The sequence below is a fragment of the Lissotriton helveticus genome, chromosome 7 (assembly GCF_964261635.1).
Source record: "Lissotriton helveticus chromosome 7, aLisHel1.1, whole genome shotgun sequence".
Classification (NCBI taxonomy): Eukaryota; Metazoa; Chordata; class Amphibia; order Caudata; family Salamandridae; genus Lissotriton; species Lissotriton helveticus.
In genome coordinates, this window is record NC_136068.1 from 908545056 (window position 1) to 908689234 (window position 144179).

Genomic DNA, 144179 nt, shown 5'->3' on the forward strand with positions numbered 1-144179 from the left:
GAGTCGAGCTGTTTAGCTTTTATCTACCTGCAACCTAAACTGTCTATCCGTACAATCAATATTTTTCTCAATCTGTTCTTTGTCATATACTATAGCCTTCTGAGTGATGGTCTGACCTCCTTTTATTTTAAGCAACTTTTCCTCCCTAATACACCTGCGTTTTGCCTATTTCTGCCATAGGTTTAAAGAATTGAACATCGCTTGCCGGCTTCTTTTAGCGAACCGTCGATCCTGTAAATACTGTATCTTCTTTTCATCAACTGACCCTGTTAAAGGCCATTGCAGTTCCACATTATCTTTAGTATATTTATGCCACAATTTATTAAACAAAATAGGTGAAATGCCAAGTTTAACATACATTTTAAAACTCGGACTCTGGTGTGGCAGGCTGGCTTTCATCCAATCGTCCGCTTTTACGGCGACAACAACACCCAAAACACAATTTACTAAAACACAACATCTTTATTCACTCAATAACGCACTCACGTACAAGAAAACGATCTCTCAAACATGGCCATGTTCATACACTCTCAGTCTTTCTTCGATACAATTACACACAAATGAACAAACAAAAACATGTAATGTTCAAAAATTACATATCTTTTCCAAAACCAAAACCAAAGAAAGGAGCCCAATGACTCCCGTTCGTGGAGAACTCGTTTATACAAAACACCAGACCAACAGATACCAAAATCAGGCAGTCAGGAGACTACCAAGAGGCCACCAGACAGGAATTAACCACAGACCGGCCTACAGACCATCCCACGATCTCCCTGGTTCACCTTCAGGACTATTCTGACTGAGCCCGCTGCGTTAGTGTCACTTCAGATGTGTCCAAAAGGCTACCCAGTTGCAACCACGGGCCTTTCCGAGAACATTCCAGCCGGGTGCGCACCACATGTGCCACACCAAGGCGTCTGATCAAAACCTCTATTATTCACCCAACAAGTCCGTGGAACATCTGCCCGTGCAGCCACAACACCACCCCGTCAGACCTCCAAAGTTCTCTGTGGCACACCGACCACCAAATCCAAATACAATTAACTGTTTCCAAGACGCCGGACAGCAGCGTAATCCAAAGACACTAAAATCCATACACTTACCTGGTGCACACAGGTATAATTGCGTGTTCTCCACTGCCCACTCCTGACGACCAAAACGGTCAGCTCCTGGGTTACGCCCGTAGGACTCGGGCGAGGGGTCACTAGCAGCTGGGGCTCTCTGATCGCAAGAGCGGAGTTCAGCCAGAATCATTAATACCATAAAATATAACTTTATAGAGCTATACTTACCAATAGTCCCAATATTGTCTTACCAAAATAATCAGTCGGTTGGCAGTGAGGAAAAGTCAATCGTTTATTAACACAAATACTCTATAAAGGAGCCTCTCCGCCGCCACCCAGCCGGTGTCGCAGAGAAGACTGCCGGTTCACAGTCAATACATAGTATAAATACCTTTATCATACTGTGTGAGTTTACCGTATATGGAAAGATACTGGTTGGTACAGAAGCTTGAAAGAAAGACCATATATGGCACACAAAGCTTAATTTGGAAGTCTGCTTAGACTATTATTGGGGAGGGTCAGGAGGGGTGACTCCCTTTCGCCTCGGTGCCTGGGAGCACAGGCACGGCGCCTTCAGGAACGCGCTTATCACCTCTGAAGCCAGATGTGACCTTAGGTCTCAGGACGAGAAGGAATAGTATGTATTCAGCTGCTTCTTATAACTCAATCTGCAGGGGCCTTCTGACTACTGGGGGCACGTGACCGTTGCTGAATCTAAAGTGTGTACAAACAAAATGTCGTTTGTCTGTTTTTCAATTCGTGTTTTAAGAAATACAGAAAGACAACGGATAAAGGCTATTTAGCTGAAAATAGACAAAAGCCATAACAAATACAGGAGGTAACACATACAAATAGATACATCATGCTAACAATGATTACCATGATTACGAAAAATCGATTCTATCCCTCAAAAGTACCTAATTGAGAGACTGCAAAGGGTTCAGTCAATAGCAGCCAAGTTGACTGGCTCCCAGTGTCAGAAAGGATACAGTTTAAATCCCTCAGCCTTGTGTTCAAAGCTCTGCATGGTGCTGGACCTAAAACCATGCAGTACAAATTCGCCTGGTATGTCCCCACCTAGAGTCTACACTCATTCTCGGCCAATCTGGTTAATGTGCCTAAATTTAGAAAGATTAAATCAGGTGGGAGAGGTTTCAGCATTGCAGCTGCAAAGCTTTGGAATAAACTTCCCACCAATATCAGACACTCAGAAGAGCTGATGCAGTTTAGGAAAGGAGTCAAAACCTGGCTCTTTCCTAGGGAATGAACCATCTCATAATCAGCCTGCCTCAATCAATCTGCTCACGGCCGTTTATCCATCCACGGCTGATTTGAGCACACGTTTGACAGCGCCAGGATACCCTTTGGGCGACAATGCGCTTTACAAGTGCTTAATACATACATACATTCATACATACACCATGTTGGATAAATACAGAGAATTCCTGCCCTTTCCCTGTGATGCAGTGCAGTGCAGCAAGGTAACTTGCTGAGCTGTGCGACAATATCAATAAATATGGCCCTTTATTTTTTTCTGACACAAAATATATATGTCTTGTGTGTGTCCTCTGTGAGAATGTCTGTTGAATACTGTAAGACATAGGTTTATTAGTCAACAGGGCTAACTACCCACCTTGACTACTCACAATCCTTGTCAGGGTGAACCCTCAAAGAACCTGAGCTCAGCCACACGGTAGCTGTGGAACATGAAACACAATCTTAACTTAGGGTAATATGTAAACACATTTATGCAGAATCTAAACAGTAATAAAGTAAGGCACAATACAAGACAATCCAAATCCAAAAATTCAATACATTTGAATAAATACAATGGCACCAAAATTACAAAACTCTGATAAGAGAAACAGCAGATGTAAGTTTTCTAATTGTAAATAAAAATAGCATTAACAAAACATTAAGTGCCAACTGCTGTCCACTGGTTGCTGTAGACCGGGACCTAGACTTAGTTTGAGGCAGACCATGATGGAGCCCAGGTCAGATATAGAAGTTTTACCTTCGGACTTTGGGTCTGATTTAACTCTTGCTGGGCAGCTTGTTTCTTCTCCGGAGAGATGGAGTAAATTACTATATCATCTGACGGAGGTACTGCCCACCATATTAAGTAATGTTAGCTGGCAGAGCAATCTCAATGCTTTGCTAGATTGACAGACATTTCTGTAAACATAACAGATCCATGCGGGAGACTTACAATGCTTTTTTTTAATATAAAAAAACAATGTCCCTTTCACCATGGGAGTTTCCTCTCATGGTTTTGGGGACATTAAGAAATTTTCAATGCCCTTTACTGGTTTTCTTTTTCTGGCAATGACAGATATTGAAAATCCTTTGTTTGTCTTCCCATCTAAAGTTGCTGTTTGAAAATACAGTCATACCTTCGATACTCTTTAATCTATGGGGTCATCGGAAGAGTTTCACCAGTATGGAGATCATCAAACGTATGGTTTCTACATTTGCACTTAGGGTCCGATTATGATAGCAAGTGGTTCGACTGTTGCCCGCTATCACAGTAGTCAGGAGACCACCTGAGAAGCAGTTGGGGATCCAACCTCCGAAATAGGATACAACCGCCATGCTGTCAGGCAGAAATGTGCTCTTTAACACAGTGGTTTGTGCTGTGGTCCAGGAAAAGTGTTACAGCACAAGCCACAATGTAGAAGAGCACTCTGCACATCCATGCACCTTTTGGAATGCATCATGTGGTGCATGGCACAAAGTACATGGATGTGTTTGGGAGCAATATGTGAGCCCCCAATGGCCCCTTTGCAGTGGCACACAAGGAACTGGGACTCTATTTGGGGCCACCAAAGTCCCTTTCTTTTTTTTATATAAATTTTTATTGATATTGCATGAAGAACATCTTCATTAAATTTACATAATGTAACAAATACATATGAGATAAAAACAAACATAAGCTAACAATTGACATCTGGGACAGAGAAAAACATAATATAGTTTCAAAAATGTACTATACAAAATGTAAACACGGAATTTAAACTGGTCTTATCAAAGCTTTATAACCTCAGTTTCGCAATTCAAAAAAAAGTTCCCCAAATTTTTTCCTTCCTTATCAAAGCCTTAGGGCCTCTAAGTATTGCTAATGAAAGTTCCATTACATTTATTTCACTTATCAAAGTCCAACATTCAATTACTTTCGGAGGATCCTTAGAAATCCAGGTTCTAGCTATAACTAACCTAGCGCAGGCATATACTATAGTTAACAAATCTTTATGCTGACAACAAATATCTTGTATGTCTAGTAATATCAAATGCACTGAGAGCGATGGTGTATCTATTTGCTTCCTGATCAAAACGTCAGTTATCCCCTTCCAGAATGAAATTAGCTCTGGACAGGAGAAGAGCATATGCTCAATGCCTGCTGCTTCCATATTACATTTTGGACATTTTGTACGATCAGTTGATTGATTTCCTGGTGCCCAACTAGAGATCCTTTGAGGAGTATAATATAACTGTGTAATAGTTTTATATAACTGCAACCTCAAATTAGAAGATTGCACAACCCGGTTTATTTGACGTAGTGAAGATGAAATCTGTGAGGGATTGATATTTATTCCCAATCTTATCGACCATTTGGCCGCTATTTTCCCACTATCATCGTGTTTACCTAAACTCAAATATCCATAGCCCATGCTTATAAGTGATTTTGTTTTATCCGAGTATAGACATGCTAACGTGTCTGAATGGGCCACTTCTTCAATTTTGATTTTGCGAAGTAAGAAGTCTCGTATTTGGATGTATTTAAAATACATGCCATCATTTAGTTTGAATAGAAGTTTTAATGCATCGAAGTCTAAAAAGCCATTTGGGCCATATAAGTCACCCAAAGAATTAATACCATGTCTGGCCCAAAGATTCCCTATCCCGTCTGAAAAAATACCAGGTAATCCTGGGTTGCCCCATATTCTGAGTTCAGCATTGTAAAGAGAGATCTTATCTATTGTCATAATTTGATCCCAGATTTTCTTAATATGTCTCGCAGTCTTAAATTTTACTCTTTTAAAGTAGTTAGGATCGTGGACACGAAATAAAAATTGATTGCAATTAGGTCCCAGCATAAACTGATGATAAAATATCGAACTCTCATTTTTCAGCAAACTACGTAAGCGACAGAAAAAGGTGGCAAAAAAAATAACCTAAAATCGGGGAAAGTTAAACCCCCCTTTTCGATTGATAGCTCCAAAAGTTTCATAGATCTACATGCTTTTTTGTAGACCCACACAAAACTACTGCAAACACCTTCCAATTTCTTAAAAGAAAGTCTGTTAGGTTGTAAAGGGATTGATCTAAATAAATATAATATCTTAGGCAGGATCTCATTTTTATTAAATTCATATTCCCCACTAAGCTAAGCGGTATCTTGTGCCATTTTCTTAAAGTTAGAGTAATTTCCTTTAGCAATGAATCGTAGTTCAATGTTATTACTCTATCAATATTGGCTGCTAGCTTAATACCTAAATACGTCGCACTTTGACATAAACCTGAAATCGGCTCCATAGGTTTATAGTTAGCAATAACCTGCGTCTTGCCTACATTTAATTTGTATCCTGCCAAGTCTACAAAATGATCAGCTTCTTTTATTATTGCTGGTATGGCTCTCACTAAGTCAGTTGTATATACGGCTATGTCATCTGCGAAGGCAGTTATTTTTAATCTCTTCCCACCATGTTGTATTGGGGTGATGTTATCTTGAGCAAGCAATGCATTTAGAAATGGCTCCAGATAGAGGGCAAAAAGCAAAGGTGACAGAGGGCAGCCCTGCCTTGTGCCCCTCTCTATCCCAAAGTTTGCCGACTCAATTCCCCCATAACTGATCTTAACCATTGGATTATCATACAACGAGCGTAGCCAATCTAGATATTGTCCCTGGATACCGATCTTCTTCAACACCTCCCATAAATACTCCCACCCCACTCGGTCAAATGCCATTTCTGCATCTAACATGACCATTCCGAATGGGGTGAGAGTAATTGAGGCTACATCAAATGCAGTAATTGCCATGGTTACATGGGCCGCGGTGTCTCTCCCCATCACGAACCCATGCTGCTGAATATTTACTAAATCCGGCATAATAGGGGCTAAGTGATTTGCTAAAATTTTTGCAAAAATGTTTGCGTCAGAATTGATCAAAGAAATCGGCCGATAGGAGCCACATTCTTTCGGAGGTTTATTTTTCTTAAGGAAAAAACTATTTTGGCTATTTTCCAGGAAGTGGGGGCAGTTCTTGATTCCGCTATGAAATCTATTACTGATTCTAGAAGTGGAAGTAGTTCTTGTGAACAGATTTTATACAACTCCATAGGTAGGCAGTCCTCAACAGCAGCTTTTCCCGAAGGTAAGGCTAAAATAGCCTTGTTTATTTCAGTTAGTGTTATTTTGGAGCTGAGTTGTGTACCAGCTGCAATACCCCTTTGTGTGGGCATATGTTTATCCAGATATTGGTGTATTTTAGCCTTGGTAGGAATATTGTCTGGTGTGTACAAGTTTCTGTAATATTTAGCAAATTGGTCTAAAATTTGTTCTGGCTGTTCGTAATTACGCAAATCAGAACCTTTAATTGTTTTAATCCTTGTTCTAGCTTTCTTGTCAGCTACTTTGTATGCCAGCACTTTACCAATTCCAAAGTCCCTTTCCAACAGCCTTTTCATGGCGATTGGACCACCATGAAAAGGCTATCGGAAAGGGACATATATACAACCAAAACTTGCACGAGGGTCCAAGTGGCTATTTTCCAGTCTCCAGAGTAGCATCTTTACATATTGTTTGTGTTTGTATATTTATGTTTATTTCACAAGAAAAGAATCTAACCACAGATACTTCACTCCTACACCTTGGAACTCAAAATATGGTAGGACGTATCTTTGTGTTATACACATATTTATAGTTTTTCACATCATTTTGCAGTAGTGTTTTTGAATCCGGTCCTGAAGAAAGCCACTGGTCTACATATTGACCGCAGATGGCTGAAACATGTTGACCTCTCTAACCATTACAAGATAGTTACCATTTTTTCATACTATCCAACACTATTTTTAACCTTGACACTATGATGACCGCACAATAAAGCTTTCTTTGGCACCATAGTAGTTAATTTTAGCTTCACATTTAAATCTTGTTTTTTCACATTTTCAACACTGCAAATCATCCTCAGCACCACTGTATCTTTGAATCTTTATCTTTGGCTTGTCACATCACTGGTGGATCTACATTGGGTTATTTCACAATAATAACTAGTGAGATACCCAAAATAAGATATCAGTTGTTTCATACAATCCCAGATGATGATGCTCCACCATTGGGTGGGCTGATCGGTTTCTTCTTCTTCTTTTTCTTTTCCTCTGTGCAGTAATATATTCAAAACACAGGATGTGCCACTACGGATCCTTCTATTTAGCCCAAAGCTATTAGACCATTAGTACCCCTCTTTGTTATTAGTATAGTTGGAATGGGGGATAGGGTACTACTGGGTCTTTAATCTTATACCCCTTGGACCCTCGTGCAAGTTTTGGTTGTATATATATTAGAGCAGTTACGGCTGCGGGTCCTCCATATCACAACAATCCATGATTAGTTGTTTTTTTCGCTCACCTTTGTAAACCTAGAACTAAACAACTTTATTCCCTTTTGGATTCAGGATGGCTGACTTTGCAGGCCTCGCATTTGACGATGACACATTATTGTCCGTTCTCACTGAGTATCCTAGTCTTTTAGATACATTACCAACTACCGCACATAGGCCTCCAGATGATTGGAACACTGTTCTAAATCTCAAAAAAACTCACTTGCGCACATGCATACTGGTCTGATAGTAACTAATGCTCCTAGATTGTTTCTGACAGATAAGATCTTCATGAAAGACTGGTTTTTGATCGCGTGGCGATGCACCCGCGATTGTATGATTGTAATTATTACAACAGCCAAGAGGGTGGCAGATGCCATCCTCGTTGAAATCCAAGTCCTAGAAGGCCTGATGAAGACCACACTATCCAGTAAACTTTTCACTAAGAACTTAGATGAGACAAACAAATCCAACAAAGAGTACAAAGACTCTATTTTATTTACTAAGATAGAGAAATTTAAAAAGGATTTGGCACGTTTCTCTCTAGAAAAAATGTATCGTTACACCAGCGCAACATACACACCCCCTGAATTTAATAAAAAGGGTAGACGCTATGGGTCAAATTACTCTACATCTTCATCTGATCAAGAATCAAGTGACTCAGACTCTGGACAAAATAACACACCACAAGGGAGGGGTAGGGCTCAACATATCAGATCTAATCGTAGGAGAGGTACACAGGGTAATTTCTACCAACAGGGACCTTGGTGGCCACCTGCCCCCTGGGGTTATCCACAACCCCAGTACCCACACACAACGTCACATTTTCCACCCCAGCCACAGTTCTTTGACAACCAGACTTTTTTAGGACAGGGCCGTGGCCGGAGCAGAGGCAGACGGAGAGGTCCGCCCCAGGTGCACTGGGAGGACGAGCAGACTTTTCCGAACACATGCAGCAGACGGGGACAAATACAACAACAACAAACAGGGACAAGCTCAGAAGGGAGGATCTCGTAGTTAATCTAAGCGCTCACGCACTTACGGAGACAGAGCACTCAGTTCTAAATAAAGGGCTAGGATTTGTTTCCACGAACAATGGAGACCCCTTTCAGTTGCGCTGCGAACTCGAGAAATTCTACTGAAAAGTATGCCTTCATTTCTTTTTTTCAAACAGTGCTAAGGATAATGAAGAAGAAGTGGGAGATAGTAACACAGGACTCAAAAGAAAGTCCACCTTCACCCCTCTCCTTCAACAAGTGCCTCCGATGGTAGGTGCTTTTGAGAAGGCGGTAGCACATGACATCATGTCTCTTAATACCTTGGAACCCAAGTCATTTCAGAATCTATCTAGAGTAGAAAAAGCGGCAGTCAAAACTCTATCTAAGGATGTGACCATCATCATAAAGCCGACTGATAAAGGTGGGGCAACAGTTATTATGGATACCACTGCCTACCGCACTGAGTGCCTTAGACAACTGAATGACACCAAATCATATCGACTACTTACCACAGATCCCACTGGCAGATTGGCCATAGAGATAAAACACATGGTAGAAGAAGCCAGTGCAGAAGGGTGGATTACGCCTTAGGAAGCACAGTTCCTAGTGACCCTGCATCCAGTAACACCGTATTTTTACATCTTACCAAAGATTCATAATGCAGCAAGACCACCACCAGGGTGCCCAATTATATCAGGGATCGGATCCTTACTTGAACCCTTGTCCACCTTTGTGGACTTTTTCCTGGGACCGCTTTTCAAAGCTATGCCGACATACCTCCAGGACACAAAAGATGTCCTCAGGTTACTTCCTGAGGTGGAGTTCAACATTGAGACTGACTTCTTATTCAGCTTCGATGTTGAATCTCTCTACACCTGCATCCCTCAGGAAGAAACCCTTGAAGCAATCGAGTGCTTACTTGAGACCCGGGATCTTGACAGCATAACACCTGTTGGCTTCATTATGGAATGTGCTAGAATAGCCATGACAGAGAACTTCTTCAAGTTTGAAGACTCTATCTTCCTTCAAGTCTCGGGAACTTCAATGGGGAGTGTCTTTGCCCCAGGTTTGGCAAATCTGTACGTCCACCTTTTCGAGACAACATGTGTTCTTGACCACAGCAACCCAATTTACTATCATGTGTTGTTGTGGAAAAGATACATTGACAATATTCTGGTCGTCTGGCATGGAGATGCGGCATCCATTCTCGAGTTCCAAACCTGGCTGAACACAAAGAACCGGAACTTGAAATTTACGGTGGAGTACAGCCAATCAGAACTTCCATTTTTAGACTTGCTCATTTTCCCTACAGAAGGAAAATTAGGAAGCAAGCTTTATAGAAAACCTATGTCAAGAAACTCGCTGCTTTCCTTCAGAAGTCACCATCCCAGATCTCTCCGGGAGAATTTGCCTTTTGGCCAGTTTTTGCGGGTCCGACGAAATTGCTCTGATAAACAAGACTTCGAAACTCATTCAAGTGATCTGTCAATAAAACTAAAACAGCGAAACTACCCAAAACATATAGTACGAAAAGCTAGAAAAAGAGCTTCTAACAAGCATCGAGAAGCACTATTGGGCCCCCCTGTCACTAAGCCTCCTCTAGACAGACTCACTTTTGTCACAACATTTAGTACCCTATCCACTCAGGTACAAAAATCAGTTCGGAGCAACTGGCGCATCCTGAATACAGCAGGAAAGACTATTCCCCTTCCGCTTTTTTCCTTCAAAAGAGGACAGAGTTTGCGGGATGGTCTGGTACACACGAGACCCAGACAACAGCTCCATGAGCCGGGTAACACACTCTGGGGTTTACCATCTGTCCAGGGCCACTACCCATGTGGTTCCTGTACCGCCGGCCCGCAAACACAAAAGACTTTGTCAGTGGACATAGGGACTGAAAGACCCTGGCTATTAAAGAAACATACAAACTGTAACTGTGACAAAGTGATCTATATGGTCACGAGCCCCTATTCATTGAGATATGTGGGTATGACGACCAGGAAAGTCAAGTTAAGAATCAATGAACACAAAAGCACATTAAGATGCAACAAACAAGTGACGCGTCTCACCAGCCACTTCTTGACTAAGAAACATAAAGCTGAGGAGATGAAGTGGGTGGTCCTCGAACAACCATTCATTCCCGAACACATCAGCGATGTAACACGCTATCTGTTCATCAAGGAACAGAAATGGATCTTCAAGCTCAAAAGCGACACTGAGGGCCTAAACGATGATATCCCGTGGGTGATGATTAATTGAGATTCTCCTTATGTCCAGTATTTCTCGACCAGTTTCATATTGAATCTACCAACATGTTCTTTATTAAAAACATGATCAACTGTTTGACAATGGACCCATGAAGAGTTGATCCATCGAAGAAAATCTCCATTTTAGAATTGGTTCTTTCTAACCCTAAGTTGCCAAACGATCACAAACACCGCAAGATCTAAAAACATTGGCAATTTAGGGTTGTCTCTGAAAAGGACGACAACACATATACAAGAATATATGTATTTCATCTTGTATTCAAAATTATAAAACTGATTAGACGCAATCTAACATTGTTATTAGTCACTGATGATCAGAGATTTACTCTTAACAAAGGTGTCTCTGAGGTGGCGCTTACTTTGTCTGGACACAGGAGATAAGACTTTGTAGGCAATGATGAGATACGTTTTCATACAGGACCCCATGCTAAATATGCGAGTTTGTAAACATTCCTATTCAGGCTCCCTTGCATTATGCCATTATGATAGAAATATAGCCCCCACTTTTTACGTAACTATTTGTCCGATTGGCTAATCGTGCAAGATACGGAAGACTACTGAATTTTTATCAATCAACTCAGAACAGCGTTTCTTCTGGTTCGATACGCAGATATAGATATATCAGAATGTAATAAAGCAAGGATGAACAACAAGGTTTGTTGCTCGATTTTCAATCTAACATGCTTGGATACTGTGGTTTTGATTGGCCAGTCTAGTTAGACACATGGGATCAACGTGTTTGTGCGGCCCTGCTCTCTCTACGGTCCGTGATACAGACATACACACATTAGGCTTATGATTGACTGCCCGAGTGAGCCGGAAAATACAATTAACGAGTCTGATTGGCCTGCAAGTCAATACCGAGTAACCAATGAGCTTTATTCAATATGAATGCGGCCGAGCTTTGCCTAGGGTCTGACATATAGACAGATATAAATTGCTTTAGTTTGAGTAAACCGGAAACACTGCGAATTTCCGGTTTCCAAAAAACTGGTCTCCTCTCTGGTCTGCAAGTTCATTACAGGCGTGGCAGAAACAGGATATAAAAGACGGCCGTCCTGTTCCGTTCGGTACCTCCCCCTCAGCTCAGGACGAAGCTTGGGGTACCGACGGACAGGTACGGCGGCTAAGATACCTAGACGGCGCATCGAAGGATTTGCTAACAACTAAGACATGTCCTCGTGCTTTTGAGACACTGGAAGTCTTCCAGAAGAGAAGGCGTTCTGATCACCGAACAGCTTTCTTTTGAGCTTCAACTCGTACTACTTCTACACAATAGAGCTAGGTCATATTACTAACATATGCCCTTCTACATAGCGGCATGTACCTGGAACTTATACTATATAATCTAGAAATAAGTAGTCCTTGAGATCTTTTCTATAACCTTCTACGAGAGAGGGCTCTTTGAACCCCCCTTTTTTCTCGGAGGCATCTTTCATTAAGATAGAGCATTGTCTATACAATCTGGGTCTCGATTCCAACTTATGTCCCGCCATTATTAAAAGACAACTCATGAGTCCATTGACAGATAAGGGACATCATACAGTCATTTTCTAACGCATGATGGTCTGCTACAGACTGTCCTTCCTTATATTGCAAATAGAATAATTACCAAGGTTAATGGAGAAATGTGATAAAAATGTTGGGATAACACTTGGTCCGATGTTTTCTTTCTCACATTTTCTTAGAGCGGGGCCTCATTGCCTCAGCGAGCACCAGGAGAGGTGAGGCTTGATCCCAAGATTGTTCTGGGTGAGTTGCAGTTGGTATATTATATGGATACGAAAGCAAATGGCTAAAAAAAATTGTTTAATATAAAAAAACATTGTTTAATGTACAAAGCCTAGCAAGCACAGTGGCTATTATACAGTCTCCAGAGTGGCATCTTTACATATTGTTTGTGTTTGTATATTTATGCTTATTTCACAGGAAAAGAATCTAACCACAGATACTTCACTCCTACACCTTGGAACTCAAAATATGGTAGGACGTATCTTTGTGTTATACACATATTTATAGTTTTTCACATCATTTTGCAGTAGTGTTTTTGAATCCGGTCCTGAAGAAAGCCACTGGTCTACATATTGACCGCAGATGGCTGAAACATGTTGACCTCTCTAACCATTACAAGATAGTTACCATTTTTTCATACTATCCAACACTATTTTTAACCTTGACACAATGATGACCGCACAATAAAGATTTCTTTGGAATCATAGTAGTTCATTTTAGCTTCACATTTAAATCTTGTTTTTTCACATTTTCAACACTGCAAATCATCCTCAGCACCACTGTATCTTTGAATCTTTATCTTTGGCTTGTCACATCACTGGTGGATCTCCATTGGGTTATTTCACGATAATAACTAGTGAGATACCCAAAATAAGATACCAGTTGTTTCATAAAATCCCAGATGATGATGCTCCGCCATTGGGTGGGCTGATGGGTTTCTTCTTCTTCTTTTTCTTTTCCTCTGTGCAGTAATACATGCACAGGATATGCCACTACGGATCCTTCTTTTTCGCCCAACGCTATTAGACCATTAGTACCCCTCTTTCTTATTAGTATCGGAAAGGGACATCATAATCCCGACGGTGGTGCCTGTCTTTGCACCGCAGCCAGTCAAGGGATACGATTCAGACCGTCATCCTGATGGCATCATAGATCCCATTGGAGACAGCAGTCTTACCCCCGATAGTTTTGGTCTGAACGCCTGCATCATAATGCCACCGATGGCCTACTGGTGATGGACCACCCAACATCAAAAGCAGCCCCTTAGTCACTTTTTCGGACCTAGGACTCTTTCAATGGGACAAGGATGCAGGCTGTAGCTAAAGAGGGCTCCGCTCCACAAGAGTGGGTACTTTCTCCGTGAGGCCATCCTGAATCATATTTCCTGATGCAGAGATGCTACAAGCAGGAGAAAACTGAATCTTTAGCCCAGCAGCAACATACTTCAGCCAGATCGGCTTGGCAGCTTTAGCTCGGTCCACCATTGGTTGTGAAGTTGAAAAGGTTTCTAAGTCCAATGTCTTCTGGGGTTGTAGGAGAAATCCAGCTAGATACAGTAAAGGATCCCAGGACCTGAGGATCAGTATTTGGAGGTGAGGACTCACTCCAGCAGAGGTACTGTTGGAACTTGTCAGTTGGGTGTCAGGGACTGTCCGGGACTATGTGGGGAACACAGTCAGGAAATTGGGCAAGGACTGAGAACTGGGTAGAAAACCTACACAGGAAGAGGAGTACAGCGCTGTGCAAGATCATACAGGGAGTCAGAGGAGAAAAAGGGATCCAAAGGGGAAGCCTGTACAAGTGAACAACATTGGTATGACTCAGAAAGGAAGGGCACTCACAAGGCAATTTAGCATTCAGAATAACTACACCCAGGATGAACGTGCAAGACATATATATGAAACAACATTAACAATAAAAGAGGGGGGTAAGGCACTCAGGAGCTCCAAGCGGTAAGACCGATGCTCAGTAAGTTTCTTACCCACAATTGCTGATACTGACTGCAAATACCCACATGTGGGATATACATGCAAAGGCAGGGTCTGTGGAGCTTCTACCTATGGTGATGTTATAAATGTAACTCAAAGACAATGCTCACAGTGAACAAGAAACACCACCTAGGTAGTCAGCTGTGCCCACGGATCCTGGTGATCAAACAGGAACACGCAAGGCAGTAACAGCAAGAGTGTAGAACTAAACACAAGCACAAGAGACAAGGAGCTAGCAAGGAGGAGTGCTTAACAGGAAAGGAAGTAAATCACAGGGCACACTTGGCAGAAAGCAGGTAACAAACATACAAGGCAACAGAAGCAAGACAACAGAATAGAAAGAGCAAACTAGGAAATGGAACCAAGGAATTGGGAAGAAAGGCGGGGACTGGAAAGGGATATGCTGAAGGGGAGGCTACAAGGGTATACTAGAATAGTGCAGGTTAAGGAATCAAGAAAACAAAGTAGCATAGTAGGCAGTGCTGGGGCAGGAACAAGAATTGAGCTAAAGCTCAGGAGTCTATGTAGCACTGCAGGTAGTGCTGGTTCAGGAACAGGGAAACACTATAGCTAAGGAGTCAAGGTAGCACTGCAGGCAGTGCTAGTACAGGAATAGGGAATTTCTAAAGCTTTAGGAGTCAAAGTAGCACTGCAGGTAGTGCTAGTTCAGGAACAGGGAATCAGCTACAGCTCAGGAAACAAGGAGTCAATAGAGCACTTCAAGCAATGCAAATCAGGAACAAGAAATAGCTGAAGCCCAGGAACAAGAACAAAGAATAACTATAGCTCAGGAACTCAGGAAACAAGAGCACTGCAGGTAATGCTAATTCAGGTACAAGGAATAGCTATAGCTCAGGAACTCAGGAAACAAGGTAGTGGCTAATTCAGGAGAAGGGAAACTGCTGCAGTTCAGGAACAAGGAATACTAAGGCTCAGGGGTTAAGGTAGCACTGCAGGCAGTGCTAATTCAGAAACAAGGAAAACAGCAGCAGGTGGTCAGGAAGAAGACATAACTAAAGGTCAGGAAACACTGGAAACAAAAATAGCAAAAGCTCAGGGAGCCCTGGAAACAAGGATTGGTCTCACTGGTAAATAGCTACAAGGACCAAACTTGGCCTGAACGGAGCTTGGGCTTATAAATTCTCACAGTAATCCCATGCAGCACCGCCACCTTCCCGGAGAGCTGGAAGCATGCGGAGCTCAGCGCCATCCTGAAGAAACCAACGGCGGACCCCACCGGCCTCAAGAACTACCGTCCCATCTCGCTCCTTCCTTTTCCTGCCAAGGTCATCGAGAAGACCGTCAACAGACAGCTTGCCGCCTTCCTCGAGACGAACGGATCCCTCGACCCCTCGCAGTCTGGCTTCCGAGCCAACCACAGCACCGAGACCGCCCTCATCGCAGCCACAGATGACATCAGATCCCTGCTCGACAACGGGGAAACTGCGGCCCTCATCCTCCTGGACCTCTCCGCAGCATTCAACACTGTCTGCCACCGCACCCTAGTACAGCGCCTCAGCAACATCGGAATCCAAGAGAAGGCACTGGAATGGATCATCTCGTACCTCTCGGGAAGAACGCAGAGAGTCCGCCTCCCCCGTTCAGTTCCAAGGCCTCCGAAGTCATCTGCGGCGTACCACAAGGATCATCACTCAGCCCCACCCTCTTCAATGTCTACATGAGCCCCCTCGCAGCCATCGCACGCCAACACAACCTCAACATCATCTCCTATGCCGACGACACCCAGCTGATCCTCTCCCTCACAAACGACCCCGCCTCCGCCAGAGCCAGCCTACACGAAGGGATGAAAGACGTCGCTGAGTGGATGAAGAACAGCCACCTGAACTGAACTCAGACAAGACGGAAGTCCTCATCCTTGGATCACCGCCCTCCGCCTGGGACGACTCCTGGTGGCCCCCGGCACTGGGCACCGCTCCCAAGCCAACGGACCACGCACGCAACCTGGGCTTCATCCTGGACTCCTCCCTCTCGATGACCAGACAAGTCAACGCCGTCTCGTCATCGTGCTTCAACATCCTGCATATGCTCCGAAAGATCTTCTGGGGGATCCCCACTGAAACCAGGAAGACAGTCAGCCAGGCACTCATCACCAGCCGACTAGACTACGGTAACACCCTCTACGCCGGAACCACAGCCAAACTTCAGAAAAGACTCCAACGCATCCAGAACGCCTCCGCACGGCTCATCCTGGACATCCCCCGGCACAGCCACATCTCCGGATACCTGAGAGACCTGCACTGGCTCCCCGTCAGCAAGAGGATCACGTTCAGACTCCTCACCCACGCACACTAGGCCCTCCACGACCTGGGACCCAGGTACCTCAACAACCGCTTGACCTTCTACACTCTCACCCGCCAGCTATGTTCCACCAGCCTCGCCCTTGCCGCCGTTCCAATCATCCGCAGAGCCACCACCGTAGGAAGATCCTTCTCCTACCTGGCAGCCAAGACATGGAACTCCCTCCCCATCCACCTCCGGCTGACCCAGGACCACCTTTCATTCAGGAAGCAACTCAAGACCTGGCTCTTCGAGCAGTAGCAGACCCCCCCCCCCCCAGCGCCTTGAGACCCCTCCGGGTGGGTAGCGCGCTATACAAATGCTATGATTGATTGATTGATTGAGCAGGCCAGCAGCAGCCAGCCACAGGTGAGCTGAATTCCTCCACCCATCCTTGGCCTGCAGGGTTGGAGAAAAAGCAGTGAGCAGGGAATTCTTGGTAATGGAGTTTCAGGCATGCAAAGGTTGGCTTCAAGTATAAGCAGGCTGGCTTTCACAAAACCCAACAAGGATTGGGAATGAATGTCAGTTCCCAATAAGTGTCCAAATGGCTGGAAGTCATGGTATGCATGCAGGGGAGGGTCTGGAAGCTTATTAGAAGACTGGAAAGCCCTACTATGTGGCCCTCTGGTGGTGGGTACGAGAGAAGAGGGAGCGAAGCGTGACATTGGGCAGTTGCAAGAGAAGACCTCATGCAGTGTGTTGTATCCATGTAGGTTGAACAGGAGGACTACCTTATGACCCTTGTAGTCCACATCGTTGTCCTGTGTACACGAGGAAGCAGGTCTAGCCCTTAAGGGCTCAGTTCATGTCACAGACAGTATGTGCAGTCTCCTGCTATTCCTCAGGCCCAGAAACTCTCTGAAGCAGGTGCCCGGGGAAGCCACATTTCTGCCTGAGACCAGCTGGTGGGTGACGGTGGCCCCTGACACCTCCCTAACCAATGGGGAGAAAGTTCCAAGAAATTCCAGCCTATGTGCTGTCCCTATGTGCCTACCCAGAGGTGTGGTCCAAGAAACAGTTCACTGTTCTGTGGAAACTAAAAACAGGTTCTGGGGTGGCTCTCCTCCCACTCGGTTTGGTGCCATACTGGCTGGGCGGACAAGGAATTGCCTTCTCAACGTCTCACCTTATAATTATTTGTGAAAGAGCCGGTCAAGGTAATAAAGTTCCAGTGCCCACTGTAACTGGTCTTCCTGAGAGTGGAAGAAAAACACAGCCCCACACCCAGACCATTGTTCCTGCTCTGGGAGCAGTTTTCGCACCTTATTAAGGCCAAGTACTGGTTGGGCAGCTTCTGGAGTGCTAATGTAAATTAGTGTCCTAGAGCTTCAGTCTGGAAAAAGGTAACTTCCTAAAAGTTAATTTGCCAACCATTTAATGGTAATGGAACTTTACCAATGTATTGGATTTTTGATAAAAATGAAAAAGTCTTTAAATGACTTTTGTATGACTTTTGGAGCTGTTGCTTGACAAACACTTCATGGTAAAGGTCATAATCTGTATTTTGACATTTTCTAAACCCCCTCCAGGCGGTGAGTCGCCCCGCCCCGTTCCCCCTGCCCCTCTCCACCAACTGTGCGCTTTTCCCTTAAATCACCAATGACAACTTTCTTGGGTGCCTGAAAAGGTCGCAGTTTATTCATCAAACATAACATCGTACAGTTCAATAGTTAAACTTTTTCTTGCATTCTGGAGCCAGCCTCCTCAATAACCGGGAAGGGGAGTGGCCCCCTTTTCTGGGCTTCTGTTTCACTGGTCTAGGCTTCAGCTTGCTACTGATATGGAGGGTGTCCATCAGGTCCTGCCTGGGCCGCAAGTGCTGTCCCACTCGCCCTGTAACCCTTTTGTGGGCCCTCCCTTCTCCTGGGGGTCCCTGCAATCCAAGGCATCTCAAGGACCTTACATGAGCATCTACTCTACCTTTCTTGAGGCTGAGTCCTTGCCATCTTCTCCCTCTGTACCCCTGCTGTGAGGCATCTCAAGGGTCCTTTGGGAGCATCACATTTACTCCCTCCATGGTGGCACGCCGCCCCTTGCCTACCTCATCACCCCTCCTGTGAGGCATCCCAAAGACACAGTGAGAGCCTTCCATCTACCTTCTAGTAAGTTCTGTCTTTTTACTAATTTTGTTGAGATTGCTCCACCACGCTTCCTACGGTTCCTCGATTGGAGGGAAATCTCCCCTACCCTGGCCCTCCTTTGTTCATTGGAAGCCCCTCTGTTCCAGTACCCCAGGATGTTCAGTAGAAACATGTCAATACCTACCCCTGGGAGGTGTACCCCATCTTCCAGGTGGTACCCCGGGTACCTCAGGTTTATGAAACCTTGTCTCACGAAACCTCACCCGTTGGCCCTGCAAATTTTGGCCATGGTGATATTAAGTTTCCTTCTGGATTTCTCCACTGCCCCAGGTCAATTGCCCTCTCCAGGCCCTACGTACTATGATCTTTGAGAAGATTACTTTTGCTGGTCGTATGAGGCGGGCCAGCGCCGTGAGGCCACTATGCATCTCTTCCAGTAGAGCCTGCCGCCCCAATGCTGCCAAGTCATTGCCACCCACTTGGACCACTACCGCGTCTGGTCTGCCATCTTGTTGTAGTGCTTCTCACACTGTAGGTACCAATTGTTCCCACTTCATTCCCTAGCGTCCCCGCCAGTCTATTTCTGTTTCCCGCAGCCAGATTCCACCAAAATTGCGTGTGGCTGCTGCCCATCATTGGGCCCGCGTCACGTCGGAGTGTCCCATGATCCACGGCTACTTCCACACAGTGTTCGGAACTAATAGAGGGGGCGGGAGTAAAACCGGGCTCAGTACATCGTGGGACGAATGTTGCGCTTAAATGCAGAGGACGCCCAGCGCCCTATCCCCTTGATCAGCCCATTGTCCAAACCTAGCTCCGCTGCCATGGTGGCTGCCACTATTCGAAAGGAGTGAGATCCATACTCGTGTACATGGAGGCCCCGTGCTTCCAGTGTTTTTCTCATCACTGCTATGAACTGAAAAAGGCTGAGGAGGAACCCGTTTTGAGCACCTCCCAGGTGCCCTCGCAGTAAGTACACCGGGCAGCAGAATGCGTCCCTAATGCAATGTATCCTGGTCCATTTTCCCTTGCCTGTCTGGTCTGTCTTGGACCACCGCAGCTGTATGCCCATGCAGCCTTCGTGTATTTCTACATCTCCGCTGTGTATGCATGCTGATTCCTGGGCTACCACTGATGGGGCTACCAATACACTGACCCTGTATGCCCCCGAAGAATGTCATTGAGAAGGCTGCCCAGAATAGAGCTGTCTCCTTCTTTGAGGGGCACATCCCCGCCAAGGCCCCATCATTTCGCGCAGCATGCTGAACTGGACGGGGCACCTCGAGTCCTTTTTTGCCAGCTGTACCCTACCCCAGCATTTCATGGCCATCCTGCATCTGAACGCTTTGGTCGGGTCTTCCAGCTTTGACGTTTTGGCATAATATGGCACCGAATTTAAGTGTGCCTGGGCCCATGGTTTCTTTTTTTCAGTCAGAAAAGCCCACTCGATGAAGTCTAGGACCTCCTCCTGAGTGACTCATCTTCCTTTTCAAGTCCCGCTCTGGCCCTGAATGTTTCCCAGCACATACTACTGTGGGTGCTTGTCTTCGGGGCCAGAGATTTGTTCAGTAGTAACTTCAGCTCGCTTCCACCCATGACCATGCTTCCTCCGGCACAGGGGTCATACTTTTGTCTGCGTCTGGGGCAAGCCATTAGAATTTCTCTCTCTGAAATCGAGAAATAGCATCCGCGACTGAGTTATCTACTCCTGGAATGTGTCTAGCCCTAACCGCTATGTTGCCCTTTAGCTGGCAGCCCACCAGTTTCCTCAGCAATGTTGCTACTACTAGGTATTGTGCAGACCCGGTGTTGATTGCTTGCACCACTGCGTGGTTGTCAGACATTGCCGATGTGGAATGCTACCACTATGGGGTACAATTCTAGTACGGATATGTTCGCTGTTAGTCTGGCGTCGTGACATGCTGCCGGCCATTGCCCCGCTGCCCATGCTGTCCCTAGGATTGCTCCAAAGCCGTGTCCCCCTGCTGAGTCTGTGTACAGTTCCAGTTTGCTTGTTTGCATCCACGGCTCTCGCCATATCAGGGTGCCGTTGAAGTCTGTCAAGAAACTTTTCCATTGCCCCAGGTCTTCTTTTACCCCTTATGTGATGCGGACCCTGTGGTGTTTTTGTGTCATGCCCCTAGTTAGCCATGCTAATCGCCGTGCGAATGTGCGCCATGCTGAGATCACCCTTGTGGCAAAGTTCAGTTTACCTAGCAGCTGCTGCACTTCCCCAGTGTTGCCTTTTTTTGGTTCCCCAACTTCCTTACATTGTCAAATAGGTCGGCTACCTCTTCCAGCGGCAGCTTGCATGTCCCGGTTACTGATACCAGCTCTATTCCCAGGAAAAGCAGTTTAGTGGTGGGACCCTCCGTTTTGTCCTGCACTAGCGGGATGCCTAACTCCTGGGCCAACCCTATGAATTTGTTTAGTAGCTTGACACAATCTTCTGTGCCTGCTCTCCCAATGAACATGAAGTCATCTAGGAAGTGGACACGCCCACCCTTTGGTGCACACTTCCCAAACTCCCACTGCAGAAAACTATTGAACGCTTCGAAGTGTGCACACGCTCTTGAGCATCCTATAGGTAAGCACTTGTCATTGTAGTAATTTCCTTCTAACTTAAAGCCTAACAGATGGTAGCTGTCTGGGTGCACTGGCAACAGTCTGAAAGCTGACTCCATGTCTGAGTTTGCCATTAGAGCCCCCTTTCCTTCCTGCTGCCTAATTAGTTCCACCGCATCGTCTATGGATGCGTAGGCCACCGTGCCAGCCCCTTGTTCTAACCAGTTATTAATTTACTCCCCCTCGGGATGGGCTAGGTAGTGGATCAGCCAGAATTTTCCCAGCTCCCTTTTGGGCACTATGCCGAGTGGTGATGCTACTATGTCTTTCAACTGTGAGAGGGGGAAAGGGCTGGCCACTCGCCCCAGCAACAGCTCCTTCTCAACCTTTTGCTTTGCTACTTCGGGGTCGTCTTCAACTGATTTTAGGCTTGTGCTCTCCTGAGCACCTTTGGGCCCCTTGTATGGAATTGGAAACCTTCTGTGAAACCTTCTGCCAGCAGCTGTCTGTCTGTTGGTTTGTGATAGCTCTGTAAAACATGTACAGCCTGCCTGTTTTTATGGGTGTCGGTAGCATCTGTCCTCCGCCCCTCATTTCCTGGGGGCCTGTCTGCCCCTGGCCCTGTGGCCTGCTGGCAGCGTATGGTAGGGTGGTTACCCCCGGCGTGACCCACATGCGTGCTTAAACCTGCAAGATGTTCCCCATTTACATTCATCTTTGTCAAATCTCCAGCATGGCTTGTTTTATTTGTTACTCGCCTGGCTTTTTCTTGTGAACTGTCTTTACCCCGCCCATCGAATCTGCCCTTATTCCCGTAGGGACGAAAGTTGCTCTCTTTTGCGCCAACCCCTTCCCTTGCTGCCACCATGTGTTTTGAGTAACCTTGCATGTCCTGGCAGTCCCAGCTTATTGTCGGCCACATTTGCATTTCCTCTCTAAAACCCTCATTGCATTGCAGCCATGCATTGCCCTGATATTGCTGCTGCGCCTCGTGCACTTTTTGTTTATAAAGGACCAGTGCTGCCAAGCTATTTGGGAACTTTTCAATGATCACGCATGCCAGTGTCCTGAATGCCTTGAGACAATTTTCTACCGATCTGTCTACCCTGGTTCCCATGGGGTTCGTCTGTCCTCGTCTTTTTTATCTTGCGCTGTTAGGTCTAAGCCAGCTTGGCGCACTTCCAGCAGTGAAAATTTGTCTATGAATTCTTTCCTCCAAATCCTCTCCTTTACTGTAAGTGGGATGAGATTGACTAGTCCAAACATCTTTGTTGTCATGGGGGGGTTGGCTTGGGGAGTGATGCAGGTTCTCGCTGGCTGGCTTCCCATTACTGTTGTGTCCTTGTTTTTTTTTACTCTTGTGCCTGTTTTGGTTGGACCTGCTCTCCCCCTCGCATGGCCACCTGACTCCCTGTCTGTCTGCCCTGTTCCCTCTGACTTGTAACGTCTGGCTCCTTGCCTGATGCCCCTTCCGCATGGCCCCCTCTGTCTGCTCTCTTGTTTGTCATCGGGCTGCTCCCTTGTCCCCCTGCACCCCATGCTGTGTTCCCAGGGAATGGTGCCCCCATCCCTGACCATTGCCACCAGGACATCCATGTGGTTGGCTGCGCTGTCCCCGCTGACCAGGCCTCCCCCTGGAAATCTGGGTGCCCTTGGCCTACACCTACTTGCCATGGTAGGAGCATGGGCAATGTCCGCTGTATCGCCACATTGTTCCCCCCCAGTTGTGTGCCCATATTAACATTCTGCCCCAGGCTGCATTGGGCCCTCTGTCCCCCCTTTTGCCCATGTTCGCTGCTCAGCGTGCCATGCTTACCCTGTCCTGGAACTACTGCAATGCTTCCACTCATGTGCCTCTCCTAAGGGGCTGCCATGCTGGCCACAGATCCCTCCCCATCGCTGCTGTCTTCTGAATCCGAGCTAGCCACTTGCTCCAGTGTCGCTGCTCTCCTGCTTTTGGCGTGTGGGGTGGCCCTGCCTCTGCTGCTTGGCCCCGCTCTGCTCTTACTCAGGCGCTGTTTTGGCTGGAGACCCCTTCTTTGCCCTATTCTGCGGGGGCGGCGGTGTTGGGGCTGCTCGTTGTTGCCCTTTTTCCTTCCCTTGGGCCCCTTCCTTGATTTGCTCGTCCATCCAGCTCCTCCCTTTTAGGGCAAAGAGTGCCCTGGCTTGCCCCATCATGGCCTGTAGGTTGTCATCCAGGTCTGGCCCTGATCCCTCGCTGCATCTTTTCCGCCCTTTCTTTGGCGTTGTTGGCCTGTCCTTGTTTTCTCCGAACGTGCTGGGGGCTGTGTTTTCCTCCCAGCTACGCTCTTCCTGCTATCCATCTTTAAACCCCCTTGCACCGCTTCCCTTATTTGCCTTTTTTCTTTGCTCCAATACCTTTTGTACTTATGCTCTCACTGGCTCCCAGGCCCCATTTGCCACAACAATCACTCTAAGCTCTGGCCTCCGCCCAGCCGCAAAGCCGGGTGATCATGGTTTTTACTCGCTTTTGTTTTTTTGTGCCCTCTCTCTCCCTTTAAGAGAGGTGAGTTTCTCTCGGGCAGGCCCGCCTCATGGCTCATTTCCAGTGCGTGGAGCTTGCTGCCAAGTAGAGGTACCTGAAGGGGTGTGCGTGGAGCCGGTCGGCTCAGTTTTTTGAGACAAGGAAACCGGGGGTGGAGGTTCTTCTCCCATGCTGCCACCGCTGCTGGACGGGGAGCGTAAGGAGTCCTGAGAGGGTTATGGGCTCAGAGGGGATGCCGCATCGGTCCGGTTGGCACGCTCGACGCACCCCGAGCCGGTGGAGGTGGAGGCTCCATTCATGCTGCCCCGCTTCCCCCCGGCCAGCCGTAGGTTCCCACTCCGGTGCCTCCCTGCTTCTGTAACCTTACCAGCCAAGGCTGTGTGCTGTTTCTGCTTCTGTTCTCGTTGCTGCCGATACAGCGTAGGTGGAGGCACTGTGCACACTACTTCCGCTTGCTACAGGCTGGACGTGGTAATAAAAGCCCAGAGAGCTCGATGTCCTGGCGAAAAAGGGCACGAAAAACCGCCGGCTGTCTTTGTTCAGCGCTCCCCCTTCCCGGCGTCGTCCAGGGGTTAATCATCAGCCCGCCGTTTCTTTTCCTTCCTATTGCGAGGGGCAGGATGAATGTGCCTTACTTAGGCCGCTGGCCCCCTTTCATCCCCCCTTGCCCTACCAAGCTCGCCCTTGATTGGGGGGGCCCGCCTAGCCTGTGGGGTGCCAATCCTGGCCCAGCCGTTATGCAAATTTGGGGGAGGGGGCAAGGTAGGGCTTCCCACCCCCAGACGGCGTTTTACCCAGGCCTCCTGTGGGTCCAGCTTCGCCTACCCGGCCCGTGTTCAGACTTTTTTTCAGCCCTTCCAGTGAAAATAGCTTTTGGGACCTCACCAGTGGAGGAACATGCATATTTTAACTGCACCCATGGTCCATTTTTTTAATTTGTCTTGTGGGTGGCAAGTGTACTTAGGGGTGACTCATTAATATATAAAAGAGGGTTTTCCACCTATCAAAATTGTTATTTTGACACTTCTGTAAAGGGGGCTTTAGGCTGCTGCAATCAGACTACATAGTTTAGGCACTAAGCCATGTTTTCTTTGTCACAGTGGTGGTTTGCACAGTCAGCGATGCAGTCCATTTAATTTTCTATGTCATGGGTGTATTTCTGCACAATAAACTATGGCCCTATAGAACAATTAAACATTCTAATTAGTATATACAGCTAATTTAGACATGCCTAAAGGGAGAGTACAGGTACTTTATTCCTGTTTTAAATCCAGCACAATAGATAGGGCAACAATTAGTGCGAAACCACATACAAGATGATAATTTTTTACACATATTTACCGGAGATTAAACACTGGATAAAGAGTGTTGGAGTGTGTACTGAATATCTGTTTCATGTTGACCTTCCTCTTGGTGAATGCAAGACATGTACATGGATGTGTTCTGATGCAACAGAAAATGAAAAGCAACCATTCTTTAAACCAGTAGTTTGACACTGAAACACTGAAATTGACGTTGCCAGTACTTGTCTTTTCTGCAAATCTCAACAAATAGTTAAAATTTAAAAAAACATAGTGTAAAAGACCATGCACAGTTTGCACATGTATTTTTTCCCATAATCAGCTGTGCATGCCCAGAGCTCACCGTGAATGGGTGAATGCACACATATCCTTTATGCAGCACCAGGATTTAATGTATGGCAGATTGAGGTGCTGGCTAAGGGAAATGCCTGCTGTGCACAGACAAATACTGTGTGTAGCGAGGCTGGATGTGTAGGAGGCTGGCCACAGGACCCCTTCATTAGCCACAACCTCGACCAACTCTCGCAGTAGAGTGTCAGCCCCTAGACTTTGACCAACACCTGCTTTGTGCAGCCAGAGGGCATGTGCAACCTAAAAGCAGAATACGGGAGGTTCGGTGCAGAAACTGTACCCAGCCCTTACTGTGCACAACCAAGGGCCATGCAGTATATCATCTAACAAAAATTCACTGAAAACATTGGGTTAATTGTAAGTGAAAGTTCTTCTTCTCATTAGACATGCTTAAGCATATAGGGCCTCATTTATGAAAGCCTTGCGCCATTGGTGCGTCACTTTTTCCCATGTTAAAAGTGACGCACCGGCGGCGCAAGGCCTTCATAAATAAGGCCCATAATGCGTGTGCCTAGACATAAGGGGCCAGATGTACAAAGTGTTTTTGTGTTCACAAAAGGACTGCTTTTCAGAATTGGCCTGTTTGCGAATGTAAAACGACTTTTTAAAATGTAAAAATTCCATTTGTGCTTCGGCAACCTATTACTAAATTGCAAATTGAGTTTGTGATTCGGAATTAGGAATGTGCGTTAATGCGTCTCATCTTAATACTGAATTGCAGTGGTAAGTTTGATTTGTTTACAAATGAAATGGGGTCACAATACATTCGCATTTTCCCACCAACTTCAAGTAGGTGGTAACCCATTCACACATGGAAAGGGGTCTCTAAGGGACCCACTCCCCTTTGTGAAGGTTCTCCTACTCTTAAAAAATCAAAAAGCAAACTTTCCATTTTTCTTTTTGAAATGCATACCGTTCTCCTCTAAGGAAAATGGGATGCATAAAAAAATTTAAAAGATGTATTTATTTAAAATCAATCACAGACAGGGTGGTCCCAGGGTTGTCACAATGGGGCGCAAACCAAGACTTACCTCATTAATATTCATTAGGTCGACCTATTTGTGACCAACTGGGAATCACAAAATGTGTAAGCCACATATTTGTACACGGGTCTTTGTGATTACCAAATAGCGAATCGTAAACATTTCCTATATGTACATCTGGCCCGAGATGCCTTAGCTTTGTGTATGAATTGACATCATTACCATGGCCCTTGAGGCTCTGCCTGAATGCAGGAGGATGCTCCTGGGTATATTGTAGGTCCATATGGGTATATCAGAGAGTAGTTCTTCATATGAAAGCTTTACATGATTATTTTACAGTGTGCCTGCTATTCATGCACACATGAGTTTTCCCTTTGCACATGAAGACCGTACCTGGGCATACCAGTCCCTCTTTGTATATTGCGGCCAATCATGTTTGGTAGCAAATCGTATAGGGTGGTTGTATATGGACGAAAAAAGCTTTTTCTGGACAAATGGATCTATCTCGCCACATGAGCATGAATCTAAGCAAATAGCGGAATTTCTTGCCCTACAATAGTAATTCCACAGCAATGTCATGCCTGCACTGCTAAAATCCTGGGGCTATACACCAGTATACATTAAGCTGCTAACTAAAATAGTTGTACATACTCATCAACAAGCTGGTGATAACAGCCCATATCACCAGTTTACCTGCGATAGCAAGTGCAAAAAACATCGCCACAGATGACCCTGCCAACTATCACTAATGAGATGCAGAGTAGGCCTTCCCTTGCCAAAACCTCTGACAACACCACTCCGCAACATTTTCGGCGGCCAGCCAGATCGGCAATTAGATCACAAAACATGCGATAAAGCGCATTAGCAGTAGAAAAGTAACACCTGCTCTTACCTGGTGTAAAGTCGGATGACAGCCTGCACCAGAAAAGGGGGCCCAGCCACAGCCACACATGAAGAACAACCGATGCCATGGAGCCACTGATCATGCAGCTCGGAGCCCCAACAGGGCCACAACACCCACTGCCACCACCCCCAGGACCACCCCCCGGGAACACACCCCAGCACCCCCTTCCCCCCAGGCAAAGACATGCCACATCAACTTCACGAAATCATGTACCAAAAAATCCATCTGATGTCACAAAATCACAAGGGAACATGCTTGTGTCGTCACAAAAATGAGCATCACACATTTACCTTCGAATTACCAAACAAAAATGTATTCAAATAAACTCAGAAGAACATTAATGAAGACACATGGTGGCTCTCCTCGGGACAATCTGTAGGTCAGAGCCTACAAGACAAAAAACCAGATAAGAAGGTGTGTCATGCGCTCATCAAAGGACAGAGAGAGAGAGCAAAGGAGAGAGACAGACAGAGAGAGAGAGAAAGAGAAGGAGAGAGAGAAAGACGACAGAGAGGGAGGGAGAGGAAGACGGAAAGAGAGGGAGGGAGAGAGAAAGACGGAAAGAGAGGGGAGGAGAAGAAGTAGGAAAGAGAGGAAGACAGAAAGATGCAACGAGAGGGAGAGAGAGGAAGACAGAAAGAGAGGGGGAGAGAGAAACAGAGAAAAGAAGAGAGGGAGAGAGAGTGCCGACCCTGCGCACCCAGGCCTCACTGCTCACCTGCTTCCACTGGGGTGTCTCCAACCACGTGCTGGTATGTAGTGCAGTTCACCAGGTACCTTATCTGAAACAGATCCTTCATCTGAAATAGATCCCTCATCTGTAACAGAGTCCAGATACATGAATGGCAAAGTACATGCAATTGCACACGCCATCGTCACCTGTCTGCCCCTGCGCTCCCAGGCAGCTGCACCCCAGCCCCTCCCACCATACAGTGGTGCATGCCTGCCCCTGCACAGCGAGGTAGCTGCACCCCAGCCCCTCCCATCGCCCAGCGGTACAAGCCCGCCCCTGCTCACACAGGCCTCACTGCTCACTTTACGCCACCGGAGTGTCGCAAGGAGGGTCCACAATGGGCCAGTGCAAGCCCCAAGCCAGGGGCCTGCAAACATGGCACTCTCCACTTCATGCAGCCCTGCTCCGTGGGCCACCAGGTCTCGCATTTGATTCCTGGCCTTGATTTCGCTATGGCAAAGGACATACTAGTGCACACAGCATCATCGCAGGCTAGACACCTGCTCAGCCCTTGAGGTGCCACTAACTCCGTCATCTGGGAGGCAATGCCACGAGGCGGTAGGCATGCGCTGCCCGCTGGCTCAGGCTACATTGCGGTCTAGCAGGGCTCACAACGATCGTCACCAGTCCGGACCACCAGGACAGGGCATCATCGCAGACTGCACACCCACTCAGCGCTTAAGGTGCACCTACTTCAGTGCACCAAAAGTCACCATCCCATGGTGTACCTGTGCCAGCCGCAGTGTATCCGGTGCCACCAAGTCTGTGCCCCGAAAGTAATGGACCCTCTATGATTGAGTATTGTGGTGCGGATCACCTTCGGACCTGGGGAATGTGCTGTTGCAGGGCCCTAGGCCCTCATGCCTACATTATCACCACACGGATAGAGCCAGATGGAGAGTGAAAATGGAGTCGAGAATGTGCGCCCGGCCCTTTTTATTGGCTGGGTCACATGTCCTGTGACACGTGTGCTGGATGGATGTGGTGTGGGTGTAAACCAGCCGTGAGGGAGTGGCTGTGGCATGCCGACAACTAGACCTGTGATCTGCAGATCACTACAGGGAAGAGCTGACACATGTAGCGTTGTTGTCCCCCCCCCTGTGAGCGTAAGCGGATTGGGCTGGCCAGGCGTATGCCAGTCCAGCGTAAGGGTGTGAACAATGACCTTGGGGCTCTGGGCGTGGTTCCGTAAAGGCTGGACAAGGAAGTAACTAATGCGTGTACCCCTGTTGTTGTATCGGCGCCACCCGGACCACATTCGGCAATGTGTCACCCTGTGACCCAAGCCCAGCGACATGAGCAACATGGACATTAGGGGGAATCACTGAGCCTACATTCATCAATACTTCCACACTTGAAATATCATAGACATGACACATCTATGTGATTATGAATGTTAATGCACATTCAGTGGAGTATTGCAGCTGGAGCAGTACACGGCCATGCTAACCCAACTCTACAATGTTGGACCGTGGAGGGAAAGCCAGAGTCCTTCAGGGAATGACAAGTCCAAAGGAAGAGGAAGAGTTCAGTCCGCAGTCAGATTGCTGTGTCATTGGCAATCAAACAGAATCTGGTCCCTCGTGATAGACTCTGGGAAGTGTTGCTGGACATGGGGTTCCCGAGTTATCTCCTGGAGTTTATTGTAAAGCTCCATCAGGATAACTATGCCAGAATCAGGTGGGGGGCCCAAGGACAACTAACAGAGAGGGTGCCCGTACAGAGGGGGGCCGCCAGGGATGCGTTATGGCTCCGACACTGTTCTCCCTCTTTATCAATGGGGTGGTAGACCATTTGAGGGAGGAACCGGCGGATGCCCCGGTCCTGGCGGGTGAGAAAACACCTACCCTCCTCTTTGCAGACGATACCCTCCTAATGTCCAAAACTCCCTCGGGTCTCCAGAGGCTATTAGATAGATTCAGCCTGTTTTGTGATGAGCGGGGGCTCACTGTAAATACCACCAAAACTAAACTGATGGTATTGTCTGCATCAAAAAAAGCTAGGAGACTAAACATAACTCTCAATGGGTCCCCACTAGTGGTGGTAGAGGAGTTCGACTATCTGGGTGTCAAAATTAATAACAGATTGAAATGAGACTCACATGTGGCCAAAATGCTCTTAAATATCAAAAGAGTGTCTGGAGCCATTTTGAGAAACCAGCGCATGTCCATTAGTAGACCGGTAGCCCCTGCCCTGGAAGTCTATGACGGCAAAGCTTTGGCCTCTGCTGTCTATGGCTCAGAGCTCTGGGGCTGCAAAAACACAGTGGACTTGGTAAGAGCGGAGAAAAAGTTTGTGAGGGATTTAGTTTCACTCCCGCTCTCGACACCATTAAAACCCCTTTTCCTAGACATGGGAAAAAACTCAATTGCAGACATAGTGCGCCTCCGTTCGTTGCTGTTCTGGGTGCGTCTGAGAAGGACACCAGAACTGGCAAACTATGCCCTGGTTTTGGATTAGCTGATCACCCTGAATGGCTTGAACAAGACTTAGTGGTTGAATAAATTGAGGCAGCTAGTTGTGAAACTAGGTTTGGGAGAGTTTTGGACCTCCCAGTCCCCGCCCCATAAACAAGTTGTAAAATAAATCTATTGGGAGTGGGTGCAGGCGGAGGAACTAAAAAGTGTAAAGCGGGGAGTGCTAACCAACCGATTCATAGAAAATAAGCCCACTAAGAAGCTCGAACCTTTCCTAGATTTTATTCAAATCCCAAGAGATAGATCGCTTTTTCTTAAAATGAGATATGGGATACTCCCACTTAATAAATGTATCGAGGGATGGAAAGGAGCGAGGACTCACTTGAATACCTGTCCTGGGTGCCCATCCATGAGTGAATCTCTTCCCCACTTCCTGTTCGCTTGCAAAGCATACAAAGCCCCTAGAACTAGATGGCTAAAGCCTGTATGTAGGGAACTGGGAGTGAGAGATTTTAGAATAGCCCTTCGTATTCTCTCATCAGACACTACATCTTTGGTTATTGTATGTGGGGTTGCTAAGTACATAGCGAAGGCTTGGTTCATACGCACAATGCTGCTAAATACTGTAACAACTTAGACCACGTTACCTAATCTGGTCTCTAAGTCCATCTCTGTGTATGCATTTTTATGACTTTTTATATAATCCGTTGTTTTAACTGTAAATACTTTTTTAACTTTTTATCTTACGAAATGAAATGAACATAACATTTTACATTTTTTGCTTTTTATGTGTGGATTGTTTGTACTTTTATGATATGTATATATCGAATAAAGTATTACAACAACAAATATGTAGTAGAGCGGCTTCTGAGGCGTCGCAGAGTTGTCAGCGTTTTCTCTGTTCCTACCGCCTTTCTTTGAACTGCCACAAACAAACAAACAAACGAACGTCTCAGGGCTCAGGTTGGCTGGAAGGGGGAAAATGCGAAGCGGAGCCCGGGGCATAAGGTGCTCGCATCAGCTTGTTTGTGCTTCTGAGCACTGAATGGCGGTGGCAGCGAGAGGGATTTGGAAAATAGAACCGGTCACCGAAAGTCACTGAAGGGAAACATACCTGTGGATATCTCGTGTTTTTCGCTGCTCCCACCATTTATATATATATTTTTTTTTCGTGTCAGAGCCCAAACAAACAGTCTGGAGAGGCTCATTCATACCGACACGGCAAGGGCCGTGACCCCTCTTCTGCTACGCTCTGCTCCCTGCACCTTAAAGGTAGGAACGTATGATGCATCAGAACACCGTCTAATACGATGGTTTAAGGCTGCATATGAGCTCAAGAAGGGGAGAAGAGCTGGCTATAGCTATAGATATAACCTTTACCATCCAGGGGAAAAAACTCAAAATATAAAATGGAACTTAAAACTACCAAACCCACAATGCAATGGGCTAAGTGAGATTTCGAAAGAATTATACACATTAACCCCAGACTTGCATATGTCAGAAAGAGGGGCTCAAGGCTCCCAGGCTTCGGGATATACTCTTAGGAGCAAGGGGGGAAAGCAACCTAATTTAGATGCCTCTCTAGATACTCCTCCTACTGCTATTTCAAAATCGAAAATAAAATCTCTAAAAAAAGCTGGGAAAAAAGGTGCTAAAGCTCAGAAAAAACTCGAAAAAACGAAACCACCTCCTTCTTTGAAGGCATATTTTAAAGCTGTGCCTTCAGTACTAGAACTTAATTTCTCGGAAGAGGCTTTAGGTGGGGTGGCCATAAGTAGTTTAGAAACTACCAATAAGTATCAAGTTTTGGAGGGGCTAGAGATGGACTTGGGACTCGAGGAAAAATCTGAGCCTGTAGAAAACTTGAAACATAACGCTATATATAGTTCTGAAGATAAGGATTTTGAATCAAGAGAAGCAGCCTTAACGCATATAATGAATTCTAACAGTGAGGACAGCTTATCTACAGTTCCCACAAATGTTTCAGATATGGACCAGTCAGTAATACTAATGTTAAAAGCCCTGAGTCATGAGGTTAAAAGTGGTTTCGAGGCAACACTAGTTAATCAGCAGGAGATTAAGGAGAAATTCGATGCTTTGGCTGCTAGAACCACTGATCTAGAATCCTCAGTAGCAGAACTAAAAAAGACAGCTACTCAACACACAAAAAAACTGGAGGATCTCAGACTGAAGGAGCAAGGACTCCAAGAGAAAATGGAATCCTTAGAAAACGCACAAAGGCGAAATAATCTACGCCTTTTAAAAATTCCAGAAGGATCAGAAGGGGGAAATATCAAAGCTTTTGTCGCCAGATTGATTAAACAAACAATAGATCTAGAGATGTCTGAAGAAGAAATAATAAAAGACATCCAACGAGTGCACAGGGACCCATTCAGGCAGAACCCTAACAAGAGCAGGCCTAGGAAGATCCTAGTACACTTTCTGACGTACACTCTAAAAGAAGAGATCCTCAACAGGGCATTAAGAACTAGCGAGCTTATGACAGATGGCTTCTCCTATCAGATCAGATCAGATGTGTCTTCCATTACAGCATCTAGACAGTGGGAGCTTGGTAAGCTGCTAGAACCCTTTAAACAACTTGGCGCCACCGTTCAGCTAAAATTTCCGGCATCACTGAAAGTCATGTATAAGAACAAAATGAAAGTTCTAAAAAGGTTGGATGAGGCAGAAGAATACCTACAACTACTCACAGATGACAAGTTAAGAGAGCAAGATAAGGAATAGTCAAGGTACTGAGAATTTCAGTTCATGCATTAAACTACCATTAATTATCATTAAAACTTAGCTGCACATTAGCTACATATTATATATTATCAATGCTCTCTTGTATATAGAGTAGACACCCGGGAGAAAGAGTCTCAAGGCCGAAAGTAGGCCAGGAAAAGGAGGGGGGTTCTCCAGGGGAGCACGGGTGGGTCAGGATGGGAGGGGGAGGGAGGGGAAGGCACTGGGTGGGGAGCATTCGGGGAAAAAAAAAATGTCCAAATCGCCATACTCAAAGTCTGATTTTAAACATATTCATTATGAGAAATAATGCAGGATAGGGTAACTCAGTCATCATACCTTAGTATTCTTTCATGGAACGTTAATGGGTTACGGGTCAAGCATAGGAGAGAGAGAATTCTTCAGTACTTAAAGGACGCACCTGAAAAAGTGCTTATTTTACAAGAGACCCACTCTACCGAACAAGAATTAAGAGATATGTTCAAAGAAAAAAATGGATTCAGCAGGTGATAACCACCTCGCAACCAACTACTACCAAAGGGGTGGCTATAATGATTAAAGCTAATTCAGAGATAACTTTGCTACAATCCAAGTGTGATAAAAAGGGAAGGTGGGTCATAGCAAAAATAAAACAACATGCATTCAAGTTCACGATTGCGGGGTACTATGGTCCCAATCTGGATGACACTCTTCCTCTTAAAGACCTCTTTGTTGAACTTTTAGATTACGAGGATCCGGTGATTCTAGCAGGAGATTTTAATTTAGTACTTGATCCACAGCTAGATAAATCTACCACTGTTAGGTTCACACATAATCCCAAAACTAGAGTTGTTCTATCCAATGCAATTATCCAGTTTGGATGGAAAGATATCTGGCGACAAAAAAATGGCACAAAAAGAGAATTTACTTTCCACAACAAGAAATTACGAAACAAGTCCAAATTAGACTTCTTTTTGATAGCGGAACATCTAGTTCAGCAAGTAGAGGAGATAAAACATCTTGGTGCCCATATCTCTGATCACTCAGCGGTCTCTCTAACTCTAAAATTGTCAGGTCCCCAGCTGATTAAGAGATACACAATAGATAGAAGTATTCTCTTGGAAGAGGAAATAGTAGATAAACTACTTAAGGAATCTAGCGAGTTCTTCACTATTAATTTAGGCACAGCTTCACTTTCGGTTGTCTGGGATACATACAAAGCCTTCTTGAGAGGGCGTTTGTTATCATTCCAGATCGCAAAATACTCAGCATACAAGGCACAAATTTCCCAGATTGAAGCTAGGATTAAAGCTCTTGAACAGGATGTACTAGATCCCAGCCTGACTGATCAAGAGAATAATAAGAAAGACTTGCTAGTATGTAAACTACAGCTGGAACAATTACTAGATGATAGGCTGAGGAAACGATGGCAGGCTAGCTCATTAGCACATTTTGAATATGGCGAGGCCAGCGGAAAACTTTTAGCCTGGAAAACAAAAAAAGATATCAAGAAGAACTCTATTAAGGAAGTACAGATATTAAACACAAATCTCATCTCAGATAAAAGGACGGATATTGATCAGGCTTTTTACCACTATTTCGACGAAGTATATAGGGAAGACCTCTTACCACAACAGCAATTAATACAGTCGTGGCTAGATCAATATCAGGTTAAAGCTTTAAATGATCAGGCCTCTATCAATCTTAACAGAGATATCAGCTCTATTGAAATAGCTTCGGCAATTGACTCTGCTAAAAAAAGTAAGGCTCCAGGCCCCGATGGGCTACCTTCCGAGATATATAAAGTGCTCGCACCGGTAGTAATACCAGTATTGAAATTGCTTTTCACTTCTATATATGAGGAAGGAGGCAAAATTCCTATCTCTTGGAATGATGCCATAGTGGTCCTTATTTTAAAACCAATGAAGAGACCATTCCATTGTGACTCATATAGGCCGATCTCCCTCCTTAATACGGACTACAAGCTTATGGCTAAAATATTAGCAGAAAGATTAAATGGGGTGGCAGGCCAACTGCTGCATCCAGACCAAAAGGGCTTTGTTAGAGGTCGCTCTATACAAGATCTTACACAAGCTTTGGTGGGTGCAACAGATGTTGCCTCTTACTTTAAAATTCCACTAGCGGTTATCACACTGGACGCTGCCAAAGCTTTTGACCGCGTTAACTGGACATTTCTAGTCAAAGTATTAGAAAAAGTCAATTTAGGGAGAAATTTTTGTAGGGCAATTGCAGCATTTTACCAGGCTCTGACAGCTAGATTATTAATAAATGGAAGCTTATCATCTCCCATAAAAATTCAGAGAGGAACAAGACAGGGATGTCCGCTTTCCCCCTTGCTCTTTGATCTATATATGGAATCGTTCGCAGAAAAGATCAGACAAGATCAAGATATTACACCCTTCAAATACAACAACTGGGTGAAAAAAGTTGCCTTATATGCAGATGATCTCATGCTGTACACCGATGACCCGATCAAATCAATTCCCCTCTTATATAAAGCAGCAGAGAACTTTGGTCAAGTGTCTGGGTACCTGATTAATCAATCCAAATCAGAATGTATGTGCTGGAACATTACCTATGCAAACTCTATCCCAACTTTAAAACATCAAATTAGATATTTGGGAATTCAAATCACGCAGGACATAAATCAACTTGCAGAAAAAAATCTCTCTAAAATTCAGAAAGAAATTGAGGAATCCTTGAAAAGTTGGTCACTCCTGCCTCTGACCCTAATTGGAAGAATCAATGTAGTAAAAATGATGCTGCTACCGAAATTAATATACATATTTCATAACATTCCACTTGCTTTCAATGAAGCCAAACTAAGTAAGATTCAAACCAAATGGAACTCCTTTATTTGGGCCTCTAAAGGAATAAGGATCTCTTGGAAAAAGCTTCGCAGGAAGAAAAGCAAGGGTGGATTATGCGCACCAGATCTGAGAGTATATGCCTGGACCTTATTATTGAAAGCGGGATTAAGGTTATTTGACACCCTAGGGGAGACAGAAACAGACTTTATGTTTCAGAACATGTTATCAGAGATCCAGGGAGGATCTAATGCATTTTTGTTTAAGTTTGGAGATATGCGGTACTTTAAAAAAGTAAGACTAAAGGTCGTCAGAGACATGTCATATGTGTGGGCCAGAGTTAGAAGAGCGCTGAATATCTCATATTATTCCGCTCTTGCCCCAATATGGGACTCTCCTGGCTCTCCTGAATGGACTAAGGATGTACTATCTATCGCTTTGCAGAATGCGAATATCAGAACATGGGGCCAGTTATTGCCGGGAGGGAATCTTTTAAGCTGGGAAGATATTTCAGATCTAACAGACAACAACCTATCTAAATTCAAGTATCTTCAAATTAAAAGCTGGACTCAGGCGGTTACAGGGGATAAAGGTGTCAAGACTGTTCTTGATGAGCTCCTAATGAAGAAAACCAGAACACTAAAAACATCAGTCCTTTATTGGACAATACTCGAGGAAGAAGATGGAGAATTTGCCCTCCCAGATCAGCTATGGAGGGATCAAGTACCGGATTCCGACTTGCAGAATTTATGGCAAGTATCTTTATCTTTTGATCTATTACATCTCACAGTCTCACCTGCCAATTTAAAGCGGAACCACCTGTTTTCTCTTCATAGAGTATATTGGTCTCCAGCCAGGCTCGCTAAATTTTCGAAGGGGCCTACTCCTTGTTGTCCAAAATGCAAATTGGAAAAAGCAGATGACCTGCACATGTTTATGACCTGTCCCGCACTCAGAGAATTTTGGTTTGATATACAAGAAGGTATGAAAGCCCTATTTGGGTATGAAATACAGGTTAGTACGCAACACATTTTTTTGGGAATTCCTTCTAATTATGAGAATGTATCACGAGATAATAATAAGTTATTTTTGTATCTAATTGTCTTAGCCCGTAGGGAAATATGTAAACTATGGGTGAGTTCCACCATACCGACATATGTAAATTGGATCAGGGCAATCAGGCACACTCTCAGTTTGGACAGTATGGTATGGAAGAGAAGGAAGCACTTTTGGACTCCCTGCATTATTTGGCTCGATGGTTTATAACAACTTTGTCCAATGATTAGCCTTTTTTGCAGAATGATCCACCCGAAGATCAGTCTAGGGTCTGGAATAGTGAGAGACTGAGTTGACTATCCACATGCTCGCAGTGTGAGATTTATACTGGGTGTCCGCAAAAAGAGCTCCCATAAAGATTCTTGGTACAATCAAACACGAATCTTTATCGGCGTATGAGGACAAAAAAAAAAAACAACAAATATGGCAGTCCATATCAAGGTCCAAGGTGAGTGTCGCAGAGTGTATAGGGGGACAGGAGAATGTGATGATGCAGAATGCAGAGCCAGGCAGAACAGGCCCTATGGCAGAGATGCATGCTACTGCGTCCTTCTTACCACAATGACAGATTCATCCGCATCTTCGCTCTCTGCTGTTTCATGTGCCTCACTTGTGGGTGGTGGTGTTCTGTCTCCATCACGGTGTGGCAGTGATACCTCAGGGGCCAGAGGTGGAATGCCTGCCGCACTGTGTGGCATGACACTTCAGGGAGCGGAGATGTGGATGTAGTGGTAGCAGCAGCATGCATCAGCACCAGGCCTTGTGGCAGCAAAGCCATTAGGATGGTCCTGAGGTCGTGGCATGTGCTCTTTCCACCTGCGTCCGCTCCATGGTCTCCATTGACCTCTGCATGTGTTCCAACACCGGTGTGACATCCCTAGTGCCACTCTGACTGGACAGTTGTTCTAGTCTCTGAGTCAGGGCTTCAGTGATGTCAGCCATGGTCTGTTGGAGAGCATGGAGCAGACCGTGGGTGTCCGTTAGGGACAGTGAATGGTCCCTGATGGTACTGAGACACCCACGTAGGCATCTAGCCCACCGCACCTGTTCAGCCTGATTCTCCTGGCACCCCAACACACGGTGTTGGAAGGCCATGTCTTATTCGTGGGGGTCCTGGGAGGCAGCCGTGGTGGTGGGTGCTGCCTGCTGTGTGGTCTGTGCAGGGGTTAGGGTCTCCTCATAGCAGCTGGACTGCCCTGTTTCTGGAGGTAGGCTGCGGAGGCTGTCCAAGAGCTATGGGAAGGAGTCGGAGTCGAAGCTGTGGTGGTCCTCTTTGTCATCAGAGAAGAGAGGTTCGGGCTGCTCTGCAGGAGGTGTTGATTCTCCCTCTGCAATGTGAAGAGGAGATGAAGTTTAACAATGTGTTCACATGTATGTTGTCGTATTGTACATGTTTTCTTATAGACTGCATGACGGTGTACATTGTGGCTGTTTGGGAGGTGCTGCCTATTTGATGGGGTACAGTGGCCATCTCCACAACATAAAGGATGTGTTTGTACTTGTACATTATTAACTCACATTTCCCTGCAATGCCAAATGTGATTTGCCAGTTTCTACACACAAGTGGCACTAGTTGTGTCCTGTGTTCTGTTGTGGACTTGTTGCGGTTTGTATCACATTGTTGTCAATGTTGATGTGCTCTGCATGTTATGTGTGTGTGTGTGCTGCATTTCGGGGGAGTCGCCTCTGCAGCTCTTATTTTGCTGCCCCTTATCCCTTTCATGCTGTGTCCCTTTCACTTCTGTTTTCTACAGTTCTGAGATGCTATATACTTGGGTACATTGGTCTCCTGGTAGGATTTGGGGGTCTGGGGCATGGATTGTCCGTAGATGTGCTCTACTTGATTGTGCATGTGTGCCATTGTGCCCATCTCAATGGAAGCAAAGTGGGTGGCCGTTCCTAGGGCAAAAAATGCTAACTGGGGTGGAAAGAGCTTTGTTCTTAGAGCCACCAATGCCTGGAATGACCTTCCATTTTATCTAAGGTCTGCTACGGAATTCCTTTCATTTAGGGAAAGTCTGAAGACATGGTTGTTGTTAGCTTAGTCTCAGTCTAGGCTCAGGGGTTGAGGGTTCCAGGTAGACAGTGCTCAGCGCCAGGACACCCTTGGGTAACAGTGAACTTTATAAACCTATCTAACATAACATAACATAACATCTCCCCCTGTCCCCCCAGCCCCTGGTCGTTACTCACCCTGGTGCTGTTGTGTCCGGTCATGATGAGCAGTGTCCGGTCACCCAACTCCTGCCACTGTCTACCCACTAATGACTGTGGACACCATTTCCTCCATCTCATCCGGGTCCTCCTGTGGCGCAGGACTCCCACCTCCAGTCTGCGTTGCTGCCTTCCGGTTGTTGGCGAGTTTCAGCTTGGTTTTTCACCTGACATATTCCAGCGCCTCTTGATCTCTTCCATTGTCCTCTTCAGCACTCCGACTGCATTCACCTTGTCCACAATGGACTGCAATAGTCCATTTTTTGTTGCCAATCACACAGTGAAGGTGACAAACAGTTGTTGATGGAGTTCTTCCACCTTCGTTATCAGGATCTTGTTTTTCTGTGGACTGAACCGTTTCTTCCTACTTTTCTTCTTCTTGCCCTTCCCTAACCCGAGGTACCTGGCTGGTCCTCCGGGGGGCTTGTGGGGTTCTGGTTGTCCTCTATACTTGCTCCGGCAACATCCATTGTGCTTCACTGTTGTTTGACATTTGTTTGTCTGGTTTTTTTCTTCTTTTATGGTGATTTTTACTGCCTGATGTGTGTGAATTGCAGGCCTGTCGCTGGTTTTTGCTGATTTTTATATCGCATTTGGCCTCATCGCAACTTTTTTTGGATTTGTGTACGCATTTTTGCAGCGTCACATTGACTTTTTGCTGACATTTGGCAATTATAATGGGCCTATCGCATGGTACCTCCGTGTTGTGAATACGTAGTTAACACTGTGTTATTTTCCTGTGATAGACTGAGAGGTACTCAGACAAAATATCGAAAATAAAATATCGTAAAGACAAAATATCGAAGTGAAAATATCGAAGGTAAAAAATATTGGGAAGCAAAAATATCGGATACAAAAATATCGTAATAGGTAAGTAAGTATAAATATCGATAATAATAATATCGTATGACAAAATATCGACAATACAAAATATCGTGTAGTAATGGAAAAAATAAATAGTATAGGAAAAAATATAATAATTGTACATAAAAAATTGATAAAAAGGTCTATATTAAAAAATTAAAATATATTTAATAATTATTTTTTTTGTAAAAACCTATCTAGTTTTAGGAGCGGGTAATTGGGTTTATAGGGGATAAGGGTGGGGAGTGTATTAAAATGTATGTAAAAATACATAAAATAATAAAAAATATGAAAAAAAATATAAAATTAAAAATAATATTTAAATTATTAATATTAATAAATAATAATAGATATCAAGTTTTAGGAGCGGGTTATTGGGTTTATAGGGGATAAGGGTGGGAAGTAATTTAAAAATAATTAATAAATGAATATATGTTTGTAAAAAAAATTTTTTAATAATTAATTGTTAAATAATTAATATTAATTAGTTAATTAATTAATATAATTTTGTACATTATTTTATATAATAATTAATTGGTAATTAATGAATAATAATTATTTAATTACTAATTATCATTTTGGACATAATTTTAAATAATAAATAATTGGTAATTAAATATTAATAATTAATTGATAATTAATTAATATTAATTAGTTAATTAATTAATATAATTTTGTACATAATTTTAAATAATAATTAATTGGTAATTAATTATTAATAATTAGTTAATTAATTAATATACATTTTTACATAATTTTAAATAATAATTAATTGGTAATTAATTAATATTAATTAGTTAATTATATTAATTAGCTTCATTTAGTTAAATATATATTTTTTACTTATTGTAAATTAATTAGGAAAACATAATATTAATAATTAAATTTATTTATTTACAGCTAATGTGCTAATATATTTACTTTATTGTTATTGTTAATTAATAATTAATTTGTAATTACATAATAATAATTATTTTTGGGTAAAGGAGTATTGTTAGAGTTCAGGGTCAGTTTTCAGTTTTTGGGTAAAGGGGTATTTTTTGGGTTCAGGGTCAGTTTTCAGTTTTTGGGTAAAGGGGTATTTTTAGGGTTCTGGGTCAGTTTTGGGTTTTTGGGTAAAGGGGTATTTTTAGGGTTCAGGGTCAGTTTTCAGTTTTTGGGTAAAGGGGTATTTTTTGGGTTCAGGGTCAGTTTTCAGTTTTTGGGTAAAGGGGTATATATAGGGTTCAGGGTCAGTTTTGAGTTTTTGGGTAAAGGGGTATTTTTTGGGTTCAGGGTCAGTTTTCAGTTTTCGGGTAAAGGGGTATTTTTAGGGTTCAGGGTCAGTTTTGAGTTTTTGGGTAAAGGGGTATTTTTAGGGTTCAGGGTCAGTTTTCAGTTTTTGGGTAAAGGGGTATTTTTTGGGTTCAGGGTCAGTTTTCAGTTTTTGGGTAAAGGGGTATTTTTAGGGTTCAGGGTCAGTTTTGGGTTTTTGGGTAAAGGGGTATTTTTAGGGTTCAGGGTCAGTTTTCAGTTTTTGGGTAAAAGGGTATTTTTTGGGTTCAGGGTCAGTTTTCAGTTTTTGGGTAAAGGGGTATTTTTAGGGTTCAGGGTCAGTTTTGGGTTTTTGGGTAAAGGGGTATTTTTAGGGTTCAGGGTCAGTTTTCAGTTTTTGGGTAAAGGGGTATTTTTTGGGTTCAGGGTCAGTTTTCAGTTTTTGGGTAAAGGGGTATTTTTAGGGTTCATGGTCAGTTTGGGTTTTTGGGTAAAGGGGTATTTTTAGGGTTCAGGGTCAGTTTTCAATTTTTGGGTAAAGGGGTATTTTTTGGGTTCAGGGTCAGTTTTCAGTTTTTGGGTAAAGGGGTATTTTTAGGGTTCAGGGTCAGTTTTGGGTTTTTGGGTAAAGGGGTATTTTTAGGGTTCAGGGTCAGTTTTCAGTTTTTGGGTAAAGGGGTATTTTTTGGGTTCAGGGTCCGTTTTCAGTTTTTGGGTAAAGGGGTATTTTTAGGGTTCAGGGTCAGTTTTGGGTTTTTGGGTAAAGGGGTATTTTTTGGGTTCAGGGTCAGTTTTCTGTTTTTGGGTAAAGGGGTATTTTTAGGGTTCAGGGTCAGTTTTGGGTTTTTGGGTAAAGGGGTATTTTTAGGGTTCAGGGTCAGTTTTCAGTTTTTGGGTAAAGGGGTATTGTTTGGGTTCAGGGTCAGTTTTAATTTAATGTACGCTCGATTTGGTTTAGTAATAATTAAATTATTAGAGTCCAACATATACTCACATTTAATATACAGTGCAAAATTTCTAATAAGATTGTTACATTATAGTGAGATAATGATACAAATTGTTCAACATGATTGTAGAAACATTATTTTTATTTATGTTTCACAAATAAAATGTTATTTCATAACAAAAATATTTTTATTACATTTGGTTTTATAAACATATTTTATAAACACAATGATAAGCAACTATACAGAAGCATTATTATTTTCATCCTTTTTGTAAAAAAAAGAAAATTATTTATTATCTCTTTTACATATTGTAATTTCAGAAAGAAATGTAGAAATAACAAAAGTATTTTTTCCACTTCATTTCAATACATCAAATATTTATTATATAATTCACACATTTTTTACACATTTTTCAATTATTATAATTTGTGACAATGTACTTATATTTCTAGACATTGTTAACATAAATATTATTCTTTTTTTAATATGTATTTATTACATTCATTTATATATTTGTTAATCAAATCATTGTAGGATTAAAGTAAATATTTCTTTACAATAATAGAAACTTAATGTTTATTTTTGCCTATTTAGTTAAGTATAGATATTATATTTTATACTTGGGACTATTTTATTGCATTTGGGTGCTTTATTTTGTAACCGGGTTAGGTCGTTTTGGGTTATTTGGAAGAAGGGCAGATCGCGGTTGGGAGACACTTCACGTCGCTTCAGGTAAGGTTTATTTTATATGTTTTATGTGTATTTTAATGATGTTTTGAGATTAGTGACCTTATATTTTGTGTTGTTGAATGTGAGGGAGTTATGTTTTAGATTTCGAAAACAGATAATTACTTATGGTATATACACGTAGTGTTAGTTAGTTAAATCATTATATATAGAGTGAATTTTAGTCTTTTACGGTATATCTACAAGTGAAATCATCAATTTTAATATGTTTGTACCTAATTACTAGCTAATTAATGTGGGTGGGTAAGTCTGTTTTCTATGTTTTTGTCATAGGTGTACGCTACATCGGAAGTTCCGTTTTTTTTTAAAGGAAGTGTTTGTTTGTTTAATTCAACACTGCTTTACAAACACTTCTTTACATTTTTCGGTTTTGCTGGAGCGATTCTTTCTATTTTTCCAATTTTTCGGGTTTTTTATGGTTATTCGATGGCTCTGGACAACGTGGATGTCTTAATTTTGGAACAGTTGTATTTTTACATTTTTTTTGGGGTTAATTTTGCACTACCTGGATTACTTTGGTGGAGAAGGACGTTATTGGATTGACAACATGATTGATAAGTCCTTGCTTTCTTATTTTGTGTGGGTGGGTAATGTTATTTTTATTATGGAATTGTTTTTTACTTGTTATTTAGTTTTAATGTGTGCATATATTATAATAATATCTCTATATATTGCATACATTAAATACTTTAGAAGCTCACGTTATATATTTTTGCATACTTAGGTGATACTTTTAGTTTTTTATAACATTTTGGAAATTAATTAGAGTAGTGTTTTGGCAATGATGTTTAGGTATTCTATGCCTTTTGTACTAGGGTAAAGTTTAACTTGTTCTTCCAGGTACTTGTGCATTTGTTTATTTTGCTTTGATGTTTTAGGGACAAGTTCAGTTACAGATTGGTCCATTCTAAATTCCTGGTAGCTCTGTTCTTTCTGTAGGCATTTAATGAAATGTTCTAGAGTTTGTTTGGTTCTGCCAGTTGATTGTACAAATGCATTGTGCCAACCTTCCACTGCATTGTTAGTTTTTGATTCTCCATTAAGGGTACTTCTGTAAACGTTCCACCAGGGTATGAGGAATTTGGGATTTCGTCTGTGGCCAGATCTGTGGAGTCTGCCTACCCAGGTGTCTTCAAAGTAGTCGAGAAATGGACTTAATTTAGCTTCATTTTGTTTGTAGAAGGGGCTGTCTATAAGAATGTTGTAGTATTCAGCTACGTCTGTTTCAGGGACATAAGCAAGTGCAATGAGTTTTTTAATTTGGAAAGCAAAAGATGAGTTTGTAGCATATTCGACACTTAGGGTAGTTTTTTGAAGGTGTCTCCATAAACACTGGTTTAAATGATAATAGCAGCCTTGAGTGCAGGTATGGGGGTGGATTTTTAGGATAGTTGAGAGCATTGCTTGCTCAAAATCAAGAATGATTTTTTCAGGAGAAAAATCATTAGTTTTTTGTTTAATTATATTTATTAATTCCATATATGAAGAATTATTTTTGTTTGGTAATAGTGCAGATAGCAAAGGTATGTTGCAGTTGTGGTAGAGGCCATGTATTGTGTATAATTGGAAAAATGGATTGGGACAGATGTTAAATGTTCCATCCATCATCCATTGTTGGCTTTGCTGCAGTTTAACTAAATTCATATTGGTACCAAAAATTATAAGCCTTTTGTCATTGTTTTCGTTGTCGTAAACTATAAATGGTTCTTTATTTAAAGTTATTATTTGGTTAGCAGTTAAATTTATATCCTGATATGTTCTGGGAGATGGTGTTGTAGCAGTAGTAGCTTTTTTAGTTCGTGCTATAGTTCTTTTTAAGGAGAGGATATTTGGCATTTGAGTGGTGGCAGTTTTTGGGATTTTAGGAATGGCTTCTTTTAAAATGAAATTTGTTTGCTTTTGGGAACCTGTACTAGCTTCTTTTATATTTTCCAAAGCTGTTCTAACTTCTATTTCAGTAACATTAGGTGGATGATTGTGTTCCCTAGTATACAGTACTGTAGCTTCTCTAGTTGTTGCTCTGCCATAGCACTTGTTAGAATAATATTTACAACATTTCCAATTAACTTTCATGCCATATTGCTTTTCTTGTGTATAAGTGTAACCCATGTAGCATAGTAATAGTTTTCCTTTCTGGCTGGTCACAAATTCGGCTCCTTCGGTCATTTTGTACTTTGTATATCTATAAAATATATATATAATAGTTAATGTCAAATTAAATGTGATAAATAATCTATGTTAGTGATAAGTAGGAATGTTTATACTTACGTGTTTTAGAATTTACAGCAAAATTAGGAGTTGCTTGCTTCTTTTGTTGGGGATAATTGTTTGTGATGTTGTTGTAGCTGTTATGAAAAACATGAAAGTAGTATATTATTAATTAATGTTTCGGTACATTTGCAATGTTAGAGCTCATTTCTACTACAAAAGTGTATCTTCATGATTCACATTGTGAAGATACTTACATATTTTTTTAGGTTGGTCTTTGCCAGTATAGTTGTTTCTTCAGCTTCTGGAGAGTAGTTTGTAGTGTTATCTTAAATAAAAAAGGAACATATGTGTTAGAATAATCACCATGTTGGTATGTTTTTTAATAGATTATCTGGTAATTATGTTCTTTAATATACTTACTTTGTGATTAGTATCTTTATTATTCAGAATGTGGAGTTCTGTATTATGTCTGTATATCTATTCGTTGTGTTTGCTCTGTAAATAAACAATATATAATAGAAAATAATTAGAACAGTTCTAAATGTTTGTATTGTTTTTCCACATTTATTTCAGTTGCATAATACTTACTTAGTAAAATGTATTGGAGAAATAGTACTGATGTCCTTAGTTCATTAGTAGTGCAGTTTTCAGTAGTAGAATCTACAGAAAAAAAGAAATATGTGGGGCAAAAGTCATTATTTCTGTGTGTTTAGATTTATGTGCACATAATGAAACAATGTGAAATTACTTACATAGTTATTAGAATCTGTATTCCTATGCTTTGTTCACAGTTATTTTGAGTAGAATATTCAGTAGTCGTTGTATCTAAAAAAAATAGTTTCATATAATTATTTAGCATGTTAAGTAGTATGAATAGCAAAGGGGCACTGGGTATTTAGCAGGTAAGTAAGTAGTAGTAGCAAATAATGCAGTTTCTATTTTATTTACTTACTTAGAAGATGTGATAGTAGGTTGATAGTCTGGTTCTTCTAGTTGTTGTGCAGCAATTCGGATAGAGATAAATCTCCTTCAGTGACTTTTGGCAAGTAGTTTGTGCTTAGATTTTAATTGTTTATATAGGGGAGTGTCAGTAGTAATTACTTTGCTATTGGTTCATTTAAAAAATTAGGTTTGTGATTGGTTAGTTAGTATATTTGAATTTCAGTTGTGAATACTTTGTAATAGAAGTGAAAAAGCAAAAAAAATAATAAAATTATACAAAGTAGTATATAATATTTTTATATGTGTAGGTGATATACTTATACCAATAGGATATTTTTGACAAATTAATAGTGTGTCTATAGTATTAATTTAAGTATTGTGTGTTTATTTAGATGTGAAAACATATAAAACGTTAATTAATTATGCAAACAGATGCATATAAAAAGTCGATATAGCTGATAATCCGATATTGAAGTGCACGATATTTTTGATGTCAATATTATAGTTAATGTCATTATTTTTTGTAGATAGCGATATTTTTGTTTTCCGATGTTAATGTAGTCGATATAAAAGTAAACGATGTTTTTGTATATCGATATTAAAAAATCGATATTTGTGTATATATCTAGTTAAGTATAGGAAGCCGATATATTTGATTTCGATATTTTTGCTCCGATATTTTTGTACGTCGATATTGTGAATGTCGATATTTTGTCAGACATTCCGACTGAGATATGAAGAGTTGCGTTAAGCTAATTTTGCGGTAATTATCACACGTTCTTGAGAATATCCCCCAATATCTGTTAACCTGGATTCATAAATGTCTAATATAGTATTTGATTACAATTTCCCTGCAGAGCATCCCCAGTGGCCCTGCAGAGAGTCTAACAATTAAGAGACAATGAGGCGGTCACTGTAAGGAGAGTATCAACAATAATCCACGCATTGTGCAGTCAATATCCAAGTAGATTGCTACCCCTGCCTGATAATTAATGGGGACTTGTTGAAGGTAAATAGAATGTCTTCATCTCCTACACTTTTCATAGAGATGCAGAATCTACTGCTCTATAGTCAAGCTTCTCCTAAAATCATACTTGTATTTTTATGGGTTTTGAAGAGTGGAATACATCCTTAAAATCTATATGGCAATATATGGTCAGAAGGTTTTGAATCAAGTTCACCTTATCTGTGTGGTCACCAGAGATTTTTCACTGTTTTCTACACCCTATTTTTGGCTGATTTGTGACGCTGTGCCCTGTGACACTGCTAATTAATGCATGTGTTCTGGCCTTAAAACAGTTGGTAGACTTGGTTTCACCCAATTGGTGTATTTAAGGTGCAAAACATTAATATAGTCTCAAAAATATTGTCAGACAGCAATGTCATAAAAAAATAATTGTAGTGCCCAAATTCTCATTGTCCGGAATACTGGAGGTAAGAATATCAAGTGTTTAATGTCATTTTGAATGTCATTATTATTTTGTATTGTTTCATGATTTTATGTGTTTTAAGTTATGAATATGTTAATTGTAATTGTGAAAACACAAGGAGATGATGGACGGAGCGCAGAAACTTTCCAGACACTCACCCCCAGTCACAGATCTGGGTTGAATCCATCATTATTCTTTAGCTCACTTCGCCACCTTAATTCAGACCCAGCTATATGCAAATCAGTCTTGACCCTGTGCCTCATGGGAACAGTCCAGCCCAAACTGCCTAGCTTGGTCTTCCCTGAACCCGGAAACAAGCATCCTGGGACCGGTTTCTGGGTAACACTCTTCATCAGCCAGGCTAGCTTGAATCCAGTGGCAAAGTGAGCAAGGGACCCAAGTCTGGGCAAACCCTGCCAACTTAGGGCGAACAAAGCAAACACAGGGAGATGATGGATGGAGCGCTGACATTTTTCAGACACTCACCCCCGTCACAGATCTGGGCTGAATCCGTCATCGTTTACATTTTTTGAATGTTGTTTTGTTATTGGCAGTTGTTTGGTTAGGAGGAGAGTGGAGTGGGAAGGCATTTAAATGTATATTTTAATATTTTAATGTTTTTATACATTTTTTGCAAATTATTGGTTAATTAAAATAATGTTCAGCAACATATTTAAATAAAGCTCTGTTATTGAAATGTTACTTTAATTTTTTACTGGCTTAATAATATTATCTATATGATTTATTTTTCTTATTTAATTAAATAATGATTTACTGTTTTTACTCACTCAGGGGGTCCGCCCGCCACCCTAGTGGTGCTGGGACTGGCCGCCAGATGTGCGGCTGTCCCGCACTGCTAATTAGGATGCAACCACCACTCTGGTGGTCGCATTCCGCATGTTTGACTTTGTGGCGGGTGTTGCTGTAAGCAGCGCCCTCCGCAATGCCAAAATGCCATGTTGTGCATTGCCATGCACAACGTGGCATGCACCGTGCGGTGCCTGCCACCTTGTGCATGGCAATGTATGGCGGTACCATAGTAGGTCCCCCCAAGTGCAGCCCCGACCCTCCAACCACCCTCTAGCGGTCGACAACGGACCCCCAAACCAGTTCCCGCCAGCCTTTCCATGGCCGCATTGCCGCCATGTAAAGGCCTTAGAAACCACACATACTAATATTTTGGGCTAAGTCTGCTCGACCAGCAATCGGAACAACTTCTGACCGGTGAAAAAGCAGCAGACGCACTTTGCCTCCATCGCGATACCCCCGGCCATTATAATGTGGCAGTGGTAAATCTGGTTGCGATGGTGGGTGGATCGCCTCCGCCGGGCCAGCGGTGTTGATCTGCCCGCCATCCTAATCACCCCTAAGTATTTTTTATTTTAATGGGAAAATGATGGTATTAATTGTGTACTTTATTTAACTAATTCATTTCCTATTAATGTATTATTTTTAAAGACGATATATTCTTTTATATTGTTATTTTCTTGTAACTTATTAATTTGTTTGCATCTTTCACATTTTTTGTGGGTTGTTGGGATTGGAGGGCAGGTGGATGTATATATTTTTTGTGGTGATTCATCAAATGGCATTACAGTTATTAGCAAAACAATAAATGTTCTTCCTATGCAAAGTCTGACTTTACTATAAGGACACAATAGGCGGGAGGAAGGTGGAAACCTAAAGATGGAGTGCAAATATATGTTTGTACTTTGGTGAGTTCATCTGTTTGAGTCAATTCTTTTTTATGTGGTGTCAACATACTCCCTTATAGATCACCATATCGGTTCAAGGACCTGTGAACCTCTCCTCAAGAAAAGGAATATCCATCCATAAAAATACAATCAGATGCTTATGGACATGATTGATTTGTTCGTTAACAATAACATTTTCCTTTTCAATAAATACTTTTTCTAACAGACAAGGTGGCTGCCACGAGATTGTCCTTCTCATCGAGTTATGCAAAACTCACAATGGGTTGGTAGGAACAATACATAGCATGGACACTTTATCTGGGATGACACAACAGCAGGTTGAAGTCTATTACACAATCTTAAAGAACTATTCCGCAAACATCTTTCATTCAGATATGAAATCAGTGAATCGAAGGTGATATTCCTTTACACAGACATTTACATACACAAGAACATACTACACGCAAAGTTACATCGAAAACCAATTCAAATTAACTTCTATACACAGATAGTTTCCACCGAACTAATTTTATTTATAGTATTCTCCAGAGGCAATTCTTGTATTAGAAGGAATCGCCAATAAGAGGAGGAATTTAAAAATTCAGGGGCAGATTTACAAGCTCCTTGCGCCTCTTTTATGCCACCGTTGCGTCACTTTTGTGACGCAGCGGTGGCGCAAAAGATGCGCCATGGTGCGGGGTATTTACAACGTGACGCATCTGGGGGATGCGTCACGTTGTAAAGCTCTGCGCCATAAGGAGGCGTTCCGGTGCAGGGGGGGAATGCCTTCTAAAAGTGGCTGAGTGAAATCTACAAGATTTCACTCAGTCACTTTTAGGCCAATGCTGCGTCAAAACCCTGCGCCTGCTTAAAGCAGGCGTAAGGCTTGACGCAGCATTGGACAGATAGGGCACCCCGAGCCTTGCTGGAGCTGCGTCGCGCTTGCGACGCAAACTCCAGCAATGCGCCGCCTTTACGGCACAGATGCGTCACGCATCTGTGCCGTTTTTGCCCCATGGTGCGCCGCATTGTAAATGCGGCGCACCATGGGTGGCGGAGCTGCGGCGCACAATAACTGGCGCATCCCTGGGGATGCGCCAGTTATTGTAAATCTGCCCCACAGTACTGAAATTATTCAAAAATTTGAGACCAGGAACTACACAAAGAAAATCATGCAATCTAATCTCAAAAAAGTGACTAAGGTGAATTAATACTGCAAAGACATTGGAATGTAATGAACTCGATTTGTGTTAAACATTTGCAACCTGGTCAATCTTATTCAATAGGATTTGATTTAGGTGAACTCAGGAAGGTCCTTAGTGAGAGCTAAACTCTCACAAACAAAGAGGGATATTCTCAAGAACGTGTGATAAGTACCTCTAATTGAGCTTAATGCAACTCTTCATATCGCAGTCATCGCGTGAAAATAACGCTGTGTTAACTAAGTATTCTCAAAACGGCGGTACCATGCGATAGGCGCACGATAACACATCAAATGTCTGCAATAAAGTCAATGTGATGCCGCAAAAATGCAAAACACGAACGTAAAAAAAGTTGTGATGAGGCCAATCCCTATACAAAAATCCACGAAAAGCTGTGACAGGTCTGCAATTCACACACGTCAGGCGGGAAAAATCACCATAAAAGAAGAAAAAAAACAGACAAACAAATGTAAAACAATAGAGAAGCTCAATGGATGTTGCTGGAGCAAGTACGGAGGACAACCAGAACCCCACTTGCCCCCTGGAAGACCTCGGGGTTAGGGAAGGCCAATGAGAAGAAGGGTAGGAAGTAGTGGTTCAGTACACAGGAAAACAGGATCCTGATAACGGAGGTGGTAGAACACCATTAACAACTGTTTGTCACCTCCACTGTGTCATTGGCAACAAAAAATGGACTATAGCAGTTCATCGTAGATAAGGTGAATGCATTCGGAGTGCTGAAGAGGACAATGGAAAAGTTCAAGATGCGCTGTAATAATGTCAAGCGCAAAGCCAAGCTGAAACTCGCCAACAACCGGAAGGCAGCAATGCAGACTGGAGGTGGGAGTCCTGCGTCACAGGAGGAGCTGGTCAATATGGAGGAAATGGTGTCCACAGTCATCAGTGGGGAGACGGTGGCAGGAGTTGGGGTACCAGACACTGCTCAACATGACCGGACACAACAGCACCAGGATGAGTACCGACCAGCGACTGGGGGGACGGGGAGATGGGCACAATGAAACACATGTACAATTAAATAGAGCACATCTGAGGACAAACCATGCCCCAGCCCCCAACTCCCACCAAGAGACCAATGTGCCCAAGTATGCAACATCTCAGCACTGTATAAGCACAGAAGTCAAAAGCACACCGCATGAAAGGGAGAAGGGGCACCAAAATCAGAGCTGCAGGGGTGACTCACCCGAAATGCAGCCATACACACACACATACCATGCATAACACATCAACATTGACAACAATGTGGTACAAGGCGCAACACGTTCACAACAGAACACAGGACACAACTGGTGCCGCTTGTGTGTAGAAACTGGCCAATCACAGTAGGCATTGCAGGGAAATGTGAGTTAATAATGTACAAATACAAACACACATCGGTCATATTGCCAAAATGTCCATTGTGCCCCATCAAATAGGCAGCTCCTCCCAAACAGCTACAATGTACACAGTCATGCAGTCTGTATGAAAACATGTACAATGCGACAACATACATGTGAACACATTGTCAAACTGCATCTCCTCTTTACATTGCAGAGGGAGAATCAACACCTCCTGTAGAGCAGCCCGAAACTCTCTTCTCGGATGACAAAGAGGGCCACCACAGCTTCGACTATGATGCTCTCCAACAGCTCGTTGAGAGCCTCCGCAGCCCACCTACAGGGGCAGGGCAGCCCAGCTGCTACTAGGAGACCCCATTCCCTGCACAAACCACACAGCAGGCAGCACCCACCACCACAGCTGCCTCCCAGGACCCCCACGAAGAACACATGGCCTTCCAACAGCATGTATTGGGGTGCCAGGAGAATCGGGCTAAACAGGTGCTGGTGGGCTTCGACCCCATGGCAGGCAAAGTAGATGCCATATGTGGGTGTCTCAGTCCCATATGGGACCACTCACACTCCCTAACGGACACCCACAGTCTGCTCCATGCTCTCCAATGGACGATGGCTGACATCGCTGGAGCCGTGACTCAGAGAATAGAACAACTGTCCAGTCAGAGTGGCACTACAATATCACACGGGTGTTGGAACACATGTGGCGGTCAATGGAGACCATGGAGTGGACGCAGGCAGAAAGAGTGGCTGCCACAGCTGCACAACAGCGAGAGGTAGCTGGGTTTCTCAATGACCTCAAGATTATCCTCATGGCATTGTTGCCACAAGGCCTGGCGCTGACGCATGCTGCTGCTACCACCATATCTACCTCTCCGCCCCCTGAAGTGGCCACACAGTGCCACACAGTGCGGCAGACATTCTACCTCCATCCAGTGATGTGTTACTGCCACACAGTGCTGGAAACAGAACACCACCACCTACACGTGGGACACATGAAACAGCAGAGGATGATGAAGTGGATGAAACCGCCTTACTAGTAAGAAGAAAACTGTAGCATCCATCTCGGCCCTTGAGCCTGTTTCTGCATGGTTCTGTCCTTTCCATCATCACCTTCAACTCTTCCCCGATACACTCTACGACACTCATCTTGGACATTCGACATGGACTGCCATATTCTGTTTGATCGCCAATGACACAGCAATCAGACTGCGGACTAAACTCATCCTCTTCCTTTGGACTTGTCATACCCTGAAGGACTCTGGCTGGCCCTCCACGGACAGCATTGTAAAGTGGGGTTTGCATGGCCCTGTACTACTCCAGCTGCAACACTCCACTGAATGTGCATTAAACATTCATAAACACACAGATGTTTTCATGTCTATGATCTTTCAGGTGTGAAAGTATGGATGAATGTAGGCTCACTGATTCCTCCTCACGTTCATGTTGCTCAATCCGAATGTGGTCCGGGTGGCGCCGACACAACAATAGGCACACACGCATTAGTTACATCCTTGTCCAGCCCAGTATGGAACCACGCCCAGAGCCCCGGGGTCATTGTTCAAACCCTTACGCTGGACTGTTATACACCAGGCCAGCCTACTCCGCTTACGCTCACAGGGGGGGACAACGCTACATGTCCCAGGTCTTCCCTGTAGTGTTCTGCTGATCACAGGTCTAGCTGTCAGCAGGCCACAGCCACTCCCTCATGGCTGCTTTACACCCACATCACACCCATCCAGCAAACTCGTCACAGGACATGTGACCCTGCCAAAAAAAAGGGCCTGGCGCACGTGCTCAATGCCATTTCCAAACTCTATCTTGGTGTATCCATGTGGTGTGAATGTAGGCATGAGGGTCTAGGGCCCTGCAACATCACATTTTTGGGGCATAGACGTGGTGCCACCGGATGCACTGCGGCCGGCACAGGCACACCACCACAGGTCGATGACTTATGGTGCACTGAGGTAGAGGCACCTTAAGTGCTAAGCGGGTGTGCAGCCTGCAATGATGCCTTTTCCCGGCGGTCCAGACTGCTGACGATCGTTGGGAGCCCTGCTTGACAGCAGTGTAGGCCTGAGGTAGCGGGCAATGGTTGCCTACCGCCACGTGGCATTGCCTCACTGGTCACTGAGTTAATGGCACCTTAAGGTCTGAGCAGGTGTGCAACCTGTGATGATGCTGTGTGCACTGGTACGTCCTCTGCCACAGTGAAATCAAGACCCAGAATCAAATGTGAGACCTGGTGGCCCGCGGAGCGTGGATGCATGATGTGGAGAAGGCCATGTCCGCGGGCCCCGGGCTTGGGGCTTGCACCGACATGTGGTGGGCCCTCTATGCGACACGCCGGTGGACGAAGGTGAGCAGTGAGGCCTGGGTGCACAGGGGCGGCCATGAACCTCTGGGTGGCAGGAGTGGCTGGGGTGCAGCTTCCTGGGTGCACAGGAGCGTGCATGCACCACTGGGCGGTGGGAAGGGCTGGGATGCACCTGCCTGGTTGTGCAGGGATAGGCAGGTGATGATGTACTTTGCCATTCATGTATCTGGACTCTATTTCAGATGAGGGATCTGTTTCAGATGAGAGACCTGGTGAACTGCACTAGATACCGGCACTTGGTTGGTGACACACCGGTGGCAGCAGGTGAGCAGTGAGGTCTGGGTGCGCAGTGTCGGCACTCTCTCTCCCTGTCCCTTTCTTCTTTTCTCTGTGTATCTCTCTCCGTCTCTTTCCGTCTTCCTCTCTCTCTCCCTCTTTTTCTGTCTTCCTGTCTCTCTCCCTCTCTTTCTGTCTTTCTCTCTCCCTCCCTCTCTTTCCATTTTTCTCTCTCCCTCTCTTTTTGTCTCTCTGTCTCTCTCTCTCTCATTAGCTCTCTCTCTGTCCTTTGGTGAGCGCAATGACACACCTCCTTATCTGTTGTTTTGTCTTGCAGGCTGTGACCCACAGATTGTCCCGAGGAGAGCCGCCATGTGTCTTCATTGTTGTTCTTCTGAGTTGTTTTTAATACATTTTCGTTTGGTAATTCGTAGGTGAATGTGTCATTTTTATGAAAACACATGCATGTTACCAAATGTGAGTGTGCGACTACAGGTGGATTCTTTGGTATATGATTTTGTGACGTTGATGTGGCCTGTCTTTACCGGGGCAGGGGTGCCCGGGGGATGTCCTGAGGCAGGTGGCGGTGGGTGTTGGGGCCCTGTTGGGTTTCCTAGCTGCATGATCAGTGGTTCCACGGCATCTGTTGCCCTTCGGGTGTGGCTCTGGGCAGGGTTCCCTTTTCTGGTGCATGTTGTTGTCTGACTTTACTATGTAAAACAACAAGAGCCCCCTGGTGCAAATAGCAATCCTGGGTCAGGGTAGAAAGTATATGTGAACAAAAATTCCCAGGCATGCACATTAGTTACTAGCGTGTACAAATGCAGATACGGGTATCTACAAGAACATTGAACAACTGCTTTCTCTGATAAACTTAGTTTTAATTTCTTTTAGGTTTACATAAAATATCATACGATAAAAATGTATTACAATGTTATGGGGAAATGCAAACTTCATTGTAAATATACATAATTTCTCATATTTAAAATTTCATTAAACAATATAAAAAAATATGGTTTCCTGTCGACGCGTTTCGACACGTGAACTGTGTCTTCTTCAGGACTGTACCATCGATATTCTGTAAAATGATAATTGTAAACATTTTTACTTTTCGGTTCTTTTAGTAGTGAAGCAGTATTCAATCATTCATTTCATATTAATGGTACCGCTAGTAAGTCTTTCATATAAACTGATGTACCGCATAATTTCTATTGCGTGCTCAAAGATTGATTATGAACCCATTATATGCATTTATTACATCTATCATCATAACATAGGATTCTTGAGGTAGAACATAAACATGCTTCATGGCTCTTCACCCTATCAACATTTATTATGTACCATCATGATTTCCTTATTTATTCTATTGATGAGGACTGGAAGTAAGCTTTTATTAAAATAAAGAGCTGGCATAGGTGTGTACTGTGCTATACATATAGTTATAATGCATGCAAAAGGGGGGAGGGAATACCCATTGAGCAGAATGGGATGCTTCATTACCAAAGTTAGCAGCGGTGCATTTCCCTATGGAAAGCGGAATCTAGCTTTGCCTCGCATAAAATACGCGCTAATCTAATAGTAGATGTTCGCTAGTGGGCAATGGATCTTACACTAATGCATTAACCTAGGTCAAGGGGATAGTTCAAACATGTAGATATTAACCTGCCCATATTCCTATTTGAGTGACAAACAGACCAGAGGCCACATTACTTGCAAATATATATAGCGATGCTTTTTCTTTGCCTTGTTTGTGGTGGCCAGTTTCTATAGTTTAAATTCCATAATCACATGTTCAAATATCTCACCTTCTAGTGTATTGGCGACTGACGTGGATATACTATTGAAGTCTTGTTTTAAAAGCGGACAGAAACTGTGGGAACATTCAGGTCACGGTGAAATTCAGTATCTAAATATGGTATATAAATGAAGTGTGTCATATTGCATATCCTACTTTAGTTGAATGACACAAATGCGCTGCATTACAGCAATGATATATTTACCTGAAGTAGGATTTCTCGTGCCTAGTTGGAAGTGTCCCACGTTTGGCCGCATACACTGTCAATTACTAAACGAACAATCCTCGTTCAGTGTGCGGTGTAGAAAGAGCCTGACACTGCCCCTAAAGATTAAAACAGTGGCTGTTATAGCGTGTGTTGTTTATTCCCCCAGGTTTCAAATTAGAAAGATTTACAGTTCTTACCGAGTGGGCTTTATTATCCAGTTTAATCCCAGAATTCGGTATAACGTGCGGATGATCAGGGGAACAGCCGGGCTTAAGGGAATGAGGTTCTCATGAGTCACGCGGCGAACCTGGTGAAGAGAAACTCTGTGGTACAAGGGACAGCTTTTAGAATTAAGTAATGTTGTCATATCCCCTCTCTTTATTCCGTAATGGGCGCGAGCAGTGTGTAAATAGTTCTTACCGGCAGACTCTGTTAGCTTGAGTTGTCTTTCTCACAAGCAGAGCAGCGTGAAGACTGATTGAGGTATCGTTTATCTGTGTCAACAAGGCAAGGGAGAGGATTGAAGGAAACGATTGTACATACGGGTATGCGAGCTAGTCTCTTTTAAGTGAAGAAGTTCAGGCTAGTTTTACATTTCTGCTCTTACCGGTATATTTGGCGTGGAGACCGCGTTTGTCGTCTTCCTTCGTTTGATTAAGGTTTGAATATGTGGTCTGCCGGGCCTTTTATGTAACCGGTCTGGCTATTGGTGGATGCGGCCCGTTTCTCTTAAAGGAATACTGCGTTCTCAGCATATGTATTATCACTTACTGGGAGGCGTTCTATCTCCGTCATAACCTTCTTTGCTACTTACACATTTGTACGGTTTTGATTTATTTTTCCTACATGAGTGCAGCGTTATGTATCAGACCATTTAGGGGGTATGTTTAATTTATTTCCTTCAGTTATTCTGACATCGCGATCTTTCTAGAGTATGGGAGGGGGCCTATATGTATTCATTTAATTCACAATATGGGGTAGACCTACCTTATGGACATGAGTTGGCATTAATTTCAGAAGTTATATATCGTAACAGGACCTCATTTAGATAATGACATTTGTGCTCGTAGAAGTCGCATGTACCTGTAACTATATTTCAGAATGTTGTTCGAATTAAAGGATGGCATTGGACCACGGTAAATCATTATTCAGGCCATGGGAAAACTTTTGAGCGAAAAAATCCAGAAGACTTCTTTCTTTTTTCTTATTTTATCGCCGTCAGCATTATCGGGCGTATGGATTTTCTCGAGAATACGCCATCTGATGTCAATTGGGGCATGGCGATATTCTAAGTAATGACTCACTAAGGGGGATGTCAGTTTTTGTGTCTTAATAGCTGATTTATGTTCCGTCAGCCGTGTTTTTATCATGCGAGCAGTTTCGCCGACATACCCTTTGTTACAAGGACATAAAATCAGATAGACAACATTACTTGTCTTACATGTCCAGAGTTCCCTTGCTGTTATTTTAAAGTCATTGTGTATTAGAGTATCTCCTGGAATGATTCCATCACAAGATTGGCATGTGCCACATCGGGAAGTGCCTTTGTAAGCATCAGTGCCTGTTATTGATTTTTGTATAAATGGGTTTCTTGCAATTGGGCTGTCAAACCGCGATCTGACTACTAGATCTTTTAGATTCTTATTTCGCCGGTGTGCATACATCGGCTTGGCAAGTTTGGATTTAGATACATCTGTGTTTAGTAAATGCCAATTGGCATTGATAGTTTGTCTGATGGTAGCATTCAATGTGGAGTGTTTGGTAATGCATACCAGTTTTGGTTCCTGTGTTGGTTTGTTCTGTTTAAGGAGACTTTCTCGGTTGTAAAACCGGGCTCTCTTGTATGCTTCTCGCACCAAACGTCGTGGATATCCCCTATCCAGAAATTTTTGTTTCATTTTTATAGATTGTTGGTCATAGTCTTTGATGTTGGTACAATTTCTCCTGACGCGCAGGAATTGGGAAAAGGGGATTCCATCTTTTTGGCATCTGGGATGGTAACTGGAGAAGTGGAGGAGGGTATTCCTCGCAGTTGGTTTCGTGAATAAATCCACCTCCAACTTATTTGATTGATTTCTAATGTATATATCGAGGAATTCTACCTGGGATTCATGTACATGAGCAGTAAACCGGAGGTTACTGTCAGCCATGTTGATCCACTCCAGGAATTCTCGTAGAGTCTGTTCCCCATTGGTCCAGATGAAAAAGATATCATCTATAAACCGGTACCAATGGGAAACAGACTCGAAGAAAGGGGCCATTTCATTGTATACATGATGAGCCTCAAATAGGGCCATGTATATATTCGCTATGGACGGAGCCATGGCTGCCCCCATGCTCACGCCCTTAGTTTGCTGGTACATATGGTCACCAAACTGAAAGACATTTTCTTTCAGTACTAAGGTAAGGCATTCACGAATGAAAGGTTTATTGCATGGTATGCTATGTAGATCAATAAACCACATAGTGGCCTCCACTGCTTCAGTTTGCGGAATGTTGCTATACAGCGCCTCAACATCAAGAGTGACCAATAGGTCACTGTTGGTGTTGAAGGGAAGATGTTCTAGCTTGGTGATGATCGCTCCAGTATCTTTAATGTACGATGGGGATAATGATATATATGGTCTTAGGATGTTATCTAAATATTTGGAAATAGCCTCAGTAGGGGTGCCTATGGTGGATACAATGGGACGATAGGGTGGGTCTAATTGGTCCTTATGCATCTTAGGCATTCCATAGATACATGCTATCTTCTTTTGTGATTTGTTTAGGAACTCATATTCCTTTTTGTTTATTATGTTTTCCTCCAGAGCCTTGGCAGTAATTTTTTGGATTTTATTAATTACTCTATTTGTGGGATTGTTGGTCACTTTTTTATAAAAGAGGGGGTCATTCAACATATTTAACATGTTGGTTTCGTATTTTGTTGAATCTATGAGGACAATGCCCCCTCCTTTGTCGCTACTTTTAATGACGACAGACTTATTGTTCTTTAGGTTATTTAGAGAATCATGTTCATCCTTAGATAAATTATATCTGGGTTTCGGTATATATCTGAGGGCTTGTTCAAGTTTGGTTATAACCACTTTTTCAAAAATAGCCACTTCTGGGCCTAATTGGTCCAGATTTGGGATGAAAGTTGAAGGTAAGGCCACAATATTATTGGTACCCATGTCTACATTTGTGTCAGGTTTATCCTGAAAGAATTTCTGAAGTCTTATCTTTCGGAAGAAAGAATGTAGATCCTGATGGAGTTCAAATATATCTACATTTGTGTGGGGGACAAAAGTTAGTCCCTTTGTTAGTAGAGATATATCTGATGCTTCCAACTTATAGTTGGAGAGATTAAAGATCGGTATTAGATCCATTGCTTGTGGTATTGTTTGTGACGTGTTTCTAGGTAGTTCTGATGTTCTGGAGGATGTTGGTGTGTCTGATACTGACCTCGAGATTGGGGTTGGAACCGAACTCGTTGTCGGCCCCGTCTCGCCCCGCGGTGGCCTAAAAAAGGCTGCCGAGTATTTCTCCGTCCCTGTTGAGGATTGTATGTGCTATCTTCTTGATAGTTTGAATCCATATCTGAGTCAGGGTCTGACGAATCTGAGAAGTTGTTTATTCTCGGTTGGTTATAGTTATTTCCTTCTGATTGATACTCAGTATTATAGTAGTTTTCTGTTAAATATGGATAGGTGCGTTCTAGTGTAAAGAACCTTTTGTCTTTAGTGAATTTTTCCCCTTTTCTTTTAGCAAGATATTCTGCAAACGACGCAATATCCTTTTTAAGTATTTCTAATTGAGTGTCTGCATCTTCAATTGTACTTGATCGTTTTATTTTCTCCTCAAGGTCTTCTATTTCTTTTTTTATATCAGCAGCTAACTCTTTAGAAGTTGTTACAATGAGGATCATAAGGTCCCTCGAGCATCTGCTCGCAATCATACTCCATTTATGTAGGAAGGCTTTGATGTCTACGAATAAACCGGGGATATTTCTTATTCGTAGTCCCATGGGTATAATGCCTGATTTTAAATAATTTAACATAAATTCCCCATGGGCTTCTATTCTTATGAGTTTCTTTTTAAGATTAGACAGTTTACCGACATCGCTGTTGTTATGGGTATTGGACATAAAGCCTCGACTAGAGGATGCTGAGGTCCCTACTAGTGTTTCGAAATCTGCATCTGAGAACCCAAATGTTTCCATTTGTGCCATATTGGCAGAGGGTTGGAGATATAGGAACTGTGGATGTTAAGCGTTAGATATGTAGAGCACAGTAGGAGATATAGGAACTGGGGATGTTAAACGTTAGATATGTAGAGCACAGTAGGACAGCGGTGCATTTCCCTATGGAAAGCGGAATCTAGCTTTGCCTCGCATAAAATACGCGCTAATCTAATAGTAGAAGTTCGCTAGTGGGCAATGGATCTTACACTAATGCATTAACCTAGGTCAAGGGGATAGTTCAAACATGTAGATATTAACCTGCCCATATTCCTATTTGAGTGACAAACAGACCAGAGGCCACATTACTTGCAAATATATATAGCGATGCTTTTTCTTTGCCTTGTTTGTGGTGGCCAGTTTCTATAGTTTAAATTCCATAATCACATGTTCAAATATCTCACCTTCTAGTGTATTGACGACTGACGTGGATATACTATTGAAGTCTTGTTTTAAAAGCGGACAGAAACTGTGGGAACATTCAGGTCACGGTGAAATTCAGTATCTAAATATGGTATATAAATGAAGTGTGTCATATTGCATATCCTAATTTAGTTGAATGACACAAATGCGCTGCATTACAGCAATGATATATTTACCTTAAGTAGGATTTCTCGTGCCTAGTTGGAAGTGTCCCACGTTTGGCCGCATACACTGTCAATTACTAAACGAACAATCCTCGTTCAGTGTGCGGTGTAGAAAGAGCCTGACACTGCCCCTAAAGATTAAAACAGTGGCTCTGTTATAGCGTGTGTTGTTTATTCCCCCAGGTTTAAAATTAGAAAGATTTACAGTTCTTACCGAGTGGGCTTTATTATCCAGTTTAATCCCAGAATTCGGTATTACGTGCGGATGATCAGGGGAACAGCCGGGCTTAAGGGAATGAGGTTCTCATGAGTCACGCGGCGAACCCGGTGAAGAGAAACTCTGTGGTACAAGGGACAGCTTTTAGAATTAAGTAATGTTGTCATATCCCCTCTCTTTATTCCGTAATGGGCGCGAGCAGTGTGTAAATAGTTCTTACCGGCAGACTCTGTTAGCTTGAGTTGTCTTTCTCACGAGCAGAGTAGCGTGAAGACTGATTGAGGTATCGTTTATCTGTGTCAACAAGGCAAGGGAGAGGATTGAAGGAAACGATTGTACATACGGGTATGCGAGCTAGTCTCTTTTAAGTGAAGAAGTTCAGGCTAGTTTTACATTTCTGCTCTTACCGGTATATTTGGCGTGGAGACCGCGTTTGTCGTCTTCCTTCGTTTGATTAAGGTTTGAATATGTGGTCTGCCGGGCCTTTTATGTAACCGGTCTGGCTATTGGTGGATGCGGCCCGTTTCTCTTAAAGGAATACTGCGTTCTCAGCATATGTATTGTCACTTACTGGGAGGCGTTCTATCTCCGTCATAACCTTCTTTGCTACTTACACATTTGTACGGTTTTGATTTATTTTTCCTACATGAGTGCAGCGTTATGTATCAGACCATTTAGGGGGTATGTTTAATTTATTTCCTTCAGTTATTCTGACATCGCGATCTTTCTAGAGTATGGGAGGGGGCCTATATGTATTCATTTAATTCACAATATGGGGTAGACCTACCTTATGGACATGAGTTGGCATTAATTTCAGAAGTTATATATCGTAACAGGACCTCATTTAGATAATGACATTTGTGCTCGTAGAAGTCGCATGTACCTGTAACTATATTTCAGAATGTTGTTCGAATTAAAGGATGGCATTGGACCACGGTAAATCATTATTCAGGCCATGGGAAAACGTTTTGAGCGAAAAAATCCAGAAGACTTCTTTCTTTTTTCTTATTTTATCGCCGCCAGCATTATCGGGCGTATGGATTTTCTCGAGAATACGCCATCTGATGTCAATTGGGGCATGGCGATATTCTAAGTAATGACTCACTAAGGGGGATGTAAGTTTTTGTGTCTTAATAGCTGATTTATGTTCCGTCAGCCGTGTTTTTATCATGCGAGCAGTTTCGCCGACATACCCTTTGTTACAAGGACATAAAATCAGATAGACAACATTACTTGTCTTACATGTCCAGAGTTCCCTTGCTGTTATTTTAAACTCTGACTTTACACCAGGTCAGAGCAGGAGTTAATTTCCTGCTGCTAACATGCCTTATAGCCTGTTTTGGGTTCTTATCGCTGATCGAGCTGGTCTTTGAGAATGTTGAGATGTGGTGTTGTTGCAGCTTTTTGCATGGGAACGCCTACTCTGCATCTCATTAGCAATAGTTGCCAAGATTATCTGTGGCAATGGCTTTTGCGGCTGCTATCACATGTAAACTGGTGATATGGGCTGTTAGCACTATAGAGGTGGGCCTCAGCAAGGCCTACCAGTGCTAGGGGTTCGCCCTTCTCTGCACACAAGTCCCCAGACCAGTAAATAGAAGTTGGCACAGAAACTGAAATGTCAAAAGAGATATTTATTAAACCACATGAGGTGGAACTACATTCACACAACACCTTTCGGTAGAGTATGAAGTAGCACAAGGAGTAGAAGAACCGTGGGTCTTTAATACCCACACAGGGGCTCAAAAGAAGGTGGTACTAGCACACATAGGAAAGTTACATACATAGATGGTCATACAAAAATACACAGTCAACAAAGAAGGAGGAGCCAAAAGTTGCTGACTTTAGTAGAAACAGCCTGACAGTAACACACCTAAACAGGTGCATGGGCAGAGGCTACGTATAGCCAGTTCTTTGAGCAAGGCAAAAGGGTAAACGACAGAGAAGAAGGAAAGAGCACATGGCAGATAAAATGGCTGCCGGAAACAAGATGGTTTCAGCTAAATGCTAACATCGATCTCTGCCAAATTTCCACAGACAACCATTTTAGCATTAGCTGAAGACATTCATACTCTAGAGGAGTCTAAATATACATCATGTATATCAATTTGCATCAATTGATCAATTTCTCTGTCTAATATATTATGGCCATTAATTTGTGCCACATTATGTTTAGCAGGTGTACAGGCAGTAATACAGAGGTGATGCACCGTTACATCGCAACTTTTACAACGGGAGGCTTTTACAACGGAATTTTTACAACGCAGGATCTATTACATCGGATGCCATTACAACGCATGGCATTACATAGCAGATGCTATTACAACGCATGGCATTACATCGTAAGTATAGGTAAGTATTTAATTTTTTTTAATTTTATTAATATTAATTATAATTAAATATATTTATTTATGTTTTTTAATATTATTAATTTATTATTTATTATATTCATTAAAATAATTTTTAAAATAAGTACAGGTGTACAGGGGTGTTTTTAGGTTTCAGGATAGGGTTTGGGTTTTGGGATACAGGGGTGTTTTTAGGTTTCAGGGTAGGGTTTGGGTTTTGGGGTACAAGGGTGTTTTTAGGTTTCAGGGTAGGGTTTGGGTTTGGGGTACAGGGGTGTTTTTAGGTTTCAGGGTAGGGTTTGGGTTTTGGGTTACAGGGGTGTTTTTAGGTTTCAGGGTAGGGTTTGGGTTTTGGGGTACAGGGGTGTTTTTAGGTTTCAGGGTAGGGTTTGGGTTTTGGGGTACAGGGGTGTTTTTAGGTTTCAGGGTAGGGTTTGGGTTTTGGGGTACAGGGGTGTTTTCAGGTTTCAGGGTAGGGTTTGGGTTTTGGGGTACAAGGGTGTTTTTAGGTTTCAGGGTAGGGTTTGGTTTTTGGGGTACAGGGGTGTTTTTAGGTTTCAGGGTAGGGTTTGGGTTTTGGGGTACAGGGGTGTTTTTAGGTTTCAGGGTAGGGTTTGGGTTTTGGGGTACAGGGGTGTTTTTAGGTTTCAGGGCAGGGTTTGGGTTTTGGGGTACAGGGGTGTTTTTAGGTTAAATTAAATTAATTATATTATATTAATTACATTTCTTAATTAAAATAATTAAATTAAATACATTATTTTAAATAATTTAATTTAATGACAATTAAAAAAATATTTAAATTAAATTAATTTCATTATATTAATTAAATAAAATTAATTACAATTTTTATTAAAATTAATTTAAATAAATATATTTAAATTTATTAAATAAAATTAATTACTATTTTAAAATGTATTTTAATTAAATTAATTAAATTAAATTAATTAAATTAACTTAATTACATTTTTTTTAAAAAGGTATACTTACCTATACTTACGATGTAATGCCATGCGTTGCAATAGCATCTGCTATGTAATGCCATGCGTTGTAATGGCATCCGATGTAATGGATCCTGCGTTGTAAAAATTCCGATGTAACGGAATGCGTTGTTATAAACCGCGTTGTAGTGACACCAATCCAATACAGATGGAGCAAAGCATTGGACCACATTGTATACATAGGCAGCATGTCAGCAGAACTGCAAACAGTATACACAAGGCTGTCAACAGTTTACAGCCCCAGGCAACAAACAGTGTCCAAACCCAGCTGGCAAAAGTCCATGTGCCAGTATTATGGTGGATCACAGCAGCAATTTTGTGGAGTTTGGAGATCACATCAAAAACTGAAGGGGCATGATCTGGAATGTATATACAGCACCTGCTTCCGATGATGCAACATTCACCACCTCGATCAGCCAAAACCACATCTAGATCCATACTTCTTTTGGAGCGCCATACTCCTCACAATTTTCAGTTCCTCTGTGATGTTTCCGAGTGCCATAGCTGTCTGGTTGGTCACAGCTTCTACGACACGAGTCAAATGTCTGATTTTCCTACTGTTCAAGGCAGCACCAACAAAGAAGAACAGTCCCAAATTAAAATCAACATATTGCTTTAGTGCGGTGTCAGTCTCGTCCAACTCATCATTACTTATAGTTCTCTTGTATCTGTTCTTAGAAATGTCATTAAACAATCGATAGTCCTTGTGATATGATGCAGGTGCCAAAAACACAGGAGGTAACAAAAAGGACACATAGCAGACACCAGACCATTCAACAGGTAGATGGTAGTATCCCTTGTTCCCACAGATGAAATATGTAATATGGGAAGACTTAAAGCTGCTATTGTTACTACCCTCAATGGTCAACACCTGAGTACATTCGCTTCTTCCTACTGGAATTTTCCCAACACTGCTCACACACAAATCTGCTCGCGCTCTAGTGACAGCTATAACAAATGGTCCATTACCCTTGGTAGTTCGTGTATTTGGGTAAACATAATGTGTAGAAGCATTTCCTTGTCAGTACTCCTCCATCTCTTACTTAGTCCCTTTAGCTTGCAGATCACCTTCTTCATCAGGATAACAGGCTTTATTAAGATAATAGTTTAGTCTCCCTACAGCCATATCAGAAATATTTGGAGAAGCAAATAGGAGTGCAAACCAGGCTTGACAAGAACCATTATGGGAAAAGGGAAGAGGAATGAAAGGTGTTCCTCCCTTTTTCTGCAGAGCTGGGATCATTCCACACACCCAACAGTCAGTAATGTTTGTTGCATTGTGCATGTGGTGCACCATCTGGATGAACGTATTGTTCAGATAAGATTGTATATGCTTCTGCTCATGATAAGGGAGAGTAAAATAATGGTGTTCAATGGGTGATGGAGTAGTGGCAGTCAGAACTGTAGTTGCCATAGCAACTACCGTGACAATAAACCCAGTAAGTCACATCATTTTCTTTTTTCTTATCACAGATTCTTGCAGCAGTTGACGTTTTCTCCTTAGGCATATCCATCTCAGTTGTCGAAGTAACAAAAATCGTTGGAGCTCTAAAGTCCTGGGCAGCCGTTGGTTTCTTCACTTAGGGTTAAGACGGGTGTCACTACCCCAACAGATCCCCCCTCTTCAGCTCAGTCTCTCACTAACCCAGACGTTTGCTCAACCAGCCTTTTTTGACAATGAAGTGTCTTTCCCGGGTCTCAGTTGGTATCGGGATACACCAGGAATCGTGTGATCCGGGAAGACTTCCGCAGGTTCTTCAGGTGATATGACTTGGCCTTTCTCCGTATCCAGGATGTCTTGATGTTCGATCAGGGCAGCAGGTTCTACCAGGGTAGACAGCACTATTTTGCAATGGGTGGAATGAACCCAGTTCCTCCTGTTCATCACTTAAACTGTAGTTCTCGTTGTGAGGAGTACTTGCTCTGGGCCGCGCCACCTGGGCTCCAAGCTGCTAGACCTCTGGAAGGATTGGACCATTACATGGTCCCCAGGCCGGAGTCCATGGCTGTCACCTGCAGACCTGTCAGGAAGAGCTTCTCAAACCCGTTGATGAATAGAAATCAAACTGTCAGTCAACTGTGATAGGTAGTCACTCATCAATACACATGGTACATCATGAATGGGGTGTGGCTTAAGAATTCCCCAAATATTCATAGGCCTTCCAAATACCACCTCATATGGTGTAAGACCAGACCGTGAATGTGGCACTGATCTAATGGACAACAAGGCCAACGGTAGTGCATAAGGCCATTTCAAGGATGTGGAAGCCTGGATTTTAGCTAGCTTCAGCTTGAGAGTAGCATTGTATCTCTCCACTAGCCCTGCTGATTGTGGATGGAAGGCAGCATGAAACTTCTGCTTAATCCCTAATCTTTCAGGACATATTCAACAACTTGCCCAATAAAATGGGGTCCATTATCACTCCATAAAAGTTTGCAAATGCCAAATTTGGGGAAGAATTCTTTCCGAAGCACCTCTGCTGTAGTAAGAGCTGTATTATCCTTCGTAGGTTACGCCTCTATCCACTTACTGAAGGCACATACCACTACTAGAACATACTTCAAATTATTACAGAGTTCAAGCTGAATGTAATCCATTTGCAAAACTTCAAAAGGTGCAGTTGGTATAGCAAACCCTCCTGTAGGAGTTTGTGTCCCTTTACCAGGATTGTACTGGAGACAAATCAAGCAGGACTGTACTGTCTTTTTAGCTGTGCCGGCAATTTCTGGATGATCCCAAACTTGCGTGAGCAATTTCGTTATTGAGGAAGCTCCAACATGTGCTGGCTCATGTGCCATATGAATCATAGGTTGTAAATAGTCTGTGGGCAGTCTCCACTTGGTCATCTCTTTATTTCTCCAATAGCCCTCATCATCCAACGTTCCCTCTTTAGACCATTGCTCAAGTTCTTCAGCAGAAGCAGATCTCTGCATGTCTAGCACTTCCTGCCTAACATCATGCCAACGTTCAGCCTGCGACCGCACTACGTACATGGATGTGGTGCTTCGCTGCATTGCAGTGTCACGGGCTGTGTGATCTGCGAAGGCATTGCCTTGTCCTATTTTATCGGTCACATTCTTGTATGCGCTACATTTAACAATTGCTATTTTTTTCGGGTACGTCAAGGCAGTCAGAAGATTATGCACCAATTCTCCATGCATTATTTGCATCCTGTGGGATGTAAGAAAGCCTCTTTCCTTCCAGAGTAACCCAAAATCACGAGCCACTCCGAAAGCAAAGCGGCTATCTGTATAAATGTTCACAGACAAGTCAGTACTAAGTTCACACGCTCGTGTCAAAGCTATTAGCTCAGCTGCCTGAGCTGACTTCTGTGGGATACGAGCTGTCTCAACTACCGTCTGAAGTGTTGTAATTGCATATGCAGCTGATGTCGTGCCATCTTATAATTTCAAACAAGACCCATCAACCCACAGTTCCCCATCAACATTTGAGAGGGGAGTATCTTGCAATCTACATGACCCTTTGTCTGTTCCTCAGTAAGGAATATACAATTCTGAGGCTCTTGTGACAGAGACTGAGTCGCTGGGTATGGCAACAAAGTAGCTGGATTCAGGGTTGAACATCTTTTCAAAGTGATATGAGGGGCCAAAAGTGTCAATTTGTATCCTGTCAACCTAGCACTAGTTAAATATGTTTTAGTTTGGTTCAAAAGGGCATCAACTGCATGGGGTACTAACACTAACAGTCTGTGTGACAAGACTATCCCTTCACTCTGAGGTATAGATACAGCTGCCGCTGCGACAGAATGGAAACACCCAGGCAATGCACGAGCAACTAGATCGAGAACAGCTGAAAAATATGCCCAGGGACATTGCTTGTCACCGTGTGTCTGTACTAAAACTGAGAGTGCACACCCATCTCTTTCGTGCACATAGAGTGTAAAAGTCTTAGCATAATTCGGAGTGCCCTAATACTGGTGCAGTACAAAGAGCTTGACGCAACTGGTGGACAGGATTCTGACATTCATTCGTCCATAGAAGGGGCACTGGAGTGCCTTTAGTCAGAGGAGCCAACAAAGGTTTAACAATGTGTGAGAAGCCTAAAATCCATTGCCTACAAAAAGAAGTAAGACCAATGAATGCACTGACATCTTTCTGAGTACGGGACACTGGTGTGTCTAAAATAGCTTGAATGCGGTATGGTGTAAGTGCACATCCCTGCTTAGACAGGAGGTGACCTAAATAGGTAACCTTCTGACTACAATATTGCAACTTCTTCCCTGAAACCTTATGATTGTGTGATCAGCCGCGGTCGGTAGGGGAGTACCTGCTGGGGCGGTGATGTGGGGAGGGGGAGGGGCAGGGTGGGGGTTAGTAATGTATGGATAATGAGGGTTTGCAGGTAAGTAAACATTTAAATAAATCAAACGAATTTCGTTGCGCACACTGCATCCCCAAATGCAATGCAGTGCGTGCAACGAAATTCGTTTGATTTATTTAAATGTTTACTTACCTGCAAACCCTCATTATCCATACATTACTAACCCCCACCCTGCCCCTCCCCCGCCCCACGTCACCGCCCGGCAGGTACTCCCCTACCGACCGCGGCTGGGTGTGATGCAAGGAAGAAAAACAATGACAGTGTTCTGTCTTCACACTGTTCAGGCATATCAGCTGCCAACAAGATGTCATCAACATATTGTATTAGAGCCACTCCAGTCGGCACAGGGAAAGAATTGAGCTGTCTTTTCAATGCTTGGCTGTAAATACTAGTACTCTCTGTATTCCCTTGGGGAACTCTACAGAATCTAAATGATCGGTTACTCAAAGTGAAGCCGAACAAATATCAGCTATCAGGATGAATAGGTATTGAAAAGAAAGCATTCTTCAAATCAATAACGGAAAAGGTAGTAGCAGTCGGAGGAACCAAAGTAAGAAGTGTTGGGATGTCAGAGACTACTGGGTATTGTGGCACTACAATCTTGTTAACCTCTCGTAAATAATTGATAAACATGTAGATTTTAGTATCAGTATCTTTCTTCAAAAATAGGAAGGATAAGGCTATTGCAAATATTGTAAGGAACTTCTTCCACAACCCCCACTACAATCAAATCATGAGCAATGCGTACAAGTGCCTCTTCACCTTCTCGAGACATTTTGTATTGAGACAATTGTGACAATGAAGCTCCCTCCTTGACTTGAATGTGCACTGGTGGAATAACCATTTGCCCCACATCAGTGTCTGAAGTAGCCCACAAAGTACTAGGAAGTGAAGCCAATGCAATATCTTCCCTAATGAGACAGGACTTCTCAACCACCAGATAGTTATCATTCAAAATAACACACACACCTTCTGGGGTACAACATATCATAGCCCTAAAATACTTAAGCATATCAAGACCCACAACATTGTCCGGTGTGTTAGGGGAAAGCAGAAATGGACATAGAACAGTACATTTATCAACATGGAATGCAAGTGGTTGTGACAGTGGGCTAAGGGAAGGTGTCCCATCGAAACCCATCAATGTAATGGTTAAGCCAGACAGGGGAGCCCTTGGAACTAATTGTTTAGACAAGGCACTACGAGTAGCTCCTGTATCAACCAGAAAGCGATCAGTGGAACCCAAAACATGTGCTTGAACATAGGGACCCTTCTGATCTACTGGGACTTCAACTGATTCCTTACCCCTTCCTAGGCATTCCTATGCATAAGCAGAGTCCGTCAAATCTGAATTCAAATAATCAGATATTTGGTATTGGTTATGCCCTCAAATATATTTGAAGAATTTGGAGGATGCCCAACAGTCTTAAACCTAGCACGATCATCCATACCTCCCCTGAATCCTGGAGTCCCCGGGCGACCTCTCATTTGTCCCCGACCACGTTGATACTACTGAATGCGTGAACGAGGACATTCAAAAGCCCAAAGTCCAATCTCCCTGCAGTAAGCGCACTGATCAGCAGACAAAGTATCTCGGGAAAAATAGGGTGTACCAGGGCGATACATTGCACGTCCGCCTCGGCCACTATTTCCGTAAGCTGGACCACAACCTGAGCAATCATAACCTTTTTTTTCAGTTCCTTATTCTCATTGCCCTTAGCTTCAAATTCCTGATGTTCATAATACTGGGCCGTAGTCAAAAGAGAGACTAGGGAAGATGTTGTCCATGAACTTTTACTGGCTTTTAGGCAACTGGCTATTCCTGGCAACATGTTTGTGACAAGTTTATTGACAAACAGATGCCTGCCTGTGTCATCTGTCAATGACTGGCTACTAAAGTCGTGGAATGCTTCCTCAAAACATGTGAAGAAGTCAGAGACCGATTCATCTGCCTTTTGCTTGCAGGATGCTAACACAGTACAATCTATCTTTTTGGGAGGAAGAGAGTTTTCAATGTAACTAGTATAGCTTTAGGAAGATCTAAAATTTCTCTCTGTGGTTTCTGTGCTGGTTCCCTTTTCGCATGAATGAAGAATGAATGAAAGTGAATTTATAACAGCGCGATTGCTGCCCTGAGGCGTCCAAGCGCTAAAAAAGGAACCAGATGACGGGGTGAGAGAGGGAGTGTGCCAGAAAAGAAAGGGGAGCTAAGATTCATTAGACAGAATTGAACAGGTGTGTTTTTAGTTGTTTACGAAAGGAGACGAGGTCAGGATTGGATCTCAAATGAGACGGGAGGGAGTTCCAGATCTTGGCGGCGTTGAAGGAAAACGTCCTTCCACCCGATCTAGTCCTTTTAACTCTGGGGACTGTTGCCATGAAAGCCTGACTAGAACGCAGGTCTCTACCTGGGCGGTACTGGCTTACTAGACTGCGAGTGATTAGGGGTCCCAAATCCCAGAAAGCCTGGTGAGCAATACACATTGCTTTAAAAAAGACTCTCTTACGCACTGGGAGCCAATGAAGATTGGTCAGTGCCGCTTTAACTGGCAGTCTGCGAGGAATCTGCAGCAGAGTACGGGCAGCACAGTTTTGTACCAGCTGTAATCTCTTTAAGGTGTACTCTGGCGCACCCAGATATAGGACGTTGTTAGAGTCCAATCGTGACTGAATCAGGCCCTGTATGGCTATCTGCTTTGCTTCCATTGGGAGCAAAGGAAGAACTTTTTTCAATGTCCTAAGCAATCCAAAGCAGATGGCTGAGAGCTTTGTGACCTGGGTGTTAAGTGAGAGACTCCTGTCCAGCCATACCCCTAGGCTTTTGATGTTATCCTTCGGGGCCGGGGGGGGGACCTAGACAGGTGGGCCACAGTGAGTTGAAGACGGTGGGATCGGCAGGGCCCAGGAGCATGAGCTCCGTTTTGTCACCATTAAGTTTTAATGATGACTGAGTCATCCAAGACTTCACCTCCTCCAGACATTCGGTCAGTCCACCTGACCGTGGCTGGAGAGCCTCCTGCGCTAATGAGACCACCAACTGGGTATCGTCCGCATAGGATATGATCTTGACTCCATACGGACGAACTACCTCCGCCAGTGGCCTCATATAGATATTAAAAAGCGCGGGGCTTAAAGAGGAGCCATGAGGGACTCCGCACTTCAGGGGGATGCTAGAAGACACTGTCTGTCCATCAAACACTTGGAATGACCTATTGCTCAGAAAAGATTTTAACCAGAGCCAAGCCTTGTCCACAATGCCGACATTCGAAAGACGGTTCAGTAGGGTGACATGACTGACCGTGTCGAACGCCGCGCTGAGATCAAGGAGGATCACTGCCACTGATCCTCCCTGATCAAGAATTTTCCCTGACTCCTCAATGACCATTAGGAGGGCGGACTCTGTTCCATGCTTAGGCCTAAACCCTGTCTGGGTGGTGTCTAACAGCTGGTTATCTTCAAGAAAGCTGACCAGCTGGAGATTAACATACCTCTCCACGATTTTGCTCACCCAGGGAAGCAGGGAAATAGGACGATAGTTCCCGAAGTCCGATGGTTCCAAATTGGGCTTCTTTATCAGTGCTCGGACCATCGCCCGTTTCCAAGCAGGAGGGACAATGCCAGAGGCGATGGAGGCATTTAAAAAGGTTCCTAATGATTGGTAGGACAGTCTGAGAGACCAGCATCATGGCTTCAGGGGGTGCCGGATCAGATGGGGATCCAGATTTTACTTTCCTGGCCATGGACTCTAAGACTTCGAGATCCATGCAAGGAAAGTGACCGAGCAGAGGTGGAGAGACTGGAGCGAAGTTTGACGCCCTAGTTTTATCCTGAATTAGCAGAGGAGTGGGAGTAAGAGTGTTAGGGAAGGAGGCATATATTTTATTTACTTTGGCTGAAAAGAATTCGGCCAAGTCATTACATTGGGAGACAGACTTTTCCTCCAAAACACTTGGAGGGGAGAGTTTTGTAAGTTTTTTCAAAGTTTGAAAGATTTCCCTAGGTTTGGATTTTGCAGCTAGGATCTTGTCAGAGAAGTACGCTGCTTGGGCAACTTTTACTTCCTTTTTATAGGCTTTTATCTCCTCTCGATATCGAGTCTTTTCCTCCATGGAGTAGTCTATGCACCATTTTCTTTCAATTTTTCGGCATTGGCGCTTTTTGTTCCTAAGGGCCTCCGAGTACCACGGTGCTGTTTTATGGAGGCATTTTACCGTTAATTTCTTAAGGGGGAGGATGGTTTCAAGAGACTGCAAAATCCAGTTTTCATAGGCCTGGTTAGCCAGACATGGATCCTCGTTGTTAGGGGGAAGTTCTTTCATCAGTGTGTTTTTCCATTCCTCTGTAGGTATCCGTGCCCAAGATCTGGCATGTCTTATCGACGGTATTACCGGACTAGATTTCTGAGTGAACCAAGTAAAGGGCACCAAAGAGTGGTCAGTCCACGGGAGGGGGAGCGGAAGCCCAACCACAAGGTCCTCACAGTTACTGAACACTGGATCTAACAGGTGTCCCTTCACGTGGGTCGATGTTTTTACTCGTTGGGTAAGTTGCAGCGCAGCCAGGTCATCGGCTAAAGTAGTAGCCGACAGATCCAGCGGTGAATCAAAATGAAAATTGAGGTCGCCTAACACAGTGTAGTTGGCGGCAGTGCTAACGTGTGGCGCCATAATTACTGGTAGGAGATTATGAAACTGTTTAGGGGGACCGGGTGGGCGATATATCAATGTGCCCGAAAAGCAATGGTTGGGAGAGAACTCCAACGAGAAAGCTAGGCTCTCACAGTCTGGAATGGTTTCTGGGATGAGTCTGCAATGATATTGTTCTTTAAATATAATTGCTAGCCCTCCACCTCTACCCTCCGGACGATCTTGTCGGATGATTTGATAGCCCGAGGGGAGGGAGGTTACAACGGCAGGATCGGAGTCGGACGTCAGCCATGTTTCAGACAGAAATACTGCGTCCGGCAGACGCTCTTCCAATAGAAGAGAAATATCCACCTTGTGTTTTGGTAGGGATCTGCAGATCAGTAGAAACATATGATATTCCTGCTTCGGTGTTTTGGTCTGCCACCGATTGAGAGGGACATTGCAATTTGGGCAGATGACTGGCAGGGACGTTACCTCATAGCGATGCAATTCACAGATCGGTCCAGAGGACCTCATGCCATGGAGAACATCCGCACTGTAGGTGGTCATCAACCCATTCTAATTCCTTCCAAACATTCCCAAAAGTTGTATGATCATCGACTTTACGAATAGACCTCCACATATCAGGGGGTAAAATAAGCCCAAAAATATCAGATAAAGTCATGGTACACAAACTAATGGCTCCTTCAACTTCTTCGTAAAAAGCGGCCAGATTTTTCCGTGGGTCAGGCAAAGCAGCTTTAAGAGCCATAACATCTGCTCTGCTCCAAGGAGTGTAAACCCAATTATAAATAAAATAACCCTTCGCATCCACGGAATTTTTATTATAATCTGTTCCTGTACCCCTAGGAGGGACATACAAAGGAGCGGCTACCCGCATGGGTTTCCCATGAACTACGACATTCTTATCTGTCTCTGAAGCATCAGCCTGTGGCACGGTGGTCTGAAGTGATGTGCAGCTGCGACAGTTGCCTTTTTCTCCTCTCGCAAACGGAATGCTTCAGCTCACAGTTTAACCACATGTCTAATTAAGTCAGCCACCTGAGGGAGGAGAAAAAGATCATCACGCAATTGCTTATAAACCGTTGCTATATCAGCAGGCTCTAACTCTGTGGAATGTTTCCTAAACCGTTGAATTGCCTCTATGGCAAACATTTCTGCAAACTATAACTGCTCCCTCTCCTGCCATTGTTGTACGTCAGCTAAAAGATCAGAAGCAGAAATACTATCACAAGCAGCTTTACGAGAAGTGGATCTAAGGGTAGCCGCACGATCAGCAGTCAGCATAGAGCGAGTCTCTCACAGAGGATCTGATCCTGACTTATCCTTATCTGAAAGAGAAGCATCATCATCAGAATCAAGGACAGGAGCAGAAGGAAAAGCATATGGAGGCGGAGAACGATCTAGCGAAATTGAATCATCCTGTGGTCCAATAAAGAGAGGGTTAAGGGGGCGCCAGACAGGGTGTTGGCCATTTACCTGTAAAGGACTCTCCCTATTCTCTCTCTCTTTTATCTCCTTAATTTCTATATTTTTCAATTCCAGCCCTTTCGCATGGATATTTTTGCATTGTTCCTTATCTAGCAAAGCCTGCTCTCTTCTCACTCATTCACTGTGCTTCTTTCTCCCACATTCGTACAGAGTCAAACATATCTTGTATAGTTTTGCACTTAAACATACATTGTTCCACATACTGAACTTTTCTAAGATCAAATGACCCATGTATAGGCCACCGCAACTCAGGATTAAGCATGAGCGCAAAATCCGCTCCGATCGCGGATTTTTCGGATTTTCGGTAAATCCGCGATCCGCGAACTCTCGCGAATTTACCGAGAATCCGCAATCCGCGATCGGAGCGGATTTTGCGGTCAAAAGTTCAAGCCCCATGTAAATAATTTACGATGGCGCCGGCAAGCTGCCAGCGCCATCCTCAAATGGTTACTTAATTAGCTTCGACAGGAAGCTCTAACAGATAAGATAAAGCAGGGGCTCGAGCGCCTGCTTTATTTTATCAGTTGGAGCTTCCTGTTGAAGCTAATTAAGTAACTTTTGCAGGATGGCGCTGGCAGCTTGCCGGCGCCATCGTAAATTATTTACATGGTGTCTTCTTCTTGAATTAATATGAAGGGCAGGGTTCATTCTGGCACGACGGTCCTGGCACAAAAAAAAAACCTCAACAGGAAACACTTGCAGATATCAATAACGCATGTGCCCTAGTTGAAGCTTAAATTCAGTGACTCATTCATCAGCCCAAAAATAATCGTGAGCGCCCCCGTCCGTTTGGCCCCGCCCACACACTCGAGGTGTGCACCGTCTTCCCGCCATTTACCCACTATGATGGCCATTTCACTCCAGGGACCCCTGCGCACTTCGGCGCGATTGCATAGTAACACACACTTGGTCGCTGGAACTAGTTGAAGTGCAAATGCAGTGACTCATTCATCAGCCCAAAAAAAATTGTGAGCGTTGGGAGGCTGGGCAGATGTGCCTTCTTCACAAATATACCATCGAAAATCCGCTGTGATGCTGCCCAGATGCATTTGCATCTTTGACTTTCACGAGCGCAACCCCCGTGCTGTTCCTGTGACCAGGGGGCTTCTGTCTCTTAATCTGCTGCTCTGATCGATCTCTGACCTTTAATACACACAAGAGGCATGTGCGCTCGCATGGAAGCCCCGTCCGTTTGGCCCTGCCCACACACTCGAGGAAGCCCCGCCCCCAAATCCGCAGATCCGCTAAATCCGCGGATTTTGCGGATCCACGATCCGTGAATCCGCAAATTCGTGAATCGTGGATCCGCAAAATCCGCCCATGCTTATTCAGGATCCTTGCTAGTATATTTACTCCATAATGTGCTGTACATTATAGAAGAAATACCATTTTTAATATACATGTCCCTATTAGGTGTCCCCTCTGGGGTAGCCAACTTCGTTCAATACTCATATTGGTACCTCCAAAGAAGCAACACATCCTATGAAGTGTGCTTGAAACAGGCATGGCAAGAAATATTGTAGCATATACAATACTATACAGCAGGGGCACTTAACCCCATGAGTGCTGTAACATATTATTTAAAAGTTGGAGAAAAGTCCCCTCATTACCTGCCTATATAAATTGCAATTCATATATATCCAATCAATCCCATATATTGGCCAATATCCATATACAAAGTGTTGCATCAAACGACCTTACCAAACAAAAGTCTCCAGATTCCAACTGCCAAGTTCTGAAACAACCAAATGGTCAGGGAGATCTCAGTCGAGGACCGGCACCACCTGGAGGGTCAGATCAGAAAGAGAGTAACAATGCTGTGGGTACCAAGACGCTGGTCTCCTCAAGCAGTGGTCGTGCGCAGCAAGTTTCCAATCCTTTGCTTTGACCTCTCCTTCGGGCATCCGAGTCGCCGATGAGATCTACTTGGTTGGGCGCCATTGAGGTGGGCCTCAGCAAGGCCTACCAGTGCTAGGGGTTCCCCCTTCTCTGCACACAAGTCCTCAGACCAGTAAATAGAAGTTGGCACAGAAACTGAAATGTCAAAAGAGATATCTATTAAACCTCATGAGGTGGAACTACATTCACACAACACCCTTCGGTAGAGTATGAAGTAGCACAAGGGGTAGAAGAACCATGGGTCTTTTATACCCACACAGGAGCTCAAAAGAAGGCGGTCCTAGCATACATAGGGGAGTTACATACATAGATGGTCATACAAAAATTCACAGTCAATAAAGAAGGAGGAGCCAGCAGTTGCTGACTTTAGTAGAAACATCCTGACAGTAACACACCTAAACAGGTGCATGGGCAGCTACAAACTTCTCTGCGCATGTGCAGAGTGGCAGATGCTAAGTATAGCCAATTCTTTGAGCAAGGCACAAGGGCAAATGACAGAGAAGAAGATAAGAGCACATGGCGAGCACATGGCAGACAAAATGGCTGCCGGAAACAAAATGGCTTCAGCTAAATGCTAACATTGATCTCTGCCAAATTTTGACACCCCCAGATTGTGAATGGCGAGATAAATTTTTAGCGCGACTTTGGCTGTGATAAAGTGCCGATAACTCGGCGATAGTTCCTTGAGAATATGCCACTGGGTCTATAAATCACAAAGACCACAGATGCCGGCACTCTGTACCCAGCAATGGTAACTGAGTATCACTCTGATGCCAGAGATTGAACTAAACATCGTCATCTGAAAAAAATCAAGGTCAGTTGAAAAGGTTTCACTGCAGTAAATGTGGAGCCCAGAAACCAACCATCTAAACAACTAGGACTCAACACAGTCAAGTCTCACGTGTTGCAGCCTGGTTGTTGGGGATGTCCTGGTGATCTGGTGTTCTGCCACCTCTGTGTATTTAGAGATCCAGTGTGTATTTATTGTAGTTGAGGGGATTTTAAAGAAACCTACTGGTACCTATGTTATTCAAGAGAGCAGATAGAAATACTGGACCAGCTGCCTCTAATGGTCCAACTGGTGCAACTTCATTGAAAGGTAGAAGTCGTGGTCAATCATTTCCAGTGGGGGATGCACTCAAGTGTCACCACTTTGAATCTGGACACACCGTCCAGGGGTCAATCCTGGTTCCGTGTCGCCTGCATCGGATCAGCAGAGTTGGTTGGTTTCAGCAAAAACCAGAAGACTCTCCCATGTGGGCCCCAGATCTTATGTCTTTTGGTCTGATTTATTGCTTTCCGTGGGCTCCGCGACCGTCCCGATGTCCGCTTAACTTGGGAGCACTCCAGCGATAACGCCCACCATATAACACCTGCTGTTACCTGTATACCTCAAGATCTTTCTGTGGGGCTCTGACCGCATACAAACTCCCAAGGACGCCAGGTGGCGTTTGCAGCAGCGGCAGTCTGGTGCATCAAAAAGGCCCCGGTCTGAGTGGGTGACGGACCCATGAGGTGCAGGCGGCCAGCGCACCGACCTCCAAGTGAAGCACTCCTGAAAAACGGCAAAAGAATCCCCGCCACTGCCACGACTGGACAGAGTCAGGCAGACCAGCGAACACTGCGCATAGAATCTCCCCAAAATCGCTGGAGGCCATGAGGTGAGCGCGAACGGCAGACCCTACGAGGGGGGCCCAGAGCTGCAGCGACCCATATGACATTGCCATCTTAGTGTCACTGTAGTGATAGGGGCCACAGAAACGTTTGGCCAACATTCCGCCTGGATTGTGGGATAGAACCGGTAGGTCCATACCTGACCCTAAGATGGCTGCCACTCAGGACATCCCGACAATTGACAAGGCCAGCAAAACCTGTCACCTACCCAGCCAGACTTTGGGCACAGTTTTTCTCCCTATCTCCCTGTCTCGCCCATTCCCCCCCCATCGTATTTCTGTAACTCTGCTTTTTCCTTGTCTCCTATCTATCTGTTCCCATGTTGCACTCGTTCATTCTTTGTCTACTTCCCTTGCTCCAATCCCCTCTCACCTGAATCTTTCCCCTTGCCCACTACACCACCTAACACCCTGTCATTTTCTGCCCTTTGACTAAGCACTCCTTCTCCCCTTGTTGGGGAAAGGTCCAATATATATACTCTGGAGTCTCAGCGAACCCGCTGAGAGAGTCCACAGCGCCAAGGGAGCCACTCACAGTTGAGGTATGGTATGGCACCCCTTGCCAAAGCACTCCCTCTCCCCTTATTGGGGAAGGATCCAGTATGTAGGCTTTGGAGTCTCAGAGATCCCTCTGAGAGAGTCCACTGCGTATAGGAGCCTCTCACAACAGAGATGGGGAAATGATACCACTTCCCCAGGGATCACAGCTTACTGGACTTTGGACGCAGCTTTGACTCATCTACCGGTTTGTGTCCCCGTCACCTTCCCCCTCCTCTTTCCATGCTGTGTCTCTCACCCTCCCCTCCTCTTTCCCTCTCCCATTCTCTGTCTACTTCCCCTGCTCTTACCCCCTCCCCTGAATCTCTCCCCTTGCCTGCTTTTTCCCTTACGTATATGTCCTTTTTGTTTGTCTCGACCTTACTTGTAACTATGTTGCCAGGCTCTAATAAATGTGTAACCTTTGTAACGATGTAACCTGCAATTATGGTCTGATGCTCATGTAAAGCGCTCTGATACCTCCGGGTCTAGCCAGCGCTATATAAAACCTTTTAAATAAATAAAAAATAAAACCAAGGTCACCAGGTAAACAAGTTCCTGGTGAGAATAGGAGAAGTTTTGGTTCATGTTACAGCGACTTCATCTGCCAGCTTCAACAGGTTTGCAATCAGAACAATCCCCTCCAACCAGTTGAAACTGATTCTAAAACCAGCATCTGAAGGCAAGTTGTCCCCTGGTCTCTCTCCTTCATTGCTTCGCTAGGGCTGAACAATGGGAAAATAAAACATTCCATCAGAATGGGAGTGATGCAATCATATTTTGTCAGGCCATGGATAAGGCATTCTGCACCGTTTAGGATGCTGTTAAAAGGTGCAAGTGTGGAATTAAGGGAAGCTTGAACAGCAGTACTGAAATGATTTCAGGAAACAACGGGTTCCCTTTCTTTCTTCTAAAAAAGTGAAACTATTTCTTCCAGGAATCAACCTCATAACTGCTGTTAAAACCCTTGCATTGGCGTCTGGTGGGTGGTAATGCCCTGCTTCATGGACTCCCAGACTGTTACTAAGTCAGACTATAAGACAACAAGTGTGGGGGGGAATGTTGGACAGCCAGTGGATATTTCACTGCATCCTTCCCCTAATGAGTAGTTCAATGATATCTGGGCCTGCCACGCCTTCTAGCATGGCACAGAGCATGTGTGCAAGTAAACGTGCAATCATGCAGCCTAATTTTCGCATATTAGCATTTTCTTTGGGAATTACTGCATGAGCGAAATTAGAACCTTTTCTCTGAGAACTAGAGAGTATTTGGTAAAACTCTATACAACAAACATTGGCAATGCCTATAGGTCTGACTTTGAAAGAATGTTGTATGATAATATGAAGCATGGTAAGTAGATAGCAAGGAATGAATATGTGTTTGTGTGGAAGCAAAGAACTGTAGAATATTTTAAAAGGTCAGGTGGCATTTGCAAAAACATTTAGGCTAATGGGAGCCCTCCTTCCATCCCTGCTGCTGCCTGAGAAAATACCATAAAATGCCTAATTATCTCAGACACTTTTACATCATTATAATGTCATGTATGTGCCCCTCAAAGTTCAAACACAGGCAGTTGGATAAATAAACAGAATGATCCTAGCTGTATGGAGGGTAAATCCTTTTTTGTTGAAGCACACAACTTCTGCTCAATCAAAACATGTACTCCTGGCGCCCGACATGTGGGTGGAGCCAAAGCCCCTCTCTAGTGATGGTGGCATATTTGTCTGGTGACAAGTGCACTGTCAAACACACCATAATGAGACTCAAAACGTCTAAAATACTATGGAAATATCTCTATCACTTCTTGGATTTACAACTTGATTTTTTTTAAATGTAATTAATGCTAAATACATTTTGTAGGCTGCCCTTTAAAGTGGCAGCTCTTCTAAAGTAAATGTTGATGACGTAACAGAAGATACCATGCTGGCTTCACTGCAGCCGTCCCACGTTGCATGAGATTTACTCACACAGAAGACAGTCGTGTTAAGTACAGTATTCATTTGTAACCACACAGGGATTGATTTTCGTTTAATTCTAGTTGTGGCAGGTGCACAGTTGGACCTGTCAACTACCAGCTTTGGAAATGTGACTGCCACATTTATTACGAGATGTTGTCATTAGGCTGCACACTTCATGTCAAAAGAATCAGATTACAAGTAAATATGCATTTTAATGATGATGAATAGATTCGTCTTAGGAATGCATGTGTGGGATGTGGGCACGTTTAATGGCTTGTGGGGAGGTAAGATGATTGAAGGTATTCATCGGGATTGTTGGCAATGTTGGCAAAATGTGAACAAATAATGATTTAAAGATGTAGGTACTGAATGTAGTATTGACTCCAAACGTGTATGTTTAACTTGTAACTTGGTTATGGTTGTGATTGGCTAGTAATTTGGTATGAACTATAATCGACTGACTTCGACCAGGATAAAACATTTGCCCACCTATTTCCTGATTGAGTGTAGTATCACTGTACCAAGGAGCAGGAGAGACTTCTACTCATGAGGGAGCCTTTTGGAACCCACTGACTAAGTTCGGTACCTGTGAGATCTATCAGGTGGAAAACGACGAGAGCTTCACGTTTTTCTATAGCTGCTCGATTTTCGATAGCTCTTTATCGATTTCGCTCTCTCTGGGGAGAATAAACATACAGCTAGATTCATCAAGCTCAATTGCGCTCGCAAAGGGCCAGATTCTGAGAATCTGGCCCTTTGCGAGTGCAATTTTTGCATTTGGGATTCATCATCCCAAATGCAAAATTCGCTAATAAAGAATTCTCACATTTGCGAGGAAATGCATTTAAGGAATCTCTATTTGAGATTCCTTAAATGCAATTCATTAACCATTTCTACATTGCGAATTCACTATTTTTGGTCGCTATTTACCACGAAGTCCGACTTCGTGGTAAATAGCGAAAAAATAGAAAAAAGCACTTTAGTGCATTTTTCTCAATTGCATGTTACACACACACATGTCCTTTGGACATGTGTGTGCGCAACACCTGTGTAAATTTACATTTCAGGGGTGCTACAGGGTGTCCTTTGGACACCCTGGCACCCTTGAAATCGCAATCTTATTTGTGATTAGCTAATTGCTAATCGCAAATAAGGAATAACTCCCCATGCATTCCTATGGGCCTTTAGGCAATTAGCTAATCGCAAATAAGGAATCAGTGGGAATCGCAATAAATATTCCTTATGAATCGCTATTATAGACTCGCAAAACAGGTCTTTCATGAATCTAGCTGATAGAGAATAAGGGTGTAAGAGAGATGGAGTGGTAAAAGGCATGGCCAATAGCCAATTGGAGTGGCCAATCACATCTGTGGATCGCCAGTGCATTTGTGCAACATCCATGCCTCCATCCAGTGACATTGGCAGGTGGAGTCTTATCCTGCAAACTTAGTTGAAGCAGTTAAACATAAATTACACATGTTAACTTCCTGTAGGATTGGGAAAACTTTCTGGCCCCCAACCTTGAAAAGAGCTATAATACTGCACATGTAGCGCTCTGACCTCTCATGGGCGTGGACCTACAACTGCTTTAAATTCATATATCTTTTCTAAGCTAGGTCTGGGAATTTATGTGAGTGTCAGCTTTCCACTCGTAGGGAGTTATTTATAGTTTTTCAGGACAGGATATTCCATTGCAAACACAATGTTGTATCTTGTCTCTCAAAATTATTGTCTTCCTGCAGTATGTATGTTCAGGAGGACCGTTAGCTTTCCGTCAATAGAGCCCCGGCTCCATTAACGGAAAGCTACCTCCAATGTCTGTTGACGCAGGAACCGACGAAGGAGGGGTATTACATTAACACCCTAATAATATTGGACGCTGTAATGCGCTTTTTTTCTCTCCATCATTTCGGGTGGTGAGTGACAGAAAAAAACGAATGATGAACTCCACACAAACGTAAAAACTCCATGAATGTGCGTTCTAATTGATTTTGGGAGTTCGTGTCTGAAACATTAAAAGGTTGTTAAAGTTTGATGGACAGCCAGCAAAACAGACCACATTTGTCAACTAACTTTTTGCACCTTGACTAGTCTACACGCTGGACCCATGGTGATCTCTAAATATGGAGGACGCTAGTACATCAAGGTTGCAAATGTAATGTCCTTTGGCACCCTAACAGACAGAGCAAAGTCTGTCAAACTCTAGATTTGACTCCTAATCCTGAAAAAACTTTGTGAATTTATTTTGTGCATGTGGAATACTTTCACGAAAAACATGAATTTCCTTTTTTCACTTTGGAGAAACACCTTCGCATAGAGTCGCATTTTTGAGGGTGATAATACCATCCTTTTCTTATGCCATGTGCTTGAGTTTTTCCCTTTTGAATGATTTCCCATGTATACTTTGAATCATTCATTCATATATTTATTCAATATAAATGCATGCTTTTGTTTTTCATTTACAAGTACATCATGTACTAACTTGATAGTATAACAAATATTTCATGTAGCCTAAATAGTGATTTGACTTGCATGTACATTATGTTTAAGTAAGTGTACAACAGAACTCACATGCTAATTTGTGCATTTTCGGTCGCAGATCTCGAGGTTTAACTCTTTCAAGGATGATGAGTAACCCCTTGTTGTAAATAAATGAGTAACAGTTCATAAGCACAGTCCTGGGCACACGTGGTGGGGATACAATGATGGTGCGGCAGTCTCTTAAATGGTTCAAAAGTTTCTGAGGTCGACACCAGTGTAGTCTTTGGAATATTTAATCAGGAAAATCAAAATAAAATCAAACAATCAGCCAATGAAATCAAACAATCAGCCGACACGTGTTTCGTCACAGTGCAGTGAGCCTGTGACTCTTCAGGGCTGAGGAGGATACAAAATATGGGGTGAGGGGAGTTAAAAAATAAAATAAAATTGGAGAAACGTATTTACTTAGGACAAACAAACCTCAATGGGTCTTGAGAGAGGGGTCACCCTAGGTGTAAGCTGAACATGTGGTTGAGGTCAAGACATGATTGAAGAAAGTGACTTTTAGTGCACGTGCCGCTTTCATGGTGTGCTCAACATGATGCAAACGCAGGAAAGTAAAGAACATAAGTGTTGTGACATATATATTGAAAAACATTATGGAACAACTAGTGGATGCCCGTGATGATAAGTGACAAGGTGGGCGTACTGTGCTGTTGATTTGATTTGATTTGATTTGATTTGATTGGGGGATTTATAGAGCGCACGAATGCCCACGGGCGTCTTGGCGCTGATGATCTTACTGCAGAAGTGAAAAGAGCCTAGCGGTGCATAGTGCTGGTCTAAACTGAGAAAAGTCAGGTTTTCAGGTTTTTCCGAAAGGCCATCAGTGAGGGGCTGTTTTTTTAATTCCATCGGAAGCTTGTTCCATGTTTTTGCTGTATTTAGTAGGAAACTTCTTCCCCCCAGCGTAGTCGTTTAAATCTGGGGGTTATGAGAAGTTTAGTATTACTTGATCTGAGTGTCCTGGATGGTTTGTATGGTTTTAGATTTCTCTTTAAGAAGTGAGAACCCGATCCATGCAGTGTTTTGTAGGCCAAACACGCCGATTTGAACTGGATCCTTTTATCTATAGGGAGCCAGTGTAGACCTCTCATTTTTTGGGCCACTGGTTCGAACCTAGGAATGTTCAGTACCAGCCATGCTGCCGCGTTATGCATCCGCTGGAGTTTTGCTAGTAGCTGTTTTTGTAAGCCTTCATACAGTGCGTTTCCATATTCTAATTTTGAAAGGACCAGCAAGGTGACCAGGGTTTTGCATGTGTCCGGTGGAATGTATGGCAACAGCTTCCTGATTAGTTTTAGTGTGTACCATACCGGGGATGCGAGTTTGTCTATTTGGGTCTTAAAGGTGAGTTTGGAGTCAAATGTGACCCCAAGGTTCCTTACGTTGTCAGCTGGCGATGGACATCTTCCGAGGCTGTCGGGCCACCAGTTGCTAGACCAGATGTTGGGATCAGCCCTCAGGATCATCACCTCCGATTTGTCGCCAATATGTTTTAAGCAGTTAGCCTACATCCAATGACTGACCTGGCCCATGCAATGCTTAAATCTTTCTGCAGTCTCGGTAGTGTTACTTGAAATTGCCACCACTATTTGGGTATCATCAGCGTAGGAGAGTGGGATGAACCCGCAGTTTCTAATGATGTTGGCTAAGGGGGCATCATAAATATTGAACAGGGAAGGGCTCAGTGAGGAGCCCTGTGCTACCCCCCCAAGGCAGACTGAAGGACCTTGAAGTGAATTCACCAAGCTGGACCGAGAAAGATCTTTCTCCCAGGAAGGAGGCCAGTAAGGCAATTGCTGATGAATGTAGGCCTATTTCCTGCAGCTGGGTTAGGAGGATCTTATGGTTCACCGTGTCAAAGGCCGCCGACAGATCTAACAAAATGAGGGCGGCCTTCCCCCCTGCGTCCAATATGCTCCTAATTTCCTCCGCTGCCATCAATAAGGCAGTTTCTGTCCCATGTTCCTCTCGGAACCCATATTGGGAAACATCTAAGGCATGGGAGTCCCTGACAAACCCTGCGAGTTGTGTATTCAAAATTTTTCCAATATCTTCGCCGGGAATGGAATTCTTGAGATTGGCCTGAAATTGACAGGGATGGTAGGATCGAGATTGGGCTTCTTAAGAAGTGGCAACACGGAAGCCATCTTCCAGGCTTTCGGGAAGCAGTTGGTCTGTATTATATTGGCGAGGAGCTGCTGAAGTTGGATGCTAAGCAGCTCTGGAAACATGTGCATGACCTTGGGGGGGCATGGGTCCAAAGAGCTCCCTGATTTTGTTGATAGAACTAGATGATTGATCTGATCAATAGAAGGAGCTGAGAATCTGAATTTAGGGGGGCTAAAGACTGTGGGCGGGTCTTGATTGGGCTGGGAGTTTCCCGTTGTTTGTTGATCATAGTGTAGAGGAGTAAAGGAGTCGTAAATGAGTCTCACCTTATCGGTAAAGAATAACCCTAATTCATTACATAGCTCTGTGCTCCCTACAACCTGTTTTGCCACGGGCTCAGTGAGTTTTTTTACGGTGGCAAATAGTTCCTTACTCAAATTTTTTGCCTCGTTGATTTTCTTTACAAAGAAAGCCGATTTTTCTTCCACAATCAATTTCTTATATATGGCTAATGCCTTGCAGTACTGTTCTTTCTCTCTAGCCCCATAGTTGTCCCTCCATCTCCTTTCAGCCCGCCTGCAGGTCTGTTTCTGTATTCTCAGGTTCTCAGAGAACCAGGGCGCCGAGAATTTTCTGATTTTACAGTGCTTGTTTTTTATAGGAGCCACCGTGAGGACTGCAGATTTGATCCAATTCTCAACTTGGGATGTGGCTACCTCGCAGTCTAGGCCGGATATAGTGGCCCCAAGCTGTGCTTGTAAGTCGGCAATATCAATTCTGTCCCAGTCCTGGTAAGTGTGGGCCCCCCTCTCCAGGGCCCTGACCGATTTTGCTTGGTCCACAGCTAGGGTGAAATGGACCACTTTATGATCCGACCAAGGGACAGGCAGCACCTCCTTGACACTGATGTTGGTATTGGAGGAGAAGATCCCGTCCAAAGTGTGTCCCGCAGAGTGCGTTTCCTGTTGTACTAATTGGGTCATGCCACAGCTGGTCATGGCCTCTGTTATACGTGCCGTGTTGCTGTCATCCATTTTTTCTACGTGGATATTAAAGTCCCCCAAGATCGTATAATCTGCCCCAGTTATGCTAGACTCCAAAGCTGGACCGAGCAGTTGTGCTAAAGGGGCATTAGCCTTTGGAGGCCTATACAACAGCAGGCCATTGAATGTGTAATGTTTGGTGATGTGGATTTTGAAAGGCAGGGTTTCACAATCAGGGGAGTTTACTTCCTCCAACCCCCTCACCTTGAGTGTGTTTTTGCTAATAATATCCAACCCTCCTACTCTCTTACCAATTCTGTCTGCGCGAAGAACGGAGTGCCCAGCCGGAACTGCCAGTGCTAGGTCAATTTTCGATGATTTATCGGCCCACGTTTCTGTTATAAATAGTAGATCTAATTTGTACGTGTCTATCAAAATGGCTACTTCTGTATTGTAGTTCACCTGGGACCTAGTGTTGATTAAGGCTGGCTTTAACTGTGTACTTGTGGTGGCCATCTCTAACTCATTGTGTTGCCCTGTTGTCTTGCATGGCATGTAGCAAAGTTGCAACACACAGCTGTTGCAGTGTTTAACTTCTTCCCTGGGATTAAGGGTGGCACAAGTTGGTTTCGTCTGGAGTGCCCTCAGTTGTGCCCCACTGTAGACCTTCTTGGTTGGATTTGGCATGGTTTGCACAGGGGTCCTGGCCCTGGGCCCGGCGCGGACGGGTGCAGACGGGCTTGCCTTAGGCGCGCCTTCTGCGCGCGCGTCCGCTGCGCGTCCGTTTTATCATGGTTTAAGTAGGGCTCTGTAAGTGGCCTGAGCGACTAGACCGCTCAGCCGGAAATGCCCCTGACCGGAAGTGTGCTTTCCTTCGGTCCCCGCTGCACCCTCCGTGCAATCGGCACTTGCCGTGACGGACCGGGGTGACTGGGGAGAGCTGTGGGCTAGTATCAAAGTGCAGGTAGGTAATCACAAGTGAAGGTTCACAATTTTAAAAACATATGCCCATGTACCACCTCGCAACTCGCAATCAGCTTCGAGGAGCCTAGCACATGTCAAGCAGATTTAAAACATAGCTTCCCTTTTTAAAAATAACAAAAAATCACTGTGTCAGCCTTTGTTGCTGTTTTAGTCACAGCGCATAGATCGTAGTGCAAAGTTTTGGCAGAGCTACGGCATTCAGAACATCGACTCCGCGTCCGCTCTGCTCCTGTCTTAAGTAGGGCTCTTTAAGTAGCCTGAGCGACTAGACCGCTCAGCCGCAAATGCCCCTGACCGGAAGTGTGTTTTCCTTCGGTCCCCGCTGCACCCTCCGTGCAATCGGCACTTGCCGTGACGGACTGGGGTGACTGGGGAGAGCAGTGGGCTAGTATCAAAGTGCAGGTAGGTAATCACAAGTGAAGATTCACAATTTTAAAAACATATGCCCATGTACCACCTCGCAACTCGCAATCAGCTTCGAGGCGCCTAGCACATGTCAAGCAGATTTAAAACATAGCTTCCCTTTTTAAAAATATCCAAAATTCACCGTGTCAGCCTTTGTTGCTGTTTTAGTCACAGCGCATAGATCGTAGTGCAAAGTTTTGGCAGAGCTACGGCAGTCAGAACATCGACTCCGCGTCCGCTCTGCTCCTGTCTTAAGTAGGGCTCTGTAAATAGCCTGAGTGACTAGACCGCTTAACCGCAAATGCTCCAGACCAGAAGTGTGCTTTCCTTCGGTCCCCGCTGCACCCTCTGTGCAATCGGCACTTGCCGTGACGGACCGGAGTGACTGGGGAGAGCTGTGGGCTAGTATCAAAGTGCAGGTAGGTAATCACAAGTGAAGATTCACAATTTTAAAAACACATGCCCATGTACCACCTCGCAACTCGCAATCAGCTTTGAGGCACCTAGCACATGTCAAGCAGATTTAAAACGTAGCTTCCCTTTTTAAAAATAACAAAAAATCACCGTGTCAGCCTTTGCTGCTGTTTTAGTCACAGCGCATAGATCGTAGTGCAAAGTTTTGGCAGAGCTACGGCAGGTTATAGGCGTAGGGTGGCCGACCAAGCATGCTGATGCTCGCCAGAGAGCTACGTTATACTTTCTACAATTGAAAAAAAAACGGGTGTGGAAGAGACGGTTGAGAACTGTTCGTAATTATAGGTGTTGATGCCTGGGGTGGGGTGACAGGTAAGATTCTCAGCAGAACACGATATGCTGATGACGTGTCTGAACGATGGCAGGGAGACCTAACGGAAAAGTACTCCTAGGGAAGACTAGAAAAAATAAATACCTGCGTAATGCTTGATAGGTATGTGAAAAAGGTCCCTAAAATGACAAGGAAAGAAGAGGGCGAGGATAAGTGGTGTATTCGGTACCGAAAGAAAGTCAGTGTCCTCTGACGGGTGCTAAAAGAAAAATCTACAAGACCAATGCAATGGAAACGGTGCTCACCTCAGAACCGGTGATATTTCCAACCCGGCCTGGGGCTGTGGAGGAGCTTGGTCATATGTAGCACCTACTGTGGTGTTCAGTAAGGCTGGTGGAGCGTAGTTGTCCAATGTCTCAAGAACTGGAAAGACCGGCGGTAGCGCCGCGATCGGGATATTTTGACTTCTGCAATGAAGGGGGGGGGAAGGTGGAAAAAGTATGTCTAATGGAGGAACGTGGCCGGTATTGAGAGTTGGGGGTGGGGGGGTTGGCCCGCTAAGGTCTTACCCTGTGAAGAAGGTGATGGACCATCCACAGTCTGGTGCCTGTGTGGAAGAAGTGGTCCTGAGTGGAGCGTGTACTTAAATCTGCTGCTGTAAAAGGGAATGTGGTTAGAATCTAGGGGGGAACTAGAAGGGTCCTCATAAACATGATAGTGTTGGGAGTCTAACCCTGTCAGATTATTAGCGTCAGTGCTCCAGTTTGTTCTGAGTTCGGGATGGCTGGTGCGCCAGTCTAAAAGCAGAGAGGAAACTAGAAGAATTAAACATTGGAGGCAGAGCTGCTGTAGTAAGATGACTGGGGTAATTGAATGCTGAATTCTGGTAGCGGCCGTAAGATGCTGTGGAGCAGTAGGGCTTACCTGCTGAATCAGACGCGGAGGTAGCGAGACACTGGATCTGAAGATGCTTCTGGATACGGAAGTAGACAGACCTGACCGTGTCTCTAAAATAACGATGCGGCCATTAACAACTAGACCGCGTAAGGTTGTGTGGCAGAGGCCAGGAGGCGTGGCCCTGTGTCTTCCCTATTTGAGACTGCAGTCCCCTTGCTTGTCTAGGACGGTATGTCCCGCCATAGTGTAGCGCATGAGCGGAGTGTACGTAAACTGAAATGAGCGTGGATGTGGGCTCCCAATGCAGACATATCAGCCATGGTCATGGAACTTTAGCTTGAGTCTTATCTGGGTTGTTTAACATGAAATGTCAAGTAAAGCCACAAAGCACCTATGTCTCTGAAAACTCTGCGCACAGTAGCAGACAACAGTCTGAAAAACATCTTGTAAGGTATGTGTGTGAGGTGATCTTGGTACTGAATAGGTTTAGCTTAGCTAAGGCGTAGAAAGGAGGTTCTATCAAATGTTGATTATATCGGAAACTATCAACTATGTTGCCATTTTCATAATCTTTTGTTTCCTTAGTCTTATTATCATGTTTGTTCTGTTGATGTTAATTACAATATTTACACATAACCCCTGCACTAGGATAGGGCATTCATTTAATTTTACAGCCTTTTAAAATATGGTGGGGTATATTCACAAGGAAGTTGCGGAGAGAGGCGTTAGCCTTCCTGGCTTAACGCCTCTCTCCAATCAACTGTTGCCCATCGTTAGGCAGCACGCCGTTCCATATCAGAAGAGGGTACTTTATATCAGGGAACTTCCATATCTAGGAAAAACATGTTGGATGCATGTCCACCATCTATGTGAGACATCTCTGCTGCATCCCTGAGTGTGCGACCTAATCACTAAATATTTCTCCCTCTGAAACCAAAAGTTACCATAATACTATTCTAAGGAACCCTAACTGATTCTCAGAACCGGCCGATACTCCTATATCATGGGTGGACTATAAATATAAGAGACAAGGTATAGTCATCTGTGGACGTTCTTATAATATCAAACTCTTGCATTCATCCATAGCCATAGCATATAAAGATTTGTGGCTTTTCCTGACGAGGCGTACTTTACGCGGAAACACGTGTCGAAAAGTAAACAATTTTGTCACAGAATTGTCTGTCTTTTTAACGGCACTTTTTTATTGATAATATTTTCCGTAAACTGTGAAGATTTTATTGTATGCTTGTATGGAATAACATTGTTTTTATATTCTGTGTAATTCATGAATAAAAATTAAACAAAAGACAAATACTTTATGTATCTTAGAAATTAATTGTTGTGGTTACCACAGTTACATTGACTAGACACAAAACTTAGCATATGTTCTCTATCTTGAGAATTGTCTAGGAAGTTATTATTTTTTTTTTTGTCCTCATTAATCATTATTGATTCCAGATGTGGCCACCTACAAGAACACAACAGTCCGTCTCAGGTTAAAAACCAGGCAGGGTATAGGTTGTAACAACACAAGGTTGAACACTACCCTCGGAAAGATATGCCTTCAGGGGCCATCTAATGTGGAATCAAGATAGGAAGGGGTAAGTGCCACCACTACCATGCCCGGCTGATGGGGCTGATATAAACCAAAGATACCAAACAAAAGAGTCCAGGTATTCAGGTTCGGAAACCCCAACAGTGAATAATCATTGGACCGGGGGAAAAAAAAAAAATCCCCAGGCTTCAGTTTACCCATACCAAACAGTGCCAAAAGGCTCTCTTGGCCTGGTTACCAGATCTTTCTAGATCTATTCTTGACACATGTAAAACCGAGATCTGCCAATCTAAAAATGCAGGTGGTGTAACCTCCTTCCACTTTTTGCAGATCTCTCTCCGGGCAAGCAGAGCAGCATAGAACAAAAGAGTTTTTGCCTGTCCTTGGACCTCAGGCGAGAGGCCAAAGATAACCATAGCCAAATCAAAGGTAATTACAGTTCCAAGAGCATCTGAAAGAAAACGGCCAATATCTTCCCCAAAAAGTTTTAGAGAGGGACATTCAAAGAACATATGGGCATCTGACGCCAACGGTGATCCACATTTTGGGCACATTACAGGGTATCCAGGATTGAATTTCGAGAGCCTGAGTGGGGAGTAGTAGGCCCTATGCAATGTATATAGGTGGTTCCTACGTAACCAAGCCGGTTTTACAAACTCCCACAATGTTTTAAATGAAATGGACCACAACTCGGTCACCTTATGACCCGGTAGCGTAGAACCCCAAAGTTGTTCTGGTAACAAAAAGTCGCCATCCAGTTCATCCAGCATCAAGTTGTACCACAAGGAGACTTCTTTCTTAGACGGTGGAGTATCGACTAGCTGTGAGACCAGATATCTATAGCCTCCAATAGGAAACCTATTCAGTAAAGATGGCCGTGCTAAGAAGGCTTGCGTCCAACCTGATATCTCAAGATATTTAAATCTTGAGAAGTTAGGACCCACTTTCTCTCTCAAGCACTCCCATGGGAGCAGGCTGCCCTCAGAGAACAAGTCCCCCCAAACCAGCAGCCCTGCCTCCTTAATCGGAATCGCCAAGCTATCACCCAGCCACTCCGGACTTTCAGGCAGTCCCCATAAGGGAGTCTTATCGCAATATTAGCCTATTTTTAATGTGCCCATCAGTTTGGCCCACGTTTTGGCTACACCCTGTAAGATCTTTAACTTAATTTTTTTTTTTTAAAAACGTTGATTTCCAAATTTAAATAATAAACCTGAATTACCTAAACCCTCCCCATCAATCAAGGCTGACAACAAGGCACCTACCCCCGAATCTAATGGCATCTTTAAAAGCATTCTAACATGCGATAATTGAAAAGCCCAGGCGTAGAGCTGGAGGTCCGGGGCCACCAACCCCCCTTTCTCTCTACGCCTCCTAAGTTTTTTCCAGGAGATCCGTGATTGTTTCCTGTTCCAGATAAAAGATGTAATGTCCGATTGGAACTTCGCAATCATGGCAGGTTCAAAGTATGATGGTATTGAATTAAATAAAAAAGAAATTTTAGGTAGTATTTTGACTAAATTAACCCTTACTAAAAGAGTTAGTGGAAGCATTTCCCAAGACTGCATTAACTGGCGGCAATGCTTTGCTACAGCAGAAAAATTTGATGTAACAAGATTATTTATATCCTTTGGGATATTTAAGCCCAAGTATCGCATTGAAGACCCTGGCAAGATGTTAGTATCACCGATGTCATCATTCCAAACCAGGACTTCCTTTTTTGCAGCGTTCACCTCATAGCCCGCTATATCCCCAAACTCCTGAGCTATTGAAAGAGCTTCTGGGAGTGCGGATTGTGCATTAGATGTCAAAATAAGCACATCGTCCGCATAGAGTGCAACTTTACGCTCCCAGCCATGATATACAAAAGGCTTAATAATTGGGGCATCCCTCAGACGTTGTGCTTAGGGGCTCGATGTATAAATCAAAAAGTAAAGGGGAAAGGGGACAGCCCTGCCTCGTCCCTCTAGAGATATTAAATGGGTCCGAAAGTACCCTATTAACCGGGACTCGAGCAAAGGGCCTTTTGTACAGAAGTTCAATAGTGCGCCGAAAACCCTCCCCGATGTTAAATTTCACCAAGGCCTCCGCAAGGTAGATCCAATTGACCATATCGAAGGCCTTGGTCGCATCCAATGTTATAGCTGCCAGGGGGAGGGATGCAGTCGTGGTCATATCAATGGCCCCAATAAGATCGTAGGTTAACTCGTACAGCTGTCGTCCTTTTACAAACCCCATCTGTTCCTGATGTAACAGCTCAGGAGCAACCCCTGCCAACCGCCTGGCCAATATTGTAGTAAATATCTTATAGTCTACATTAAGTATAGAAATTGGCCTATAGGACCCGCATGATGTGGCGGGCTTGCCCGGTTTCAGAATTAGCGTAATGGAGGCACCATTCCATGACTCAGGGGGAGAATGACCCTCTATCAAGATGTAATTAAATAGAGCGACCAGCAGAGGTGTTATCTCTTGCTCTAGAAGTTTAAACATTTCAGTCGGGAGACCATCCGGTCCAGAAGCTCTGCCTTTTTTACTGCTCCGAATGGCAGTCCTGACCTCCTCCTCTGAAATGTTTCTATCCAGAATCATACTTTTCTCGGCAGATAGAGCAGGAAGAGAGATTTTACTGAGCCACTGTTTAGGAAGTTATTGTTCATTGTGTTAACGCCTCTCACCGCCACTTCGGAAAACCAAGGCTGCACCATATTCGCAAGGACATGGTGCAACCTTGCTTTTCCCCCTGCGATGGCCCTAAGTTTCACAACTTAGTGGCAAAGCAGGAATCCTTGCACCAGAGTGCAAGGATGTCTGCAAGCAGGGAGGTTTGTTCATGTACAGGAAGGTGTCCCTTCCTGCACATGAACAAACCTAAAATGCCAGTGTGTAGCTTCATGCAGCACACATGTAAGTTACAAAACTGCATTTTTTTTAAAAAAAAAGGTTTGTTTATGTACAGGAAAACAAACCATGGCATTTTGCATTTTCCGTGTGCTAAACACAGCGTGAAAGGGTGGCTTAAAGCTGCCTTGTGAATAAGGTGAGTCCCCTATCGCCACCACAACTTCAATGAAAGTGACGGTGTGGTAGCGATAGGGGCTTGTGAATATGCCCCGGAGAGTGCAGTTCTTGTGTGTGTTCATTCATTAGGGGAAAGGAATGTGGAACTCACCAATAAGCCTGTTAAGTCTTACATGACTGATCAATACCTAATACCTAATACACATTGGGGCACATTCTCAAGGACTCATCGTAGATTTAGCGGCACTTTTCCTCCACGAAAGTGGTGATTGATTTATTGCCCTATTCACAAACCTGCGCTAACAGCCGACATTGTCAGTTTACTTGTGACAGCTGCCGCTAAAACATCGTCATGGTGCAAAAACCCACAATTACACCACTTTGCGATATACTCACCGACCAGCCAGATCAGCGATGCACCCTAAAACAAGGCAATAAGGCACGTTAGCAGCAGAGACTTAAAACATGTTTTTTTCTGGTCTTAAATAGGACGAAAACCTGCAGTATGAAGGGAGCCCAACCCAGAGCCACATAAGATTCCATGGAGCTACTATTGATGCTGTTTGGAGATCCAAGAGGGCCACAAAACCCACCCCCAAGACCGCTCCCACCCCCACTACCACCCCCCCAGACTGCCACTGAGGCAGCACAGAACAAGACAGCGGACCTTCTGAAAATGCACAAGCCTCTGAGACTTAACGCCAGATGATGTCATTGCCCACTACAGCCTCAAAAGGACAACTATCTCTGCATCCTGACCGACATGGCCCACAGGCTGATGGTACCAACATAGCGGACAACCAACAATCCCCCGCTGCTGGTTGTGCTGCACTTGTTTGCCTCTGGTACCTTCCAACCAACAACTGCCAGAGTCTGAGGAGTCTCACAGCCAGCCCTATCAAAGTTAGTAACACCTGTCTTAGGTGCCATCATCAGCTTCATACCCCAGCACCTTCACTTCCCCCACACTGCGCAGGAACAGCTGGAGACCAAACAAGGTTTCTAGCCATAGCTGGCTTCCCGCACGTGTTGGGGGCAATTGACTGCACACATGTCCTACTTGTGCCCCTTGCAGACACTGCACACAAATCCCGCAACAAATGCACATGCATTCCATCAAAGTGCACGCAATAGTGGACCACCGGGGACTGTTCACCAATGTCGTCACCAACTTCCCAGGCAGTGTACATGATTCCTACATCTTCCGACCGTCCATAATCAACCAGTGCTTCAGGATGGCACCTCAAATCCACAATCATACAACTAACAACCGTGGAAATGCACATGTAACAAAATCACATACAACATGCCAACCAACATGCCCACCTACCAGACACGACAACACAAGTAACAGTGGTAACAGGGGCCAGACATGTAGACAAATCACCCACAAAGGCATAGCCCCTCTGCCAAAAATTTGCAGAGAGAGGTGGGAACCAAGAATGTGCGAAAGAGGCAATGGACCCATGAATAAGAATGTACACAATGCCAAGTGTGGCTACGATGTGCTGGACATCTTGAGTATGCAGAGCACAGGCATGTCCATGTGGACATATACTGCAGGTGTTTGTAGTGTTGTGGACAGTGAACGCAACCATTTTACCTCAGCCAGTGGGGAAGACCTTGGACATGTAGCTATGTTGCCCCCCCCTGTAAGCATAGTGGGCTGGGCCTGCATTTGCCACTCCAGCGTAGGAGTGTGAATAAATAGCCTGGGGCTCTGGGTGTGGTTCACTTCCAGGATGTCCACCAAAGTAACTACTGCATGTGTCTCTGTGTCTGCCATAACCTGACCATAGGCCTACACACACGTGGTCGAACACCTTCAACGGCCAAATTACATCAGCGACGAGGTGGCTACATCACACACCAGCAGCGCACATCTCGTCATCGCCTGCAGGGGTGTGTCTGCCAGGACAGCGCCCCTCACCCTGCCTCGAAGCCGCCGCCATGACTGGGGGTGCCTGTGCGATCCTGTGCGGCTGCTGCACCCCAGTCCGCTGGTCCCCAGACATGTCCGGAGCCCAGCTGTGATTGCTTGCCCCTGCACACCCAGCCCTAACTGCTCACCTGCTGCCACCGGCGTGTCTCCAAGAGGGCCCACCACATGCTGGTGCAACCTTCAAGCCTGAGGCCCGCAAGCTTGGCAGCCTCCTCAGCCAATCACTGGCTTCTGCGCAACAGGCCCCCAGTGCACCCTGCGACACCGCACCCCGGAGTTCTATGTGTGCCGACTGTTCCCTCCGGCCTACACTGCGGTCCAGCAGGTCTCAGACAAATCCATTCCAGTCCAGACCTCCAGGCCTACTGCATCATTGCAGGCTGCACATCCACTCAGTGCACCGCAAGTCATCGCCATGTGGCGGTAGGCCCTGCAGGACGCAGTGCTTCAGGTGCCACTACCTCTCTGCACCACAAGTCATCGTCCTGTGGGGCTACCCCACAAGTCCACCTCCAGCAGCCAGCATCTTATCATCAGTAATGCCACTGGAGCCCTTCACAGTCCGAGGCCACCCCCATCCCAGGCAGGCCACTGGAAAGCCTGGGTGGAACGTCTGGAGACGTACTCCGAAGCACACAACATCCCAGCGCCGCGGCAGCTGTCCACACTTAGGCGTGTGTGGAGTGTGAAGAAATGGCCCGGGCTCTGGGCGTGGTTAAGCTCTGGGCTCTGGGCGTGGTTCAGATCCGAGCTGGCCACAAAAGTAACTATGGCATGTGTCTCTGTTTTAGTGTTGGCGCCACCCAGCCCTTAATCGACAGTGTTACAACGTAGCATGCACCCGGAGGGTGGGTTCGCCCGACTGGATAAATAAAGGAGTGCAAAACTGCTCGGGGTCTTGGCTCATACATGCCAACTGTTGTGTGTGTATCTTCATTGCCACAGCATAAGCCAAAGGCCTAGCCTAAATCACAGTGCGAGTTCAGCCAGGCCTGAACTCTACATATGTGTCCACCTTATCCTTATCATAGGCCTACACAAACGTGGCCGCCCACTTTAATCGGCCAACATTACAGTATTGTTGTCAGGCTTGTGGACATCTGAGGATATGTAATACACATTGATCCCGTACATTTGCCAGAAGCAATACATGGCAAACATGAATCCTAAAGTCACACAAATCACGCGCCACAAAACTTGTAAGTCTGCCAACACAGCATGCAGAACCACCAATTTACACTAATCTCACCTCTCACCGGTGATCAAGGATATGCACTCTGCCCGTGGATGATGACACCCCTCTGACCACCGAACACCCTGGCCCCGAGGCAGTACAGTGTGGCCCACAAATGCACCCGGGGCATTGTTGAGTGCACATTTGGCGTGTGAAATTTACGTTTCAGGTGTCTGGACATCACAGGTGGAAGACTCCTGTACAACCCAGAAATAGTGTGCAAGATGATCATTGCATGTTGTCTATTGCACAACATATGTGTACGCACCAATGCCCCATGGATCCAAGTGCCAGATGCACCAGATGATGATGAGGAAGATGAAGCAGGTGAACCACATCGCACTGCAGCTGCAGCAGGAATAGCCTGAAGGACCACAATCATTAACAATTTCTTCGCATGAGCACGCCACATTGTGGCTGTCCTTAGCAATCATGGAACAGCACAAAATGACCACATGAACAGCATGTGCAAATAAATTCATTGCAACACACATTTCCTGTGTGCATGTCATTCCTCTGCCTTAGCACATCACTCTGACAAGTGTAAGTGCAACATTAGGGGCCTATTATGATTGCGGTTTTTCCGCATCCTCCGGGCCGGCGGAAGCCACCGCCGGCCTGGAGGATGCGGAAAAACCACAGCGGACCAACCAAAGACCCACCGCCACATTAGGATGGCTGGTGGGTCCTGGTTTCCGTCCGCAGCTTTTCCGCCGCTGTTGGCTTACAACCGCGGCGGAAAAGCTCTAATGTGGTGGCGGTGTCTCTCAGACACCGTCCGCCATATTAGGAAGGGCTTTAGAAAATGCTGTTCCACGGCGGGTTTTCCGCCGTGGAAAAGCATGTGTAACTTCACTGCGGGGGCCCCATTGCGGGCCCCCTAGGTGAAGGGGGGTCGGGGTGCACATGGGGGGTACCTATGGTACCCCCCTACATTTGTATGCAGAAATCGGCAGGCACCACATGGTGCCTGCCGCTTTCTGCATACAAATGCAATGTATGCATTTTTACCATTGCGGCGGATGCAGCTTGAAGCCGCACCCCCCGCAATGGTAAAAATAGAGGATGTGACCGCCAGGGTGGAGGTCACATCCTAATTGCACAGGAGGGAACTCCGCAGGCAATGCGGAGGTTCCCTCCTGCTCTATGGTGGCGGACGGACTCAGGTCCGTCCGCCATCATAATCGGCCCCTTAGTGCTAACAATCTCACGAATAGCAATTACATGGTGAGTATGTCACCTCTGTACAGAGAGGCTGTTTAGGGTGTCACGTATTCAAAATGACATTTCAGGGTGTCAAATGTAGTACGTAATCCCACTCATCAGTTTATCACATGTGGACAAAAACATGACATGAACGCTGTCTTTGGTGTTCAAAAAAAGACAACATGGTGTCATTTGGGGTCAAATATGAAATTTCGGGTGCCATTTGGGGTCAAATATGAACCACCCTGATGCAGAGATGCACCCTGTGACTAAAGTCCCACAACATGAGCAACAGGGGCAAAAGAGGGATGACGTCAGGGGTTGTTTGTGCACGTGGATGTGTCAGAGTGTGACCTGTTCCTTTACGGATGTGGTCCACACTCAGCCATCTCAGTGCCGTGGCATGCACCATGTCATAATAATTGGACTGCAGCCATGCTAATCGTCATGCAGTGCCACTTGCATTGTCAGTGTGGCTCATGGACCCGCAGCTTTGCTGGGTTCAGCACATGTGCATGGGTTTGTTGTAAGATTAGTGATGTGCAGGGAGGGCCCCTCCTGGGCACATTGTCGACTGGGGCCCACTGGCTGTTTCTCTGTATGCTGCAGTATGCCAAGGAGATCAGTGACATGATCCAGGGTCATTGTGGGTGTGCACTGTGCTAATACTAATTGTGCATGTGTGCCATTGTTCCCATCTCCCCCCTCCCCCCAGCCCCTGGTCCGTACTCACCCTGTCATGTTGAGCAGTGTCTGGTCCCCCAACTCCTGCCACCATCTCCCTACTGATGGCTGTGGACACCATTTCCTCCATCTCATCCAGCTCCTGCTTTGGCGCTGGACTCCCACCTCCAGTCTGCATTGCTGCTTTCCGGTTGTTAGAGAGTTTAAACTTGGTTTTGGGCTTCAAATCATTCCAGCCCTTCTTGGCACTTCCCTCTGACTGCATCCACTTGTTTTCCTGCCGGCTGAATCGCTGTTTCCTCTTCTTCTTCTCCTTGCCCTTCTCCTTCCCTGAGGTCCCTGGCTGGTCCTCCAGGGGGTTTGTGGGGTTCTGGTTGGCCTCTGTAGTTGCTCCAACTTCCTCCAAGGTGCTTCTCAGTTGTTTGGTTTTGTGTTTTTTTGCAGCTTTTATGGTGATTTTTCCTGCATGACATTTGAATAGCAAGCCTGGCGCTGCTTATCTCTGATATTTTTATCTCTGTTGGGCCCATCATCACTTTTTTCACGTTCGGGTTTCCTTTTTTATCGACCGCCCTGGTAATCTTAAAATGGACATTTGACACATTATCGGGAATCGCCTCGCCTATCGCCTGTTGCCGGCGTGTTGAGAATACGCTGTTAACACGGCGTTAGTTTGCCGCGATAGACGGCATTATGTAAAATTGCGTTAATCTAGGTTGGCAATAATTATCGCCCTTTCTTGAGATATCCCCCATTATCTCCAATTAAGAGGTGTGACATATGGGGCTTTCAGTCAGCCTAATTTCCTTCCTCAAAACTAAAGGCTTGGCAAAGTATTGCAATTTTGAGAGATTTATGCACAAACCTATCACCCACTCTCACAAAAGATTTAATACGCTTTCAGGAGTAAATCCTCACATTTTTCTAAGCTGTGAAGAAGTTGAAAAATGGTTTATGAATATCAACAAAATTGTAAATTTGTGGCAGTTGACAAAATTTACAGCATTTCTAAAATGGACCACCTTTGGAACAGATGTGTTAACATGGAAGCCTATGTGTTAATAAATCTATTTATGAGTGTAAAAACTACTTTTGTGAATTTCAATTGTTAGTACACAAAGCAATTTTCACATGTAAGCCAAAAAAATATGCAACGGTTGTTTTTATTTCTTAAGCATCTCTTCGTTGGATACCATTAAATGAAGACTGATGGGGGTTAGTCACAAAGGTAACTTACACTTACGAATAATTTACACATGTACTTTTACTCTTACATTTTGAAGTAACTTTACTACTTGTGGGTATTTATAAAATCTGACCTTAAAGCTACTCCTAAGTGTACATTTCCACATTTCCACCCCATGAAACAGTGCTGGAGCCAAATTTATTAGTGTGAGTTACTACAGTCCAAACAAAGTAGTAGTAAGTCCAGAACCATTCATAGCCAATTACCAATACCGCAATACCCTCAAATATAAAAGAAAAGAGGAGATGACTTTAATAAAACCCCATGCAAAATAATATTAAATAAAATTAAATAATTTAAAATAGTTAAAAGTAGAAATAAATATAACTCAATGATATAAGTATATACAAATAAATAATGTTTAAACTTTAATTATAAAATATTTAAATAAACTTTTTTAATGTAACAATGAATGTAATATTAAATTAGAATAAACTATATTTATATTGCTTATAAATAATTTTACACTTCACTTTCAATAATTAATCAAATATAATAAAAGAAATGTTTCATTTAGGTGGGAATTTAGTTTTTAAACTACGAACAATTAAAACATGAAAACATGATTTAATTGATTGTATTTAAATGATGAAAGCTCTACTTCAACATCATTAGTACTGCAGCATTGATTCATTCCTTTTACATTTTTCAGAAATATACAAAGGTACAATAATATTCAGCACAAAAACATTTTACTAATTTTTGCCAAGTTTTTTAAACTTTTTGTACTTTTCCCTATTAGTTTCTATACAAAGACCTCTGCCCTAACTGAAGAGTCTCCCTATAGAAAAGTATAAGGAAAATATATATTTTTTTTATTTAACTCAAAAAATAGCAAATATATTTTTATGTTGAATATTACTGTTAATTATTTTTTATATTTGTTTTAAATCTAGAACTACGTATCTTAGTTTTGAATTAAATCTTGAATTATTATAACTGTGCTAAATCAAATTAAAAATTATTTATCTGAAGTATAAATGAATAAATATCCACTTGAAGAAAAACTAGGTTTTCAGTCACAGTGGAAATGTCCCATGGAGAATGATAGGAGAGGGGAAGTTGTTTATAGTGCTATTGTAGGACTACAAACTTACAATAAAATACAGTTTCTACATTGACCCTTCCGGCTTTATGTCTCATCTAAGGTCACTAATTTCCCACAAGGGAGTTTAGGGCACTGGCTTTACGGAGGTTTTATAACAAACTTGAACTTGAACATGTCATAGCTCTGGTCACAGGATCTGTTGTGAACTGATTCTCTTAAACGTGCATTTTACATATATTGCAAAAACCACAGTTGATGGACAGAATGTAGAACAATGTCTTACATTCACCCCAGTACAAAGATCTGGGCCTAAATCCATCGTTTTTTTGCACTCCACACCACCCTGGGTTAGACATTGGCTATATGCAAATCAGCTCTGACCCTGTGCCTCATGGGAACAGTCCAGTCCGAACTACCAAGCCATGTCTTTCCCAGACTGGAATCAAGCATCCAAGGACCGGTTTCTGGCTATCAGCCTTCATCAGCCTGGATAGCTTGACTCCAGTGGTGTGGAGAGCCTGGGACTCACGTCTGAGCATACCCAGCCCACTCGGGGTGAAAATTGCAAAAACCACAGTTGATGGACAGAATGTAGAACAATGTCTTACATTCACCCCAGTACAAAGATCTGGGCCTAAATCCATCGTTTTTCTGCACTCCACACCACCCTGGGTTAGACATTGGCTATATGCAAATCAGCTCTGACCCTGTGCCTCATGGGAACAGTCCAGTCCGAACTACCAAGTCATGTCTTTCCCAGACCGGAATCAAGCATCCAAGGACCGGTTTCTGGCTATCAGCCTTCATCAGCCTGGATAGCTTGACTCCAGTGGTGTGGAGAGCCTGGGACTCACGTCTGAGCATACCCAGCCCACTCGGGGTGAAAATTGCAAAAACCACAGTTGATGGACAGAATGTAGAACAATGTCTTACATTCACCCAAGTACAAAGATCTGGGCCAAAATCCATCGTTTTTTTGCACTCCACACCACCCTGGGTTAGACATTGGCTATATGCAAATCAGCTCTGACCCTGTGCCTCATGGGAACAGTCCAGTCCGAACTACCAAGCCATGTCTTTCCCAGACCGGAATCAAGCATCCAAGGACCGGTTTCTGGCTATCAGCCTTCATCAGCCTGGATAGCTTGACTCCAGTGGTGTGGAGAGCCTGGGACTCACGTCTGAGCATACCCAGCCCACTCGGGGTGAAAATTGCAAAAACCACAGTTGATGGACAGAATGTAGAACAATGTCTTACATTCACCCCAGTACAAAGATCTGGGCCTAAATCCATCGTTTTTTTGCACTCCACACCACCCTGGGTTAGACATTGGCTATATGCAAATCAGCTCTGACCCTGTGCCTCATGGGAACAGTCCAGTCCGAACTACCAAGCCATGTCTTTCCCAGACCGGAATCAAGCATCCAAGGACCGGTTTCTGGCTATCAGCCTTCATCAGCCTGGATAGCTTGACTCCAGTGGTGTGGAGAGCCTGGGACTCACGTCTGAGCATACCCAGCCCACTCGGGGTGAAAATTGCAAAAACCACAGTTGATGGACAGAATGTAGAACAATGTCTTACATTCACCCCAGTACAAAGATCTGGGCCTAAATCCATCGTTTTTTTGCACTCCACACCACCCTGGGTTAGACATTGGCTATATCCAAAGGACATGTGTGTGTGTAACATGACACTTTAAAAAATGCTTTTTTAAGCTTTTTTGAAAGATTTTGCAAATTAACACGAGGGTCAACCTCGTGTTAATTTGCTCCTCCTATTTGCAAATTCGCATTTTAAAAAAAATTCATGCATTGCATTTAAGGAATCGCACAAATGCGCTTCCTTAAATGCAATCGCATTTTTAGGAATTGCAAAAAATTGCGGTTTTGTAAAAAATGTTTCATGCATACCAAAAAGTGATTTTGGAATCGCAAACGGCCGAATTTTCCGATTCGCACCGTTTGCGACTCCAAAATCGTTTGATGCATGTGGCCGTTTATGTTTGTGAATATTGAAAAAAACTATAATACATTCAGATAGCGACGTAAATCACCACCCAAATGATTACATTTTGTAATGGCTAATTTCCATTGTTTTCATATGTGTGTGTAAACACCAGTAATAACTTAAATCTCTGAGCAATGCCTACTGAACAATTTCTATTCTCTTACTGCTTCCCCACCACAAGGCACCTCTGGCTGAAGCCTCCGATGGTCCGAGGAAGGAGCGCACAGACTCATGCCTCCCCCTGGCCCTGCCGCTATCCATGATACAAATATCTACCAGACTTAGTTCAAGCATTGCAGATCTTCCATCCATGTCCATGTCAGCAGCTCGGCAATGTTTGCTGCCTATGATTAACTTCTATTAAAACTGAAGGTTGAAATTCTGGTGCATTCAGCATGACTGTGATTCCCTGGTCTATCAGTTGTCAGCAGTCAAACCTCCTTCTGAGTCTACAGATGCATGTCTGTCTGTCAGAGATGGCTTGAGAAGTGCTTGAAAGCTACGGGTTATTCTTTGCTATTAGCGAAGCCTTCTTGAAATGACTGATGTGCAAAGCTGCGCAGAGAAAACCACTACGAAGAAATTCAGATATTTTATGCTTGACCTTGTTCTCTCTGAGAACAAATGCCTGCAGAGCATGGGCATCAATCAGGGGTCGCCAGGGGCAGTAAGGGCTGGTGTGCCGGCAGAGTATCATGGGGACGAAGAAAACAGTAAAATAAAAAGTTTAAAAAAAGAACTTACCTGCTGCATCGCCGCCTGCCGAAACTCTGCTTTTCTGTTTCTTCCTCAATTAGGCACAGGGTCCCAGCCTCCCCTGCGGGCAATCCGGATGCCACAATCATGCATGAGAGCAGCATCAGGATTGGCCTGAGCACTCTGGATTTGCACTTCCAGAGAGACTGGGAGCCTGTGCCTGCTGTGTCCAGTCCAGCAATGCAGCTCGGGTTGGAGACAGCTGAGTCCACATGTCAGTTAGGCCGTCCTCAGATGGCTGGCCAAAAGCATATGCGCACAGAAGGCAGCGCTCACCGCTCCCCCTCATGACATGCCCACGATGGCCACGCCCCTAAGACTCATTCAATGGATGAAAATATAACGATAACAAACACGTTTTATTTGTCAAAATGTTGAGCCTGGTTAGGGGGAGGGCGGAAATGCTCCTGCGCTATAGCAGAGAAGCCCCCGCTGGCCAGGGGTCTCAACTTTGACTCCTAAGCTAGTCATTGCAACCTCTGCCACATTGCTTGCAACGCTGGGTTGTTTGTCAACCTTGGCAAGCACACCGGTGGCATAATACCATTCAGCCACTGTGAGCATCGCTTGATTGTACTGCTAAAACAAGCTCTGCATCATGATTACCTGCAAGCTGGTCCCGGTCCTGAGGAAAAGAACTTGTTCTCTCACCTGTTGCAATGGTGACCCCTCCTGTGCAGACCGGCAATGTGCATAGTCCTTAATTTCTAGATACATTGTATGCATCTGACCTCTGCACTGCAGGCCTGGGCTTCTCAGTCACTTGCAGGGCAGTCAGTCTAGCAGCGAGTGAAAGGCTACCAATGACCAACCTGGCAAGATATATTGACCAGCCCATACAGTGCTCTTTATAAATCCGGGATGACTGACGGTTCTCTCTCTTTGGAGTCGGGGACATGTGATGTGTCTCAGACTCCAGTGAGTGGCCAACAGTCTAACGGTGGCACCGGCGCAGCAGTTGGGCCACGACTTTACTGTCAGTAGTAGTGTTTTGAGATGGAGGACCTCGGGCAAGGGGGTGATGGCCCAGTCGTGTGAGTGAGGGAGACTGACAGACTACTCACTGGTTCATCATCAGTAATCTCCCGCCTCTCTGACTCTCCTTGGTGCTGGCCTAGCCCCGGTGGTCGTCGTGACTTGTGTGAGCCACGGGTCTGCAGCATACACCTGCCCCTCTAAAGAAGCAACAACAAATATGTCTCTTTTACAACGAGTGTTTCTGACATGTGGGAGCTTCCATGTGCACTCTGACTTTGTGTACTTCTTTACAATGTTTTTACCACAGTGAAATCAGCAAGTGACAACAAGACTGCTAATTGACGTTTCTGCCAATTGTCTCATCACCACCCACGAGCCCCAGAGGCTCTCCAGTTAAAGACCATATTGCAGCCATGTTCCTCCAAACATACACAATATGCTGGATTTATAGGTTCGTGCTGCGATCTGACGTTTCAAAAGAGCAGCTTTGCATACCTCCTGCCACGTTTTAGACACTGACAACACCCAGCTGATCCTCTCCCTCACCAACGACCCCGCCACAGCCAGAGCCAGCCTCCAGGAAGGAATGAAAGACGTCGCAGAGTGGATGAAGACCAGCCACCTGAAACCGAACTCAGACAAGACGGAAGTCCTCATCCTGGGATCATCCCCCTCCGCCTGGGACGACTCCTGGTGGCCCCCTGCCCTGGGCACCACCCCCAAACCAACGGACCACGCACGCAACCTGGGTTTCATCCTGGACTCCTCCCTCACGATGACCAAACAAGTCAACGCCGTCTCGTCATCCTACTTCAACACCCTGCGCATGCTCCGCAAGATCTTCAGATGGATCCCCACCGAAACCAGGAAGACGGTCACTCAGGCTCTCGTCACCAGCCGACTGGACTAAGGGAACACCCTCTACGCAGGAACCACAGCCAAACTTCAGAAAAGACTACAGAACGCCTCCGCACGACTCATCCTGGACATCCCCCACCACAACCACATCTCTGCCCACCTGAGAGACCTGCACTGGCTCCCCGTCAGCAAGAGAATCACGTTCAGACTCCTCACCCATGCACACAAGGCTCTCCACTTTTGGGGCCCAAGTACCTCAACATCCGCCTCACATTCTACACACCTACCCGCCAACTCCGCTCGACCAGCCTCGCCCTCGCCACCGTCTCACGTATTCGCAGAGCCACCGCCGGTGGAAGATCCTTCTCCTACCTGGCGGCCAAGACATGGAACACCCTCCCCATCCACCTACGACTGACCCAGGATCATCTCTCCTTCAGCAAACAACTCAAGACCTGGCTATTCGAGCAGTAGCGGACCCCCCCCCCCCCCCAGCGCCTTGAGACCCTAGCGGGTGAGTAGCGCGCACTACAAATTGCCTGATTGATTGATTGATCGAGTGTTAGAACATTGCCCTGTGTCCTAACTTTTTTCCTTAGATGTTCACAAAGTGCTTATGCTCGCACCCTGTGGACAGAGCGATCTATTTTTAGAACTAGGAAGTTCCCTCAGGGATGCCCGCTTCTGTATATTTCTTTCCTGTCCATGGTGCCATCTTCATTACAGGACCTCCCTCTCTTTGTACCAGGCTGAGGTGTTTTGTCCATACACATTTCTTTTCCTTTTGTTTCATTTTATTTTGTGACGGTTCTAAGCTGCTAATGTTGTCCTGTACTTAGTCTATGTCTTTGAGAACTGAGAAATCTCCAGTAACGTACTATAGGATGGATTTCATCTAGGCCTAGATTTAGATCGCATGAGTAGCAGAGCTCCGCTTCCTCTTGGCAAGGTTGGCGCTACAGAAATACCATATACATGCACCTGAGCAGTCTTTTTAGCGATTACTGCTAATGCCAATAACTGGGTTAACTCATTCTCTATGGGGTGGGACCCTCTACTTGTAAGGGTTACTCCATCAAGCTGCAGATAGGCAGAGACCCCTCAGTGGTTCCTGAAGGGTCATACTCTTAAAGAGCAGACTTCTCCATCAGTGCTGGGTCCTGCCACCCATTGCACTGATGAGTAGAATAAAAGGCGCTTCTGGGGGTGTTGGCAGACTCTGTAGGGAGAAGCACTTACACCCTTATTCAACCTTTGAGCAGCCACCAGGGACTCTAAATCAAGCGTCCATCGATTTAAGTATATATGTGAGATGGAAAATGACAATGTTTGGTCAACACTCACATAGTGGTGAAAGTCTCCCAGGTTTCATCATGGTTCATTTTGTTGGAATTTCCACTCATTGCTGTTACATGAATGGAGAAACAGAACAGAATTATGAGGCACATGCTGTGATGACTCAATATGTCCTCTCATGCTGTATTTCCAGTTTGTATTGTGTTTTTTAAAGAGAAAGACTTAACAAACCCAAGTCATGATTTTTAGGTACACGAAGAATGTGACATCGTCACAAATACCACATTGGTGATCAGCAGATGGAACTGCGATGCCAGTATCAGTATTTTGGGACGATATTTATTGACTGAGTGAAAGGACAGCTGAGCACCAGAGCTGTGGGTGGCATGTTTAAGGGGGTCATTGTAAATAGACTCTCCACAAGGCTCCTGTAGAAAATCTTCTTTTGCACATGGCTGCTAGATACTGCTTGTAAAGGGGTTCTGAGTGCAGGATTACATGGGTGCTTGTACATGTATGTGAAGGTGCTCTAGTTCCAAGCCACGGAGGCACATTCTGCCTGTTCTTTGCATGAAGGAGCTGGAGAAGCCCATAAGCACGCTCCCCTCTGCAGGGACCCACAGGCTTATGCCGTAAAGGAAGAAAGAGGCTAAGGGCAGGAGTGTGTAGCATACAGGTACTGTGAACCTTTCAAGCACATAAGGGGCACTAGGAGGCCCTGAGAAAAATAGACAACTGTATTTTAATATTTGTTATACTTTTCCCATGCACTGTTATCTACATTGCAAGACTGCGTTTTAATTACATGGTACACTTAGTTCCTAAAACAAATTATTAAGTGAACTTGTTTTGGACATTATAGGGCCATCAACTTTTCCATTTTATAAATTATTTGATTTTGATCTTGGCTGATTTAAACTTGACTAGCATAAATCTATTGTTGTACACTATTTGATATATTAATTGTATATCTGAATATACTACCTGAATCAATGTATGTAGCTGCATTTTCAAATCAATTCAATTCAATCAGACTTTATTCGATTGCTTTTTGAGACAATCATAAAAGTACATACATTAAAAGACAATTCAAGACATGTGATATAATAAAAATGTCATATACAGTGCCTATTTACAATAAAATGTCACAATGCAAACAATCTAACTGAATTCCATGATTAATATGTAATAAGCTTCCTGTGGCTGTACACTTTTTAAAAAACATTCCTACTCTCCAAGTCCTGTGTATATCATCCAGAAGCTGTAACACCAGAAAAGCTGGACGACAATGGCTCAACCCAAGTGCCTTTGAAATTGGGACAATCCAGACTTTCCTTATGCTACTATAAAATGTACAAAAAAGGGTCACATGAATTTTAGATTGTTCTGAATGATTAGCACATGGGCACAGGCTTAGTTCTCAGGACCAATCATTAGCAACCGGGAAACCCACAAGCCTGTGGAAGATACTACATCTAAAATGCGTTAGTAAAAACCTATCATAGCCACCCGGTATAAATAACAGATAAGATTGAATACTATAAGAAGTTAAAATGAATTGATTGTGCATAACAGTGGGCTTTAGGCTTTCTCCTGCTAGTCTTATGGAGTCCACATGTAGGAGACCCTCTTTCTTTAACTCCTTTCTCCTAATTGATTGCATGGATGTTCGATTAGTATAATATTCAAGATGTCCGATATTGGACATAAAATTTCTAATGAACCTCAGCCATGGGATCACTAATGCTTTTTCACATTGTAGGCTGTCTGTTACAATATCCCGATTTAGCTTAGTCTCGGGTTTTATCCATAACCGATGCCAGAGGAGAATAGGCTCCATCTTAATCAAATCGGCAATGTAAGGGAGCCCCAACTCAGAGTGGCAGAGATGCACAGATAAGCTGCTAGGGGCTGCCAGTATGTATCTAAGAAAGATGTTTTCCACAGTTTGTAGAGGTTGGGTGTCCGCGAAACCCCATACACCTGCCACATACATAGCTGCTGAGATGCATTTAGCTTTGTGAATATGTATTAATTCCGATGGAGGTTTTCTCCCAAGTTTCCTTGCAAAATTAGCCAAGGCTGTTGTGGATCTTGCAAAAGCAAGTTTCTTTGCCGCAATGGCTTGTGTCCATGTGTCATTGCAGTCAAAAAGTATGCCCAAGTAAGCAGAGCTATTTGTATGCTCTATTTTATGGCCTTCCAGAAACATATCCCTACATTTGTGGCTCCCTGGCCCGCACCTCATTATGTATGTTTTTGTGGTATTTACTTTAAGGTCCAAGTGACTCAAATATTTAATAATACTATTTAAGACCTGTCCACGTGGGGCTGTGGCGGACCGGAATATCAAGCGCGGAGGCCGTATATAGTGGGCAATGTTTTAATTATTTCAATGCATCTGATCACAATAGGGTTCTTATCAGGCTTAAATGTTCCACAAAACAAAGTCACAGCTCCTCGGATGGACGAAGGGTCGGGGTTCGGTATCCAGTGGGTTCTCCTGGGGTTCCGGTCTTGGGGATGTCCTCGGCGGTACCGGGAGGGGAAACAAAGAAACAAAGAAAGGAGCCGTTAGTCCTGCCGGACTTTCTTGTCTTATCCCTGTTACCAACACCTGGGACTGTGAGGGGTATGAAGGCGAAAGTGAGGAGGGGACGGTAGGGTCGGGATTGGTATCAAAGGCAAGCAGGGTAGCGAGAAACGGTAGGAGTGTAGGGTGGTGGGGCGTGAAGGGTCGGGGTTTATTCACAAAGTGGACAAGTGCATCACAATATTTACACAGTGCTACGGGTGGCGTTGTGAGCCTAAAAGGAGGGAAGATTATCTATACAAAGGGAGTTATTTACACTGCACCTAATGTGCCACAAGGGGTTTCCGAGTCACTCACCCGGTCCGCCGCAACTCTCCAAGTTGAGTTGCGGCCGCTCCCCAGCAACCTCCGGTGGACTCCACCAATCTTCGGACCAGTCTTCTTCCTCTTCGGTCGCCGTCTCCTTCGCCTCTCCGGTCGGGGTCTCCTGCCACAAGCTCAATCCGACGTCGGACTGTTTCCTGGTTCCGGCTTTTCCAGTGTCCGGGTAACGTGAGGGGGAGGTACTTCCGGGGTCGGGAGGTATTGCTTCCGGGTGTTCGTCATTCCGGATTGGGTCCTGGAACAGAGGACAGAGGGTTGGACATTTGGTGGGGCGGGTCGTTGCTATGGACGCTCTGGCCGGGACCTCTGTTTTACGCGAAGGACCGAACTGACGTGGACCATGACGGGTATGAGAGGACGCCGCATCACAAGACCCTTTGTTGGCCCTCTTGGGCGCAAGACATTAAAACCGCATCATCAGCGTAAATAAGAGCAGGAATAGGCCGTGCCGCTATTTGTGGGAAGACTTTATTATCCTTTATCAGCGCCTCGCACAGGCCATTTATGTAGAGGTTAAAAAGAAAAGGAGCCACGACATACCCTTGCCTGACTCCTCTCCTAATAGGGAAAGGGGCTGTAAGGTCACCTGCTACTCCGAAGCGCACCTGTCCTTTAGCTTCGCAAATTAGACGTTTAAGTAAACTAATGATTTGCGTGTCAACCCCTATATGTTCAAGAATGACCCACAGCTCACTGTGCCTCACTGAGTCAAAAGTGGCAGTAAGATCTACAAACGCTAGAAATAACCTACCTCTCTTCACCCGTGTATACTTCCCAACTAAAATGGCTACGTTTACACTTTGCTCCATGGTCCCCAGCCCTTCCCGGAAGCCGTATTGGATATCGGACATGATATTGTTTACTTCAGTCCAATCTTGTACACGTTCCAATATGATTCGGCAAGCTACTTTAGTCATAGCATCTAGCAAAGAGATGGGTCTGTAACATTTCGGATCCTGGCGGTCCCCCTTTTTAAAAATCGGAACAATGGTGGATTCAACCCATGTTGTGGGGAATGGGGCAAGGCAGCTGGTAAGAATTGGCCTCCAGAGTTCGTTGTTAGATTTTAAAAGTTCGATGGGAACCCCATCAGGTCCCGGGGTCTTTCTCCGCACTCGCAGCAAGCGCCCATGTCACCTCTTCCAGTGTAAACCGGAGGTCGATATACTCAGTCATAGGGAAACAGGTGGTTACCATATGAGGGTTTCCACTATGGGTAGCTTGGTTGGAGGCTAAATCGTATACTCCAGAGAAGTGGTCAGTCCACTGCCTCTCACATATAGCAGCTTCTATTGAAGGCCCTTCTCTGGAATTCAGGAAAGGAGCTTTTACAACCTTCCAGAATGCCGGACTATCACCTCTTTGGAGGCTTCATGGAGAGATTCCCACGCTTCATATTCTGCTCTCGCCATTCTTATTTATACAGCATTTTTGGGAAGTTCGTGCAGTTCCTGTTTTAGTTTGGATATTCCCGTATGCAGTTTGAGTTAAACCAGCTACCGTGTTTTCTTTGATTCTTCGCTCTGAGAGACAGAAACTCTCTAACGGTCATTGAAATAACCTGGAAGGAGGAAATAATACTAACGGGGGTAACTGCCTCACCCAGACAGGTCTCAAATGCCGGTCTACACTTGTTTATACGTTTTTTGGTGATCTCTACTGGGTTCACCATCGACCAGCGGAGACTATATCCATTTGTCTTCTCAATAACAATGTCAGATAGGGCCCGTTCGATTGCATCTTGCCTATGCGGCCCACTACTAAGAATTTGTAATGAGAGGCAGAGTGAGAAGTGGTCACTCAATGCAATTTCATCCACATAAAAATAATTTAATCTGTGGACATGGCTGTTTGATACCAGAATATAATCAATCGTCGAATGACAGCCTCTTCCATTGTAAGTACAGGGCATAGGTACAATTCGTTAGCAAAGCCCAAAGTCATGCTAAAAATCAAGTTATTGAACAAGTCCCCCAGTGCAGAGTGGCAGGAATGAGTGTTGCTAGTGCCCTTCAGGTAAAACGCCACAAGCCTTTCCATCCTTGCTTTGACATAGGCTACGATTGAAATCCCTGCCATTTATCACCATCATGTCCCTGTGTGTATTACCCAACAGTACCTACAAGTTGTGAAGTAATATTGTTAGGGTACTGTGTACTTTATCTGGGGGGATATTATTATAAAAATGTATCAATAGAATTGTGTGGTTTGCCTTGACACGGATAAGGACAAATTGGTAGTAAGGTTCATCGCTCAGCAACTCTATCTTCTGCACTGCTAGAGTGTTGGATATGTAAGTTCCAAATCCCCCTTTTGCTCTTACGCTCCTGCCTTTTATGGCTGGGATGTGGAATGTTTTTAAACCGTTAATATGTATTACCTCCATTGCCCGTGTTTCTTGAAAACACATGATATTGTGACTCAATACGAAATCCCCAAATAGGGGGTTCGTCAATTTGGTCAGTAACCCGGCAACGTTCCAGGAAACTAAATCACATAAAGTTCCCTCTACTTCAGGGTAGATGATTGATGAACCCGCTGGACTAATTAGTCTACTTTCATGGATAGGTATTGATTCTACTGGATTAATATCAACATTAGGATCATTAAGAGTAGTCAAGGTTGCACTTGTACTAGCCGTAACCTGAGTCTCCATAGTAGGGGGAGTTATTTGCACCATAGAGACCCTGTTTTTATTATTAAGTCCCTTGATACTGTGATGGTTATTGGTACTATGATGTCTATTTGCACCCTCCTCGGTATATAAAAAAGATCTTAAAAAGGGAGCCAGTCAATCTTGGTCTTCTGGGGAACCAAGGATGGCATAATGGTTACTCAATGGGTTATTGTGTCTGGACCACTCGCTTCTTATGGTCGGTTCTCCGATGGAGTAAAGTCTCATGGATCGAGGAGGTTGATAGAAGTACCCCAGGAGCAGTATATTTAAATTCTGGGAGGAGATAAACTGGTTCCCTGCCGTATGAAGAATTAACTGAACTAGTCTGGGAAATCTAAAAGTTATGACACCACAGTCACCTGCTAGTGTCTTGCTCGACTTGCCAACCCATGGTATTCTGCGCGCCATCTTAAACTCAGAGAAGCGAACATTAGTCAGCCCAGTCCTAACGGACAGCACATGGAGTGACTTATTCCTTAGAGCTGACCAATGCTCAACAGTGTTGGGTGGAAGAGGCGGTACATTTGCCAGTACAACCGTATATGCGGTAGCTCCTGGAGGAAGGTGTAGTTTAAGATTTCTATCCCTATGAAAACCCTGATGGTCACTAAGTATATGTTCAGGTCTGTCTATCCTAGGTCCATCTGTGGAACCTCCTGCCGCTGTGTGTAACACATTCAGGGTGTAAGGCTCATACTATTCCCCGGGTGTGGGCCTTCAGATTGCATTAATTGCCTTGGCTGATCTAAGGTATTGGGTGAAGCTCTTAGCGTTGGGAGGTTGGTCTGAGCTTGTGCCCCAGTCGTGTTAGCGTGCAAGATGGAAAATACAACTACCGTGTTAGTAGCTGCTAAGCTGTTTCCTCTGGTACCCCTACTGAGTGTAACATTCCCCCCTCCGTCTATGTTGTGACCTCCTAATGTAGTATTAATGACGGTCCCCTCCAATTTAAACAGCCTGTCCTCGATTGAGGCTAGTTTTTGGGCCAGAGGATCTATTAATGCAGTTACCATTGCCTCAAGCTTTTTCCAAAACACATCCTCCTGTACTGGAGGTAGAGAGCTGGCTAATGGGGGTGGCAGTCATGTTGAAAGGGACCCATTAGCGGAACCTTTATCAATATTTCTAATTTTTGGTCTAGTGTCTTTTGGGGTATTCGCGTTTTGACTTTGTCTCTCTGTACCCCTGCCTTTCCTTTTCTTAGATGGTGGCTCCTCGCCATTTTTACGGCGTATGGCAGCTTTCTGACACCTAGTTGTTACAGGTGAGCTGTTTCTTACGCTTGTTGGTGCAGAGGAAGGGGAACAGTCTGTCTCAGTGTCCAGAGTAGAATTTGCAGGGTAAGCCATTTTATCCTTATCGAGTTGTAAAGAGGGGATAAGGGACGTATCATGGGAAGGTTTGTTAGGCGGCACCTGGGGTTCTAGCGAGAGCCTACGTTCTCTAAGCTCTATCTCGTGTATCAACACTGATTCAGCTCTCAGGAGATACTCATCTAGGGTCCCCACAACCCCCTGCCCTGTAGTGAGCTTATGTTTTCTCATCCCCCAAGGATATGCTGCTTATAAAAATATGGCACAAGGTAGTCCCGCTAAAGCCTTCAAATAGTCATAATGTACCTCAAGTCCCAGTTGTTAATGGTAGGGCCCAGCCCAGCCTCTGCCAGTCTCTTGGTCCGGGCTACGCGGGGGTAGAGGCAGCGCTATAAGCGTGATGGATGACGCTTCTCCCTCACTAGCGGCACCTGCGGCGGCACTAGGGATGCGGGGACTAGTAGTCCCTGTGTGGCAAAGTGGCAAAGTACTGGCGATAAAGTTGACCTTGGGACTCACCAGGGGTTTAGTGAAATGAAGTTCTGTGGAAGCGATGATCTCCGGTCTCCTGACAGTGGGTCTCCAAATCCCGATTGCTTCTGCAAAGGAGTAGATGGAAGGAGGGCCAGTGGTGTGTGCAGGGCCAGTCATAGGCTGTGCCCAATCTGATTGAGCCAAGGGCACACACTCACTTCTCCTGATAGCAATTGTGGTTTGTGCTAGCCGGATTCCGCTGTGGTTGCTGTGGGAGTGCTGTTGTAGCGCTGTGGTAGCGCTGATAGGCTCACCCGATCTCTGTGGTGTCTGCAGTACTCCACACTAAGACCACACTGCAGCCTGCCGCTGGGGGTCAAGGTGGCAAGAGGCAGCAGGAGGCATGCTCTGCCTCATATTTGGTCACTCACAGTGCTCTCGGTGCTTGGAGCACTGAAGACCCGCGCCCCGTACCTCACCCGAGCCAAACAAAATTGGAACCCCCCCCCTTCTGTGCCAAACTGAGCCTGGGTTCAGCCAGGTGCCGGCACCGAGTTCAAACCGGTCTCGGCGGTATCGTGTCCTCCTCGCCCTCCTCGCACACACAATCAGTGGCGGCTCGCTGTCTGCGCGAAGCTGCGGACTGGATTCTCTTCCCCGGAGTCAACCGCTAACAGATTCTGAGAATTATCCAGGACTGATGCTTTTTCAATTGGATTTGAAGTTTGTCTGTTAATAGGGCACTTCTTCTGTATCTGTAGAGATTTCCAGTCTATGTGTGTGATGTAAGTAGCCCAAAGTTAGATGCATCACTTCCTGTGATAGCACCAAGCCAAAGGTCATGCAATGTTGCTCCCTTTGATTTCATTGGGTCCAAAGGTCAGATGATGTCACTTCCTGTGGTATCATTAGGTCAAATGGCTTGTGATGTCACTTCCTGTGACATCATCGGGTGGCACATAGGGCAGGTGATGTCACTTCCTGTGATGTCACCCGGTCAAAGTTTATGTGATGTCACTTGCTATGACATCAGACGAGGGACACATGGCATATAATGTCACTGCCGCTACCCCTGGCATTTGGGGGAATCAACGTCCATGTCATTGAGGATATTTTATTATCTAGTTATAATCGGAGCACATTTTTGGTGTTAGCTACTGCTCACGAGGTGTCCTAAAGTTGAGGCCTTGGCAAAAATGTCTAAGTTATTTTCCATGCAACAGTAAAATACAGATAAATGTAATGTTGCTATTAGAGGTTGTTGTGATGACTGAGCTATTTATGAAGGGTCTTGTAAACCCAATACATACTGTTTAGTATTTTTTGCCAACATTTGGAGTGCATAGAAAATAGAGATTTGTTTTGAAAGCTAAGACATGTGGGGCCAGATGCATCATGCACTTTGCTCCTTGCAAATAGGCCGATTTGCAGAATCGGTCCGGTTACGATTGCAAAAAATGCATTCCTGATGCAGCAAACCCAATTTTGTGATTCGGTAACCTGTTACAAATCGCTAAATGGGTTTGCGGTTTGCTATTTGGAAGGGGTGTGTTTAGGAATCCCTTCCAAATAGCGAATCCTAACGGTATGCATTAATGTTTTCACACGGTGAATGCGGTTGCAAAATATTTGCAAATTACCACCTACTTCAAGTAGGTGGTAACCCATTCACAAATGAGAAGGTATGCCCGAGTGACCCATTTCCCCTTTGTGAATGTTAGTTAAACAATTTTATAAGAGCAGGCAGTGGTCCCACGGCCCACTGCCTGCAAGTAAAAAATGAAAAGTAAACTTTTTTTTTTTAAGTGCATCACGTATTTCTATAGGGAAAACAGGCTGCATTTAAAAAAAAAAAAGAATCTCTTTATTAAACTTTATTCAAAAGCAATCACTGACATGGTGGTCTGCTGAGCCCAGCAGACCTCCATCGCTGTGATTTTTATAATTCCAAGAGGGTTGCAAAATGCAACCTACCTCATTAATATTCATGAGGTAGGTCATTTGCGATCCCCTAGGAATCACTAAAAGTGTTAAGAACACTTTCATGCATTCAATTTTGCGATTTCCTAATTGCGAATTGCAAACAAGGCCTTCATACATCTGGCCCATAGACTATTGACACATACTGGAAGTCAGTTGTATGCGCTTTTGACTATAACATGAGTCCCGCCACACATACCTTGAAAATCAGCAGCATTCAGAGCAAAATAACAACTTCCCGTCAAGCCGCTTTAGGCAAGAGCTAGGGGTCACAGTCAAACTGCCAAGTTGCTGTGCATCAGGGTGCGTTCCATGGGTATTGCATTGGGTGTTCCCATGCAATACCCATGAGTTTTGATGCACTCCTAGATTTTCAAGGATCTGTAAACCTGGGATTGCTTCAAAACTGTACGCCTCCCCAGAGAAGATGTAATGAGAGAAATATATTAAATTCTCCTTATCTTTTTCTTTTTCTATGTGTTCTGCATTTTGCAGCAAACATAGAAAGTTTAAATCACCTCCATGTTTTTTTATGCGCAAGAAGGTGTCCCTTCCTGAACAAAAACAATCTTGCCAACAACGCTGCCCCCCTTGAACCACTTTCTGTCTATATGCATTGTTTGACCTTCTATCAAATTCTTTATATGGTATGAGAGAAAGGTCTATATTTAGAGTTATAAAAGCTTGAACTAGAAATAGAAAACTCAATACATCTTTTTCACCCCTTGATGTCCATTGTTAGAAATGGTGTCTCTAGTTGACAGTGGCTTGCGCCCTGTCTAAGTAGGGACCCTCACACTAGTCAGGGTACGTATGTTACACAGCTAAGATAACCCCTGCTCACCCCTTAGGAAGATTGGCAGAGAGCAGTCAGGCTTATCCCAGTGGCAATTTGTAAAGTATTTGTAAACACACAGTAACACAGTGAAAACACTACAAAAAGACTCCACATCACTTTCATGAAATAGCCAAGATTTATCTAAATAAAACAAGACCAAAATCCATCATACACAAGTAAAACTGTAAAGTTTCAAAGAAGAAATGCAGTTATTGCACTTATAAACACAAAAGCTCCAACTGGGGCTATAGCGACGTTGTTGACAAAGTCGAATCTCAGGGGTCGGGTGTGACCGCGATGTTACTGTACCTTGGGAACAAAGACATTGCAAGGTGCCAGGGAGGTGAGGCATTGCTGTAGCCAATGCGGTGTCTGTTACTTACAGTCACTGCAGGTCGGTGGCACGGTGATGCTTTGTACAGCAGTTTGTACAAAGGAGATGAGGCGTCACTGAAGCAAGGGCCATATGTATGAACATATTTCCCCATAGACACAGAATGGGTATAACCCTTTGATACATCTGGCCCCAAGTGAGACATCTGTTCCTGGAGATGGTGTGGATTCATTGAGCTAGTGACACCTGGGACATTGCAAGGTACAGAGGAGGTGATGCAGTGTTGTTGACGAGGCATCGGTTCCCCTAATGGTGCGTGGTTAATGAAGTGTTGAGAGTCACACCACGTGGTGTTGATTTTGCAGTGTAGATGTCACACCATGGAACCACTGGTGTAGCAGCAGAGTTGTGTGCCACGGACGTCTGCGATGTGGTACTTGTGACTCACACTGTGACGGTTTTTCAGACGCACTGTAGTGGCTTGTGGGCCTACATTGTAAGTCATGGTTGGTGCGTGGAGCATGGACAACAGCTCTTGTGCAGACAGCAGTGCAGTGTTAGAGAGAGGCACCATCTCCGAAGTCACACTCGAACTCGATGTGCTGGTTTCTTCTTGGTGAACACAGCAAATTCACTTTCAAGGGCCCTGCAACTGGAGTTGGCACCACTTGGCAGAGGAGGGTTCTCAGCAGGAACATCCAAATGCTGCAGGTGTAGTCTTTGATGGCCCTGAGACTTCCAACAGGAGGCAAGCTCAACTTAAGCCCATGGAAAAACTTTGAAAAGCAGGATGTAGAAAGCGAACTCCAGTCCTTTCACTCCCATGACAGAAACAGGAAGCAGCAGGCCAGCACAGCAAAGCAAATAGCATAGTGGCAGTCCCTCCTGACAGCAATGCAGCGCATTTCCCTGGCAGAATGTCCTCAGTCCAGAAGTGTTCTAAGTCTGTGGCGTCAGAGGTTGAGTACCTATACCCAATTCATCCTTTGAAGTAGGCAAACTTCAGAGGAAGACCTTTATATTGCACAAGTCTGTTTCATGGCTCCAGATACACTACAGGGGGTGGGACAGCCCTATTCAGGTACTCCTCCCACCACTCTAGCTCAGGAAAACCCATCAGCTGGGTGATGGGTTATCAGGATATGCAGGGCACATCTCAGCTCCCTTTGTATGTGTATGTCTTGAGTGAAAGCAGATAGCCAAACTGTCATTCAACCCAGATGTGCATTCTAGGGACAGGCAGAGGCACAGAACGGTTAAGTAACAAAATTCCAACTTTCTATAAGTGGCATTTTTAGACCTGCAATTTAATAACCAACTTGACTAAAAAAATATTTTTAAATTGTGAGTCCAGAGACACCATGCTCCAATGTATTCTAATGAAATAGCCCAATCATTGAGAAACCAAATGTCATTACATTTTAGACAGGGAGCAATTGCACTTTAGCACTGGTCACCAGTAGTAAAGTGTTCGGAGTCTTTTTAACACCAGCAAAAATTGAATGCAGCACACAGTCAAAAACAAGGGATCAGAGGCAAAAAGCCTTGAGAAACCACGCCAAAAGATGCCAAGTCTACCATCTATGTCAAGAATTATCGGTCTTGTCATACTGTTAACAGAAATACTATGCATATGTTCTTTGAATGTCAAAAAGTTATGGTATTTTGGACACCAAGTGTGGGAAACCAATAAATAGACATTTGTTATGTTAAAAGTCCTTCTGATGTAAATCATATTTTTCTTGATAATCTTCCCCTATCTGGGAGTCAAATCGTCGTTTTGGAAAATTCGTAGATGCTCTTTTTTTCATTGCTTTGCAGTTAATAACTTCAAATTCGAAGGACTAGAAATATAACTTCCACTAAATGGTAGAACATGATTTGTTACATTCACAGATTGGATAAAGCTAATGTAATGTCTATAGCAGTGACTATCAAAAGATACAAATAAGGGTCACCCTTGTCTTAATTATTTTCTAGGAGGTCTGATCATCAAAATATTCCTGATGAAGTACACAAACCTGCTTAGTAACATAATTATTATATTTGCATTGTACTAACTAGTTTTACACCTCTTGATTTTATGATTTTAATGCTCTTCTGTGATGCACCAAACAAAAAAAGTTTTATTCTATTCTCTCTTCTATTATTTTTTATGTTAGACATTGTCTTCCATTGTCTTCTATTTCCTTTATCCTCTTTTTCTTACCATTTTCTTTCTATGAACAAAAAATGAAATAAATTAGGGATAGAGTAATTGCTTGTTCCCATTTTGGATACATTATTCCATTTACTATAGCTTTCTTGGAAAACTAAATTGCTTACATTGATAGTTTGTAATTTCTCCTTGGCTTTTGATATGGTAAATACAATAAAGTTTCTTAAATATTAAAACATAATTGGGTATTGTTGGAAGTGGAGGTCCCTGCAGGTTACCGCCGCCACCAAATGCTGAAGGCGTGCGTCCCAGACCCCTCGCTTCAACGTTAGGCTAAGTAAGGACACCGTCTGAGATAGCCCTGCTCCCCCCCTTAGTAGCTTGGCACGAGCAGCCAGGCTTATCTCAAAGGCACTAGTGTTCAGTATGTGCAACCATGCTCACAGTAACCCCATGATGTCATCACAAATATACTCCACATGAGTATTGTTAAAATGAGTATAATCTTTATATAAGCAATTATACAATACAACCACAACAACCACACGATTCAAAATCAAAATCAACATATAAGAATGGGTAGTATTCCTTCTGGTGGGTTGGTAGGTTCAAATCCCAATCACCGCTTCTAACCAACAGTTGAGCTCACTCTAACCATTTCCCAGAAGGTTAGGCAAGTCGTATTGCTAGAATCACACACGTTGCAATAGTAAACAATAGTGCAATACTTAACGATATTCTCTATACTGTGCAACAGAGAAAGAATGCCATAGTAGTGCCACAGTCATGTACTTTGCAACTGAATGAATAATGCAATGTGTATCACCACCAACATGCCATGTACCAGGAAGCAACAAAGCAATGCGTCATGCTACAATCCTGTACGGTGCAATGAAGAATTAATACACTGTGCTACATTATACTCAGATACTGCACACTGAAGAAATAATGCAATGCATCACTTTACAATCAGGTAATATGCAAGGGAGAAATGATGCAGTGCGTAACGCATCAAGCATAAAGTTCATCAGGCACAAATGAGGTCAAACATCCGACGACAGTTCAATAGTCCGTTAGCACCAATAATGCACAGTGTAATACAACAGTTTTACGTACTGTGTTAACAGTGCCCCCATTACGGATCACTCTCCTCCCCGACATCAGCGACTTGGGCCTTGATCCAGAACTCTGTCATGGGCTGCAGCGGACTCAGGCCGGTGGCTCAGTTCTTCCCTGGCTGCCAGTCCAGGCTGCTGCTGATTGACTCCGAGGCCCCAATGACTTGGCACTCACTCCGGCGGTCACAGTCCACACCAAGACCCGCCCTTAGCACTGAGGATACATTACTTCATATCGGTGCACACCTTAAGCAGGCACTCCTCACCAGCATCTCAGGTTGCACTTCGGCACGCATACCGCATGTACAAGACTCGCTTCTTCTCTGGTGCTCACAATCCAGTGCTCTTCACCAATGCTCCGCTGGCACCTCAATACGCACCCTACGCATTCGAGCCTCTCCTCTTCTCCCGGTGCACACCATGTCCAGGCTCCTCACCAATGCCCTGGCTGCACCACGACACACAGTCTTGTGCGTCTGAGTCTCACCTCTTCTCCAGGTGCACGCAATGTCCAGGCGCTCTTCACTAATGCCCTGGCTGCACCACGACACACTCTCTTGCATGTCAGAGACTCACTTCTTCTTTTGGTACCTACGAGGCCCCTGCCCTCTTCACCAACACCCGGTCTTTACCATTAGACGCACCCAGTGTGTCCGAGACTCACTTCCTCCATTGGTGCACACGATGTCCAAGTGCTCCTCACCAATGCCCTGGCTGCACCAAGACACGCACACTGCGCATCCGAGTCTCGCTTCTTCCTTTGGTGCAACCGAGGCTCAGGTGCTCTTCACTAAAACCCGGGCTGCACCTCTCCACTGTCCTCATCACTGGACTCGGGTCCTTGGGCAGGCGGGGGCCTTGGGTCCTCACCATCATCCAGGAGCAGGGGAATCCCCTTGTGAATGGCCATGTTGTGCAGCATACAACATGCCACAACGATCTTGCAGACCTTCCCAGGCGAGTATGCCAGTGCACCTCCAGTCCTGTCAAGGCAGCGGAATCTTGACTTGAGCAGCCCAAAAGTCCGCTCAATGACACGTCAGGTCCTGCCTCATTGCACCCAACATCAGCCGGGGTCCTGGGATTCCGTAGTAGGCTCAGCAGCTGTGGACGGCTGGGATATGCAGAGTCACCTGTAAATGACAAACACACATTGCAATGTTGCACAGGCAGAGGGCAGCAGGTCACACACACACAGCACGCCATATCACTAGGCATACTCACCGACAATCCAAGCACACTCGGGAAGCAGATTTGCCATCATCCGGGGCACCATGCTGTTCCTCAAGATGTACGAATAATGGGCTGAGCCGGGGAATCTTGCACACACATGTGATATGGTCATGTCCGCAAGGCACAACACCTGCACATTTATCGAATGATAATGTTTGCGATTTCTAAAAATGTGCTCAGTCGCCTGTGCTGGCACCAGACCTACATGGCTGCAACCGATGGCACCAACAACGTGGGGGATGTGCCCAAGGGGATAGAAGTCACCCTTCACACCGACCAATTCTGCTCCCCTGGGAAAATGTATGTATCGATCCTTATATATCATCATGGCTGCAAGAACATCCCTCAGCACCATGCTGAACATGGGTTGCGACATCGCTGCAGCGCCAGCCACCGTCTCCTGGAAGGAACCAGTTACAAAAAAGTGGAGAGCTGCCATCACTTTGTATGTGGGTGGGAATGCTGTTGGGTAGTGGCAATGAGGCTGCAGGTGGGGTTCCAACAGATCACAAAGGGTCCTCAGGGTCAGTCTGTCGAGGCAGAATTTGTGAATGATCGCTATATCCTCCATGTCCTCCAGCACTGTCAGGTGATGTATGAGATTAGGCCTACTCCTAGTTGAGATGTAAATGTTCAAATGTCAATGACAACCGTTATGAGGTGGCCACAGCACATACCATAAGGATGTCACACTTAAACAAAGACTGCCATGAGAGATGCGTGGCACACCAGGTTACATGGGTGGACATTTGAGACACACAGAGGGCACACCTCTCTATTTACAATACACAAGTGCCGCAAACTCCTGCAGTGGCTGTCTCCCTAGTTGTTTGTTGTGTGTTGCAGGGTGTGTATTGTGCTTGCTTGTTGCTGTGCTTGTTGCTTGTTGGTGTGCATGGGGATGCACAGGATGGGCACCTGGCCTGTGACTTGATGGGGTGTGTCGATGTGTGTTTGGGGGTGGTGTGTCCCTGTGGTCTTTGTGCCCTGCCCATGCCTTGTAGTGGCCCTGCCTTCTGCATTATGCACCTGTGTTGACCGCGGGGGTGACGTGACCGGGAACGTGACGTTGCTGCTAGTTCACAGTTGATGTGTGTCCCGGATGCAGAGGGCTGACTTGTTGGCAGGTGGGTAATGTGTGGGTGCCCTTGTGGATGTGTTGTGACCCCCAGCAGGGTGTCTGTGGTGGAATTGTGTGTTGTCAGCCTGTGTGTTGTGTGTTGTATTTGTGTATTTGAGTACCCGCGGCGGCGTCCGCGGTGGCCCATTTGATGGTAGTGCTGTAGCAGGTACATGATTGGATTCATATGTAGAGCTGGGCCCATGGCGTTCATAACCGGGTGGAGAGGACCGGGTGTCTGCTCTCGCGCTCCGCTGTCGAGTTACCGCCGTCTCTGGTTGGGCGGTGTCTCCGCTGTGGTGCGTCTGCCTGTTTGGGCCATCCTAATTTGTGGAGCGGAGTGGACGTCATTCCGCACGTCGGTGAGTCTCCATTGGCTCCCACCGCCGTGGTGGCGGGCGCACTTTAATGGCGGTGCGTGTCGCTCCGTGGCGGTCGGGAAATGACCTATGTTTTGCTATACTAATATGGCGGACGTGAGTACCCCTGCTCGCGGGCGGAAAAGGGCTTTTTTCAGCCCCGCCAATACCAACATCCTAATGGACCCCTTAGCTTGCTCCTGCGTGCCCACGATCACAAGGCACAACTTCTGAGGGTCTCTAGCGGCAAAATGCATGTACACAGCACGTTGTTTGGGTCTTCTCTGGAAACTTTTTTGATCCTATATATCCAATCAGGGAGCCAGCTCACCTTGGGCCCTTTGGGTTACAAGACACAATAAATACTGCGGACCCTAATCCCTATCTGTTCTCTTCCACTGGCCACATTTGTCCGACCCTAGATGCACCCGCCATCCCTTTTTCAGCCCTACTCGCCCTTCCTCCTCGTCACTTCCCCCTCCCTATTTACCACCTTCACTCCTCTTTGCACCCCCTTCCCTTGTCCACCCTCAGCCCTCATCCCCTCCAACCCCCCCCACTTCTGCCCGTCCCGCTCTCTTCCTCACCAACCTAACGGACCACTACCCTCCCTATCCTGACTCTGCAATTTTCCAGCTCTCTTTTTAATTTGTGCCTCATGATATTTTTGATTTACACATCTTCCACATTTTGGTGTGCTTATTTCCCATATTTATCATTGTGAAATCTGTCAGGCGGAGACTTGTATGTTGTTTATATACATTGATGCTATGTATGTCCCCTGTCTTATTGACCTTCTTGTCTCAAAAATGTAAAGCGCTCTGATACCCCTGGGTCCAGCCAGCGCTATATAAAACCTCTAAAATAAATAAATAAAATAAACAAAGCACAGTCTTCTTCAAGCAGGGGGACCCAGCACCACTAAGCATAGTCCCAACAGCCTCTTCCTTAGTTAGAACAGCAAACTGCAGACCAGCCCCAGATCATGAAGCAAGGATTGGTCTATCCACAGCAGTCTCTTCAGTTGTTCTTTCTTTAGCAGAGGTTCCTCTTGACCACAGAATGGGTCTAAGCCTTTTCAATATCAATCCATATCTGTTTCATTCCAGCGTTCAGGGGTTTCAGCTCTCATAGTTATACCCCTTAATGTCTTTGAAGTATGTAGGTGCTCAGGGGTCCCTGACCCCTCCCGAAATCAGTCCTGTGTGTCTCCCTCCCAGTGTCACATCTCTCTCTTTGATACTGGGGGTCTGAATCCTTAATCACTCAGCAGCAGATGGGTCAATTGGTTTATAGCACCAGCCAAGGCCTTTTCACCTCCTGGGCTTCTCCTCTCCGTACTCTCCAGATGCAGGGAAGCCTGGTGCCAAACTCAGCTCCTCACTGGGTCAAGACCTCTCCCAGCTCTTCTCACCTTTCAGTTCCAGACAGACAATCCACATTTCAGCAGAGGCACACGGAAATGCCTAGAGCACAAAACCCATCCACTTTCTAAAAGAGTGGTTTAGCAACACACAGGGGCATATTATCAAGTAAGGGCGTTACATTATCGCCGCTTTTATCGGCAGGAAACTGCCGATAAAGCGGCGATAATGGGCTTGATAATATGCTCTATGAATTCCAATCGAAGCCCATGTTAGATGTCTTCACATCTAACATGGGCTTCGATTGGAATTCATAGAGCATATTATCAAGCCCAATATCACCGCTTTATCGGCAGGTTCCTGCCGATAAAAGTGGCGATAATGTAACGCCCTTTCTTGATAATATGCCCCACAGTGACAAAACCATTCTTGACAGAAAGATGCATTATGCCACTGTGCGTCCATTCATACTAAACTTCACCCCTCCATCATAAACTGATCAGAAACTAGGATAACAAACACAACACCCAGCCTCCTCATTCTGTCCTATGGGCAGAATTGCCTTTCAGTAGTGAAAAACTAAATGGAGAGTTTTTCACTGTCAGAACATAACACACACCTCAGTTTATGTTCTGCCTTTTACCTATACTGCACCTTGCCCAGTGGTTACCTGGTACCTGCCACAGGGGTGCCCCATGTGTATGTAAAAGGGAAAGTCAGGCCTGACAAGTGGCTGCACTTGTCAGGACTACATGCTAATTTAGCATTCTGCGCGCAGGCCCTTCACTGAAGGCCTGAGTTCCCTTCTCTGTGGACCCTTGCTTTACTATTTTATTTATTTTATTTATTTATTTTCAAAGTTTTATATAGCGCGGACAAGATCTTTGCAGATATCAGAGCGCTTTACAGTAAACACAGGGTAAGGGAACAAGAGAGAGAGTAAGCAAACTAGTGGGTACAAGATAGTAATGGGTAGTAGGTGGGTAGCAAACTAGGATAGTAACCAGATAAACAACTTGTGAACGAATAGACAATAACATAGGCCTGCAAAAGCAAACTATTAGGTACAAGATAGTAGTGGGTAGTAGGTGTGTAACAAACCAGAGCAATAATCTGATAAACAACTTAGTACAATAGACAATCAGAATAAGCAATAATACAAAGTCTGTGCACAGTCTTCGGTACAACCAAAAAAGGGTTCAAGTGTGACTAGCCATAAGGATGGCTTTTGCTTCTTTCTTAAAGAGTGCAGTGGAGGAGATAAGCCTGGTTTCGGGAGGGAGGGCATTCCAGATCCTGGGTGCCATTCCTGAGAAGGAGCGCTTGTAAGTTTTTTCCTTCCGGAATCTTCGAGGTTTCAGGAGGAGATTCTTTGTGCTTCTGTTGTTTCTCGAGCCTCCTGATAAAGTCAGCTTTTGAGTGAGGTAGCTGGAAGACTTGTGGTGTACAGCCATGTGTGTCATACAGGTAATTTTCAGCTGTATTCTGGCTTCAAAAGGGAGCAGTTCAGGGATTTTAAGTCAGGGGAAATATGCAAGTGTTTTCTAGAACCAGTGATCAGTCTCGCTGAAGCGTTCAAGGAGGCTCTTAGGGGTGCTGTTGTTGATAGGGGGAGTCCGCTGAGAGCCACGATTCCGTAGTGTATGCGTGGAATGACTAGGGCTTGAACTGCAGTTTGGAAGTCCTTAGCTGGGAGGAAGGGTTTAAGTTTCCTCAGAGTGTTGATTTGGAAGTTAGCTCCCTTAGTTGCTTTGTTGATATGCTGCTGCATGTTGAGGTTGGCGTCAAGAGTGATGCCTAATGATTTCACGGAGTCCACGATGGTGGGTTGGACACTGAATGCAGTTAGGTGCTTAAGCCAGGTTTGAGTGGCGGAGATTTTCACCGGAGGTGAGATTAGAAGGAACTCAGTTTTCAGAGCATTTAGTTTGAGATGATTATCGGCCAACCATGATTGGGTGTTTTTGAGCGTAGAGTTCAGAAGTTTGATGTCTTCCAGGGATTGTAGTTTGAGGTAGAGTTGAGTGTTATCGGCGTACATATGAAAGTGTACATTAGATGCTTGGAGCAAGGTGGTGAGTGGTTCCATGACTAGGTTGAACAATGTGGGGGATAGTGAAGATCCTTGAGGGACGCCTAATGAAACATGCTCAGCTGGGGATAGTTCGTTGTTGATCTTGAACTTCTGAGACCGGTGATGTAGGAAGGTAGTGAACCATTTGAGGACAGTTCCCGATAGACCCATTCTGGTGTTAAGCAGCTCAAGTAGGTTCTCATGTTTGACGGTATCAAATGCTGAGGAGAGATCAAGTAGGATGAGGAGGCAGGAGTCATTGCGGTCTAGGATTTGGAGGGCGTCGTCAATTATGTGTGTCATGGCCGTTTCCGTACTGTGTCTTGCTCGGAAATCTGATTGATGTGGGTTGAGGAGGTCAAACTGATCGATGTGTTTAGTCAATTGGAGTTGAACGCATTTTTCCAGCAGTTTGGCCAGGGTGGGGATATTGGTGATAGGGCGGTAATTGTCAGGGTCAGCTGTAGGTTTCTTGAGTATAGGCGTGACTTGCCCAACCTTGAGGGAGTCAGGGATGAGACCTTGTTGGAGGGAACAGTTAATGATTTTAGTCCAGAGTGGGAGGAGCAGGGGGGTGAAGTCTTTTACAGCATTCGCAGGTAAGGGGTCAGTGAAGTGATTAGAGGGTTTCAAGGTGCCCAGCAGTTTGTTAATTGTTTCTTCTGAGTAGGTGTCGAAGGATGACCATGTCTCATTGTTTTTAGGTTGAGTGGAAGTTATGCTGATGGGATTGGAGTAACGGCCAACATCATTGAGGAGATTGCTTCTTATAGTATCGGTCTTTGTCTTAAAGAAAGCAGAGAATTCTTCAAAGGTTGGTATATCTCTTGAGGTGATGTTTGAATGTAGAGGTTGTTCCTTGGTTTGAGTTTTGACTAGTTCAAACAATTAACTTGGTCTATTTTTTGCCTGATCGAGCTGGAGGCTGAAGAAAGCTGATTTTGAGCGCTTGATTTTCCTAAAATAGGCATTTCTCTTCTTCTTAAGATTTTTAAGGTGCAGAGCTAAAGGGTCAGATCTCCAGGTGCGCTCAGCCATTCGCATGGCACGCCTGTCTTCATTGAGTCTGCCATCATACCATGGGTTTGAGTTCTTGGTGGGAACTCTCTTCAGCTGCAGGGGGGCGACTTCGTTGATTATTGAAGTCATAGAGTTGAGGTAGAGGTCGGTCAGAGATTGGACGTCTGATGCGCCGGTGGGGAGAAGGAGGAGACTGCAGCTGTGTGAAGGCATGGAGTTGGGGTTAAGTTTCTTGAAGTCCCTTTTCCAGATCTTGGATTTGAAAGGTTGAGCCAGGTTAAGTTTGACTTTTTTGTTGATGTAGAATGTGATAATGTGGTGGTCTGACCAATCGCAGGGTTGGATTGACCCCAGTTGGGTAGAGTTCTCTTTGGCGATGATAAGGTCAAGGATAGAGCCTTTGTCATGTGTCGGGTTGTTGCAGATTTGGGTGAGGTCAATCGCATTAAGGAAAGATTTAAGACTATTCACCACTGCATCTTTCTCGTCGTTCCAGTGAAGATTGAAGTCACCCAGGTAGATTTGTGTGTTCTGCCGTCCGGAATTGGCTGAGATCGTGTCCATGAGGTGTTGGGTGAAGGTGAGGTTGTCCCCGGGCGGGTGGTAAACGATATGTAGAGAGCATACAGGTTTGCCCTCACTGTTGACGTCGAGGCAGATGAGTTCACAGGAGGTGAGGGAAGGGGAGGTGCCTTGAGCAACGGAGAGGTTGCTCCTAAAAATGCATGCGATTCCCCCGCCCGTCTTGCCGGACCTGTCGAGTCTAATGATGCGGTAGTTGGGGGGGACAAGAATGTCCATTATGGGTGTGGAAGATTACTAGCCCTTGCAAACACAGTGCACATCACTAGGGACAGTTACTAGTAAGGCAAACATTCCAATCATGGCCAACCAATCACCATTACATTTTACTTAGGCAACTCCTGTACTTTGACACTTATCATCAGTGGCAAAGTACCCAAAGCATCTAAATTGGCATTTCTAGGTCAGGTTAATAGTCTAGGGTTTCTTGTTTGCATCGTACTCGTTGTACTGTTTATGTGATTTGAGATGAAAGATACAAATATCTGACAGGCCAACAGAGATATTTCATGTGTAGGCAGAAAGATACATACGCCTTTACTTATTTTGATTTATGAAATTCAAATAAAAGTGAAGCAGGAGACTGTGGCTATAAGGTATATTGGTCATTAAATATGTGTCAAGATAGACTTCTAGTTTCCTCTCTACCTCTTTGTTTTGAAATGTGATTTATTTTGTGAATGGATTAAAAATTCTATTAAAAATTGAGTCTCTAACACTGCCAAAAGAATAGTAACTTTAATAATTCGAAATGAGTAAAAGGGTTATGTTAATTATTGCAACTGTGATTGCATTTCATAATTGTGTTTAATACCATATAATGCTGCAGGAATATTGTGCAAAAATGTCAACAAATTAATTCGGAGCAAAGTATATTTTTTTAATTGTATAGTTACTACCTTTAACTCCATATCTACATACTTTGAATATATACATCCCATTAAGGTACATAGTATTGTACAACTTTAGTTGCCTTGTCAATATTTTTGTCCTCAATTTTTTGATACAGTTAAGCATTCAGATGCCATACCAGTCAGGGTTGGACACTGCATCAGATGTCATGTTAAGGTTCTATTTATTCACCTCTTCTTCCATCAATTTGCTGAATGACCAGCGTTTGACTGATTAACAAAGTAACATGACACGGTTTGCGGATGCTTTTGATGAGTCTGTTTCAAAAGCAAACAGTTCACATTTTTTTACATGTATCCACTTGATATTTGACTTCTGTGCCTGGTGCTATCAACTATAGGCTGGTACAAAGCAATTGTCTGAAGCTAGTTAGGTGCATATTTGTACAAATGTGATCTAAAGTCTCTTGTCAACAAAGTAAAAAAAAAACGAATTCTCAAATCGCATAGATAAACGTTCAAACAGCAGCTACAAAGATTGCATGCATAAATGGCCCACTCATGTCCTGTGTGCCACTTTCAACCATTCTCTGCAATCTGAGACTTGTAGTTTTGCTCATTTTACCATAAATATGAACTTGAAACTGCTAATACTCTGAGTAATGTTCGCTAAAAAGCCAATGAACACAGGGGCATATTATCAAGACAGGATATAAAATTATCGCCGCTTTATCGGCAAAAACTGCCGATAAAGCGCCGATAATGGGCTTGATAATATGCTCTATGGAATTCCAATCAAAGCCCATGTTAGAGCATATTATCAAGCCCATTATCGCCGCTTTATCGGCAGAAAACTGCAGATAAAGCGGCTATAATGTTATCTCCTGTCTTGATAATATGCCCCTAAGTCTGATCCCCAGGAGAGACCAAGAGACAGGGCAGTGGGATTGTAAGCGAGGGGATGGCTGCCAGTTACATGCTACACTGGCCTAAACCATGTGCTGATGGCACACAGACAGAGATATTAGCTGTTTGAACTCCACTTTCCATTTAGGTAAGCCAGAAATATGCCTGCTTTATAATTTACTATTTCTTTTGCGAAGTTTTTTATTGTGTCAGTAAACAATGTAATTTTGTGACATTTGCAGCATTGACTGGTGACTGTGGGTAAACTTTAGCCTAGGGAGTGCTGCGTGACAATTTAAAAACAACATGCATTACTGGACCTATGCAATCAACAGTAATGCAACTGGTTTTGGCATGTTGTCACTTTTCACCAGTGGGTGCAAACATGAAAACATCTTACTTGCATTTTCCCTTGTCTCCTGCCCAGTTGGCGTCGTGCACACCACTTACGCTGGTCTGTGCTGTGATGTTGAGTTTGTGGGCTCGGCACAGTATGTTTTCTCTAGCTGCAGCCTCCCCAGCCCATCTGGAATAATTGGCAGGCCAGACGGATCTGAACTTCACACTTACCAGTGAAGCCCTCCAGTTATGTGTGTTTGTCAGAATTTGAGGGAGAGGCCCTGATTGCATCCCTAACGTGACCCGTGGAAGAGGGATACTACTAAAGAAAGGCTGTCTGTCATATGACACCGCCGGCACTATCAAGCAGCCCTGCAACACTTTCAGAGAGCAGAGCTTGCCAGAGGAGCCAAGAGCTGTACTGTGTGAATCACCGCTCGGGTGCAAAGCCATCCCTGCAGTCCGTGTGCAGCGGTCTGGAGTCTGCAGCGGTGGTGCACTTCGTAATGAGCTCTTTTAGTTCAATATTAAACTAGTTATATCTTACTGGCAATTTTGCAATAACTTATCACTACGGGCCCTCGTGTGAGGTTAGTGCCCTTCCATTTTTGCTGCTGTGCAGAAGTTTTAAGATCTCCTTAGAGTGTTTTGTTTCTCAAATTTTTGTAATTTCTGATATTTATGTTTCCCTCATCTTCATTGCTTGATTTTGCACGCAAGAAAGTGTCACTCATAGTCACTGTATGTCACTCATAATTACAATGAAATTATGAAAATGTGACATAGCAATCTTAAACCTTGGCAGCTATGCACAGTTTAATATTTGGTGCTTGTGTCAGCGCCGCCACGAAGCGGCACGCACAGTCTGATCATCGCTGATACATTTTTCAGTCTTTCAGTCACACACAATCAATTTAGTTTAAAATCTGCAGGCAGGGCTGCTCTGCCTCATCATCCTTCTGAGTGAGCCTGGTTTATCTGCAGATCTGATTTAATCACAGTAAATCTGCAGGCCGGGCCGCAGAGCTGCTCTGTCTCCTCATCCTTATCATGGGCGCCCTGACTAACTGGGTTTATCTTCACAGACTAGGGGTCAGTGCGTGACAGTTTTACCAGCCAGGCTCTCGCTGCTCTCTCGGCACTGGGACCCGAGCGGGGGGTATGGAGGGGAGTTTCTTGTTGCTCAAATGTCTGTAATTTCTGATATTTAGAAGTTTCCCTAGTCTTCATTGCATGATTTTTGCTTGCGAGAAAGTGTCACTCTTAGTCGTTGGAATGTTACTCATAATTTCACTGAAATTTTAAAAATGTCACAAATGGGAATCTGAAACCTTGGCAGCTATGGGCTATGTGACTGTATATTAAGCCAGGATAAAATTCCTTTTATTACAAATGTGACATACCAAGGGGTTGCGAGGGTAATAAACACCCCCGGCCTCATTCACAATTTTTTGGCGTAGGGCAGCGCCGCAAGCCTTCCTGCTGTGCTTCCCTATGTCACAAGAAAAATGCAGGAATATGCTGTATCTATTGGATACTGTGCATTCCTGTCCTTTCTTCATGCACTGGCACTCAAAGGTCTGTCTTGCACCAATGTGGGCAACCTTGCTCCATGATGCAAGGATTTCTGCATTGTAGGGAGGATTGTTTTATGTGCAGGAAGGGATATCTTCCTGCACAAAAACAATGAATGGAGAAAACAACAAGGAGAAATAATGTTATTTCTCCTCATTGCGCCTCCCCTACATATCCGCTCGTGAGGCGTCAACTTTTGATGCATTCCAATGCCATGCGTGTTATGTGGGAACACACACTGTAATGCCCACGGCATGCCTCCCCATCGTAGTGTGAGGCAACGCTGCTACTTGTGCTGAATTGACTCACTCTATATCGACAATGCAATTAAAAAAAAGCCACACAGGGTGGATTTACTGGGCCTTGTATGGTCATTGTTTACTCCTGCCCCTTATTGGACTTGGATTCTGGAGAGAAAGCATCACCTATCATTTTTCTGTAATCTCAGTTGTGTGGTCAACCCTTGGATTGTTTGTATTATTTGTAAGTAAGTAAGTTCAGTACTTTGCAAAATATTTTGGTGATTGAGGGAGGGCAGACACCACCATTTTCTCGCTTATTTTATTTTACCATTGTGTTTTTCGGTGCTGCATGCCCAGGAGTTTGGATCAAGAGATTCAGGGATAAGAGTGTAGGAGCAAATGGTATTTTGAGCTGATGATTGCTTGGGGATATAATTCTTCATTTTCCTTGTTTTATTGGACATATTTGTCTTTATACTGTGATGCTTTGCTGCTTGAGGCTTAGTATGCTCTAGGCAAAAGATGCCTTGTCTCAGGAAGAATGGCTAGACAAGGAGTCTGGACATTTCATCAGAAATGTTCCTTTCTTTTCAGGCACCTTATCCTCATATGCTTGCCTGCCAATATGTGTGTATGTGATGGTTAAATTATGTGTTTTTTTCTGCAACTTTTGGGGCAATTTTTGGTGATATAGTGTAGGCCACTGGATAGGCCTATGCACATTTCTGGTATCTATGTGCACAATCATTTCCCTACATGTGTCTGTTGATGGAGAGAGACCGACAGATGTATGCGTTCTTTGGATTGTTCCTGTTGAATGACATGTTGTTACCTGCACTGTGGTACCTAACTAAATGAATGTAAAACTGTAGTTTGTGAAATACTTGTAATCAAGTTGGGAAGGAGAGAAATGGTAGCCCTGAACCCACCATTAAAAGGTAATTACAGTGAAGCAAACACTGAGGTTGAGAGTGAGTCAGTGTTTTTCACATGGAGAAACGACTGCAAATCTATAACGAGGCTACATGGCAGCCAGCAATATTTTCTTTGTCCTTGATGCATAATACCCAATAATCATGGTGGTGGCTATTGTGTTGTCACAATAAATTCAATTTAAGAAAACGTATTCTACTGGAGTGCGGTGTAATCTTAGGAATTCTGTAGTTATGTCGAGAAACTAACCTGTGCCATAAATGGTAACTAGAACTTGCATCCCCACCACACACTCACACACCCATATAGCCACTCACACACCTACCCACAGACCCACAAAACCATGCACATACCCACTCACAGACTGACACAGCTACTTATACAGCCACTCACATAGCCACTCACACAGCCACTTACACACCCAAACAACCACTTACACATCCATACAACCACTCACACAGCCACTCACAGATCTGCAAAACCACTCACACACGCATCACACACCCATTGGCATGCTTACAAACCCACATACACACCCACTAACACACCCATACAGTCACTATCACACTCACACAAAGACCCACAAAACCACTCACACACCTACTCACAGACCGCTCAGCCACTCATGCACGTGCCTCCTCCCCCTGGGGAAATAGATTCCTCTAGTGGTGGTCCTCGTGGCACTCAAAAGTTTCAGGAGGGGGGCTGTGCAACTCCTCGACTTAAAATTAAATTGGCTTTCCCCAGGATGTTAGAAATTGTATAACCCATTAGTAATACACAAAAAGGCCCTTTTCCTGAGCAAATGTTCAATTACATTCAGATCCCACAGGTATGCAGTTACTCCATCTTCTTCTTTTTTTTCCAAAACGTCCAGTATTTATGTTACAGCCAATCGTTCAAGATTATACATGAAATCCTGTTGTTCAACATCGCATGAACACTTTAATCTATTCAGAATCAGAATGTTAATGTCGATGTTGCCTGTAGCCAGAACATTAATGTCGATGTAGCCTGTAGCCAACAAGTGTTTTGTCTGGGGCAATCTCCCACTGACTTCCTCAGGGCACATTAGTCCGTATATATTCGGTTTCGTCACCAACAAAAGGAAAGTACCTCATCCACTACCTATTTCTCAAAATGGTCCTTAGCCACAACCAATTTATCAACATGTGACCTCTCAAGGAGTGAATTCCTCACTAAACAAACGACATAGACAGAGTATACTAATTGAACTTTTGTAGCACCTTAGTCTATATGTTTAACACTCATTCATTTTTAGAAAACACAATCAATGACGATGTCGTCAGTGATGTCATTTGAGATGTCATCAGTGATGTCATTTGAGATGTCCTCAGTGATGTCACTGACCATATCATGAGTGATGTATTATGTGAAGTCATAAATAGTGCATTGCGGGGATCTAAGATATAGTTAGCTCCGGTAAATTTGTGTGATATCTGAGCCTCACTGTAATGTCCCTGTAACCTTTTTTTCAGGAAATTTCTAAGGAGTTTTTAATTTTTATTTCCTAACTTAGGGGCCGATTATGATGGCGGACGGACCTGAGTCCGTCCGCCACCATAGAGAAGGAGGGACCGTCCGCAGGGGCAGCGGCGGTCCCTCCGTGCTAATTAGGATGTGACCGCCACCGCAGCACCCGCCGCAATGATAAAAATGTACGTTGTGCATTTGCATGCACAAAGCGGCAGGCACCTCGCGGTGCCTGCCGCTTTGTGCAGGCAAATGCAGGGGGGTACCATAGGTACCCCCCATGTGCACCCCCCACCCCCCCTTCACCCCTGGGGCCCGCAACGGGCCCCCAAACACAAATCCGTATGCCTTTACACGGCGGAAATGCCGCCGTGTAAAGGCATCTTTCTGCAGACATCATAATATGGCTGGCGATGTCTGATAGACACCGCCAGCCATGTTAATGCTTTTCCGCCGCGGAGGACAGATAGTAAGACCCACCAGCCATCCTAATATGGCGGTGGGTCTTTCAAGGCTCCGCGGCGGATTTCCCGCATCCTCCGGGCCGGCGGTGGCTTCCGCCGGCCCGGTGGATGCGGGAAATCCGCAATCGTAATAGGCCCCTATATGTCTCTGTAGCCTCTGTTTTTTAAGTGAATATATATAAATATATATATATATATATATATATATATATATTATCGCTCGAGTTGACCCAAAGTTCTGAGTTGCACTCTAGGACCTGCAATGCCTCGTAGTCTCCACAGCACACAGGAGGCAGCCTGACGCGTTTCGCTGTGATAGCTTTCTCAAAGGCCGTTTCCCTGCGTCACTTGGCGGGATGCATCACCTCTTTTATTTCACTGCTGCCGCCTCTTGATAGATCTGCAGTCTCGTATGGAATCATGGTACTTGTAGTGATGCATCAGTATTCCCTCTATGGGTGCCTGGTGCTTAGGGTCACTGATGCTTAACCTGGATAGGCCCCATGCGCTGAGGAGTCATCATTCCGGCGCAGGTTCTCCTGATGTCAGCCGGGCAGATTCCCAGCATATCAGCCCTCTTTTATTTCTTTCTTCACGGGGGTGCAACTCCCTACGGCTGGCCTGCCGCGTGTAAATTATCGCTCGAGTTGACCCAAAGTTCTGAGTTGCACTCTAGGACCTGCAATGCCTCGTAGTCTCCACAGCACACAGGAGGCAGCCTGACACGTTTCGCTGTGATAGCTTTCTCAAATGCCGTTTCCCTGCGTCACTTGGCGGGATGCATCACCTCTTTTATTTTAACTGCTGCCGCCTCTTGATAGATCTGCAGTCTCGTATGGAATCATGGTACTTGTAGTGATGCATCAGTATTCCCTCTATGGGTGCCTGGTGCTTAGGGTCACTGATGCTTAGCCTGGATAGGCCCCATGCGCTGAGGAGTCATCATTCCGGCACAGGTTCTCCTGATGTCAGCCGGGCAGATTCCCAGCATATCAGCCCGCTTTAATTTCTTTCTTCACGGGGGTGCAACTCCCTACGGCTGGCCTGCCGCGTGTAAATTATCGCTCGAGTTGACCCAAAGTTCTGAGTTGCACTCTAGGACCAGCAATGCCTCGTAGTCTCCACAGCACACAGGAGGCAGCCTGACGCGTTTCGCTGTGATAGCTTTCTCAAAGGCCGTTTCCCTGCGTCACTTGGCGGGATGCATCACCTCTTTTATTTCACTGCTGCCGCCTCTTGATAGGTCTGCAGTCTCGTATGGAATCATGGTACTTGTAGTGATGCATCAGTATTCCCTCTATGGGTGCCTGGTGCTTAGGGTCACTGATGCTTAACCTGGATAGGCCCCATGCGCTGAGGAGTCATCATTCCGGCGCAGGTTCTCCTGATGTCAGCCGGGCAGATTCCCAGCATATCCGCCCACTTTAATTTCTTTCTTCACGGGGGTGCAACTCCCTACGGCTGGCCTGCCGCGTGTAAATTATCGCTCGAGTTGACCCAAAGTTCTGAGTTGCACTCTAGGACCTGCAATGCCTCGTAGTCTCCACAGCACACAGGAGGCAGCCTGACGCGTTTCGCTGTGATAGCTTTCTCAAAGGCCGTTTCCCTGCGTCACTTGGCGGGATGCATCACCTCTTTTATTTCACTGCTGCCGCCTCTTGATAGGTCTGCAGTCTCGTATGGAATCATGGTACTTGTAGTGATGCATCAGTATTTCCTCTATGGGTGCCTGGTGCTTAGGGTCACTGATGCTTAACCTGGATAGGCCCCATGCGCTGAGGAGTCATCATTCCGGCGCAGGTTCTCCTGATGTCAGCCGGGCAGATTCCCAGCATATCAGCCCGCTTTAATTTCTTTCTTCACAGGGGTGCAACTCCCTACGGCTGGCCTGCCGCGTGTAAATTATTGCTCGAGTTGATATATATATATATATATATCCACAAAACAGGAAAAACCCTTGAGGAAATTTAGCCACACGAAGATAGAAGAAGCTCACTTTATTCGGCAGGCAGCCTGCCAGCAGGAACCTTCGAGGAGCTGCAAAATTGAAATTGATCCAAGCCAGAAGCATTTCAGATGTAACTCTTTTATCAGTGGCTTCACACAACAACTGCAGGCGCTGCTGGCGGTACACTACATGGCCTTGTGGGTGATGTAGTCTACCCTTTAATGTTCCCAAGTGGGTGCTCCGCTGCAGTTCATTATGTCAAAATTAAATAAAGCCCATCACCAAGGTGGGACCTCCCTTGCTTTGTGGTTACATACCGTGGCTGTAAAAGACTGATTTCTCCCTGTAAAGTCCTCAGCCTCCTTCGTTCCATTAGGTTAGACACCTCATAGTGCCTCCGCAGACCCGCTTGATGCGGTGGGTTGTTCCTCGTGACCGGGTCAGGGCAGCAGTAAATCCACAAAACAGGAAACCCCTTGAGGAAATTAAGCCACATAAAGATAGAATAAGATCACTTTATTCGGTAGGCATAATATATATATATATATATATATATTACCTACTAGCGGTCACCAGTAGGTAGTTATAGTTAGGACCTATTTTCCATAGGAAATCCTTCAACATTCTATTTGCAATAACTTTGGCGCCGGTTGACGGATCTTCGCAAAATTTTCAAAACTTGTGGGTTACTCCGGTCCGGTCCGCTCCTATCCAAAAAGTTTGGGGGTGATTCGTCAAGTAGGGGTTGAGAAAAAAGGGGGGTACCAAAACGTGTTTTCCCCATGCAATTTCCCATAGGAATCTTTAGTCACAGCTACAGCCAAAACTGCTGAACGGAATTACACCAAATTTGGCAAAGAGGTAGTCCTTGGTTTAGACTTGTGCCTTTTTGTTAAATGGTCTAAATCTGTTCAGTAGTTTTTTAGATAGTAAAGGAAAAAAATATATATATATTATTCTCAAAAAACTGACAGAGTATACTAATTGAACGTTTGTAGCACCTTAGTCTATATGTTTAACACATTCATTTTTAGAAAGCACAATCAATGACGATGGTGATGTCATTTGAGATGTCATCAGTGATGTCATTTGAGATGTCCTCAGTGATGTCACTGACCATATCATGAGTGATGTAATATGTGAAGTCATAAATAGTGCATTGCGGGGATCTAAGATATAGTTAGCTCCGGTAAATTTGTGTGAAATCTGAGCCTCACTGTAATGTCCCTGTAACCTTTTTTTTCAGGAAATTTCTAAGGAGTTTTTTATTTTTATTTCCTAACTATATGTCTCTGTAGCCTCTGTTTTTTAAGTGAATATATATATATATATATATATATATATATATATATATATATATATATATATATATATATATATATATATATATATATATATATATATATATATATATATATATATATATATATATCCACAAAACAGGAAAACCCTTGAGGAAATTTAGCCACACGAAGATAGAAGAAGCTCACTTTATTCGGCAGGCAGCCTGCCAGCAGGAACCTTCGAGGAGCTGCAATATTGAAATTGATCGAAGCCAGAAGCGTTTCAGATGTAACTCTTTTATCAGTGGCTTCAAACAACAACTGCAGGCGCTGCTGGCGGTACGCATTTATTTCCAACACCAATCCATGTAGGAGTGGCCATCTACATGGCCTTGTGGGTGATGTAGTCTACCCTTTAATGTTCCCAAGTGGGTGCTTCGCTGCAGTTCATTATGTCAAAATTAAATAAAGCCCATCACCAAGGTGGGACCTCCCTTGCTTTGTGGTTACATACCGTGGCTGTAAAAGACTGATTTCTCCCTGTAAAGTCCTCAGCCTCCTTCGTTCCATTAGGTTAGACACCTCATAGTGCCTGCGCAGACCCGCTTGATGCGGTGGGTTGTTCCTCGTGACCGGGTCAGGGCAGCAGTAAATCCACAAAACAGGAAACCCCTTGAGGAAATTAAGCCACACAAAGATAGAATAAGATCACTTTATTCGGCAGGCATATATATATATATATATATATATATATATATATATATATATATATATATATATATATATATATATATATATATATATATATATATATTACCTACCAGCGGTCACCAGTAGGTAGTTATAGTTAGGACCTATTTTCCAAAGGAAATCCTTCAACATTCTATTTGCAATAACTTTGGCGCCGGTTGACGAATCTTCGCAAAATTTTCAAAACTTGTGGGTTGCTCCGGTCCGGTCCGCTCCTATCCAGAAAGTATGGGGGTGATTCGTCAAGTAGGGGTTGAGAAAAAAGGGGGGTACCAAAACGTGTTTTTCCCATGTAATTTCCCATAGGAATCTTTAGTCACAGCTACAGCCCAAACTGCTGAACGGAATTACACCAAATTTGGCAAAGAGGAAGTCCTTGGTTTAGACTTGTGCCTTTTTGTTAAATGGTCTAAATCTGTTCAGTAGTTTTTTAGATAGTAAAGGAAAAGATATATATATATATATTGTTCTCAAAAAACTGAAGTTGTGGCACACCTCTTGGTTGAAAGATGTTATTTATTGCAGATCACAAAATTCTCCTACGCGTTTCGAACCGAACGTTCCTGTTCACGGTAGTTAAAGACTACCATGTCATTTGAGATGTCATCAGTGATGTCATCAGTGATGTCACCGACCATGTCATGAATGATGTAATATGTGACATCATCAGCAGTACATTGCAGGCGTGCGAGTTATAGTTAGCAGAGCTAACTATAACGGAGGAATTTCTATGGTTTTGTAGGAGTGAAATGTCCAGCTAACTATAACATCCCTGAAACCTATGTTTTTTTCTGTGAATTTCTAAGGTTTTTTAAATGCAGATTTCTAACTAAAACGTCTCTGAAACCTATGTTTTTTCAGTGAATATATATACTGACGAAGGCAGCACGCCAAAACGCGTCTGTGCAGTTCCCCTTAATAAATCTTCGTGATTTCCATAATCCTCTTTGAGTGCTGTGCCTTTTCTGGAAAAGATGAAAAGTTTTGAGCGCAATATATATATATGCACGCTTGATGGGCATTTTGGCGAAATATGCTGACAGTGACAGGGTGAAATTACAAATTGAAATAGAGGCTGTGGAAGCAGAATTGGCTACAATGGATACTACAGACCAAACTACCAAAATGAGGGACGAGATGATGGCAAGACTCGCAAAAGAGGAAGACGTAATAAAGAAGAGAAAGACTTTTAAATTTGAGCGGGACAGATTAGATTACCTTCACAGACACATTTTTACCTTTGCGCGCCATTACGATAACATCAAGGTGCAGGTTAGCAAAGGTGGTCAAAAATTGAGGCAAGGCACTACTGCATCTGCTTCCTCGACGGATCTCAGTTCAGCCGCCGAAAGCGACTCGGAAAATTACCCAAGAAAAAACGTGCAGGCCGGGTTTACCAAATTGTCTCTGGCGCAAGAGGTAAATTGCCTCTGCGAAAGTCGCCAGGACACGCTGAGATCAAAATCAAAAGTAGACCCCAAAAAAACCGGCAAAGGGCCAACAGCAAGCGGCTCCAACGACGTAAGTGCCATCAGAGGAAATACAGATGGAGGGAAGAGGGGCAATCAGGGAAACAGAGGCAAATGGAACAGATTCCAGAATCAAAACAAGCCCCAGCTCAACAGCAATTATAAATTTGACCAATATTGTCTTAACTCCAAAGGAAAAACAGATCTTGGGACTTGGTTTATCGTACTGCCCCCGAGCAATATGAATTACGCCAATTTGAGGATGGACACTTTCAGATTTATTAGAAAATTAAAATTAAGCAAGTACCATCGTTTGCAACCATACAGAAAAAAAAGAAATCTGACTGCACAAAGTCCCACGTTGCTTACAACGGGAGTCGACATATCCCTGAATGAAATATGGGATTTGCAACAGGAGGGCAAGACGTAGGACAGTCCTCGATATTAAGTACGTATTCTGACAACGCTCCAGGTTATACTTCCTTTAAAAAGAAATCAACTTTCTTGCCAATCATGACACATGACAGTCTGGATCTATATAGGATTTTGTTATAAGAGATTTAAAGAGGCTAAATGCCACTACCAACAAAAAACACACCATCATAAGTCGACAGAATCAATGCTATAATAACTTGATTGAGAAACTTAAATCCGACAAAAATGTAATTGTGAAACAAGCGGACAAAGGGGGAAATATTGTTCTTTGGCACCGTGATAATTATGTAAAGGAAGCCGAATTACAATTAGGAGACCCTGATTGCTACAAAAAGAGTAACATTACAGCAATAAAAACGGCTTGGTCGGAACAGAATTCAAAATTGATGGCATGGAGGAGTGGGGGACTAATCTCAAATGACGAATTCAGATATTTAAAGAAAGACTGTCCTGTGATACCGACCCTATATTTATTGCCGAAAGTTCACAAGGATATACTAACACCACCTGGAAGACCAATTTTATCGACAATAAACAGTTCCACAGAAAAATTTCAAAATATATTGACTTTTTTTTACAAGAATGGGTAAAAATGTTGCCTTCTTATGTGAGAGACACAACAGATTTCATCTGTAAACTGAGTAAGCTAGAATGGGATGCCAACTATATTTTAATGACTCTAGACGTTACCTCTTTATATACGTCAATAAGACATTGTGATGGCATAAAAGCCGTTGAGCACTATTTATCTAAACGACCTGAGAACTGTTCTAATCACAGTCGAATGATTGTGGGAATGCTGAAAGTTTGTTTGGAACAGAATTATTTTGTTTTCAATGGGCAGGTATATCAACAATTAAGGGGTGTGGCCATGGGGGCCTGTTTTTCCCCCAGCTTCGCGTGCTTGCACATGGGGCTGTGGGAGGAGCAGGTCCTCATGGGGTCACATGGTGAAATTATGAGAACGAATGTTATGATGTACCTGAGATATATGGATGATCTTTTCTTAGTTTGGAGAGGATCAAGATCTAGTGCTGAAGAGTTTGTAAAACTGTTAAATGTTAACTCTTTAAACTTCCAATTTACTTCGTAAATAGACAATGTCTCGGTAAATTTCTTAGACGTAGAGGTTTTTGTCAGTGATCATAAAATAGGGACCAGATTACATAGGAAAAAGACAGCGGGGAACACAGTACTCCACGCTACAAGTCAACATCCGCGTCACCTAATCAATAGCATCCCCTATGGGGAAATGCTTGTGAGACTGCCCAACAAGCAAGCAAACATCGCTTCTTAGAAAGGGGTTATAAAGAGAACATTCTAGATAAAGCCATTAGACGCACTAGGGCTAAAACAAGAGAAGAGGCCCTAATCCCTAAAACTAAAGAACCAGCAATAAACCCCGATAGCACTCACATTAATTCCAGAATCATAGTCCCATACAGTCAGCAACACTCAGAAATTAAAAAGATCTTCCTCAAAAACTGGAACCTAGTAAAGGGGGATCCAATAATTGGAAGAGATGTCTCTATGAGACCAGAAATTACCTTTCGCAGGTCTCCCACTATGGCGGACGCCCTAGTTAGCAACAACCTGGAGACAGCCCTGTCTGGAACATGGGAGGCCCTGAATAAGGGTTTCAGGAAATGTTCATTTTGTAAAACATGTCGATTTGGAGTGAACAAAACTCACTATATGAGTCCATTCAAGGAAAAACCTGTAACCATCACAAAACGCTTGACCTGTAAGACAGAGTTTGTAATTTACGTTTTGCAGTGCCCCTGCGGCTTAAACTACGTAGGCAGCACGCGACCATCTGCACACAAACCCATACTCCAACACATTAGAGCAATAACTGGCAAGGATCAATCTTACCCGGTAGCACGT